General features: G+C 34.5%; 4 protein-coding genes across 17 annotated transcripts; 1 reads left to right on the top strand and 3 right to left on the bottom strand.

Annotated features, from left to right (window-relative positions):
- The first annotated feature begins 25,714 nt into the window (after positions 1–25,714).
- On the top strand, positions 25,715–26,845 carry LOC18436081 (metallothionein-like protein type 2). The gene is made up of 3 exons (XM_006846107.4): positions 25,715–25,870; positions 26,302–26,382; positions 26,468–26,845. The coding sequence occupies exons 1-3, from the start codon at positions 25,806–25,808 to the stop codon at positions 26,556–26,558; spliced, it is 237 nt and encodes a 78-aa protein (XP_006846170.1). The 5' UTR covers positions 25,715–25,805; the 3' UTR covers positions 26,559–26,845.
- A 26,585-nt stretch (positions 26,846–53,430) lies between these two features.
- Positions 53,431–72,913, bottom strand: LOC18436083 (ATP binding microtubule motor family protein). 13 transcript variants are annotated; one of them, XM_020668420.2, is made up of 20 exons: positions 72,418–72,913; positions 72,060–72,225; positions 71,039–71,239; positions 63,392–63,581; positions 62,796–63,001; positions 61,995–62,308; positions 61,817–61,859; positions 60,972–61,025; positions 60,786–60,869; positions 59,159–59,212; positions 58,857–58,910; positions 58,625–58,678; positions 58,272–58,325; positions 58,117–58,189; positions 57,702–57,973; positions 57,323–57,369; positions 55,583–55,604; positions 55,406–55,474; positions 55,257–55,295; positions 53,431–53,951 (listed from the first exon to the last, which is right to left on the bottom strand). In XM_020668420.2, exons 1-20 carry the CDS (start codon positions 72,648–72,650, stop codon positions 53,907–53,909), a joined length of 2,274 nt encoding a protein of 757 aa, XP_020524079.1. In that variant the 5' UTR covers positions 72,651–72,913; the 3' UTR covers positions 53,431–53,906. The 13 variants fall into 13 exon arrangements, with proteins under 13 accessions (XP_020524079.1, XP_088729816.1, XP_020524080.1 ...); XM_088873690.1 differs by having other exon boundaries at positions 71,039–71,169; positions 72,418–72,734; XM_020668421.2 differs by lacking the exon at positions 59,159–59,212 and having other exon boundaries at positions 72,418–72,807.
- A 6,396-nt stretch (positions 72,914–79,309) lies between these two features.
- Positions 79,310–105,028, bottom strand: OEP16-1 (outer plastid envelope protein 16-1). Its single transcript, XM_006846110.4, has 6 exons — positions 104,803–105,028; positions 104,479–104,530; positions 92,124–92,155; positions 91,422–91,455; positions 85,571–85,638; positions 79,310–79,770 (listed from the first exon to the last, which is right to left on the bottom strand). The coding sequence occupies exons 1-6, from the start codon at positions 104,914–104,916 to the stop codon at positions 79,630–79,632; spliced, it is 441 nt and encodes a 146-aa protein (XP_006846173.1). The 5' UTR covers positions 104,917–105,028; the 3' UTR covers positions 79,310–79,629.
- A 10,067-nt stretch (positions 105,029–115,095) lies between these two features.
- Positions 115,096–140,828, bottom strand: TIM9 (Tim10/DDP family zinc finger protein). 2 transcript variants are annotated; one of them, XM_020668381.2, is made up of 3 exons: positions 140,516–140,828; positions 139,749–139,968; positions 115,096–115,636 (listed from the first exon to the last, which is right to left on the bottom strand). In XM_020668381.2, exons 2-3 carry the CDS (start codon positions 139,841–139,843, stop codon positions 115,450–115,452), a joined length of 282 nt encoding a protein of 93 aa, XP_020524040.1. In that variant the 5' UTR covers positions 139,844–139,968; positions 140,516–140,828; the 3' UTR covers positions 115,096–115,449. The 2 variants fall into 2 exon arrangements, with proteins under 2 accessions (XP_020524040.1, XP_011624091.1); XM_011625789.3 differs by having other exon boundaries at positions 139,749–139,868; positions 140,516–140,751.
- Between the last annotated feature and the right edge of the window lie 3,351 nt (positions 140,829–144,179).

The raw sequence follows: 144,179 nt of genomic DNA, 5'->3' as shown, positions 1-144,179 counted from the left end.
GACTTGTGGGGTGAAATGTAAGTCATCAATGCTCTATATCCGCCATCAAGATGCTAAGGAATGTACTAGAACTTTATCCACTGCTTCCTAAACCTATTCCCATCAAATAAGTTAAATAAAGAAATTATTTCTTTACTTTCTTTATTACTAAATATTCATTCTTTATTTCACAATCACAATCTTCTTGATTCTCAAGTTTTCTAAAACTACATATTTCATTTCTTTAATGCAAGTAGGCTTTTCTCCACAAAAGGAAAGCCAACTAGTGTAAGATGTGTCTCACCACAATTAATAAGAAGAAGTATCTCCTATGGGTGGGGCATGCTACCTTTTGGTGGCCACTCATGGGCCCCACCCTATCGTCCCATGTGATTAAATGGGCCTCCAATACCACATATTTTTAGAAAAATTATTTTTTATTTTTTAGGATTTTTAAATCTTTTAGTTTATTTAAAACTTTAGAGGTCCAATTTCTATTTATAAATTCAAATGACAAAATTAAAATATCAGTATATTTACAAAAATTCAAATAAATATTTTAAAAATAATATTAAATTAATTAAATTAAATTAATTTTGATAGGAATCGGATCCGAATAAGATTAGTATTTAATCAACATACAGGAGCATTCCACCTTCAACTGTAAATCACGATCCACATTAACTTTCTCAAACTGACCCAGCAGTTCCCATGACCCACAGTCCCGTATAAGGGCTTATAATTGGACTACCAAAGTTAATCAATGAGCTAGAGTACACAATCCTAGTCTGTGGATTTCAAGTTCTCCCCTATAGACAAACCATGATCCACTAGGTCATGATGCAACCATATGACTCTATGGTGCATGGGGGTACATACTTGTGGAAAATGTGCGCCGGTGGAGCGGCCACAATAGAGATGTTGATTTCATCTACAATAGAGATGTTGACTTCATCTCTACGCATCATATCTCCTGTATAGTTGCGAGGCGAGACTGGGGCCAGAAGGTTGTTTTCTTTTTGTGTGGCTTTAAGGCCGGAGTTTTTTTTTTTTTTTTTTTGAGAGGACATGAACTCAACTTCATGTTCAACAAACACTTTCTTCATAGATTCCTCATGATCAATTGCTCTTGCTCAATCCGAGCTCTGCTTCAAGCTTCGCCCATGAGCTGGACATATTGGGCGCATACCGATTCTTCACCGTCTTAATAAGCTTTAATCAGGAGAACCCATCTCACAAATCAACTTGATTAAGATCATATAGCTAACTTGAGTAGCGGTCAAGCGAAATTTCGCCGGGATTTCAGGAAAGAGCTCTGTTACCTTATTGAATTCTCTGGCTTCCCTGCAAGTGGTTAACAGGGCATTAAAAAAAGTCACTGTACGAGGAATTCCAAGGTCATCCATCTAATGAAACGTTTTAATGGCTCGATCGACCATTTTATCCTTGCCATTACAGATAATCAAACTCTTGGTGAACGATTCGAGCTTGATATTAGGGTGCATCTCAAAAAGAAGATGGGCTCTTTTTCTCTCTCTAACTCCTGCTAAAGCACCTCCCCTCTTCTCTTTTTTCACGTGGGCATCACATAGAGGTAAATTGGCAGAATAGCTATTCTTCCAGATTCATCCTTCTCAAACTTCATAAATTTGAAGGACTGAAGAAGCGCCGACATTTTGGACCAATTTGCTCACTACACACAGATGCAATGTGGCAAAAATCTTCATAGGTCATCTTCTCAGTACCTGTGGAGTCATCGATCACGCAATTCTCGCGCAAGCAAACCCACATGGCTTCTAAATCATCAGCATTCAGCAACAAATCTGATTGCTTCTTCAAGAACCTGGACTTCGCCAATCTTTAAACTTAGTTACTTATAGACCCTTCTGTTGGTTTGTTTTGTAGAAGCTTGGAATTGCGCCAGCTTCGGCATTCTTTTGTTGCTTCTTTTTTAATATATTGAGTAATCTCCTTTTTGTTTCAAGCTCTATTAACGCCTCCGAGCCCAATCCAGCACGATTGCGAACGTAGCGGTGAAGGTTCCGAACCCACAAAATAGATCGTGGACCTTTCTCTCGGATCTCCTTGCCTCATGCCACATCTTCTCTTTCTCTCTCTCACAAGAACGTCTCTCAGTTTCCTCTACTCAAAATGTCTATGTTTTTCCCTTCTACCTCTTTGCTCTCTTCTGCTCTCCCTCCCTAGAGGGAATACCAAATCATGAACCTTGTTTTGATACTATCTTAGAATTCATAGAAGCATACATGCACAAATATTGAATGGAGAATGGAGATAGAAGAAAAGAACGAAACATTTACGTGGTTCAGGCCGAAACCTTACGTCTACGAATCCAAAGCCCCAACCAGTTACATCTTCACTATTTTGGATGATTGTTTACATCAATAAGTTCCTCTCTATATAGAGGACAATCACACAATTACATAAGATAATTATGATATGATAACTTGGTCTCTATCTTCTAAATACCTAACTTTATCAAGAGATATATATCCATACAGCCATAATGATGTATATCAATACTAACTCGACATATCTATATAAGATGCTTTGACACAAAGCAGCTGGAGTTTGAACAATACTACGTTGACAAACAAAAAAAACAAGTAGTGATCAAATCCATGATAAATTTCACAGGTTACCGTGGTCGTCCAAGAAACAACCTTTCTTAGGCTCTCTACTTTCTTCTAGAGACTTTCTCTCTCTAGGATCTTCCAAGAAACAACCTTTTTTGGGCTCTCTACTTTCTTTTAGAGACTCTTTCTCTCTAGGATTTTCTTCTCTGAAGGTCTTCTCTCTCAGAGGCTTCTTTTCTTTTGAGAGGCTTTCTCTCTCTAAAATAAAATGATCTTTCTTTCTCTCTTCTTCAGAACAACCGGAATCGAGTAACGAAAAACTCGACAATTATCATACAGGATGGAGCAACAGAAAACTCCATCATCAAACAAGATCAAGTAACAGAAAACTTGATCATCAACCAAGATCGAAAAATTTGATCATCAAACTGAAACTAGAACTGAAGTCTTGAAACCAAAAAGTTGCAAAGAAACTTGCACTGCTCTCACTAGCGTGCTTGAATAGTGTGCAAGAGCAAAAAGATATAATATGGGACACGTGATCACCATACTTAGTCTAAAGACCACGAAAAGTATTATAAAGGCAAAATAAAGACATCTCTGTGACAAATAAAGTGGCAACGAACACTGAAGATTTGTGAAAACTTCTCCTTGAAAAATCCATAACCATGAATGTGCTCCCCCTTACGATGTCACTACAACAACAATGGTGTAACGAAGTCCTCTGCAACATGGCGAGGCATTAAGAACAAATAACGCGTAAGACAACTGAAAAATGTGCGAATACCAACAATAACTGTTGTTCTTGTCCACATAGCGGTTACAATAGAGATGTGGACTTCATCTCTACTCATCATATCTGATATCTCCTGTATAGTTATGAGGCGAGACTGGGGCCAAAAGGTTGTTTCCTGTATAGTTATGAGGTGAGACTGGGGCCAAAAGGTTGTTTTCTTTTTACGCAGCTCAGCGGCGAGAAAAGTTATTTTTTTTTTTTTTTTTTTTGAGAGGATAAGAACTCAACTTCATGATTGTCAACAAACACATCCTTCACAGATTCCTCATGATCAATTGCTCTTGCTCAATCCAAGCTCTGCCTCAAGCTTCGCCCATGAGATAGACATATTGGGCGCCTACCGATTCTTCACCATCTCGATAAGCTTTAATCATGAGAACCCATCTCACAAATTGACTTGAATAAGATCATATAGCTAACTTGAGTGGGGTCAAGCCAAATTTTGCCGGATTTCAACAAAGAGCTATGTTACCTTATTGAATTCTCCGACTTCCCTGCAAGTGGTTAATAGGGTATTAAAAGAAGTCACTGTGCGAGGAGTTCCATGATCGTCCATCTGATGATACGTTTTAATGGCTCGATCAACCATTTTAGCCTTGCCATAATAGATAATCAAACTATTGGTGAACAATTTGAGCCTGATATTTGGGTGCATCTCAAAACGAAGATGGGCTCTTTTTCTTTCTCATCTACCGGTGGGTTCTTTTTCTCTCCCATACAATTGTCTCTTTTTCTCTCTCTAACTCCTACTAAAGCACCTGTTTCAAAGATATTTATCACTGCAAAGGGTTTCATCAGCTTGATATTTGAAAAGGAGGATCAAAGGAAATATTCGAAACAAATATGAGCCAATAACAGGCAGACGGTCTAGAAATTTCCCGACCTCATATCTAAGCTCGCCAACCTTAGATTTGAGCGGAGGAGTCTATTGCTCTAATACCATGTTAGAATTTTTTGGAGCATAGAATGGAGAGAGAATAAGAGAGAACACAACATTTACGGTTCAGGTCGAAGCCTTACGTCCACAGATCCAAAGCCCAATTGGCTACATCTTCATTATTTTGGATGATTGTTTACATCAACAAGTTTCTCTCTATATAGAGGACAATCACACAATTAAAGGAGATAATTATGGTATGATAACTTGATGACCAAGTAACTTGGTCTCTATCTTCTAGATACCTAACCTTATCAAGAGATATATATCTATATATTCATAATGATGTATATCAATATGAACCTAAGATATCCATATCTCAATACTCCCCTCAAACTCAAGATGCTTTGACACAAAGCAGCTGGAGTTTGAACAATACTAAGTTGCATAAAAAAAAACCGAGTAATGATAAAATCCATGATAAATTTCACAGGTTACCATGGTATTCCAAGAAACAACCTTTCTTGGGCTCTCTACTTTCTTCTAGAGACTTTCTCTCTCTAGGGTCTTCTAAGAAACAACATTTCTTGGGCGCTCTACTTTCTTCTAGAGACTCTCTATCTTTAAGTTTTAATTCTCTGAAGATCTTCTCTATCAAAGGCTTCTCTTCTTTCTAGAGGCTTTCTCTCTCTAAAAGAAAATGATACTTCTTTTTTTCTTCTTCAAAACATCGGGGATCAAGTAACGGAAAACTCAACGATCATCACACAAGATGGAGCAAAGAAAAACTCAATCATCAAACAGGATCAAGTAACAGAAAACTTGATCATCAACCAGGATCAAGAAATTCGATCATCAAACTGAAATTGGAACGGGAGTCTTAAAACCAAAAAGTTCCCAAAAAAACTTGCACTGCCCTCACTGGCGTGCTTGAATAGTATGTAAGAGCGAAAAGATATAATCCGGGATACGTGATCACCAAACTTGGTCTAAAAAGTACGAAAAGTGCTACAAAGGCACAACAAAGACAGCTCTGCGACAAATAAAGTGGCAACGAACACTGAAGATTTGTGAAAACTTCTCCTTAAAAAATCCCTAATCATGAATGTGCTCCCCTTTACGATATCACTACAACAACTACAACAACAATGGTGTGATGAAGTCCTCTTCTACATGGTGAGGCGCTAAAAGCAAATAACGCGCGAGACAATAAAAAATGTGTGAATACCAACAAGAACTGATGTTCTTGTCCACACAGCGGTTACAATAGAGATGTTGACTTCATCTCTACGCATCATATCTCCTACATAGTTGTGAGGGGGGACTGGGGCTGGAAGGTAATTTTCTTTTTGCACGGCTCTGCGACCTGAGTTTTTATTTATTTATTTATTTTATTTTTTTGAGAGGACAAGAACTCAACTTCATGATTGTCAACAAACACATCCTTTATAGATTCCTCATGATCAATTGCTCTTGCACAATCCGAGCTCTGCCTCAAGCTTCGCCCATGAGCTGGACATATTGAGCGCATATCGATTCTTCACCATCTCGATAAGCTTTAATCAAGAGAACCCATCTCACAAATTGATTTGATTAAGATCATATAGCTAACTTGAGTGGGGATCAGGGCAAATTTCGTAGGGATTTCAACAAAGAGCTTTGTTACCTTATTGAATTCTCCGGCTTCCCTGCAAGTGGTTAACAGGGCATTAAAAGAAGTCACTGTGCCAGGAGTTCCATGGTCGTCCATCTGATGATACGTTTTAATGGCTCGATCAACCATTTTAACCTTGCCATAATAGATAATCAAACTATTGGTTAATGATTCGAGCTTGATATTAGGGTGCATCTCAAAAAGAAGATGGGCTCTTTTTCTCTCTCATCCAGCCGTGGGCTCTTTTCCCCTCTCATCCAACCGTCTCTCTTTCTCTCTCTCTAACTTTTGCTAAAGCACCTGTTTCAGAGATATTTGTCACTTCAAAGGGTTTCATCAGCTTAATCTTTGAAAAGGAGGATCAAAGGAAATATTCGGAATGAATATGAGCCAGTAACAGGCAAACGGTCTTGAAATTTCCCGACCTCCCATCTGAGCTCGCCAACCTCAGATCTAAGCCGAGTAGTTTTATTGCTCCGATACCGTGTTAGAATTTATGAGATGATAGAATGGAGAGAGAAGAAGAGAGAACACAACATTTGTGTGGTTTAAGTCGAAGCGTTACGTCCACGAATCCAAAACCCAACTGGCTACATCTTCACTATTTTGGATGATTGTTTACATCAATAAGTTCCTCTATATATAGAAAACAATCACATAATTAGAGGAGATAATTATGGTATGATAACTTGACCAAGTAACTTGGTCTCTATCCTCTAGATACCTAACCTTATCCAGAGACATATATCCATATATCCATAATGATGTATATCAATATGAACCCGAGATATCCATATCCCAACACATGCTTCACCCTCAATGGTAGATTACTATCTCAGTACAGTTATCTATGTATATGTTGTGTGATGACGATTGGGTTTTAGTCTTGTTTCTATCGATTATTCATCACAGACAAGGGTCACATAGTCCATCGGCTCTCACTCGAGCATACTTCGATCTCATCAATAGCTAACCCACTAAACCCTCATCGGTTATATTTTTATACCTAAGTACCTTGGTTTTTCCAACTCGGCTGGCTTAGCACGTCAAACCTAGTCCGAGTATCGAAAAATTGTATTTGCTTAGTATGGTCCACAAGAAGACCACATTCCCACTGAGTTTATGATTCATTTATTCAAATGTTTATACAATATCTTTTAAGGCCTTTAAAGGTCACAAAAATCCAACAAATAGAAGTGGATAAAGATAGAGGAAAGGATTAGTAGCACATCGAAGATGTGGAAAAGAGAAGGGCAACGAGGAAAGCTATAAAAGGGAGTCGTTCCCTTGGGAATGGAGAGGCACGCGAAGGGTAGCCATCCAGATAGGGTGATCATGCTAGAGATGTCAATTTAAATATAAGTATATGTACAAAGATTAAAAAATAAAATAAAAATTAGCAAATAAAAAATTTAAATATATTGAAAATAAACTTGGACAGGTTTTCTATCAGAACCCCCTAGTTCAAGGGGGAATCTGTCGGTTCTTGATATTTAATAAGGTCCGGATCGGCCTGATTGATTCTTTATTCGAATAAGTTCTAATTCATATAACCAATTTTTTAAACTTTGAAATTAAAAAAAAAAAAAGATATAAAGAAAATTATCACATATATACCTTAATTTTCATCTATTTAGAAAGAAAGAAAGAAAAAAAAAAACCCAACATTCATAAACCTCACTCACACCCTTTTTTTTCCAATTTTGGGCATTTTTCAACCAAAATAGCATTCACCATCATTACGCTACTTTAAGTACCGTAAAAACTAACCATATTATACGTTATTTTGTACACCATAAGGAGTTAAAGTATTATTATGGCACTTGAAATGGCGTAATAGCTCTATAAACCCTACCCGAAACTCTTTCTCCTTTACTGTTCTGTTTGTATTTATCTCTTCATTTTCTCTCTAGTTCTTTTAAATTTATCTCTTCTTTCTCTCTCTAATTCTTTTAAATATTTATCTTTTATTTCTCTCTATATATCTTTTCTCTCTAAATCTTTCTTCTTTCCGGCGGTTTAAAAAGAGAAAGAAGAGATAAATACTAAAAAGAATTAGAGAGATAAATAAAAGATAAATATAAAAAGAATTAGAGAGATAAATACAAACATAACCGTAAATGAAAAAAGGGTTTCAGGTAGGGTTTATAGGGTGCAATACTATTAAAAAACGGTCTCAAATAAGGTTTATAGAGTGCAATACTATTACGGCATTTCAAGTGCCATAATAATACTTCAATTTTTTGCGGTATGTAAAATGTCGTATAACATGGATCAGTTTTTAGGGTACTTAAAGTACCATATTGGTGCTTCATGGTAATACGACTGCTGTAAAAGTTATTTTGGTAAAAAAAGCCACCCAAAATTGAAGAAAAATGGTGCGGGTGAGGTTTATAAAAGTTAGAAGATTTTTTTCTAAATAAACAAAAATTAAGATATATTTATAATAATTTTTCAACCACAGAAGGATTCCAACTAAAAGTATAGGACCACGTCGCTATACTTATAAATCACCTAGCCATTGACCATAAAACACATTCGAAATCAAAACTAAATTAAAAAGGGATAAAAATAAAACCTAGGATTTGAAATAAATCAAACTAAGGGTTTCATCAATCAAAAGATTTAGAAGTCAAAACTAATTAAAATAAAGCATACCTCTTTGGGGTCTTTGGTACATAACAAAAGCATACCTCTTTGGGTCTCTGGCATAGAACATGGAGAATGCGATTGAGTCTCTGGTATAGAACATGGAGAATGCGATTGAATTACTATATAAAATAGAAGGTATTTGTCATATATATATATATATATATATATATATATATATATATATATATATATATATATATATATATATATAAAAGGTAGATCCATAATTTATTATACTATTGTTTATGGAAGAAGATCAGAATGTATATGAGAAAAAAATGAATGAATCTACGGTAGATCTAGCGGTATGCGAAGGATGAGCTATGGTGCATGTGCAATATGAGGCCTATATGGGAGAAACTAGGGTTTGGTGCTTGAATTAGAGCTAATCTTGAGGATTAGGGTTTGAATTTCGTGGGCATGAATTAAATGGAGAATTTAGTCTGTCAAGGGTTAGGTTTAGGGTTAAATTATGAAATTTATGGGTAATTAGTGAAAATATTCCTAAATTAGGGCTAATTTACAACTTGTTTGGAATTGTCTAAGATTCTTAGGGCTATTGGATTGTGGGATAGGAAGGAAGGCGTTGGCCTCTGGAATTGGGTCTTAAGGGGTAGGGTTTTGAAGAAATCGACAAGGTTTTTTTTTTTTTGGTAAATAAATGGACGAGATTTCATGATGAAAATACATCAAACCACATTTCAACTAACTTAGAAAGGTTCTAGACGCTTCCACAAACATCCTCGACGTAGTGCTATTCTGAGTCCAATGCCTATTATGTCTGGTTTGTGGTAAAACATTTTCCATATCTGCTACATCTTGTGTCATTTCAGGTATTAAAATGGAAATTTTGATCTTGTTTTGTAAATTAGTTAACTTTCAAATACCATATTGTACTAATATAAGATTTGGACTAATGAAAACTAAAATAAAATAAAATTATATTACATTTTTATTGAAATTAAATATTAAGACTATTCTTCATTTAAAATCTCAATTAAAAACTAAAGCATCCTTCAACTATCGATGTAACATCAATTGGCATCCATTCTTATGTTTAGATTACTGATTGCATTCTTGCACCAGTCTAAACAAAAGTGGAATTCAACAAAAGTAGTCTCCTTAAAGCAAACCCACATTGGATGGAGGAGCTTGTCCTCACAGTTTGATGGTCCAACTTGTTCCCCACTAGTGCACAGTGCCAACCTTTTTTTAAAGGATGATGAGCTTTCTAACTTTTCATTAACTTTAACCTTTTTTGTGGGCCATTAGTAACATGTATAGAGATTATACCCTACATCAATATTGTAGAGTATCCTAAAACACAGTTTTCAATTATAAAAATTTATGAGGCTATGATTATTCCCCACTGTTATTCTCAAGACGGAAATTCATAAGAATACTTATGAGAGATGAACTATTCAATCATTTTACTTATTTGTAATTTGTCTGATCAGTGTCTTTATATGAATATTTTGAAATTAAATCAAACGATACGGTCGAAATGTCAAATAAATCATCTTTCATGAGTATTTGGATAAATTTCCCTTATCAATATGTGTATAAAAATACATAACATTTGTGACATGACTTTCGTTTCATAGGAAGATCGGAAATGAATTATAGTCCAAAAGCAAAAAGTAAGATTCCCATAATTTTTCTCCCCTTTGATTTCCCTCCGGCCATATGACATATCTTTTCCTCAACGTACTAATGTTCTTCTTTGCACTAACTTACCTTATAACTTTATTTTCCATAAATTATTCTCTCTCTCATGCATAGAAGTCTTTTTGTGATATTAAAGTCATTGAACACTTGAGTTAGGTGTCCACTCAGGCCTGCTCCTGAGCAATCACCGCTTTTGAAGCTTATCTATTTCAAAAAAGACTACATTAATCATCAAATTTCTCTTCTAAAGTCACTAAAATAAATAATTTGTTTTCTTTAGTTGTTGATTAATAGTAAGAGTACGTAGAGCACACTCTCACACTATATATTTATTCCCTAGGATAAAGGAGCTAGCTAAGATGAGTTTTTCGACATGAAATTCCAAGATCCACTTTAGACTCGCTAACTGAGGCATCCGCTTTAGAAAATTAAGATAAAAGGATACTTTTTATAATTTCCCTCTTTGCTTTTTTAGTCTATATTTACATAATATTCTTAGAGCATATGCATGGTGCACTCTAGTGTGTTTAGTAGTCAATGCTCTGTCTTCTATAACTTATACTCTTTGTTTGATTCATTAAATATAACTTATTCTCTTGCTCTCATTATTTAGTAGGCCAAATATTGTATCCGGATGCTGTTCCTGATTTTCCAAGTCTAAAATGAATAACCTTGCAGCGATCGAGGAGGCTAATCTTACTTAAGTTGGATTTTTCAGTGTTAATTTGAAGTTTCCCTTAATATCTGATAATATGAAGGGCAAGCTTTTAATGCTTCTTCTACTACATAGATCTTATATACTTCCCTTTATCCGACCGTCCATTCTGAATGGACGGTTGAGAATGCCCCAATCACAATGTCACCGGTTTATACTATTTTATTTTTGCAAAATATTTTCATGCAAAATTTTGGGTGTCCACTCTTCTCGTAAACTCGCACATGTAAAAAATCTAAATAATATTCTCAATGAGATAAAACGACCAAAATACCCCTTAGATTTTTAAGGTGTATTTTGGTTATTATATTTTATTTACAAATTCTTTTTAACATTTTTTTTTAGGTGTGCTCTATTGAAATGATGGTATCAGATCTAGATCAAACTACCCCTTGAATATATATTAATATTACAAATACTTTTTAATATATATTTTTAGGTGTGCTCTATTGAAATGATGGTATCAGATCTATTGAAATGATTGAAATACCCTTTGAATATAAATTTTTATATTTGTATAATTTGTATAAAAAAACTAAAAATAAAATACTCTAAGGTATCAAATCTAGATCAAACGGTCAATGTCTCATTTAATCTAAATTGGACAGCTGGATGAATGAGAAATATATATCTTCTATGCAGTAGGAGCAGGATATAAACCTTTCCTTAATTTAAAACCATAAAAAAAAGCCAAAAGATTTCATGCTCTAGTAAGAGTATACTACCCATCTACTAACTCGGACAAAAACTCAAGTCATGGATGTTTTTTAGATCTCAAGTTTTTGGGATGTAATCTCTAGAATCTAACAACCAACCTCAAAAAAAACAAAAATATGACTCACTCTGCATGCCTAAAAAATGGCATCTCAAAATAGCACAGGAGCCGTTAAAAATTTTTGGAAGAATAAGATCTAAATGTTCAAACAATCAATATCCCAATATTTTTCTCCCTAAATTTCCAATAAAAAATATCCTTCCAAGTCGCTATTTTGCCCAAAGGAGGGGTTATAAAATATGCTCCCATGGGAGCATACGTTATACACGCTCTAAAACGAGAGTGACGTACAACGAATCAAAATCCATTGACTACAAAAAAAAATGTGGGGGAGCTTTACAAAAACGTCAGTTTCCTATACCAATGCAAGAACTGTGTAAATTGTTGTTTTTGTTTCTTCTCAGAACCGGTCAAAAGATCTACTTGCAAAAATATTTTCATCATGATTATTTAAAAAAAAAGTTAAAATTTGAATTTTATTATATTTTGATCTCGCCCTTCAAAAAATTGGAAGGTTTCTTTCAATTTAGAACTTTATTTTATTGAGATTAATGAGAGGTTACATCTTCGAATTTGAGATTGTAAAAGTACTTTTGTGTTGGGCCTTGTCAGAGGGAGCAATGAAATATTTGAGCATAGGTTTGGTATAGGGAATTGTGGTAAGGGCCCATTAAAATTGGGATGCGGATGTGAACGGTAGTAGTGGGACATACTGACGTCATTGATTTATGTGTGGAGGATTGATAGGTCCCAACAAACATGTCATTCATTTAAAGTGCATGGACCTCTGTTAGCAGACATCAATTTTAAAGTCGTCGATGGAATTTTTTTTTTTTATTTTTTTTTTTATTTGTTAATTTTTTTTTTTAACAAAATTTGATAATATTTTTATTAAGTATAGAAGAACGGGGAGAGAGCTAGGAAAAAGAAAAAGAGAGCAGAGCTGGAAGAGATAGGTCACAAGGATACAAAGGATGAAAAAAGTAAACAAAAGTTCTTCTCTCTTTCAAGAAACCAGGTCTAAAGAATTAAAAAAAAGTACAAAAAACATTGATGGAACGTTAATAAACCCATAGTCATAGTATTTTTAAAATCCGGTAATTTTCGATTTGGATTATCGATCTTGATGTGAACTGATTAGGGCCAAATCGGTTTTGAGACGGTGTGGGTCTAAGTCAAAATTTCCCATAGAACCTCCCTTGTATATTTCTAAAAGAGTTTATATAAGGTTGCAATACTATATCGTTGCAACAAGGTGCATCTCAAAAATCTAGTTAAAAAGAGTAACAAGAGTATCTTGAGGCTTTCAATTGATCATCTTGACACCAAAATGTATGGATATAATTAAATAAATAAAAAACTTCATGTCTTAAAAATAAAATATATTGAAACAAGTTAATTGAATAGTCTATTTTCTAGATTTTTAAGCATTCATAGATCTCTCAATTTGTGCTGCTTTTGGATTTTTAAATTCATAATTTGAGTTGAACATGGATTTTCAAGCCACGGTAAAAAAATTTATAACAGAACTACACAAGGTGTGCCGTACTTTGTATAATATAAGGTATGCACTTTATACAAGCCTCACCTTATATATATATATATATATATATATATATATATATATATATTCTTAAATCGCCTCTATATCTCAACACTATAAACCCCTATTTTAATTTATATTTTTAGTTTACCTTTTTATGCATTTTTTCCTAAATCACTAATCCAGACCCATTTAAACTCGGTCTGGATATCCGATCTAGTGATCAAACATACATCTATAGCTAAACGATATGTCGCACCAATACGGTTTTGAAACATTGATCCTAGTATTTCCATGTGTTACTACTAGTCACATTGTGCCGAACCATTAGGGTTCGTTTGGATCCATCGATTTTTCAATCCTGGAATTGAGATTTCTTGGAAATGTCAATTTCCCTATTTGGATTGCATCAAGTAGAGATAAAAAAAATGCAAATTCATTGTTTGGATTGCCTGGAATATCTTTTTTTTGGAAATGTTGATTCTCTCTCTCTCTCTAAAATTTTGAGATAGTTTTTCTCTCTAAAATTTTCTCTAAACTTTTAATACACTCTCTTTCAAATTTTGAAATAGTTTCTCTCTCTAAATTTTTTAGGATAGTTTCTCTTTCTAAAAATTTTATATACTTTCTCTCTCTAAACTTTGATATAATTTTTCTTTCTAAAATTTTGATATACTTTCTCTCTCTAAAACTTAAAATTTAAGATGGTTTCTCTCTATAAAATTTTTAATATAGTTTCTCTCTAATAAATTTTAGGGACTTTCTCGTTCTAAAATTTGATATAGTTACTCTCTCTAAAATTTTAGGATGCTTTCTCTATCTAAAACTTAAATTTTGAGATAATTCTCTCTCTAAAATTTTCAGGTAGTTTATCTTTTTAAAATTTTAATATACTTTCTCTCCCTAAAACTTAAAACTTGAGATAGTTTTTCTATCTAAAATTTTTCAAATAGTTTCTCTCTCTAAAAATTTTAGGTACTTTATCTATTTAAAAATTAACATAATTTCTCTCTCTAAAGTTTTAAGATATTTTCTCTCTCTAAAACTTAAAATTTGAGATAGTTTCTCTCTCTAAAATTTTCTAGTTTATCTCACTAAAATTTTAATATTCTTTCTCTCTCTAAAATTTTCTAGTTTATCTCTCTAAAATTTTAATATTCTTTCTCTCTCTAAAACTTAAAATTTGAGATAGTTTTTTTATCTAATTTTTTTAAATAGTTTCTTTCTCTAAATATTTCAAGTACTTTCTGTATCTAAAATTTGATATAGTTTCTCTCTTTAAAGTTTTAAGACATTTTTTTTTCTTTAAAACTTAAAATTTGATATAGTTTCTCTCTTTAAAAATTTCTGATAGTTTCTTTATCTAAAATTTGATATAGTTTTTAATCCTAAAAATGTAATATGTTCTCTCTAAAACTTAAATTTTGAGATAATTTTTCTTTCTAAATATTTTGAGATATTTCTCTCTAAAAAATTTTAAGTAGTTCCTCTCTCTAAAATTTAATGTAGTTTACGTCTCTAAAAGTTTAAAATACGTTCTCTCTCTAAACTTTAAGATTTGAGATAGTTTCTCTATAAACTTTAAGATTTGAGATAGTTTCTCTATCTAAAATTTTAATATGATCTCTCTAAAAAATTAAATTTGAGATAGTTTTTCTCTCTAAAAATTTGAGATAGTTTCTCTCACTAAAAAATTTATACATTTTCTCTCTAAAAAATTTCATATACTTTCTCTCTCTAAAATTCGATATATTTCCCTTTCTAAAATTTTAATATGTTTTGTCACTTTTAAAATGAGCATTCAAAAATCTCACGAAAATCTCAATTCTAATGAAAATATCAATTCTAAGCGAACCACGATTTGTCAAGCTATTCCAGAAAAAATGCCTCTTGAAAATTTGAATCCAATGAGCCAAACACGCCTTTAGGTAATTACACTCTGTTTGAAAAAGTGCCTCATGAAAATTTGAATCCAATGAGCCAAACACGCCCTTAAGTAATTACACTTTAAACCTCTATAGAAAATCGCTATCCAGAGCAATGAATGGTTGGACGATTATGGGGAGACAGTGAAACCGGTGTTTGAGAAATGTGAATCTGTGGCCCACGGGGCATTTCGAGTGGGCTCAGATTCGGGGCGGGCAGGCTCAAAATTATGAAAAATAAATTTGCAGAAAGCGCTACAAATCAGTTGAGAAAGTAAATATAAATCAGTGACGTAATGGCTCAAACATTGAATCACATTATTCTTTTACCATTTTTTGAATGAAATATGATTTGAATTTGTTTGAAATGGTGAATTTGTAATCAGCGAGTTCAGAGTTCAAAATTGAGAAAAGAAACCTCAATTTTCGGAGCTTTCAATTTGGAAAATATGGGGCTTCAATTCGAAAAACAGAGCCATAGATTTTGTGGATCTGTAAAAAGTTTTATAGGGAGTGAAATGACTTAATATGTGCCTCAAATGGATTAAAATGTGGAATATGAACTTTCTAGGTCCAAAAGAAAACCAACACAGTTGTTCACCGTGTGTTGGGTGGGATATGGAAGTTGTCGACCCATGGAACCCGCAGGTTGATCTGACCGGCTCCATGACCCAACAACTTGGGTCCGGGTACACTTGACGTTGACCTGACCTGAGTTGGGTCTGGGTCCAGCTTGATCCTTTTGGGTTGGGTCACGATCAATCTGACCTAGTATATACTATTGCAAAATGATATAAATCATATTAATTATGTAGTATAAAATATATAAAATTATCATCAATCATCATGTGGGTCTTATACTATTCGGCTACACAAATCATGTTATGTCATTTTGCTCTATCAAGAGCTATGCTCTCATTGAGATTATAAATCTTCATATCCCTTCTCACTACTTTCTTCCATGTCTTTTTGTTTTGGTATTTTCTTACATTTTTAGAGCTTTCTATTGAACCAAACTGCCTTCTTAAGTTTTCATATCTTTCTCAGTTATAAACCCAAATCCAATAGGGTCTCGGTTATAAACCCAAAACCAATAGGGTCCAACTGAGTTGGACTTGACTTGCGTCCAGGTCTAGTTGGGTCGGGTCCAAGTCAATTTGACCCATTCCCACCCCAACCTAATGAAAAATTTTATTCTTAAAACACTATTTGTGAAAAATCATTCGGATGATTTCTTTTTAGTAAGGGGATGCACCAGTTCATGGGCATCAGAACTAGTGACCCCGAGTTCCAAGTCGGATCCAATGATTCCAATCCTCATAAAGGTGGTGTTTGATGATTTTCACTGCAGTTGCCCTACAAATAGTATCGAGACATTTGTTTTCACTACTGGAAAATTTTGTGACAATCTTAAAATATATTTTCATCTTTAATTATAAAATTTAAAGCTTTAAAAATAGTGTAGATCAAGCTGATTTATGAAAACATGAAAATCTTGAAAATTTACAGTCCAAGTATACATTACAAGATACACTATTTCTAAAACTTGAAATCCATTCTTTTTCTTATGTCCATGTTTCTTGATGTCAGGATGATCAATTTGAAGATATTTGAGCATCAAAACAACATTTTTCTAGTGAAATTTTTGAGGTGGGCTCTAATTTGATTGTTTAGAACCTCGGCTCTGTATAAACATTTTTCGTATATATAACATATATTATAAGAAAAATGATTCTATAGGACTCTCCCCCACCCATATGTGTAGGACCCAAAGGATCACCAGTAAATTTGGCACAGATCTATAGAAAAGCCAAGTCCCACACCCGTGTGATAATTTTTCTAGACATTCGTGCCAACTTTAATGGTGATCTTTTGGGGTCCTATAAACATGGGTGGAGGAGTGTCCTATAAGATCATTACTCATATTATAATACATTATTATATTAAATTATTAAATTATTATGTTTTAATATCATAATATTATGGAAAACGTTTAAGAGAGCTGAGGATCTAAACAACTAAATTAGAACCCACCTCAAAAATTTCACTAGAAAAGGTTGTTTTGATCCCCAAATGTCCTCAAATTGATCATCTCGACATCAAGATGCATGGATATGAGAAAAAAATGAATTTCCAGTTTTAAAAATAGTGCATCTTATAACGTGTTTTTAGACCGTTAATGTTCAAGATTGTCAAATTCTCATAGATATGCTCGATCTACACTATTTTTGAAGCTTTAAATTTTATAAATTAAATATGAAAGTATATTTTAATGCTATCACAAAGATTTCTAGTATTGAATCTATATTTCTCAATACTATTTGAAGGTACATTTTACTTTGATTGTTTAGAGACTTGACTCTATACAAACCTCACCTATAATATATTATAATATTATTATTATATATAATTATAATAATTATATAGTATAACAATATACTATATTATAGGATATAATATATTATATCATAACAATACTATAATGTTATTTTATAGTATTATATTATATTAATATATTGTATATAATATATTATAATGTTATGTTATAATATACTCTTACATATTATATACAATATATTAATATATTATATCATAATAAATTATATTATTATATTATAATAATACTGTAATATTATAATATATATTATTATAACGCCATTGTCCCAATGTCTGTACGGTGTGAGTTTCGTTGAAAGTATCATTTTTTGAAGTGAGGCACTGTTAGCACTCTATGCAGTTATCAAATGGGAAAGGTTTCTATACTTCCCCCACAGCATAGAAGATCTACGCTTCCCCTAACATCCAGCCATCCAATTTTGATCAAGAGAGCCACTCACTGTTTGATCATAGATCCAATGCCTCAAAGTATTTTATTTTATTTTATACAAATTTGATGAATATGAAATTTGGCACATGCCATCTTCTCATTGGAAGGCACCTATAAAAAATATTAAAAATAATTTTTCGATAAAATATAATGACCAAAAATACCCTTGAAAGTTTTAGGGGTATTTTGGTCATTTTATTTTATTCAATCTTTTTATATATATTTTTTGCTAGTGAGAGTTTAATAGAGGATTGGACGTCCAAAATTTGGTGCCAAGTAGTTTATAGAAAAAAATTAAAAATAAAATAGTGTAGAGACGTGACATTGTGATTGGGGCAATCTTAGCTCTCTATTCAGAATCAACGGTTGGATAAAGGGCGAAAATATAAATTTTATGTGGTAAGGGAAGCATAGAAAGTTTGCCCTTATCAAATAGCCTCAAAGTTTCTAAAAAAGTTGAAATCCATAGTTGCAGTCTTGTCATGCCCTCAAAGGACTCCAGTATTGGATGGTCAATTGGTCATGGCTCTCATCTATGGTATTTTTTTCATAGTCATAATATAACATCACACTTTCTCGAATAAATCTTCATTTTCATTTGTACTAGAACATGTGTCTCATAGTTTGATTGGAATGGTGTATTGTCGGGGTGGCAATGGACCCGAACCTGACTCGAGACCCATTAGGTAGACCCACGATGGGTCGAGTCCATCTCTAGGACCCAAAATAGACGCGGGTTGGGTTTGGGTTTCAATATATATATATATATATATATATAGATATATGAAAACACTAGTCAACGCCGATAGGCGAAAATGACCAGTGATTTCGCTTATGCTCATCACCGTCCAAAGTTCATCGCATGGTCACAGTTGTCCAGTAATGTTTTAATTTTTATTTTTTTTCTACAAATTGAAATGATCTGAAATTTGGATAGTGTGTTCATAAAAAATAGAAAAATCTAATAAAAACATAAAAAAAATAATTCAAAAAATATAAATTAACTAAAATATCCTTGAAAATTTACAAATTTTGATGAATTTATATTTTACAAAATATATTTTTCATATTTTTATTAGGTGTGCCTCACTAAGATGTACACATGCTTCAAATTTTAGATCATTCTGATTTATAGAAGAAAAAAAAAATACTACTCAACAATCGTGATCGTGCGATAAACTTTGGATGGTGATGAGCATAGGCAAAATCACTGTTCATTTTCACCTATAGGCGTTGGGAATATATATATATATATATATAAGGAAAATACTCTTGTGAGCCAGCTTGTGCATAAGAAATAGGTGCACCGAACGGCTCGGATGGTTTTATCGAGGGTGAACGGTTGGATGTTGCCCCTTTCAAAATAATAGGATGTTAGTCGTAGCTGACAACCTCAGTCCTACTCGCAAAGCCTCTCTCTCATCTCGCACAACCAACACGCAGTCTCTCTCTCATCTCGTACACCCAGCACGCAATCTCTCGCTCTCTCTCATCTCGCCATCCTTGCTCGCAGAGGTCTCTCTCATCTCGCACACCCAGCACGCAGTTTCTCCCTCTCATCTCGCCATCCCTTCTCACAGAGGTCTCTCTCATCAAGTCCCACAAAAACCAGTCTCTCTCTCATCTCGCCCTCCCTGCAGTTGGGTTTTATTTTCTGAGCACCCTCACAACAAAGGTAATGGTGATTTGCAATTTTACTTTGTGTTTTTACTAGGGCTTTATATATACTCGAATGGAATCCATGGATTTTAGGGCTTTTAAGTAGATTATGGGGCTTTTTGTTCATTACGAAAGTGTCCTTTCAAACAAATCTGGAATTTAGGTTGTTAATGGAAATTTGGATTTTTTTATTTTATTTTGTAATACTTGAATGCCATCCATTAGTGTTGCTTTGTTAGCTGATTTACGGTTTCCTTTTATGTTGATTCTTGGGCTGGTTGTTAATGGAAATTTGGATTTTTTTTTGTTTTTGAAATACTCGAATGCCATCCATTAGTGTTGCTCTGTTAACTGATTTATGGTTTCTTTTTATGTTGATTCTTGGGCTGGTTGTTAATGGAAATTTGGATTTTTTTTTTTTGTAATACTCGAATGCCGTCCATTGGTGTTGCTTTGTTAACTGATTTACTGTTCCCTTTGGTGTTAATTATTGGGCTTTTTGGTCATTACTTTTGTTTCCTTTCAATAATCAATCAGTTTTTGTTTCTTAATGGTTTGAACGTGGTTTCTTCTTACTGTTGGAATCTATGTTGCTCTGTTTAGTACTGATTTCATTTTTTTTGTAATACTCGAATGCCTTCTATTGTGTGATTCACGGTTTCCTTTTCTGTTGATTTTTGGGCTTTTTGTTCATTAGAAAAGAAACCAGTTATTTTCAATCATCAAGCATTTTGGTTTGTTAATCATACAAATAAGGTTTTGTCTTACTGTAAGAATCGATGTTGCTCTGTTAAGTACTAATTTGGAGTTTTTTTTTCAATATTGTAAGAATTTAGTGTTGCTCTGTTAACTGATTTACGATTTCTTTTTATGTTGATTCTTGGGCTGGTTGTTAATGGAAGTTTGGATTATTTTTTTTTGTAATACTCGAATGCCATCCATTAGTGTTGCTTTGTTAACTGATTTACTGTTTCCTTTGGTGTTGATTATTGGGTTTTTTGTTCATTACTTTTGTTTCCTTTTAATAATCAAGCAATTTTTGTTTGCAGATCCCCATAAAAAACTTCTCATCAATTTCTCAATTGCCTTAGACATTGAAGATGACATCAAAAGTATAGACATTTGGAACATAGGTAGATAAGAGAGAGAAGACTTGAAGAGTGTCATCCTACTACCTAGTGATAGGGTTTTTGACATCCAAATGTCAAGCTTCAGTGCATCCTCTCTAAAATAGGATCCCAAACCAACTTTGCTAACCTACAATCAGAAATTGATAATCCCAAAAACCTCACGGGAAAGGTTTCAACTTTACATCCCAACATACTAGCAAGCTGATTTACAATATCACTCTCACACGTCATATCTATAATAGAAGTATGCAAAATTCACCTTCAACCCCAGCCCCACTTCACAACACAATAACATTCTTCTCATATTTAAAATTTGATCTACAGAAGTATCATAAAATAATAAAGTGTCATCCGCATACTGTAAATGTGAGATCTGTTGACTATCCCCTGATACTTTAAACCCCTTAAAACGACCCCTATTCACCACATTCAAAATACAACGACCAAAATACTTGATGATTGAAAAATAATTGGTTTATTTTCTAATGAATAAAAAGCCCAAGAATCAACAGAAAAAGAAACCGTGAATCACTCAATTGAAGACATTCGAGTATTACAAAAAAATCCAAATCAGTACTAAACAGAGCAACATCAATTCCAATAGTAAGAAGAAACCACGTTCGAACCATTTGTGTAAGCAAAGTGATGTGAATGGTGATCACCTTTTCTTACATTGTCCATTTACTCATGATTTATGATGTTGGTTATTTGATAAGCTTGGTGTTGTTGGCCCTTTACCTTGGAGTCACACTAATATCATAAATCAGATGCCTTTTGAAGGGATTCCTAAGGTGGGTTTGCTGATTTCATAGATAGGTAGGGCTGCAGTGTTGTGGGAGACTTGGTTGTAAAGTAATAGACATGTTTTTGAGGGTTTGTATTTGGAAGGTGTCTAGATCAAAAGAAGAATATTACATACGATGTGGAGTTAATTCTCGGTTACCAAGGAAGGATTTGAGGTATCTAAGTTGGATATGGAGATCAATGTTAGGGAGTTGATGTCACAGATGATGGATAAGGTGCAGCATAAAAGGCGTTGGAGTGTGCCTGGTTTGGGCCTTAAACTTAATTATGATGGTAGTTCATTAAGTAATCCGGGACCAGCAGGTTGGGATGTGGTGAGGAATTACCTTGGTAGACCAGTATGTATTGGGGGTGTGGTGAGGAATTATCTTGGTGTTTGTATCTTCTGTTTCACAGGTCCGTGTGGTATCAAAACAACGAATGAAGCGGAGATATTGGTTGTGGACTAAAGTTTGAAATTATTTAAAGAGTGGGGATTGCAAAAGTGCTGTGCAGTTGAATATGATTCTTTGAATATGGTGAATAAGTGTAATGGGGTATCTAGACCACTTTGGAAGTTAAATCTACATGGTTGGAAGTTATGGATTTAACCCGAGTTATGTCAGTTACTTTCTAATATGTCTATAAGGAAGAGAATGAGATAGCTGATGCTTTAGCCAAAAAAGGGGCTAAGATGCATGAGTTGGTTGTTTTAAATATTATTTTTACTTGATCTAGTTGTAATTTTTTTTATCAATAAAATTACGAAATAAAGTCAAAAAATAATAATAAAGAGTGTGGAGGCTTTATCCTATTTTCATAAAGACTGGGAATTATGGAAACCACATCCTAAAATAAACCGTCCCTATCATATCAAGTTTTGTTTGTGGGAAGAGATGTTGGTTGGTGACACGTGTAAGAGTAGGTAATGGTGAGGAAGGTTCTGGATGAGTTGAAATCCTTCATAGTTGTGGGAGAATAACAAAATCCTTTTTAGTAGATTATCTAGATATGATAAAATAAGAGGGCTCGTTCCGAGTTCTTATTATTTTACGTTTGAAAATCGGATGTGAGTGATGGGATGGTGATATAGTGTAAATTTATTTTAATTTTTAATGTTTATATATATATATATATATATATATATATATATATATATATATATATATATATATATTAGTTTTAGAATTTATTTTAAATTTTTTTAAAGATTTTAGGTTTTTTTAAAATATATTTGTATCTTTATTTGTAAAGTTTTAAAGTTTAAAAAACAGTGTAGATCGATAGATTTATGAAAGCTTTAGAATTTTGAAAATTGACAGTCCAAAAATGCGTTAAAAACTACACTATTTCTTAAACTTGAAATCTATTTTTTTCTCATGTCCATGCGTCTTGATATCGAGATGATCAATTTGAGTATATTTGGGCATCAAAACAACATATTTTAGTAAAATTTTTGAAGTAGACTCTAACTTGATTGTTTAGAGCATAGGCTCGATATAAACTCTTCCCTTTCTAATATCATTTATTTTTTATTTAATGTTCATGAGTATTGTTCATATTACTATTCACAAGTACTACTTACTATGCACATGGGTGTTTATAGAATTTAAGTATTGTTTAAGGCTATTTTAGAGATATATATGTTTACTTGGATTGTAAGTTAATTTTAGAGTTTTATAAGCTTATAAAAAATTGAATTTCACATTTTGGGAGACTTATATTATTTGGAGTGAAATTTATTTTTATGAAAGAAAAATGTTCTTTTTCACATGTCTTAAATTACAACTATGACTTTTTTTTCTTTTATTATTGATTTCCTTGTTTGAAGACAAGGAAAAAAGAGGGATTTAATATCCCACCTTTTCTTCTTGCATCAGATGGGACCTTAAGTGTCACCATTTGAATCGGACAAATAGGATCATTTACCTCCTCAATAACATGTTTGCTTGATCATTTATCAAGAAATCGAACAATAAATGGAAACCGATGAAAATTAGGAAGTATATGGCCGCTTCTTAGGGGTGGTAATGGGCCAAGGCCAGGCCCGGTCAGCATTGCCCTAAAAAACTAGGGCTCGAGGAATGAAATGTGACCTGAGGATCGGGCCAGTGCCAAGCAACCATGGCCCAAGGGTAGGGGGTGGGCATGGACCAAGGTTGACCCGGTTCAGCCCGACCCTCTTTTTTCTTTGTTTTCCCTCTTGTTTTTTTTTTTTTTTGTTTTGAATTTTATGTTGCCTGGTTTGGCTTTCAAAGGGCTACAACCAAGCTTGGGCCAGGGCCTTTTTGGCCCAGTCCGGGGCTGGGCCTAGGCCTAGGTCGACCGTATGGGGGACTAGGGTCAGGGGCAGCCCGGGCAGCTGCCACCCTACACTTCTTGATTCCCGGAGGGACTCGGCTTGGCTACCACACAATCCCATTTTATATAGGCGATTCTTGATCTACCACACAATCCCATTTTATATAGGCAATTCTTGATCTGGATGAGTGATCGTTTGAGCACTACTTCTCCCCTCTATTCCATAAAATTAAGTTTAGAAAATCAGTATGGATCGTTAGCGCATAGATCCGATTCGTCCACTATCAGTGGAAATATCCCCGAGTCAAACAACCTGAATAAGATAAAACAACAGAAAAACATGGAATTGAGAGAATCAAGCTCTGCCGAGGTTTCCCAGAACGGGATCGGCCCCATGCTTTCCCAATGAACTCAGCAATTCTGGTTCAAGCTGGGAATTTTTTAATCCCCATTTTACAACACAAAGATCACTAAAATACTTTGGGATAATTCCCCTCTCTCTCTCTCATAACGTTTGAATATTGTTTCTCTCTCCTTATGAAAGTCTTATTATGTGGCGTTTATGTTAATATTTTAGGTTTATCTTTTTGTTATCTTACTAATTGTCCAAATGTGTTTCGTTTGCGTGTGAGTTTGATATCCGCATGAATTTGGAAGTCAATCCCCATTTCTGAATATAAGGCTGCAACCTTCAACACCTTCAAATTTTATTTTAAATATAACTTTGACGTCCAAAATTATTAGGATGGCTTAAAAATTTATTTTTATCTCTAAATATAAAATTTCAAACTCTAAAAATAGTTCAAATCAAATAAATCTATGAGCACTTGAATTTTTTTAAAAAAATTGACAATTTAGATAATTTGTTACAAGATACAATATTTTTTAAGACTCCATATGTCAAGATGATCTAGTTTTCCAACCCTTGAATAACCTTATGTGATGGATTTTTAAAGCCGTATGGAATTTGAATTCGAGTTCTATATCTTTTGCCTGAAAGCAAACTTTCAGTTATCTTCTGGCCACAAAATTCTATATAAAATACTTTGTCATTTTTCTAGAATTTTCTTTGCGTATTTGACATGGACAACTATTACTAAATGAATACAAGAAATGGAGCAATCCAAGGTCAAACAAGAAAAACAATAACGAAAATATGATGTCAATTTTCTAGACATGTAGGACAATTAACTAAGCCAAAAAGATAAGATAAAATTGTGAGTAGAGAATTATATATTATATTTCATCAAATGAAACTTAGATTGAGATGAACATGACATCCAAAAATCTCTAAATTTTTTCAACTTTATTCCGGTGTGAATTTCGGCAAAAAAAAATTGTGACCCATATATATACATGGACATGCTCAATTCAACATCCTAATATGGGGGAACCATTGATTACTTGATTGAAATATGCATAAAACTTTCAGGAGGAATTTTGTATTTATTAATGGAAATTTTATTGAATTATTATGAGAGATGAACAATTTAATTATTTTATATTTCTTTTTTCCTTTGTGTTTTCTTGATCCCGGGCCGAACGTCACGGAAATCATTAGACCTAACCTCTTTTCGGGGTAATTTGGGTAAAAGAAATAGTGGTAAATTCGTCATTTCCTCTCTGAAATATCCAAATTTGTTGCGACGTTTTTTTAGTGGACTGGACGGTGAAATCGAGAAGGGGAAATTATTAGACGGTGACGTGGCCTACTGTAACGGTGGACCCATCTCTAAATAATCACACGGTAAGATATCTGACAGGTGGACGGTAGATATTGTCTGCTCCACCGCTTCAATATTCTATAAATTGGAGGTTTTCAACCTTCTCTTTCTCATTCTCGTTTTGTTTGGTTTTGTGATATTTGAGAGTTTTCCTGCTTCCGGTTTTTGGTTTTTGGTTTTTGTGTGATTTTTAGGGAGAGAAGATGTCTTGCTGTGGAGGAAACTGCGGTTGTGGAGCAGGCTGCCAGTGCGGCTCCGGTTGTGGAGGGTAAGATCTTCTATCTTTTTCATTTGTTTTTCTCTTTTAATGTTTTGATTTTCACATTTTGATGGGTTTAATTCTGTAATTTAATTGTTTGAGAAATGATCGGTTCTTCAATTCATATAAGAAAAGCTTCTGTAAATCTATATATGTAAAATGTTTTAGTCCGCAAAGAAATCGGTTTTCATCTTTCTGTAACTTATTCATTTAGTGACATAAAAAACTGTTGTTCCAGTCCACAAAATAGCAAAAAATCTCTGTATTATTATTATTATTTCCTTTTTTTGAGGAATTATTTTAGGATGAGTTGGGGATTCGATCCGAAATTGTGTTTTGTGTTCTTTTTTATAGTTAATGATGCATTTTAGGGTTTTTCTTGTTCCTAATTGATAGTTTTTTTTTTTAATAATTACGTTTTGATGGTATGGAGACAACAGGTGTAATATGTACCCAGATCTGCATGTGTATGGGGAGAGGACTGTTGAGGCCAGGATAGTCGAGGCATCCTCTGAAATGGGGTATGTGTGCATCTCTTTCATGGAGAGAGAGATAGATCGTCTGTTGTGTTATTTATGCGGTTTTGTTTGTTTTGTGGAGACGCAGATCCTTGGAGGTCTATGAAATGAACGGGGCTGCCGAGAACGGATGCAAATGCGGCTCCAACTGCACCTGCGACCCATGCAACTGCAAATGAGAGGAGAAAGAAAACCCTTTCAACCCATTACTATGAAAAAGAATATATGTTAGGGTTGGGATGTGTTGTGTCTTTGAAGATAAAATAGGTGCTTTGCTAGAGTGAAATAAGGCAGTTCAGTTGATCATGGCAGTCATGCTTCCTCTGCTTTTGCTGTGTGCTTTCCTATGACTACTGTACATAGGACTCTGTGTGTGTCTTGCTTTAAGCCTGCTACTTATCTACCATGTATATCTACGGATGCTTGCCCAATGAATTGACTATCCTTGTGCTTTCGTCTTTATAAATTTCTCTCTCTCTCATGCTTACATTTACTTCAACGCAAACTTCGAGAGAGAGGGGCATGGAAAAAACCTCCTCATGGTTGGGTTCCAACCGGGGTCCAAGCCGGTCTGGGCGGTTCCAACCGGTTCCGTTAGACGTCGGAACGGCCCAGGTCGAATCCCAGCCTCCTGGGCGGAGCGGTTGCCCCACCTAGGCCACTAAGGGGTAAAAAAAAAAGAGAGTTGGTTGTGCAATTGAATGGGGCACATACATAGAGACGTGTGGGATAGGGTAGGGCTTTTTTATGGTGGATCCCGTTTTCTCTGCAGCCGCAAAAAATAAAGCGCCATTCTTTGTTTTTATAAATGTATTCGTGTTTCTTTGTTCGGATGGGATGGGAAAGAGAAATGTTTACAAGTGGTCCGACTTGCTTTTCTTGTTGGTATTTGAAAGTGGGCGGTTGTAAGCGTCATCAAAGTTAAAAACAAAAAAAAAACAAAAATTTGGACTTTACGATTAGTCCAAGTTTATCAAAAATCATATGAGGTATTTCTAATGAATACAAGTGATGATAATAATTTATCCAAAGCCATATGAGATATTTCTAATGAATAGAAGTGAGGATGACGTGTAATAAAGATATTTCTAATGAATAGAAGTGATGATGGTCTTCTTGTAATAAAAGTAAATATTGTTGAATACAATTTTATTTGTAATATGGGGGATTGTGTTAGAGATTACCCTATAAATAGTAAAATGTTGATGAACGATATCGTTTCTGTTAGATTGTATATAAATGAGTTACTTCAAAATTTATTTTTAAGATGGATTTTTTTACCCAATTTTTAAGGACATATGTTCTCTAACATGGAGATTATGAATATGGAAAAATAAAGAAATTTTTAAAATAATAGTTTTGTAAATGGAAAAAGTTTATATAGGGTTGCAATCTTTTTTTTTTGTTTTTGATAAATAGTTTTCATTTTATTTATAAAATCTACTCAAAATAAATTACATCATAGGAGATAATTAGAGCGGACACAGATGCCCTTTTTTTAGTCAACTAAGGAATTTGTCTTGCGCGAAAGATATGACAAAAAGAAATTGAAAGTAGATTCCAGATCCATAATCTCCGATGGAGCTTGGAGCCACAAGATCTATAATATGCAATCAGTTAAACTTTAGTTTCAATGGCTCCAATGGTATACATTGTTCTTTCTTGTATTAATTAATTGCGTTCATTGAATGTCTTTCAATAATATAGCTATTCTCGATGTTTATAGAGATGAAATTTTTTTAACTCTTGAGATTCAATAAGGTAGCTATTCTCGATGTTTTTAGAGAGAATTTTTTTTTAACCTTTGCAACAGAGCCAATAACTATGATTGGTTAGCCGTAGTTATACTATTAGAGCCAGCATATGAGCAATTGACCTCTTCAAAACATTCTTGCACCATCCATCTATTTCTGTATTTCCATAGTTCTCATAGAGTACCCTTCTCGTTATTTGTTACACCAAAATTCCCTTGGAAGGTAAATGATTAAAGGCTAATTGTGACACTAAACCCATCACAGATTAGGGATTAAGGCAGTGAAGCGTGAACCCCAAGTACCCATCACAGATTAGGGCAGTGAAGCATGAACCCCAAGTAGCCCAAATAACCAGTACCAAATTCTTGAGGCTTATGAACCTCAAGTAGCCCAAATAACCAGTACCAAATTCTTGAGGCAATGTGGCAAGAGAAGATGCTCCCCAGATTCTTCATCCACTTTACACATCAAAGTTTTACCCTTCTACATCAAAGTTTTACCTTTCTTGATCAAATTATCCACCGTCAAAATCTTATTTTGGATAGCTGACCATAAAAACACCTGCACGTTTTGGGGAACATGTCATTTCCATACTTTGGCTACGACAGGTAAAGACCATCTCCATCTATCGTGAAAAAAAAGCCGATAACAAGATTTGACTGAAAATATCCCATCGCACTCAACTTCCCAAATCACTTCATTTATTGCCCATTGGGAAATATAAACCGAATCCAAGATACCTATCAAATCGTTCCATTGAAGATAAATATTTTTACTTAGCCTATTATACGGGAAATTAAAACGCCAAACAACACGATTATCTCTCATTTCAACCATATCAGAAACCTTAACATTAGGTTGCGAAACCTTAGCAAAAAGTTCCGGATAAGTAAGCTTCAGAAGGGCATCACCTATCCACTTATGATGCCAGAAAGAGATGTTACCACAACCAACATTCTAACGAAAATAACTCGCAATCATTGACCTACATTTGTAAATAAATGTCCATAGATAAGACATTTCTCTATTTTTACCCCCTCGTAACCACATTCCTTGCCTATCCAGGCCATATTTCGAAGACAAAACCTAGAACCAAAGCTGATCTGTATACTAAAAACTTCTTCACCACCACTTACAAAGCAATGCCTCATTCATATATATTTTATATTTCTAATTCTACGACCACATTCACTCTTAAGAGTACAAATACGATCCCATCTAAGTAAGTGATACTTTATTTCTTCCCCAAAAGACCCCCACCGTAAATTACGCATCATTCTTTCAATTTTTCTTATCACTGAGGCTAACATTTGAATAAGAGACATCAAGTAGATTAGTAAATTAGCTAAACAAGAACTTATCAATACAACCCTACCACCTATAGATAGGTATTTCGATTTTTAAAGATCCAACTTCACTTGGACTCTCTCTAATACCTTATCCAAAACAGTTATAGAGGGCTTAGAATTTGATATTGACATTCCTAGATAAGTAAAGGGGAAAGAGCCCACCAAGCAACCCAAAAGATTTTTCAAATATTGAATCAAGGTCGGAGAACAGTTAATACCTATCATTGAGGTCTTATAGAAATTGACCTTCAAACCCAAAACCACCTCACAACAATTTAAAAATCGAGCAATGTTTTTTACTTACGTCTCATCTGCTTCACAAAAAATAAGTGTATCATCCGCATATGAGAAATTCTTAGACCCATTTCAACCACTTTAAAACCAGAGAAATTCCCACAACCTTCCACTTTATGAATCATTAGGCTAAAGCATTTTGCATAGATAGAAAAAGGAATGGTGACATGGAGTTCCCTTGGCGAAAATCCTTAGAAGCCTTAAGAAACCAATACGGCTTCCTTTAAAAAGTATTGAGAAATCGGCAAATGATAAACATCCAAATATCCAATTCCTCTATTTAGCCCCAAAACTCATATTCTTAAGAATTTCCATAAGCACCCCCCCATTCAACTATGTCATAAGCTTTTTCCTTGAAGTTTAATAATGGCTCCAAGAATTTGACTTTTCACTCTATAATGAATACACTCTTGAGCCACCAAAATACTATCAGTAATTTGACGATTCTGAATGAAAGCAGATTGAGTGTTATAGATAAGAAATTGTAAGACTGACTTCAATCTTTCAGCCAAGACCTTTGCCACAATCTTATAAAGATTGGTCAGAAGACTGATGGGCCCATTATCTGATAACTCTGCTATCACTGATTTTTTAGGGATAAGAGCTATATAAGTGGCATTAAATCCTTTAAATATCTCACCCCTAGACATAAAAGCTCTAACCATAGCTAATAATTCAGACTTAATCAAATTCCAAAATCTATGAAAAAAGAAAGAAGAAAACCATCTGGGCCTGGAGCCTTATCACCAAGTAAAGCAAAAACGGCCCCCTTTAGTTCTTCCATAGAGATGTTACGCTCCAAATTAGAATTCATCTCTATTGTCAAAACTTTAAAAGGTACCCATTCCAGTTTTAGAGTGAACTTCACGTCCGTCGAAAAAGCCTTCTTAAAATGGTCAATAGTAGCCCATTCCATTGCCACACTATCATCTGCCTTAATATCAGGAATAGTCAAATAAGAAATATCATTTTACCTTCTTCTCGCAATAAAATGAAATAACTTAGCATTCAAATCACCCTCCTTTAACCATTTTATCTTTGATCTTTGTTTTCAATATAACTCCTCAACTTTACAAAGATCATGAAGAGATTTCAACTTCGAACTCCTTTCACCCATCAACTCCTTGATTAACACACATATAGACTGAACGTGCTGGTCCAAAGCTTCAATTTCATATAAGACCTCATCAATTTTGGACTGAACATTTAAATTATTCTCTTTCTTCCAGACGATGAGCTTATGTTTAATATTGAGCAGCTTTTTGTGCAATTAAAAATCCAAGGAACCAATAGAAATTGTGTCCTTCCAGGTGGTTTTAATGACTTCTACCACTTCTTTCTTTTCCAACCACCCAATATCTAGCCTAAAAGGCTTCTGCCTACCTCTCTCCATGCTACTGTATAACAAAATGGGGATATGATCAGAAGATAGACGTGGAAGAGCTCTAATAGAGACGAGAGGAAAGACATCCACCCAATTTGTAAATACCAAAAATCTATCTAATTTTGACATTGAAAGACTAATGGTACTATTATTCGACTAGGTAAATTTAGCCCCAACAATCGGTATATCAAATAAAGAATTACGTTATATAAATCTATTAAACAACATCATCGAATAATTAATAGAAGATCCTATAGAACATTCATCTGGCCACCTGATAAGATTAAAATCCCCCCATGCACAGAGGGAAATGAAATTGCTAAATCACTCAATCCATATCATTGACAAAACTTTCCTTAAGAGCAGGGTCATTAAGACCATAAACATTCATAATTCCCTAAGAGAACCCCCGGATAGGACCATAAAAGCCAAGAAGTAACAATATGTCTCGAATAACAGTCTCAAAATTTTGTAAAACAAGAGAGTCCCACAATACCTATAAGCCACCAGATGCTCCAACAGCATCAATACCACAGAAAAACAGCCCTTAAGCCCTAGACCTACCTAGCCCCAGAAACACTAGGACTAGGAAGTTTGGTCTCTTGAAGAATTAAAATCCAGGGCTTCAACTTATAATAAAAAAATAAAGCATCCCTCTTACGCCTAGCGTCACCAAGACCCCTAACATTCTATGAGAGAATATGCATTAACAAGGAGAGTTAGAGGTGGAACCTGACCCATCAAGACTTGCTCCGAAAATAGAGCTCCTCTAGCATCACTGCTTCATTGAACGCAACAGAATCCGACAACTCCGAAGAGTCTAAAACAGGAGAAGCAGAGGTTTTGGTTCCTTCTCCAAAGACGCTTTTGGCTTCCTAGTGCTCTTGATGATGCCACGGGCCTCCAGCTAAGCCGAAGACCTCGAACCCAAAGAAAAAAACTTCTTATGCTTCGATGCCTTACTAACGATTGGGGTTTTCTTAGACCTCCCCACATTGCTCTGAGCAATATCTGCCCTTGAATCCACAATCCTTCTAACCTTCTTAATCTGTTTAATGGGGATATTAAACCTTAAATGGTAGAGCTAAAGATGAACCTCAAAAATTCATCATAATAGGTTATTTGGATGTTGGAAAACTGTCTAATTGATCATCTCAACATTGAGATGTATGAATATGAGAAAAAAAGATTTCGAGTCTGCAAAATAGTGTATTTTTCAACACATTACCTGGACGGTCAATTTTTAAGATTTTTATATGTTTATAGATCTATTTGATTTGAATCGTTTCTAGAGTTTAAAATTTTATAGTTAGAGATGAAAATAGATTCTCAAGCTATCCTAGAAAATTTTATTTCAAAACTATATTTATGATAAGGGAAAGGTTTCTATGCTTCCCCTACAACATCGAAGTTCTATCCTCCCCCTACCATCCAGCTGTCCAATTTTGATCAAGAGAGTCACTTACCATTTGATCTTTAGATCTGACGTCTCAAGGTATTTTATCCTTAGTTTTTTTTTATACAAATTGTATGAATATGAAATTTGATATGTGCCATCTTTTCATTAGGGCATACCTATAAAAAATATTAAAAATATTTTTTTGATAAAATATAATGACCAAACTACCCCTTGAAACTTTCATAGGTATTTAGTCATTTTATTTTATTGAAAATATTGCTTTTATATTTTTCACTAGTGCGAGTTTAATAGAGGAATGGACGTCCAAAATTTGGTGTCAAAATAGTTTATAGAAAAAAATTAAAAATAAAATAGTGTAGAGACATGACATTGTGATTGGGGCATTCTTAGCCCTCCATTCAGAATGGAGGGTTGGATAAGGGGGAGGATAGAACTTATATGCTATAGGGAAAGCATAGAAAGTTTGCCCTTATGATAAAATTTAGAGGTACGCTTTAATTAGATTGTTTAAGGTTGCAACCTTATACAAATCACACCCTTTATAAATAAAATATGCAAATCACACCCTTTATAAATAAAATATTTAGGCCGTTTTAACTATTTTTAGATGGACTGGCCATTTGCATCTTTAATGTATTCCCCCGACTCATTTGCATCCATCTTTAATGTGTTCCCCCGACTCATGAAACAATTTTCCCTTGGGAAATTCCTTTTTGAATTTAAGATTTAAAGAAGTCACCAAGGAGCACTAATCGAGCCCTTATTCAAATTCTTTTTCTTTATGGGGTCGCCCTCTTTTCCATTTTCTCCTGGTTTGATTAGCCCGGTCCTAAAAAATTAAGGCATATACTATGACATGTGGCTTTAAGGCCTTGGCCTTGATTGACTAGGCCAGGTTTTAATTTTATTTTATTTTTCCTGGCCTAGTACTAATGAGTTTGGTTTGTGAGCTAGGACCCTTTCTAGCTTGATAAGAGTCGGGTCCGACAGGCTTCGGCTATCCCTATGAGAACTAGGACCAGGGATGCCATGGTCCAAGTAGGGCCTCTTGTCACCCCTATCCCCATCCCCCACCCTCCAAAAAAAAAAAGCCCCTTAAGTTGCTACGACTTAAGCTCTTTTGTAAGCTTTCTTGTTTTAAAATTAAGCACCTTGTGGTTAGCCCTTGACACCGTAATTAATACCAAGCATATTTATTTAGCCCCTCATAGCTATTCAAAGCAAAGATAATAGTAGGTCATACCAATGGTTTTTGTTCGAAACAAAAATGGAAGCCTAAAAAAGCTCATAAAAGAATAAACAGTTTTGAGCAATCTAATATATTGAGAGAGAAATTCTACCTTGGGTAAATAAGAGAAAAGTTCTACCTTGGATAAATAATTATCTTTAAAGGATCCCCATTAAATTTAGCATAGATTTTTTAAAAAGTTATCATATAGGTGTAGGATTTGATTTTTCTAGAGATATGTGTCAAATTTAATAGTGATCCTTTGAAGTCCTACAGACATGGGTGTGGAAGGGTCTCACAAGGTTATTTCCATTTGTATTATGTGACATTAATAGTGCTTAACATTATGGTGTTTCCCCTATTCTTACTTTCTATCTTGTCCCCTTTGTTTTGTTTAAAGCCCTTGACCCAATAAATGTATTTAATTCTACTTTTTTAGAATATGTGTGCAAAGCTATTTCAGGTGCAGTAATCAAGACAAGACAGGATTAACTGGTTTGTATTGGCCGGTCTGGTTTGAAGTAAAAATCTGATTTAGTTGAAAATCAATTAAAAATAATTTTTAATTGGTTTTGGTCTGTTCAACTATTTGGTTTTGACAAATTCAATCTTGGGTAAATAATTTTTAAAACTCTTTTATAACATGTTTTCTATTTTTAAATTGTTATTCTTAATTCCTTTTTATTTTGTTTTAAATCTTGTCTAGCTAGTTTCACCGCCGATCGAATTTGTTGTGATTGGGGCCGACTTAGTGGCATGTCTGATCCTCATAACTATGATTGGAGATGTATTTTGTCATTTTTGGCTAGTTTGATCTTGATAACTATGATTCTGATACGTGTTTTTAGCTCAGCTTGTTTTAATAAGCACCCCGAATAATTTCTTTTCATTGTAGTTTGAGATAAAGGAAATATGATATCTTTTTCTTTTGGGAAAATAATATAAATATCCATTGTATTTGCTGTTATCATGGGATTACTTTCAAGTTTCAGTTATTACATCTATGCTGTTTTTTCAACTTCCTAACGAATTATCTCTTTTTGGTTTTTCAAAAAAGCAATTAATAATTTTTTAATTTAAAAATCCAAATTTATATGTTCTCCGCTTTTTATCTCCTCTCCAGCACCATTTTCATACTTGGGGCACAGTGTTTCATCTGTTTTAGCTAGGATTTCATCCTTCAAGCTAGGCTTTTCCTGTATTCCACTCGGTTTCACGATCGAATCCTGGTTTTTCCTCTGTTGAATATCTGATTCCGCTTTTCCTGTATTCCACTCGGTTTCACGATCGAATCCTGGTTTTTCCTCTGTTGAATATCTGATTCCAAAATTGGGGTTAGGCATTCTTTCTTACCATTAATTTAGAAAACCAACTTTTATTTATTTTACGGAGATTTGAGGAGTTTGAGGATTCTCAAAACCCCAATTCACTTTGATGAGCTTGAGGGCCTCTTTAAAATAAATTTGGATTTTCAAATTTTAAAAGTTAATATTTTTTTGTTTTTAAAAAATCTAAAATTTTAAAAATTCTAATTTTGAAAAACCGAAAATAGACAGTTCCTTTTTTTTTTTGTTTTTTTGTTTTATTTTTTTTTAAATTGTTAAGAAATTAAAAAAACATGTATAAATGCAATAATGGAAGCTTGAGGTAATCATATAATAATGGTAAATATAACATCTTTTTATCCTTTTGATATATTAAGAGTGTGAATGGAAGCAAATCTCAGATCTTATGTTTTACGAACTTTATTTAGCAACTAAAATGGAAAGTCTACATAGTATATTGTTTACATTTTTTTTTGTGTCTGGGCTTAAATGACGTGGTATATAATCTCAAAAAAGGAAAATATATAAAGAGAGTATATACTTTTTGTACAAAGACGTCACAACCACTATTGTACGTCAGATTTCAAATTGGGTGGTTGTAAAAGTCTCATATTGACGGAACTCAAAATTAAAAAAAAAATTTTGAACTTTGTGACACTCAAAACTATTTTAATTGCATTTAACGACTAGAAGTAATTGTGACCTCCTTGAATAAAAGATAGACGGTCTCGTAGTATATAATTTCACAAAGGAAAAATATGTAAAGAGACCACATACTTTTGTACATGGAAGCCACAACAACTCTTGCTAGTAAGATTTCAAATCGGGTTGCTGTATGACTTTCATTTATTAGGTACAAAGTTCAAAAAATATTTCTTGAACTTTGTGACACTATCCAGATTATCTAATTTGACATCTAATGATCAGAAGTAACTGTGTTGTGACAATATTTAAACCATCTAATTTGACATCTAATTACCTGAAGTAACTGTGACCAACTTGTATCAAAGATAAATAGCCTTATAATATATAATCTCAAAATTGAGGCAAATAGTTTCCGCTTCAATGGAGGAATGAATCCCATTTTAAAGAGATGATTGGCAGTTCTTTTTTAAGGCAAATCAATGGGATTGAGGCCCCTACCCGTTTTCATTAGTAGAATAAATTCTTTTTTTTCCGAAAACTCAATCATGTTACAACCCTTTTGTTGGGAACTCTTGCTACATCGCATAAAAGAGGCAAATATACAATTTGAAGGACGGGACCTCCTTAAAGTAGCTTTCAAAAGCCTTAGAGCTCTATTTGCTAAGCCGTCAGCATCCATTTGGCTTCACGAAATACGTGGCAAAGCTACTATCAATGTTTAAAAAATCAATTTGGCCAAGATACTCAAGCGAGTCCGAATAACTCGCCTGAGTTCAGCTTTTTATTTATTATTATCTTTTTTAAAAAAAATGAACATAAAAGGTTGTTATATAAAATTAATAGGCTACTTTTTCAATCAAACAGCTCCTTGCGAGTAGGTTATGCAGCCAGTTATGGATTTGGCCATCTCTAAGGGGCTTTTGAGATGAATTCCTCCTCGGGGTGGCCTTATTTTTTTCTTTGGGGATAGTTTTTTCTTTGTTTTTTAGGGGACTCCAAGCCAATTGGCCCTCCCCTAGAGGGTCTAGAGATCGATCCCTTGGGGGGCTACTTTTTTGTTCTTTTTTTTTGGACTCCAAGTCAAATAAAAATAGTACGGATTTCAAAAAGTAATAGCGACGTGGGATTCAAACCCCAATCCCTCTAAGACCTATCTGTCCATGTGTCACACCCCAAGAATTTACAATACTGTTATTCCTGAGATGTGACAGACAAAACATATATACATCTATTGATAGGACAAATTTACAGTGGCGATGTCTTACAAAGTAAATAAAGAAAGCTAGTACAACAACAATATCTTCCAAGGTTGATCTTGACTAGCACTCAAAATGAATCCGTAGTTATCCTGAAAAAATGTTTACCATAGTTTGATGAGTTTGGCTACTCAGTAAGTGATCAGCATAATCCTAAAAATAATCATGATTGAAAGATATCAATATTTTCCAAAATGAGATCTATTAACAGAAATGCATCAACAGTTTCACTTTCAATAAATACATAATTAAGTATAATCCGAATAATTGAAATGCTTATAACACTTTTAACGGCAGTACATAATTCAAAGGATTTCACAAAGTACCCTACTGGCGTCCCAAGTAGGTCACCTATATACCCCATCAGCGTCCTGATGGGTCCACTTAATCACTATCGGCGTCCCAAATATGTCCACTTAATCCCTGCAGGTCCACTTATACCTCACCGGCGTACCGGATGAGTCCACTTAATCCCTACCGGCATCCCAGATAGGTCCACTTATACCTCACCGGCGAACCGGATGAGTCCACTTGCATACTTAAATTATTTCTAAATCTCTTTAAACATTCGAAAGCAGCAATATCATGTACTCAACATATCACTGAAACCATTAATATGAATTTCACTTAAACCATTAATAACAGTCACTCTCTATAATATTCAAAAATAACCAATCAAATATTTTGGGCTCAAATTTAGAAAGGTAGCACTTTGTAAAGGCATTCTAGCATAATTGCCAATTTAATATGTATAGAAAAACTCTTATAAAAATTCAAGAATACGGAATTATCACAATTTATGGAATATCAATTCACAAATAAACATTTTACAACAATACTATAATCAATTGCAAAAATGTCAATTTTTAAATAATAAGGCAGTCATTTGCACATGAATTTTACAATGTCTAAATATTCAAAACAGTAGAAAGAAATATCACAATTTTACTAAAAGCAGAAATATCACATTTATTTCTAACAATAAACAAGAAAAATAAATAAATTTATTTTTCTAATTTACAGCATTCAAAATTTCTAACATAGATAAAATATCACAATTTTTATCAAAAAGATTATTTTTCAAGATAATGAGGTCACGTGCGCATAAAATTTATCGCGCCTAAAATTCATGATAATAAGCAGAAATAATTATTTTATTTTATTTTTAAAAAGAATGGATTATTTTTCGAGACAATGAGTTCACTTACACACAAAACTGATAAAATAAAGATCCTAGACGAAAATATCACTATTTATTAAAAATAGACTATTTTTCAGAAAGACGATGTCACTTACCCACAATTATTTGAGAGGGAGCTTCCGATAAAAAAATTTGGTTCGAGAGAGAAGTTCACGGTGTTTCGACCAGAGAGAGAGAGAGATCTTAAAATTTTCTAGAGTGGGAGTGCTCACCTCCCCTATTTAAATTCTTATAACATATTATTATAATATTTTATATCGCTCTACCTCATACCTGAGGTGTCGCGTTAAGCATCTGCTTTTAACATACGAAAACCACGTCCGCTAAAGGACGTTGCCAGCTGCAAGCAGCAACTGCAAAGGCTGCAAACAAAAGCAGCAGCAAAAGTTTTAAACCAAGTAAAAGTTTTTAAAAATAATGATGCTCCCCAAGCACCATCATACTCAAACAGACCATCACCTATTTAAAAGCATCTTTTCTCTTTTTTTTTCTTCTTTTTTTTTCTTTTTTTTTTGAAATTTTAGGATTGTTACATTCTTCCCCCCTTAAAGAAATTTAGTCCTCTAAATTTGTGTACCTAATTACTAAAAAAGATAGGGGTATTTTTCTCTGATTTCGTCTTCTCGTTCTCAAGTCGACTCTTCTCTTGAATGGTACTGCCATAATACACGGACCAAAGGAATCTCCTTGTTACGCAACACTTACACCCTTCTATCCAGTATCAAAATTGGCTGCTCAATGAATGATAGGTCTTTCCTGATCGGTAAAGGTTCATATTTTAATATATGGGACGGGTCGGGCTGATATTTTCGTAGTGAAGATACATGAAAGACATTATGGACATTTGCCAATTCGGGTGGTAAGGCAAGTCTATAAGTGACACCTCCGATTCTTTCTAGGATTTCAAATGGTCCGATGTAACGTGGGCTCAACTTTCCTTTCTTGCCGAATCTCATAATGCCCTTTATTGGTGAGATTTTTAGGAAAACTCGATCACTTTCCTCAAATTCAATATCTCTCCTTCGGTTATCGGCATAACTCTTTTGCCGACATTGAGCTGTCCTGAGCCTTTCACGAATTAATGTTATTTTATCTGTGGTTATCTAGACAATTTCTAGCCCCAAAAGCTTTCTTTCACCAACCTCGTCCCAACATATAGGTGACCTGCATTTCTTTCCATACAGGGCTTCATATGGTGCCATCTGAATACTGGCTTGGAAGCTATTATTATAAGCAAACTCAATCAGGGGTAAATGGTCATCCCAGCTTCCTGTAAGGTCAATAACACAGGCCCTCAGCATATCTTTCAAGGTTTGGATGGTCCTCTCCGATTATTCATCAGTTTGGGGGTGACAGGCAGTACTAAAGGTGAGTCTCGTCCCCATGGCTGACTGTAGTCTAGCCCAAAATTTAGAAGTAAACCGAGTATCCCTATCCGATACAATACTGACAGGAACTCCATGCAACCGCACTATTTCCTTAATGTACAACTGAGCCAGTCGATCCAAAGTGTACGTCGTGCGAATCGGTAGAAAGTGGGCAGCTTTGGTTAACCGGTCCACAATGACCCAAATATTATCATGTCCTGAATTTGTTCTAGGCAAGCCAGAGACAAAATCCATAGAGATGTGCTCCCACTTCCATTCTGGCACCGGTAAAGGCTGCAACAACCCAACGGGCCTTTGATGTTCAGCTTTTACTTGCTGGCATGTTAGGCATTTAGACACAAATAGTGCTACCTCTTTTTTCATATTATTCCACCAAAAGGTTTTCTTCAGGTCCTGATACATTTTAATACTTTCGGGATGTATTGTATAACGAGAATGATGTGCTTCTTCTAAGATAGCTTTCTTTACACTCTCATCATTCGGGACACAAATCCGACCTTTGAATCTTAGCAAATCCTCACTACATATAGAGAATTCATCTCTCTTTCCTTGCTTCACCTCTTCTATAATTGTTATAAGCTGAGGGTCTTTCTTTTGTGTCAATCGAATCTGTTGGATTAATTGGGGTTCCGCCTTAATATTGGCAATCATACTTACCACACCATTAATGGACGGAGTTGGATGCCAATCCACTATTTCCTCTAACAATCGCATTTCTTGGATCATTAGATGAGCTAAGACTCCCGTAGATTTTCTACTTAGAGCGTCGGCCACAACGTTAGCTTTTCCTGAATGATAATGGATTGTACAATCATAATCTTTTAAGAAATCCATCCATCTTATCTGCCGCATATTTAAATCCTTCTGAGAGAAAAGGTATTTCAAACTCTTATGATCCGTGTATATTACGAATTGCTCACCATATAGATAATGCCTCCATATTCTCAAAGCGAATACTATTGCAGCTAGCTCCAAATCATGAATTGGATATTTTTTCTCATATTCTTTCAACTGTCTGGATGCATATGCCACTACTTTCCCATATTGCATTAATACACAGCCCAAACCTTTATGTGAAGCATCACTATAAATCACAAATCCCCCACTCCCCTCAGGAATAGTTAAAATAGGTGCTGAAGTTAACCGAACTTTTAGTTCTTGAAAACTCTCCTCACATTCACTTGTCCATTCAAATTTGACATTTTTCTATGTCAATCGAGTCAATGGGGTTGCGATTCGAGAAAATCCTTCTACAAATTTTCTGTAATATCCTGCCAATCCCAAAAAGCTTCGAACTTCAGTCATATTGCTTAGTTGTTTCCAATTAACAACGGCTTCAACCTTTGAAGGATCAACTGATAGACCTTCTTTTGATATGACATGTCCTAAAAATGTCACTTGTTCAAATTCACATCTACTAAGTTTGGCATACAATTTCTTCTCTCTTAATATTTGCAATACTATTCTTACATGCTGCTCATGTTCCTTCTGATTCTTGGAATAAATTAAAATATCATCGATGAATACCACAATAAATTTATCCAAAAAGGGCTTAATGATCTGATTCATCAAATCCATAAATGCAGCTGGTGCATTGGTTAATCCAAAAGGCATGACTAAAAATTCATAATGGCCATACCTTGTTCTGAAAGCTGTCTTGAGTACATCTTCACTTTTAATCTTAAGCTGATGGTATCCAGATCTAAGATCAATTTTTAAAAACACTTGTGATCCTTGTAATTGATCAAATAAATCATCAATTCTAGGTAATGGATACTTATTTTTCACTGTCACTTGGTTCAACTGTCTATAATCAATACACAATCTCATAGTCACATCTCTCTTTTTGACAAACAGTACTGGAGCACCCCAAGGTGACACACTGGACCTGATAAAACCTTTATCTAATAATTCTTCCAATTGTTGTTTCAGTTCTGCAGGAGCCATTCTGTAAGGTGCCTTAGAAATTGGTGCTACCCCTGGCACTAATTCAATGGAGAATTCAATTTCCCTGTCCGGCGGTAATCCTGGCAATTCTTCAGGAAAAACGTCGAGAAATTCTCGGATAACCGGAGTGGTATCCAAATTTATTTCTTCCTTCCTATCTTCTTTGATATAGGCAAGAAAGCCTTGACACCCTTTTCGAAGGAGGCGATTAGCTCGAACACAAGAGATTAAATATGATGGGGAGTCTTCTTTGACACCATTGAAGTAAAATACTGGTTGATTCGGAATACTAAAGGTAACAATTTTCTTATAACAATCAATACTTGCATGGTATGCAGAAAGCCAATCCATGCCTAAGATTACATCAAAATCTTGAATTTCCAGGAGTATTAAATCAACCGACAGTTCCTTTTCTTCTATCTTTATTACACATGATTTGTACATTATATTGGTGTTAATTGAATCTCCCATCGGTGTGGCTACCTCTAGAATGTATTCTAATTGTTCTGGTTCTACCTTTAAGTGGCATGCAAAGTGTTGTGACACAAATGAATGAGTAGATCCAGGATCAATCAAAACATGAGCTACTTTTTGGAAGATAGTAAGAGTACCTTGGATCACTGATTTTGAGGCCTGAGTATCTTGCTCGGTAATCGCAAATACTCTTCCCTTCATCTGAGGCTTTGAAGCTATCTCTCCCTGCTTTGGAAGCTGTTGTATCTGTAAGCTAGGACATTGTTTAATCTGGTGTCTCAATTTTCCACATTTAAAACAGGCTCCGGTATTCCAATAACAAGGGCTTGATCCATGATTCTTCCCACATTTTCTACATGGTTCTATTGGGTTTTGAAATGACGAGGGCCTTGGCTTCTTGTTTGGCCTTTCAAACTGTTGTCGATTAGATGATGTAGGTCTAACATGACTGTTTTGATTTTTCGTCTTTTGGTAATCTTCAAAATCTTTTTCCACAATTTGGGCACGATCCACTATTTCAGCATAAGTTCTTAATTTCAAGACTGATATTCTGCTTCTAATAGCTGGCCTGAGACCCCTTTCAAATTTCTTCACCTTTCTTGCCTCATTATTAATCATATGTGGTGCAAACCTGGCCAATTCAGTAAACTTGGCCTCGTACTGTGCTATTGTCTTATTTCCTTGGATTAATTCTAGAAATTCCATTTCTCCTTGGTCTCGAATAAAATCTGGGAAATACTTTTCATTAAATGCCTCTAGAAATACTTCCCAAGTCAAGGGTTTATTTTCTTTGACCAATACTTCTTTTGCCATTCGCCACCAGTGTTGTGCCTCACCTTCTAACATAAAAACTGCCAAGGCCACCTTCCTATCATCAGGACATTCCATAACCTCGAATATTTTTTCCAATTACATAATCCATCCCTCGGCTTCAAGTGGGTTTACAGCATCCTTAAAAGAAGGTGGGTTTAATTTCTTAAATTGTTCGATATTGCTCCCACCATTTCCTGTAACTGACTGCCTGGGTAGATTGTTGTTTTCCATCTGACGTTGCATTAGAGCAACCATATTTTCCAAGGCTTTGTGAATTCCTTCCATATTGGCTTCAGCTATTCTGGATCTTAACTTTATCCCGGTCTGTACACACAATAAATGTGATTTTAAGTACATTCTTTTTAAATTTCCTAAGGATCTTAAACCTATTACTCTGATACCATAATTGTCACACCCCAAGAATTTACAATACTGTTATTCCTGAGATGTGACAGGCAAAACATATATACATCTATTGATAGGACAAATTTACAGTGGCGATGTCTTACAAAGTAAATAAAAAAAGCTAGTACAACAACAGTATCTTCCAAGGTTGATCTTGACTAGCACTCAAAATGAATCCGTAGTTATCCTGAAAAACATGTTTACCATAGTTTGATGAGTTTGGCTACTCAGTAAGTGATCATCATAATCCTAAAAATAATCATGATTGAAAGATATTAATATTTTCCAAAATGAGATCTATTAACAGAAATGCATCAACAGTTTCACTTTCAATAAATGCATAATTAAGTATAATCCGAATAATTGAAATGCTTATAATACTTTTAACGGCAGTACATATATCAAAGGATTTCACAAAATACCTTACTGGCGTCCCAAATAGGTCACCTATATACCCCATCAACGTCCTGATGGGTCCACTTAATCCCTATCGGCGTCCTAGATATGTCCACTTAATCCCTGCAGGTCCACTTATACCTCACCGTCGTACCGGATGAGTCCACTTAATCCCTACCGGCGTTCCAGATAGGTCAACTTATACCTCACCGGCGAACCTAATGAGTCCACTTGCATACTTAAATTATTTCTAAATCTCTTTAAACATTCGAAAGCAGCAATATCATGTACTCAACATATCACTGAAACCATTAATATGAATTTCACTTAAACCATTAATAACAGTCACTCTCTATAATATTTCAAAAATAACCAATCAAATATTTTGGGCTCAAATTTAGAAAGGTAGCACTTTGTAAAGGCATTCTAGCATAATTGCCAATTTAATATGTATAGAAAAACTCTTATAAAAATTCAAGAATACGGAATTATCACAATTTATGGAATATCAATTCACAAATAAACATTTTACAACAATACTATAATCAATTGCAAAAATGTCAATTTTTAAATAATAAGGCAGTCATTTGCACATGAATTTTACAATGTCTAAATATTCTAAACAGTAGAAAGAAATATCACAATTTTACTAAAAGCAGAAATATCACATTTATTTCTAACAATAAACAAGAAAAATAAATATATTTATTTTTTTAATTTACAGCATTCAAAATTTCTAACATAGATAAAATATCACAATTTTTATCAAAAAGGTTATTTTTCAAGATAATGAGGTCACGTGCGCATAAAATTTATCGCGTCTAAATTCATGATAATAAGCAGAATAATTATTTCATTTTATTTTTAAAAAGAATGGATTATTTTTCGAGACAATGAGGTCACTTACACACAAAACTGATAAAATAAAGATCCTAGACGGAAATATCACTATTTATTAAAAATAGACTATTTTTCAGAAAGACGATGTCACTTACCCACAATTATTTGAGAGGGAGCTTCCGATAAAAAAATTCGGTTCGAGAGAGAAGTTCACGGTGTTTCGACCAGAGAGAGAGAGAGATCTTAAAATTTTCTAGAGTGGGAGTGCTCACCTCCCCTATTTAAATTCTTATAACATATTATTATAATATTTTATTACGCTCTACCTCATACCTGAGGTGTCGCGTTAAGCGTCTGCTTTTAACATACGAAAACCACGTCCGCTAAAGGACGTTGCCAGCTGCAAGCCGCAACTGCAAAGGCTGCAAACAAAAGCAGCAGCAAAAGTTTTAAACCAAGTAAAAGTTTTTGAAAATAGTGATGGTCCCCAAGGACCATCATACTCAAACAGACCATCACCTATTTAAAAGCATCTTTTCTCTTCTTTTTTTTTTTTTTTTTTTTTTTTTTTGAAATTTTAGGATTGTTACACCATGCCACTAAAAAGCTATCCTAACATGGATAACTATAATTTGAGGCATTGATATGTATAAACTTTGAAATGTGTTTGTACAACCTACTCACCTATAACTCGCCTCGCCATGTTAGATAGAGACTGTCTTTTCGGATATTGTATAGGGCTTAGTCATTCTTTTAACATGGATAGCTATAATTTGAGGCATTAATATACATAAACTTTGAAATGTTTTTGTACAACCTACTCACCTATAACTTGCCTCACCATATTAGAGAGAGACTGTCTTTTGGGATATTGTATACGGCTTTATTCATTCCTTTTTTTTTTACCATTAAGGGTAAATATGTCCATTGTATATATAAATATACTATATAGGTAAACAGAGGAAGCATAAAATGGATCATGGTATTCTCTTCACTTTCTCTCTTTAGGGTTTCATAAGTTTAACATGGTATCAAAGCCTCTAACGAGTTTCATCACTCACTACTCTTAGGAACACCATCACTATTTTCCTTTTCCTTTTCCTTTTCCTGTATTGTTGAATCTATTAGCTTGTAGAGACCCTTCTTCTTTGGCGGTTTCATCTCTCTCACCTGAAAATCATTTCTCTTTCTCTATCTTTAAGTTGTTAAGTACTCTCTCTCTTGGTAAGTACACACACTCTCTGTCTCTCTCTCTTGGTAAGTACACACACTCTCTCTGTCTTTCTCTCCTATCTTGCTAACACGTCAACTCTCAATCGCCTTCCCAAAAAGTTTGTCCTCTCTAGTACTTGATTCTTGCAAAAGTTTGTCCTCTCTAGCGCTTGAATTTTAGAAAAAGTCTTGTTGGTGTTTGTTATCTTGTTGGTTTTTGTAAAAAGTCTTGTTGGTATTTTTCTTGAGAAAGGGTCGGTGTTTGTACCGTTGTAGGAACAATAACTTTGGTAACTAATATACTGAAGTAACATCTGTTCTTGTGGTCTATTTGTTTAACTTCGGTACTCTATCTTCCGAAGTAGATCCTGGTTTGTTTAACTTCTGTATTATATCTACCGAAGTATGTCATTTTTTGTTTCTTAACTTCAGAAACTGTAGTACCGAAGTATTCCATGTTAGCTCTTAGAATTTGTTCTCTTCTGGTGAAGACTGTATTTCCAAAACCTCAAGTGAAGTAACTTTCTTTATTATGGCCTCGCTGAGTTTCCCATCTTTCATTTCTATTAAACTTGGTAGAGACAACTACCTCAAATGGAAGGCCCAAGTTTTAAATTGTATTGAAGGTTTGAATCTCGAAAGTCACTTTGATGGGTCTATCGCCCTTCAAATGAATTTATCGATGAGAAACCACAAGAAAATCAAGGCACCAGTCTAGAATTATCAAAGGATCTCACTAAGAGAGAGTTTGACCCTAAATTTCTAGAATGACGATTGAAGGATAAAATATTATTGAGCTGGTTGCTCTCTACTCTCTCTGATGATTTGCTTACTGAAGTGATGCACCTAAAAACAACTCAAAAAGTGTGGGAGACATTTTACAATATATATCAAAGGGAAACATTTGTCAATGTTCTCTAACTTAAAACTGAATTGATCCATTTACAAAAAGGTCCTCAATCAGTGACTGAATATCTGAATAAGTTCAAAATTATATGTGACCATCTTGCAGCAATTGGGTCCAGTAAGTGATCAAGATATGGTCATCTATACTCTCAAAGGTCTTGGTCCCGAGTTTAAGTCCTTTGAGACTTCTCTTGTGACCAAACCTCCATTTCCGTCCTTCTCAGAGATTCGATCATCCTCACATATGGAGCTCGATTTGTATCTTTATCGGTCATTGAGAGTAATCCTCAAGCTTTGGTGAACACATCCCAAGGGCACAAAGGTGGATATAGCTGAGGAAGTGGCTGTTCTGGAGGTAGAGGAGGTAGAGGTCACAACCAAAATCAGCAAGGCATTTTGGGAGTCAATCCATCTTACCATCAACCTCCTCAGCCGAGAATGGGTATGTCACCTCGTGTAACCTGCCGGTATTGTGGACAACATGGATATATTGCTAAAAATTACTTAGACATTAAACATGCTTCATCATCCTACAATGCGCTACTGCATGATTTCAGCAACCTATCGGCCACTACCCCAACCAATCAATCCTGAGTTATGAACTCTGGTGCAACTACTCATATGATAGATAACAACTCTCAACTTCAAGGATGATTTCTTACCATGGTCCCCGCATGGTTTTCACTGGAGATGGTATTGTGTTACCTATAACCCACATTGGATCTGTGATTGTTTCCACTACCTTTGGTTTTTTTAAATATCCCCAGTGTTCTACTTGTTCCCAAACTAAAGAAACAACTTATATATGTATCTCAATTTGCTAAAGATTTGAAGTATTGCTTTGAGTTTACCCATAGTGGTTATTTTGTTAAGGATCTATAAAGTGGGAAGGTGATTGCTGAGGGGGTGCTGAGAGAAGCCTTATATGTGCTCCAAAATGATAAACTCTATGGTCTTACTACAACTATCTCCAAAGTTATAGGAGGCACTTCTATTTTGTGGCATGAACGCCTAGGTCATCCTAATTTCTATACTATTAGTTTTTTTGGAAGAGAGTTAGCTCTATCTAATTTTGTTGATGACTTGCCCTCTAGTTTATTATGTTCATTTTGTCAGTTAGGAAAACATTCTGAGTCTACACTTGACTTGACTAATAGAAAGTCTAATGCTTCTCTTGATCTAATTCACAGTGATGTTTGGGGTCCAGCCCCAGCCCCAGTTACTTCCTTATTTGGTTCTAGATTTTATTTTATTTTTGTAGATGATTACAGGTGATATACTTGGATATATTTCTTGAAACAAAAATATGTTGTGTTTAATTGTTTTATTAAATTTCATACCTACGTTGAGCGTCAATTTGCTTGCAAACTCAAGGCCTTTAGGACTGATGGTGGAGGCGAATTTACCTCTCATGGTTTCAAAGAATATTTTAGTCAACATAGCATTCATCATTAATATTCATGTCCATACACTCCAGCACAAAATGGTGTTATTGAGCCCAAGCACCGTCACATTATTGAGAGCAGTCTTTTCATGATGTATGCAAGTAGTCTACCACAATTCCTTTGGCCATAAGCTTTTTCCATTGTGGTGTATCTGATTAACAAATTGCCAAGCTCTGCATTATCTTTCATATCTCCATTCCAAAAGATTTTTGGTAGCAACTAAATTACTCCATTATGTGTCTTTGGCTTTGTATGTTTCCCACATGTTCATTCTTCTCAAATAAATAAATTTTTTTTTAAAGTACATTGATGTTATGACAACGTGTCACATCGCTTCTTTATTGCATGACATGTAACTTTTGATGAAACTAGGTTCTAATTTAAGGACCAATATTCTCAAATTAACACAAGTGATGCTATGTCAAATAATATGTTTGTACCATTTCAATGTTTTCTCAATTACAGGGAAAAACTCAATCACAAGCTCCTATCTCATCTGGGGTTACAAATGAACCATCTCAACAGCATTACCCTCATCAGTCATCACCTCACTCTGATAGGTCTGATCTATAACATTTTTCTTCAATAGATTGCTCACCACCACCGTCTGTCTCTCTTACTTCAAATTTTGATTCATCACCCACAATGCAACATGGTTTACCTGAAGGACCTATAGAAGTCTCACCTATAGCCCCTACTTCGATCCTCTCGCTAAATACAACCTCCTAAACATTTGTCTGACTACCAGGTTTACTCTGTAACTATTCCCTCTCCTAACTCCACCTCAAAACCCATAAGAACAAAACATCATATTGAAAATTTTACCTCAGGATAGAGATTGTCTTCAGCTCATAAGGCATTTGTAACACAAATTTCTCAAATTCAAGAACCAACCACCTATGAAAAAGCTGCCTCTAACATTGGGTGGCAAGTCTCAATGAAAGATGAGATAGACACACTCAAAAGGAATCATACTTGGGAATTAGTGTTATTACCTCCAGATAAAAATATTGTGGGCTCAAAATGAGTGTAAAAAGTTAAAGTCAGATCAAATGACGCAATCGAAAGGTTGAAATCCAGACTAGTGGCCAAGGGGTTTAGTCAAGAATATGGTATTGATTATGATGAAACTTTCAATCCAGCTCTGAAGGCATCCACTATTCGATGCATTCTGACCATATCATCTATGTTCAATTGGAAATTTCATCAACTTGATGTGAAAATACAGTTCTTCATGGTGATCTGAAAGAAGAAGTGTACGTGCAGCAACCTAAAGAATTTGAATATCCCTTATGGCCACACCATATTTGCAAACTAAAAAGGGCAATTTATGGACTCAAGCACGCTCATTGGGCATGGTTTGAGAAATTCAGTTGTCTACTTCATAGTATTGCTTTCAAAGGAGCAAGGTTGATTACTCCCTATTTAAGAAAAGATCATCCTCAGGTATTATCATCCTTCTAATTTATGTGGATGATATCATTGTTACTGGAAATGATATTAAGGGGATTGAATATATTAAGAAACATTGAAGCTCAACTTTGAGATGAAGGATATTAGAGAATTGAAATACTTTTTGGGTATTGAAATTCATCGGACAGAAAAAGGCATTGCTCTCACCCAACATAAGTATATTCTTGATTTACTTTCTAAAACCAAGATGTTGGGGTGCAAACCTATTTCCACCCCGGCTAAAGTGAATAGAAAGTTAAGGACTGAAGAAAATGAATTGTTACATAATCCTGCCTTGTACAAAAGTGTCGTTGGTAGGCTTCAATATCTCACATTTACACGGCTTGACATTACTTATGCAGTGAATACAATATGTCAATTCATGCAGACTCCTAGACAACCTCATTGGGAAGCCACCAAAAGAATGTTGAGGTATTTAAAGGGTACTATACATGATAGCATGTTCTATACTTCTTCTAGCTTACCTCATCTCAAAGAATATTCTAATGTTGATTGGGCAGAATGCCCTAATGATGGTCGGTCTATTACAGGATTTTGTATCTTATTGAGAAAGTGTTTAATTTTTTGGATTAGCAAAAGACATGCATCAGTATCAAAATCTAGTACAGAGTCAGAATATCGAGCAATGAGTATTGTAGCAGTAGAAATCACTTGGCTATGCATGCTTCTCAAACAAATTGGAGTTTCTACAATTAAGCCAACCATTCTAGCTTGTGATAACCAAAGTGCCATGCGAATAGCCACCAATCCTATCTTTCACGCTCGTACCAAACACATAGAAGTTTATTATCATTTCATTAGAGAGAAGGTAGTATCAGGTGATCTTTCCATGACATTCGTTCCTTCCTCTAATCAGATTACAGATATATTTACCAAGGCACTTACAAGATTAAAACACCATGAGTCCACAGAGAAGCTCTCAATGCACAAGATGCATGCTCGGCTTGAAAGGGGGTGTTAGAAAGAGACTGTCTTTTGGAATATTATATAGGGCTTTAGTCATTCTTTTATTATTTACCCTTAAAGATAAATATGTCCATTGTATATATAAATAGAGAAATGATCCAATAGGACCCTCCTCCACCCATGTGTGTAGGACATAAAAGATCATCATTAAATTTGATACTGATTTATAAAAAGGTCAAGTCTCACACTCATGTGATAACTTTTTTAGAGATTTGTGCCAACTTTAATGGTGATCATTTGGGGTCCTACACACATAAATGGAGAGGGTCCTATAGGATCATTAGTCATACAAATATATTATATATGTAAACAGAGGATGTATGAAATGAATCGTGGCGTTCTCTTCACTTTCTCTCTCTAGGGTTTCATAAGTTTAACAACCCATAGGGCGACGGCGGAGTCTAAGTAACCTCTGCCAAGTTTTAGAATGCTGGCTGCCATTGTTGACCAGCATGAGTTGATAATCTGAATAGGCAATTAGCTGCAAGGGTATGTGGCCTCCAGGAGGATTTGTATTGGCAATGCATGTTTTCTACAACAATTCCTACTTCGAATGCTTTGAATTCAGCCACATTTTTTGAAATAGAGCCAAATAGCGATATAAATAAAGCTATGACTCTTTCATTATGCCAGCCATATTGAAATCTTGCCTGCTCCTAATCTCCGACCCACCCTCATCTAGTGTCAATAATTTATTTACTAGTTCACTAGGTGAAGGCCATTATTCTTCCAGTGACCAGCCCAAAGGAAATTTCTCTGCAATCTCTCAAAGGTATGGCATGCAACAAAAAGGAAAGCCAGTAAATGGAAGATGTGCTCAGGACTCATTCCAGGAGGTCGAAAGAGCTTGCCAAAAGCCAAATTTTCCATAGTTTTCCCAATTAGGCTGTGGCAGTGTAAATCTTTCAGAACACCATGAAAGAGAGGTAACCCAAGATATTTCATTGGCAGCTCCCCTTCTTTGAAATGAAGTATGTCTACAATCCTTTATTTAGACCAGCATTAATCCTAAAGAATAAAATTTCCTGCCCTGTAGGATCACAAAAGGTGCCCGTGATTGCATGAATAATCTTCACTGCTTGTGTAGAGGCCTCATAAAAGATTAGTGCATCATCGACATCTAGCAGGTGTGTAACTCCATAATCACATTCCGAGAGGAATGCCTTAGGAGGGATCTATTGAGTACTGCTACATTTGATTGGCAGCTCGAGAAATCCATGACCAGCAGGAAGAGATACAGTGATAGGAGGTCATCCTATTGAAGACCTCCATTGCCCTTGAATAACCTTTAGGTGTACCATTGTATAAGATAGAGAAGCAAGGGGTGCATTGTCGGCATCTAGTAGGTCTGTAACTCTATATAATCATATCCCAAGGGGAATGCCTTAGAAGGGATACAAATAGTAGTGCTACATCTCATTGGCAGTTTGAGAAATCCATGACAAGCAGAAGATATACGCGGATAGGGGGTCATCCTGTTGAAGAACTCTACTGCCCTTGAAATAGCGTTTAAGTGTACCATTTTATAAGATAGAGAAGCAAGGGGTAGCGATTCAATGCGAAATTCAATTTATAAAAATTGAAGGGAATTCCAATGTAGGAAGCCTTCCAAAAATATTGTGCCAAGAGACCCAATAGTAAGTACTGCTTGAGTGAAGTTGTAAGCACATTTTCGGTCTTGCTGCTGAACTATGGCAAATAGATATCAGTTCATTAGCTTACCTTGTCTGTGAGAAGGTCTCCTTTTAAGGAAAGCAGCTTTGCATGGGTGGATCAAGTCAGTCAGGACCCTTCTCAGCCTGTTTGCAACAATGTTGCTGATTATCTTATAGAACACATTATATAGCCCGATGAGTTTTAAAATCTCTCATGTGGCTTGGAGATTTTGTTTTTGGGATCAAACAGATGAAAGTAAAATTAACCTCCTCAAGCAATTTTTCCTTCTTAAAGAAATCGTTCCAAGGCCAATAAAAGGTCCTTGCAAATGACATCACAGCTGAACTTGTAAATTTCCAAGCCCAAACGGCCAGGTGCAAGGGTGGTACTCTCACTTTTCATATCCCAAATAAATCATTTTATTTTGTCCAGCATAATTTCTTTCAAGAGTTTCTCCTTTTGTAGGTTTGTTATAGCGGTCTCCGGGAGATTATCGTGAGCTAACTGACCATAATCTCTCAAGTTATAGTCCTCTGGCAATAAGAACATCTGAAAAAGGAAATACTATGGTGCTCCAGGTATTAGAATAAGTTATTTGGTTACTAAGAAAATTTCCATGCAATATTTTAGGTACATGACCCTGTCTCGTCGATAGGTGAAAAATTTAGTGTTACCATCACCATCCGTCAACTAAGTTTTACTTGAGTTTTGCCTCCACATGCGCTCCTCTTGTAGCAGAAGTAGTTGCAGGTCTAAACTACAGGCCCTCTCTTCTTGTGAAAGTAAATTAGTCAAAGGGCCCAAATGGATTAGATCATGCAATTCCATAAGCCTTTAACCCGTGTGCTTCTAATGTTTTCACCAATGTGCCTGAAAGTTGATTTATTCCATCTGTTTGGATCAGCCCAAAGTCTCTTCAGCTTGGCCTCAAATCTATACATGGGAGTTCCACCAATCAATCTTGTCCATGAGCCGATGAAGTTTGGAAACATCTATCATGCCACAAAATATCTAAAGTTCGGGACCCAAAGTATGTAAAGATCAAGGTGAAACCATCAATGACAAGCACTAAGGCCCTAATTTTTAGGGCCGGGCCAAGCCGCCTACCCATTGCCAAACTTGTGTGATCCCAAAGATTCATTTGCACATATATTTTGAAAAAAAACAAAAACACACGTTAACAAAAAGAGAGAGCATGCAATAATTTTTTTCTTTAGTAGATCAGTGGGGAAGGGGTCCCTACCAATAGCATGGATGTAATTCAAGACATCATGTTGTAGAGAGCCCCGCAATACTAATTTTCAAATATTGGTAATGCAAGAAGAAATACATAAAGATCCAAAAGCAAGAAATTTTCATACAACCGTGATAAGAAAAGAAAAAAAAAAAATCCAGAAGCAACTCTAGAAAACTTCGGAATCCCAATGAGTACATGCATAATTCTCAATAAGAAAGAGAGGAGGAAAACAAGATATACAAGTTACTAGCCTTCTCACCCCACCATATTACATACACAATACCATTTGGTCCTAAAGCTTCTATCAAACCATGTTACCAGCTGATTTCAATCAGCAGGTCAGATGGGTCTCAGACTACAATACACCACGCTAGGCATGTGATAGTACCATCTTATAGCAATGCTTGCACGTTTGAAACTGTAGATCAGAGATAGCCAAGTGCCATGGAGCTAACCATGGTTCAGGAAGCTATATTCATAGTGCCAACCACGGTTAAAACCTTTAACCATGGTTCAGGAAAAAATACCTCTTGCGACCCTTCGAAACATGTCTTGCACCTGCGAGAAAATTCAGAGGTATCATCACTTAGGGATTTTAAATTCTGAATGCTCAGGCTCACATGATGTTATATGTGGTCATGAGGCTGTCGCCGTCCATTCGATGGGTTAGACTCTGAGCGAGAGAGTGTGTGGGAAGCACAAAAACATGAAATGATTTTGATGGTAGTGTTGGCTCCTCTCTCTATCACCGTGCAAACCACTAAACAAGTGGTGATCGCCCTCCTGCTTATGGTTATCACAGTATGCTTTCCCATTTAGCATGAGGGGATTTTTTGGAGGTCACAAATCTTGCAGGCCTTTAGATGTAAAATTGGGCAGTTGAGGATATATCACTGAATGGCCACAAAGTCCAGTAAAGTTCTTTAAACTTTGTGATACATTCTAAGCCATTGAGTTTCACAGCGTCATAATTGCCAAAGTTTTTTCCTTCATATCCAATGACTAATTTTGACTTCCTTGTACTAAAAGTAAATAGTATTATAGCTCATGATCCATTTTTTTCATTTGTCTTTTCTGCTTTATTGTGAAGGATTTCCCATTTGGGTGTGGTTTGCATAAGGTTGCAATTTTCATATCTAATTATAACATTTTGAACTCCAGAAATAATTCAAATAAAGTAGATGATCAATCATAGGATGCACTATTTTTTAGATTCGAATTTTTTTATATTCATACATCTCGATGTCGAGATGACCAATAAGAGGGCCTTTTCAACATTAAAACAGCCTTTTCCGATAGATTTTTGAGACGCACCATAAGGTTACAACCTCATATCAACTTTTTCCTTCCCAATTTATACGGCAATATCCGGAAAATATTTTATGGCATCAAGATTACCTGAAAGGCTTTCTTTTTGTCATATTTGCATATAGAACAAGTTTGGAAATTGGACCAATGGGTGAAAGTGCGTTGCATACTCTATTGTATTTTGTGAAAGTTTAATTAATGTTGTTTACTTTATTTATTTATTTTGTTAATTTCTCTTTTTCTGTGTAAATACTCCAAAAAAGTTATATTTAAGTTTGCTGTTGTAAACTTCCATATCAAATTTTAACTCAGTTTCAGATTTTTTTTTTTTTGAACTTTAATTTAACTCTGTTTAATTGCCTCTCCCTTAAGGCCAGTGTCATTGAAGGGGTAATTTGGAAATATAAAACTCATTTGTTTTAGGGCATTTTCGAAATGAGTTCTAACACTAGTGATATTTCTTCATCAACAGGTTATCAAACAAACCAAGAGTTCAGCGTTTCAATTTGTCTGGTCAAAAACCAGTACAACTTTGTGAAATGATTTTAAGTGTACCTGCTTAGAGGAAAGGCCTATCTTCTCCAGATCACAAAGCTGCAAAAACCCAAATAAAAAAAATTATAAAACTTCTCGGATGCAATATGTGTGTGTGAGAATGAGAGAGAGAGAGAGAGAGAGAGAGAGAAAAAGAGAGAGAGATGTACCTCTTTGATTGGCTCTTGTGTTTCCTCTCTAACTCTCAGAATGTAATCTGCCCTCTTTTCTCCAATCCACTAACAATTTTCATCAAAAAAATCGTTTTATATATAAGATTAGGCAGCTGGGGGAAGCCTTAAAAATTAAAAATTCAGACAACTTCTGTTTTGGCACTGAAAGGTTACCTTCAGTTTCATAAGCTCGTCCCTGTGCATTTAAGTGACAAAAAAGGCCAATAAATTAGAAAATGACCTCTTATTCGAAAACAAAAATGAAGACTGAATTGGAAACGCTACTCGATTATCAAATATCCAAGCATGTGGATGTTTAATTGCAAATCAAGTCCCCTAAACAAATTAGTTAGGGAAAATAAAATTTATTCATAAAGCAACATTAGTGTTACCAGGGCTATGTCTAAATAATCCATGTTAAAGACCTACTGTAAATTTCTCAATGAATTGGGCCTCTTGAAATGTAAGCATCACTGTGTAGTGTGTTGGATTGGGTCTATGTAAACAAACTCAACGACATGCTATTGATTAGTGGATGTATTTATGCCAAATTTACCATGCTAATTACTTATGCTTCTCTGTTAGCTTTACATGCATGTTGACTTTACCATGAGATGTATGCGTGGGTGTATGTTTAATACTTCAATTTACAAAATTGATAAGTTCTACAAGTACAGGTTGTATTCTCAGTGTATTGTCACAGATTATGGATATTAACTCTTTTGTGTTTCCTAGACAAAAGTAAATGAGGAAAACTTTACATAACTGGAAAACGAAAAATCCGATTCCACTCATCAGTTTGAATTGATTCCAATCATGCGGGCAAAATATGAAACTAAATATTTAAATAATTTATGTGATTTATATATTGAGGTGCTTTATTGCTGCTGAACTAGTTAACCTAGTATGTTTGAAATGATAGATATGGGCATCAGTATACGTGTAACACACATGTGATGAAAGTATTTACATGTTCATGTTGTTTATGCAAATATGTGTTACTTAGCTCAATCTAGATGCCATCATGGAGTGTATGTATTCATATATGCATTCAATAATGAGTATATTGTTGTTACTTAAACCATCCATTGAAAAGCCAGCATATATGTGTGTGCACGTGTGCGAGCGTATGTGTCTGCATGGACAATTGTAGGTATTCTGAAGTGATATTTATGCAAGTGTGTGCAAAAAGTTGTTTCTCAGCTCATTTGAGATGCATAAGTAGACAACCCAGTAGCGCACATTGTCCCCCTGACTACAGATCTTGCTTTGCTGCTTTCTTAGTCCTAGTTCAAATCTGATAATCAAGGTATGAGGTGACTTATATCATCTCTTTGATTGTCACTTCAGGATGTAAACAACTCCAAACCTGCTGCAAACTATCTAAATACAACTCTAGCCTATTCTTTATCCAGTCAATAATTGTACCCTATGATGGAGAGAAAAGTGCAGATAATTGCACATGTTCTGTGATAAAAACAAGCACTTAATTGTGATCTTTGGAATCAAGGAATCAGGCCACTTGCACTCTGTGGCTCCAACCCCAAAGTATGCATGCAGTTATGCGCGAGTATCTATGCCTGTAATAAGCATTAATGCATGTGTACGAGTATCTATGGAGTTTTGGAGCTCATATGAACAGATCTATCTGCTTGTTTATATATAATTGCATGAACTTGAGCAGTATTTGAAGCATGAGCTCAAGGTAATGTGACTACATGAAACATGCTTTATAACATCACAAATGGTCTCTATGTTCCAATTTCAAAATGAGCTCGAAAATACATAACCCAAGGGATAAGCTTATGATGATCTAAAATGAATATTCTCATTTCCTCTAAAAGTATTTATCACCTGAAATTTATATGCTTATAAACATCATGGTGCAGATACAAGGAGTACAAAGAAACTTACTTGCGAGCAGTATTTAGAAACTGAATGTACTCTTGAACAAGTGAGTTCTGAAATCCAATAAAGCAATGAATAAGAATCCACCAAAAGTAGTAGCACTAAAACCTAAATCTAGTTTCATATCAGGGACAGCATACCATAATCATCAAACAGATAAGATATGGTACATGTTACTCAGAGGCTATTCCACTGTTTGTTCCCTCTAGTTTCCACTGTTTGTTCCCTCTAGTTTCATATCAGGGAAAATGCACCCCATTTAATCTCCAAACCACTATCAGTGCAAGAATGCAGTGATGTAGCCTAGGAGTCTTTTGCATTATGTCACCTGCATCTTAGTAAGGAAACTTCTAGCACTCGCTCTTGTTTTAGAGAAGAAACTCACCTTAATGCCCGAGCTCCTTTCATTGAACTTATCAAATGGAGTGCTATTACATAACTTCTCATCCTTGTCGTTAACCACATAGGTTGTATTTGGAGTCAAAGGCTCACTAATTGAATAATCTTCCCATGGATTTAAAGTTATATTGGAGCGGATGGGAGAAAGAGCATTTCTTGCTTGTTTTTGAGCTGTTTTGGACTTTGTGCTATTTGCTGGTGAGGATGATTTAAAGGTAATAGATGGAGTCATCACATTTTCCTCGTCTAAAATCTGGCCTGAAAAAAGAGAAGGAAACGATTGCAGATGATTTACATGTTAGTACTATCAAAGATAAACCTACCTACCTGCCCCTTTCAACCAATATTGTGTAATCTATTATTGAAAGTCTTAGATGTTATTTAGCATCTAGCACTAATACCTGTTAATGGCTTGAGCTGATTTAAGCAGCAAGTATGGCCCAGATCCTCTTTATGACCCTCATTGCATATTATCTACAAGTAAAGTCCCTTGGTTGCATTAATTGATAATCCAGAATTATAGAGAATTGAAATACTCGTGAGGAATTTTCAGTACCTCAACTTGTTTAGACTGCTCTTTGGCAGTTAAACCATAAAATGCAGAGTTTTCCTGCATAGAAGTCCATGAAAACATCACTTCAAATAGAAAAATATGTTCATTTGGGGATACTTGCCTATTTGGGTGGGTCGTTTGTGGGATTTGGTATGTCGCGTTACTTGAGATAATTATTGGTATCTCTAAAACTTAGTTATGGATGAATTTAATATGATGACATCATGGGTGGATTGGGCATTTTTACTGGAAATCTCAGGTATATTTGTACATGAAGAGCTCCATTGTAGTTTTCTATGGGGTTCATAATGTTATGAAAAAGAACAATAATAATGCAGAGATTTAGTGTATTGCACCTTATCCAAAGTGCACGATTCTGCAACTGGAGAAGCATTTGATATTGCAACCACCTGCATTGGTATCGCCAAAACAACCTTGAGCACCAAAAAAATTTTGTGCTACTAAATTTTTTTAAAATATATTCCATTAAAGTTGATCGCTGAAGAAAAAATAGAAGTAGTATTTTTCAAGCAGATTAACGCAATGTAACATCGTAAAACTTTATACAGTCTACTGAACAATCTGTACCTCATTTTGTAAAGTTGGCTCCTCGATAGTTAAATCGTGATGGGGGTAGCTCTCCTGCACAGATTTCTATGAAAAGTTACAAATTTAATACAAATAAATTCTTATTAGAGAATACCATGTGTAACTCTAGATACTCACTTTGGATGAGTCTATAACACAACCTTGAACATCAATTTTTTTTTGTGTGATAAAAACGTTTTAAATGCTGAAGAAAAATAAAACTAAAATTTTTCAAGCAGATTAATGCATGTAACATCATCAGATTTTTGTTATATCTATAGAGTCTTATGAACAACCTATACCTCATTTTGTAAGGATCGTTCTTTGGTAGTTAAATTGTGAAGGGAGTAGCTCTCCTGCACAAATTTTATGAAACAGCACAAATTTAATGCAAGTAAATGCTTATTTGGGAATACTATCTGCAACTCTAGAAACTAACCTTGGATGAATCTAGTACATTGAGATCATGGATGGAGTGGGTGTCTACCTTTTCTTTGTATTCGATATTCTTTTCAAAAGTTGCATCATGTGGAAAATTCAATTAATTGTACAAGAAAAATGCCATTCTAGTTCGCTATATGGGGCACATATTATTAAAAATAAATAAAATAAAATGAAGAAATTTAGTCTATTACACCTTAATCAATGCACACAATTCTCCAACTGCTAAAGGAATTGATAATGCAACCTCCTACATGGGTGTCGATAAATAAATATAAAAAATATGCCAATCATATTAAAAAAATCTTTAAAATTCTTCATTCATGATAATTAGAAAGAAAAAAGAAAAAGAGAAAATAAAAATTTATCAAGGGGAATCGCAATTTTTAGCTTCTTCAGATTTCGTTATATCTCTACCATGTGCTATTTTCAAAAAAGAAAGTTATTATGCTGTATGGAACTAAAATCTGTATAGATGTATATGTTTAAAAAGGTTCATTTTTATCATGACCATCTATATTAGTTTGCAATGCCGATGAACAATACAACCTCTTGCAACAAGAGATTGACACTTGGATATCAACAGAGTATCTTATATACCAAAAGGAAAATTTATCAAAATGAACTATTTAATATTTTACCCATATCTTTTGATTTAATTTCAAGAAACCCATCAAAATGCAGATAATCGTGAATTGGAATGGTTGAAAATTGGGTATCACAAAAACAACCTTGAACACCAAAATTTTTTCCATTGCTGAAAATTTTTTTTTAGATATATCACTTTCAAGTTGATCACTAAAGAGAAAATAGAACAAGAATTTTTAAGCAGATTAACGCAATGTAACATTATCAGATTTTTGTTATATCTATACAATCTGCTGAACAATCAGTACCTCATTTTGTAAGGATTGTTCTTCAGTAGTTAAATCATGAAGGAAGTAACTATCCTGCATAGATTTCTATGAAAACTACAAATTTTATACAAATAAATGCTTATTTTGGGATCTGTAACTCTAGTAACTAACACTAGATGAGTCTAGTACATTGACATCATGGATGGAATGGGCTACAAATTTTATACAAATAAATGCTTTTTTGGGATCTATAACTCTAGTAACTAACACTAGATGAGTCTAGTACATGGACATCATGGATAGAATAGGTGTCCATGGGTATCACCAAAACAACCTTCAATACCAAAAAAATTTCCATGCTATAAAAACTATTTAAATATATTACATTCAAGTTGATCACTGAAGAAAAAAATTATTAGAATTTTTCAAGCAGATTAATGCAATGTTAACATCATCAGTTTTTTGTTATATCTATACAGTCTGCAGAAAGATCTGTACCTCATTTTGCAAGGATGGTTCTTCGATAGTTATATCGTGAAGGGGGTAGCTCTCTAAAATTCTATGAAATATTACAAATTTAATACAAATAAATTTTTATTTGGGCAAACTATCTGCAATTCTAGAAACTGACCTTGGATGAGTCTAATACATTGACATCAGGGATGGAGTTGTCCACCTTTTCTATGTATTTCATATACTTTTCAAAAGTAGCATCCTGTGGAAAGTTCAATTAATTGTCCAAGACAAATGCCATTCCACTTCATTATACAGGACACATAATATTAAAAGTAAAATGAATAACTTTAGTCTATTGTACCTTATCCAATGCACACAATTCTCCAACTGCAGAAGCATTTGATAATGCAACCTCCTACATGAGTATTGATAAATAATCTTAAACATACAAAATTTGTCAATCGTATTCAAAATATATTTAAAATTCTTCATTCATGATAATTAGACAGAAAGAACAACAAGAGGGAATAAAAATTAATCAAGGGGAAGTTGATCCCTTCCATGTGCTATTTTTAAAAAAGAAGTTATTTTGTTATATGCAACTAAAATCTGTGTACATGTAAATGTTTAAAGAGGTTCATGTTATCATCTCCATCTATATCGATATTAGTTTCCCATACTGATGAACATTACAATCTCAACGATTGCAGCAAGAGATTGATACTTGACTATCAACAGTGTCCTGTTTACCAAAAGGGAAATTCATCAAAATGCACCAATTAGATGAACCATTTAATAATTTACCCATTTCTTTTGATTTATTTTAAGAATGCCATCAAATTGGCAGATGATCATGAGATGGAATAGATGAAAATGGGTAAAATGTGAAATAGCTGATAAGTAAGGTGTATTTTGATAAGTTTCCCATACCAAAAAGATGCCCATAACTCCATCATATTACCAAAGAAATATTTAAATTATGTATTCATGTTGATTAAACAAGAAATAATGGAATAAAATAATTTCCAATTAGCCTAACGAAACGTTTCATTACATCTCTACAATGTGCTAAAAAGTCGTTCAGTGATAAGTGCTGAATCAATATAATTATAAATGTTCAAATAGGTTCATACTATAAAGATAGTAGTTTTCAAGAATAAATAACATTCCAATCTCAGGGACTGCAACAAGAGACTTAACACTTACCTTCATAGCTGTGGTAATGGCACATTGTGAGTCAAATAGTTTCCTATGAAGAAAAACAAGATTAATCCATGTCAAGTTAAATTACCTAAAGATGCTGAACAGTTTTTCACTGATCAGCTCCAAAGAAAACTGATAAAAGTAATAATCTTCAAACATGGTCATAGTCATAGGAGCTTACCTTCCTTTCATACAAGACACTGCTTCACTGGTAGCCCTAGACTTGACAGAGGACCGAGAATTACTGAAACCCCTCACAGAGCCAAGAGGAGTCTGAGCTTTTCGCAGAACTGGGGAGAAAATTGATCTATGTTTTTGTGAACTATGGGTCAAGGTCTTGCCTTTAGCTTCAAGCCAAGCTCGAAGCCTTTCCTCCATATCAACTATGGGCCTTGGAGTGTCTTGCCTCCCATCTGATGGAGCATAGTTAACAATCTGTCGAGAGCGAGCAGCTAAGCTAACAGTGTGAACAGCTTCTTGGTATGCTGATGGATTCTACGTAAAACAAAAATCCATAGTATTAATGAATATATCCACCATGTTTTATTCAATAAGGAATTCTGTTATATGACCATAAAAACTAAGGTATAGTAGGATTCAAATGCCACTATCAACTCAATTGGTCATAAGATTCATCATTATTGACTCGATGGGAAAATAATGGATGCACAATTGAATTACATAACATGTTTGGGAACTCACCCTCTGTTCAAACCCTGTCTTACTTATTAATGGGATGATGCTAACCTTGTGACTATGCTCTTACAAGGACCATATGGATCGTCTATACTTTCCCTCCAAAAAAAAAAAAAAAAAGCTGACAAAGTACTGAAAAGAAATTTGCATTGATCCTATTTCCTTGTGGTCTATACTTAAAAAACAAAAAGGAAAGAAATAAAATACAGTCACTCAAGAACTATAATGTATAATAGGAAAAAATAAATTCAAAAAATAGGAACTCCCCAAATGAAGAAACACTCACCAAACAGGCGATCATTACAGCCCGGCTTCCTCTGCCAAGAGAATCTTGTAAAATTCGGGTCAATTTACTCTCTCTGTAAGGGACCCGTGGCTCATTGCAATTCAAGGCATATATCACATTTGACAAAGCAAAGAGTGACTTGTTAATTTTCGAGCTTTCCTGAAGACGGATCCCTTCATTACATGTTCTTCTGTTATCCTCATTACCTGGGTAGAAACAAACAAAAATCAAATAAAGAAAAAGAATAAAACAAAAACAAAAACAAATAAAAAATAGGAAAGTGTATGATAATTGGGAGGGCTATGAAACCCAAAGTTGATTGGTGTCATCACCATCCAATGAAATGACCGTAATGGTTGAGAGAGATTGGGAACTTCCACTGGGGTTTGGTAGGTCCATCCATTTGTCCATATCATTTCATTTGACAGTAAGGACCTCAATAGACAATGATTTTTCAAAGCTAACCATATTATTCTTTCAAACACCAGCCAAGAACCCTTATACTAAAAAAAGAAATGAAAGGCACCCTTAATGACAAGAGAGAGAGATACTTCTTTTCAAAAAAAATTAATTCCCAGGGATGGGGAAGTGAAAACCTGCCAAGTCTATGAGATTCAGCTTTCCCACTATAGGAATTCCAGAACCTTTATCAAAGGCAGTAATAGACAGCATCAGAACCCCATGGCTTCTACTCGACACATCATTCAGACCAGTATGCCCAACCTTTCTTCTTTGAACGCCATTAGCAAATATTTCACTAAACTCCTCCATGGAATTTACTGGAACCTGAGAGGCACACAAAGAAGCACTGAAAGAAAAAAAAAAAAAGAAAAAAAAAAAAAAATTATATATATATATATATAAGGATGGGATTAGCCCACTCGCCGATCCCATTGACTCAAAGCACTTGTTTGGATGCCCAAGATGGAATCAGCTGTTGCCCAACGCTTTTCCCATTCAAACTAGCAGCCATTTAATGGCGTAGCCTGACATCGGTACAATGTTACTGACACCCTAACCTATTCAAAAACTCTCTCCTCTCCTCTATTTAATAACTCCCATCTTTTTCCCATTCCTCAGGTTTAACTCCTTCACGATTTAATAACTCCCATCTTTTTTTCTCTCCCCTCAGTTTTAACTCCTCTTCCTCTTTTGTTTGGTTCCCATCTTTTTCTCTCCTCTCCTCGATTTAATAAGTCCCATCTTTCTCTCTGTCATCGAATTGGTTCCCCTCTTCTCTCATCTCTATCTCCTCTCCCTGTTAGCGATTCCCATCTTTCTCTCCCCTCTCTCTCTTCAGTTTGGTTTCTCCCCTCTCTCTATCCTCAGTTAAACCCCCTATTCTCTCTCTCTTCGGTTTGGTTTCTCCCCTCTATCTCTATCCTCATTTAAACTCTCCCCCCCCTCTCTCTATCTATCTCTCGTAGTTTAACTCCCCCCTTTCTTTCCCAAATCTCCCATCGCTCACCTAGTTGGCCTCCCACCAGCTGCTGTGAAGCTCTCTCTCTCAAGGTATGCTCTCTCTCTCCATCTCTTTGTCACAATCATTCTCTCTCTCTCTCAGATTCTCTCCCAAATGTCCCATCTCTTATCTGAGTGGCCTCTCTGCGTCGCTCTCGTAAATCCCTCGTTTGTCTCCCATCTCTCACTCTTGATCTCTCTCTCAGATTCTCTCCCAAACCAAACTCTCTCCCTCTCTCTCTCTCGATGGTAGAGGCTTTGATGGAAAAAATATGGGTCTTCTGGATGTTGAGATTAGAATTTTGAGAGAGGATAAATCTGTAGAATAAACATGTGCTCTGATATGTTTGTTTTCATAGAGTGCAATACATCTGTAGAATAAATCAGTGATGCTAATGAACTGTAGAATACATTGTGTCATATTTTTTATTTCCTCTCTCTTTAGAGTGGGGACAAATCTATCTTTCAAAATTTCTGGAGTTTGAACATTCTAGAAACCAAATATGTCATTATGAAGCTCGATGATCCATTGTTTTTTCTTGTTATAAAAATTTTGAAATTCACAATATATTACTTACATATTTAGAAGCAATTTCATATATTAAAAAATTGAACGAAAATCTTAGAGTTGCAGTGAAGAAAAATATCGATGGAGGATGTCAGATGTTACGTTTAGGAGTAAAGACAGTCTCCTATATCCTCCTATTGTCGTATAGACAATATCTTAGTTAGTAGTTATCTCTTATACGAGAAATTCATGGAATCTACACCAAATCAGTTGAAATTGATTGAATCTACACTAAATTTGTTGTGTTGGTTTACTAGTATTCACTGGTATGTATTTATTGGTTCACTCGATATGTATTTATTGGTTTTTCTAGAAGTTTAATGGTAGAATTGATCTAGTATAAGCTGTCAATATGTGTTCTACATGTTAAATTTAATAGAAAAATATAAAACAAAGAAAATTAGGAGATGGTTGGTATGTCAAGGCTGCTTGGATAATTTGTAAATGGTGTCTTAGAAGCCCATAGGATCTTGTATCTAAAACTCCATGAACATAATGTTATTTCTGAATCTCCTTTCTTCTTGGATTGCTTGAGATGTAACATATAAGAATGAAATCAGTATGAGAAATATATTTTTTTTAGGTTAAAACAAAAAAAATGGATTGTTGAATGGTTGTGATGAAGTTCTTCATATTTTCGTTGTGACTTCTTTATATAATGAATCTCGACAACCAATTCCCTTCAATGATTTTTAAACGCAAACCAGGATGTGGTCAGATACGTGTATTTTTATCAAAGACACACGATAACTACAATAGGCCTTTTTATAAATGCTCTGACTGGAAGATATGTAATATTCATTCATTAACATAATGTAAAAGCATATTGGTGTTTATTTGTAAGCATATACCTAACACACTTTTATCTTATCGTGTTAACCACTAAAATGAGACTAGATATGACTATCGTGTTAACCACTAAAATGAGACTAGATATGGCTATCTAGCATGGTGTGATGAGATTCTAGGTCAAAATAGGAAGCATGTGGTTAGAAGATTCATGTCTCAGAGGCTAGATGGTTGTGTTGCTGATGGAGTAGATGCAGCTTTGTCTAAAAATGAGAAGCACAAATCTATTGCTGTGGTCCCTGAGAAAGCAGACGTTCTAAAAGTTACTCTCATATCATATGTGTAGTTTTATTTATGATGTTGATGTCAGTCCTCCTTTTTTTTTTGTAAAAGGAATGATTTTGTTGGGACATAGAGCTAGACAGCTGCTTTCTTAGGGAGGGCAAACATCGATAGGATAAATAAAATTACACATATGAGAGTAACTTTTAAAACGACTGCTTTCTCAAGGACCATAGCAATAGATTTGTGCTTCTCTTTTTCAAATGGAGCTGCATCTACTATATCAGTAACACAAGCATCTAGCCTCTAAGACACGAACCTAGTAACACAAGCATTTAGCTTTTAAGACATGAGCCTTTTAAATCGAAGCTTCCTATCTTGACCTAGACACGAGCCTTTTAAATCGAAGCTTCCTATCTTGACCTAGAATATCATCACACCAAGCTAGATAGCCACATCCAATCTCATTCTAGTGGTTAACACCATAAGATAAAGTATATTAGCTATATGCTTACAAATGAACACCAATATGCTTCTACATTATGTTAATGAATATTACATACCTTTCAGTTAAAGCATTTATAGAAAGGCCTATTATAGTTATCCTGTGTTTTTTATAATAACACATGCATACGACCACATACTGGTTTGCGTTTACAAATCATTGGAGGGAATTGGTTGCGAGATCCATTCTATAAAGAAGTCACAACGAAAATATGAAGAACTTCATCATAGTCATTTCAACAATCAATTTTTTTGTCTCAACCCAAAAGAAATATATTTAATACTGATTTCATTCTTGTATGTTTCATCTCAAGCAATCCAAAAAGAAAGGAGATTCAAAAATGACATCTTGTTCATGGCGTTCTAGATACAAGATCATATGAGCTTCTAAGACACCATTTACAATTATCAAAGTAGCCTTGACATACCAACCATCTCATAATTTTCTTTGTTGTATATTTTCTATTAAATTTAACATGTAGGACACATATTGGCAGCTTATACTATTTATGCAGTAGATCAATTCTACCATGAAACTTCTAGAAAAACCAATAAATACCAATAAATACATATTGAGTGAACCAATAAATACATACCAATGAATACCAGTAAACCCACACAGTAAATTTGGTGTGGATTCAATCAATCTCAACTGATTTGGTGTAGATTCTGTAAATTTCTTGTGTAAGAGATAATTACTAACTAAGCAATTGTCTATAAGATAATAGGAGGATATAGGAGACTGTCTTTACTCTTAAACGTAACATCGGACATCCTCCATCGATATTTTGCCTCACTGCAACTGGAAGATTTTCGTTCAATTTGATATATCAAATTGCTTCTAAATATGTAAGTAATATATTTCAACTTTCAAAATTTTTACAACAAAAAACAATGGATCATCAAATTTCAGACTGACAGATTTGTTTTCTTGAATGTTCAAACTCCGGAAATTTTGAAAGAGAGACTTGTCCCCGAAATAAAAAATGTCACAATGCAACATATGTGTTCTACAGTTCATTAACATCACTGATTTATTCTACAGTTGTATTCTACTCTATGAAAATAAATATAACAGAGCACAAGTTTACTCTAAGGATTTATCCTATCTCTAAATTCTAATCTCAACATCTAGAACACCCATTTTTTTCCATCAAAGCCTTTACCATCGCGAGAGAGAAAGAGAGTTTGGTTTGGAAGAGAATCTGTGTGTGTGTGTGAGAGAGAGAGAGAGAGAGAGATCAAGAAGAGTGAGAAATGGGAGAAATCAAGGATCTGCGAGAGAGACGCAGAGAAGCCAACTAGATGAGTGATGGGAGAGAATTTGAGAGAGAGAGATGAAGAGTGAGAGATCTAGAGAGTTATTATGACAAAGAGATGGAGAGAGAGAGAGAGCTTCGCAATAGCTATTGGGAGGCCAACCACATGAGCGATGGGAGATTTGGGAGAGAGGGGAGAGTTAAACTAAGGGACATAGAGAGAGAGGGAGGAGTTAAATTGAGGATAGAGAGAGAGAAGGGAGAAACCAAATCGAAGAGAGAGAAAGGGGGGTTAAACCGAGACAGAGAGAGAGGGGAGCAACTAAATTGAAGAGAGAAAAGAGAGAGAAAGATGGGAATTGTTAACCAGGGAGAGAGATAGAGATGAGAGAAGAGGAGAACCAAACTGAGAAGAGAGAAAGATGGGAGTTGTTAAATTGAGGAACGAACAAAAAGAAAAAGATGGAAACCAAAACAAAAAGCGAGAGAGAGGGGAGAGACCAGATCGATGGGAGAGAGAGAGAAAGATGAGAGTTGTTAAATTGAGGAGAGGAGAGAGAGAGAGAAAGATGAGAATCAAACCGAAGAGAGAGATAGAGAGGGGAGTTAAATTCGAGGAGAGAGAAAGATGGGAGTTGTTAATCAAGGAGAGGAGAGAGAGAGTTTTTGAATGGGATCAAGGTGTCAGCACCATTGTATCGCTATCAGGCTACCCCATTAAATGGTCGTTAGTTTGAATGGGAAAAGCGTTGGGCATCAGTTGATTCCATCTTGGCCATCCAAACTAGCGCCCTCAATCAGAGTCGTTGGGCACATATGAATGGGATAGGCGAGTGGGCTAATTCCATCCTTTTTCATATATATATATGGAAAAGACTACAAAACGCCTATGGGCGAAAGTGAATAGCATTTTCGCCCATAGGCTCGACGTCGTCCTATTTTTTTGGACGGCGTGGATTAAAAGACTGCAACGTATATAGTGGGTCTGTTGCAGTAAAAAACACATAGAAACCGCCACAGACCATGTACCGTCCGTTGCGGCTCCGTTCAATAAACCGCCACGGACATAGCATGTCTATGGCGGGGCAAAAAACTATTCAAAATCACCTATCATATATATATATATATATATATATATATATATATATATATATATATATATATATATATATATATATATATATATATATATATATATATATATATATATATATATATATATGGGATTTTCTAGGGTTAATAATCGCTCAAATTACTTGAAGACCAAAGGATACAGAAGGGCATTTTGGACTTTTTATTTCCAAACTTGAAAAAAATTAAAATTTGAAATTTAAAGCTCTTCTCTTTCTCACACGCATTCCTATCTTTCTCTCTCCTTATTGTCCCCCATCCTCTCTCTCTTTCTCTCTCCTTGTCCCCATCCTCTCTCTTTATCTCTCTTTATTGTTCCCCATCCTCTCTCTCCCTGTTGTCTCCCTTCCAATTATTTCTTCTCTTTCTCTCTCTTGATCCCATATAAGATATTTCTGATCAAAAGAGAATGAGGATAAGGGAGGGAAAGGAGAGAGATAAAGAGAGAGAGGATAAGGGACAAGGAGAGAGAAAGAATAGGAAGGCATGTGAGAGAGAAGCTTTAAATTTCAAGTAAAAAGTCCAAAATGCCCTTCAATATCCTTTGGTCTTCAAGTAATATAGAGGGCAGTAAAAATAAAAATACGGCTCACAAGGGTCTCTAACTTGAACCTATGTAATTTAAGGGGTTGTTAACTCTAAAAAATCCATATATATATATATATATATATATATATGGAAAAAGTTAAAGTGGGCAGCCTAGCTTAGATAAGCTAAATGTACCAACGGCCTAGATTAAATCTAGGCCGATCTGACGATCACGGATGTCCGATAGTCTTTGAATTTTAATTTTTTTTCTACAAATCCAAATCACTTAAAATTTTAGGTGTATGTTCTTCTCATCAAGGCGCACCTAATAAAAATATAAAAAAAAATTATCCGTGAAAATAATTAACCAAAATACCCCTGAAACTTTACAGGGGTATTTTGATCAATTCTTTCATGTAAAATATTTTTTGAATATTCACCTATTTTTTATGAATATACACCTAACATTTCAAGTGATTTGGATTTGTAGAAAAAAAATTAAAATTCAAACACTACTAGATACCAGTGATCGTCAGATCGACCCATATTCAATCTGGGCCATTGACGCATTTAGCTTATCTAAGCTAGGCTGGCACCCTATCTTTTTCATATATATATATATATATATATATATATATATATATATATATATATATAAATGTTGAGATTAGCCCACTAGCTCATATGAACATACGAGTCCAATGGCCCGGATTGAATATGGACCGATACGACGGTCATGGCCTCATTTCGTATTTTAATTTTAATTTTTTTGCTACAAATCCAAATAACTTGAAATTTTAAACGTGTATTCTTCTCATCATTGCACACTTAATAAAAATATTTTAAAAGTAATTTGCAAAACTTAAATAGACCAAAATACCCCCAAAACATTTCAAGGGTATTTTAATCAATTTATTTCGATAAAATGATTTTTTTGATATTTTTATTAGATTCTCCTATACTTGAAGAACACACTTCTAAAATTTCAAATTATTTGGATTTGTAAAAAAAAATTAAAATTAAAATACAAAATGAGGTCGTACCGTCAGATCAGCCCAGATTCAATCTGGGCTGTTGGGCTCATATGAACACATATATTCATATGAGCTAGTAGGCTAATCTCAGCATTTTCCACATATATATATATATATATATATATATATATGTAGAGAGATAGAGAGAGAAAAGATGGGATTAGCCCATTAGCTCATATGAACATATGAGCCCAACGTCCCAGATTAATTTTGGGCCGATCTGACGATCGCGGTTATCTGGTAGTGTTAGAATTTATTTTATTTTTTTACGAATTCGAATCACTTGAAATTTTAGGCGTGTGTTAATAAAAAATAGGTGAATCTTTGAAAAATATCAAAAAAATATTTTGCATGAACTAAATTGATCAAAATACCCCCGAAAAGCTTCAGGGGATATTTTGGTCTTTTTTATTGCAAATAATTTTTTTTATATTTTTATTAGGTGCGCCTTAGATAAGAAAAAACACACCCCTAAAATTTCAAGTGAATTGGATTTGTAGAAAAAAAACTAAAATTCAAATACTACCGAACATCCGTTATCGTCAGATCGGCCCAGAATCAGTTTGAGAAGTTGGGCTCATATGTTCATATGAGCTAGTGGGTTAATCTCATCTTTTCCCTATATATATGTAAACTAAAACCTATGAGACGCTCTTTAGATTTAAGGAAATACGATTTTAAGATTACCTGAGAGAGATCCTTGAGCTGCACTTGCCCATTGTGATCCTCCAAAACCATAATCTCCTTCATTTTTGGTTCTAAGAGATCGTAGCATCGTTCCAAGTATACTTCATAGTATGACAGCTTCACAGAGCTTCCTGTTCTTTCACATATGGAAAGAATTTCAGACATGGCCAAGAACATAAGGCCTGGCTGATTGTTAGCACCCTGCAATAGTGTTCCACTAGAACTATTGGAATCAAATCCAATAATGTGTAATTTTTTCCTTCTTTTAAACTCTTAAGATACAAAGGGAAGCTTTTCTTGACATAGACAATGCCTAAAGCTTCATGGACCACTAACGACGGAAGTCCCCACTCTATCCGTGACAGAGCGGAGGTTACAACCTATTTACCCTGCACCAGTGCCGCACTCTATGTGCCCCTTGTCGCGGGCCTACAAGGTAAAGATCGCCTTCTCAAATCAGAGATGGCGCCATGTATTGCAAGCGAAAGATAAATATACAGCAAACAAAATTTTATCTAAAAGGCACGACCCCAGTCTAATAGTATGTCGAGATCCAGTCCCTAGTTTGTTTAACTTTTTATTTTTAAAAATAAACCCAATGACTAAGAGAAGGCAAATAAATGGAAAACCCAAATTTGAACTTGAAGTTTCACTGTCATTCCATTATTGCTCTCAGAGTCCCATTGAATATATGAACATTTTCACTTTACTAGCTTAAAATAAGGCCATTTCAATGATTTAGCCATGGAAAAGCCAAATAAAGGGAAAACCCAAATTTGAACTTGAAGGTAGATAAGCAAGCCAGAGTAATGTGCTAGCCCATTTTCTCCAGTCTAAACAACCAAGAATTAAACGGACATGAAATCATCATTGACCCACATATGAAATAAGGAAAAGAATATGATTACTGATTATTTCTTCAACAAAGAAAAATAAAAAAGGGAAAAAGAAACGCAAGCAAAAAAAGGGTTCTGCAAGAGCTTAAGAACATGGAGAGGTCAGGGTTTCTTATTCCGCACACCTGCATTGTGTAAGTTTTTCCACTCCCTGTTGCTCCATAGGCAAATACCGTGGCATTAATTCCTTGAAAAAGCCCTGGAAAAATGGGCCTGACCTCTCTTGAGAAAATTGAAGCCAGATCCTCATCTTGGCCATAGCAGGAATCCAATTTATAACATTCTCTTCGGCTACAAGAAAAAAAATTCAACAGTCATTCTCCTCTTCAATGAAAAACCCAAAAACGAAGCATCACAAATTTGTTGGGGGAAGAGAGTGAGAGAGAGAGAGATCAAAGAACAGTTAGCATATACTATCTATAGAGAACCCCAAAAATGGTAGCATTAAATTGGGGTAAAGAGAGAGAGCAAGGTGACAATTACCTGGTTTCTTGATCTTTAATGCACAGAGTAACTTCTTGCCCACGATCCCCTTCTGGCTTAGGAATGAATGTACAGGGGATTGGGTTTCCTCCACTTGCCTTGATCTCAGAGGCTAGAAAAGGCCTGATCCTTACTATAACCCTGATCTTAGCATCTGAACCTGATGGGAAATACCTTACACAAGGTGAAAACCTAACTGTTTTGGGGGTTCTTGAAGCAGCAGGAGTCGCCATTAGGACTAATATCAAGGATCGAGCTGCTAGAGAGAGAGAGGGAGAGAAGAAGGCAGGGTGTAGAGAGAGTGAGCAATGGATGATGGGGCTTGGGAACAAGAGAGAGAAAGGTAGAAAGAGGAAGATACAGTTATGGCCGTTGGAAAAGCTTGGGAGACGTTGCGGAGTTTGAATTTGAATTTAGGAGTATGGAAAAGTAAGGCGGACCACATATGGGAAGCCGCATTTGGAGGCCGTACTCTAGGCAGTGTTTTATAAAACGCGGATCCGAGTTGAGAGATTACGTTATAGTTAAAATGTTTTAGAAATTGCTGATCCAAATTCAGAATCATCAATATTGTCTCAGAATTAGTAAGATGCAGGGTCAAAATTTGTCTGGTGTTTGGAATTGATCTGGTTTATATATTAGTGTTTGACAAATTGGACGGTCCAACTCGGAACCGGCCTAGTAAATCCGAATAGGTGGACGGTCCAATCGGAACCGGCCTAGTAAATCCGAATAGGTGGTATAGTAAGTTACTTTTTAAAAAATTCAAAAAATATATGTATAATCCCCAAAAAAAAGGAATTGGTTTGTAATGTTTTTTTATCATTTTGGCAAATATTGGAATGTCTTTGGGCTATCAATACTTATTTTTATTTTTATTTTTATTTTTTGGATTATTCCTACAATACTGATGGATACAAATTGATTTTTTAATTTTTTTTTTTAACTATTTTTCAACTTTATTTGGATGTGTTTTGTTTAGTTATATTCATATTTTTCAAGATTTTGTGTGTCTTTTTTTAACATTTTTTGGCTTGCCTGAGACCTGCTTAGTTGGGCTCACGAATGAGTCGGACCCAACCAAGGGCCTTGACGGTTTCCGAGCCCAGTTCTTTTTTTCTAACATTGATTTTACCATTCTCCCAATTTTGTCGTCAAACAAGACGAGACTCAGCTGATTGAACAAAAAAATTTGGGAAAGGAGAACGCATATCGAAGTTTTGTCTTTTGTCTCTCATTTTTTTAATAATTTTTATCAAATTTATTAATGAGTGCTTTTTTTTCAGTTTAAATGTATTTTTTTTTTTTCTTTTTCTTTTTGGCGAATTTACATCTAACATTGTTTTTGCATATTTTAGAATTATTTAGCTCAATCTTTATTTTTTTTGAAAAGTCTAAAAAATAGTTCTATATTTTGTATATATTACACTAGATTTGTTTGGAATTTTGGTATAGAGGGTGTCAGGCACTTTTGGTGGACTATTTTAAACAATATTTTGCATATTTCAAATTTTCAGCTCATTTTAAAAACAAAAAAAAACCCGCAGATTTTTTAAATAATTCTAGATTTTGTATACATTATGCTTGATCTATTTGAGATATTTTTTTGCACAAAGTGTTAATCATGTTTTGATGGTATTAAGAGTGGAGTGGCAAATTCTCTTGGAAATCATGAGGTGTATGAGTTTTGGTAAAAAATCGTAAGGGTAAATGAGAGGTTGCCTTTCCAGTGCACATTCCTATGTGATTGTAAATGGATCTCCTAAAGGTAAAGGTTGCTAGCTGAAGGTGATCCCCCTGTCGCTTTTTTTTTTCACGCTATTGGCAGAAGCGTTTAGCATGATTTCCAAAGTAGAATGTTTGGGGAAAATTTATGGTTTCAAAGTTGCTCGTGGGGGGGTTGCGCTTTCGTATATCTCATTTGCAGTATGTGACGACACAATGATTTTTTGTGATGCGAGTGCTCAACAGTTGGTTTATCTCACTAAATTTCTTACTTGTTATGAAGTTATTTAGGGTTTAAAAGTAAACTTTAAAAAGACATCGATTGTAGGGATGAACTGTGAGAATGTCTTATTGAAGTAGCTAGCTAATTTGGTTGGATGTAAGGTAGAGTCATTTCCCATTACTTAGTAGTCAATTTCAGATTCATGGGTCTCTAGATCAGTGTGGGACCTGGTGGTGAAAAGGGTAAACACCAAATTGGATTTATAAAAACAAAAGTGCTCTCGTCGGGTGGTCGACTTACATTGCTTATATCTTCAATGGCAAATTTGCCCATTTACCACATGTCTTTATTAGTTAGCGATGCTTTCTTCGGTTTATAAGGAATTTGAGAAGTTAATGAGGATCTTTTTATTGGTAATATTGAGATGAAAGAAAGGTACTATCTAGTAGGGTAGGACAAAGTGCGTGAGCCAAAGTCTGAAAGCTAGGAAAATTAAACTTGTTGGTGAAGTGGTGGTGGATAGTTATACATTGTGAGGATCAGTTATGGTGACAGGTAATTGCTGCAAATTATGGTTTTAATATTGATTCCTTTATGAGTGGACGGGGTGTTAGTAATTGCTGCAAATTATGGTTTTAATATTGATTCCTTTATGAGTGGACGGGGCGTTAGGTGTTTGAGGTGTTCTCAATTGTGGAAAGGTATTAGGGAGTGAGAAGCATTGTTTCAAGGAATGGGAGGTGGGTCATGGGCAAGGGGAACAAAGTTAGGTTTTGGCATCTTAGGTAGTTGCGGACAATTTGATGTCTCAAGGACACAATGTTCAGTGGCATGTGTAGTGTGATAGAATCCCAGAGGTAGTCTTCGACCAGCTTTCTTGCTTGGTGAGTTCGGTATATATATCTAGGAATTGTGAGGATGTGGTGATATATGGGAATGTGAACAAGATGGGGAGTTTTCGGTAAAGTTTGTGTTCATATTTCTTCATCATAAGAGATTCAGAGACGTGCGCTCCTGGCTGTTTCAACTTTGAAAGTTGCTTGTCCCACATAAAGTTCAATTACTTCTTTGGTTCCTGTTACAAGATAAGGTGCTAACCATTGATAATTTGAGGAGGGGTCAGATTTTGGTTAACATATGTTTACTCTGTAGAAAGGATGAGGAGAGTGTTAATCATTTATTCTTTCATTGTCCTTTTACTCGAGAAATTGGCCTCCAATTTGATAGGGGTTCAATTGTTATTGCCTCAATTTGTTGCCAATACTTTTCAGCAAGTTGATATCCCGAGGTATGGGCAGATTATTTGGAAAACTTTTAAGATGGCTATCCTTTAGGAAGGATGGAAGGAATCGAACCACAGAACTTTTTTCGGGACTCTTCTCAATTTGATGGAGATTAAGGAGTGAATCCTTCACGATCTATAGTGTTGGTTCTCAAGTACTAAGGAGAACGGAGGTTTCTCAAAGGTGGATGTGTGGAAGAATCTCCATAACGATATGAATAGTCGTACTTGGCACCTTTGTCCTAGGGGAAGATGGCATTCGCCTTTCGACAATTGTATCAAGTTAAACTTCGATGGTAGCAGTTTTGGAAATCCTAGACTTGTAGAAATTGGTGGTGTTTTTAGGAACTCTACTTCTCATTTCTCTTTCCCTTCGAGGGCCCATGTGGCTTTGTGATGGCTAATGAGGCTAGTTCCGAATGGTATCTCAAGGATTGAAAATCATTGAGAGACTACGTTTCGAATGGTATTGCAAGGACTGAAAATCATTGAGAGATGACCTCCTACGCCTTGTGTTGTGGAAAGGGATTTTATGAATTAATGTAGGAGGGGTTGGTAGGCGTCTATGGGATTTATTGTCAATTTGGGCCGAACCCCAGGATTTATGTGAAAATTTGTTGGTTTTGTTCCAGTATGTTTATCATGATACGCATTCAGTTGCGGATTGTCTTGTAAAGTGTGGGGCCAGCATGGTGGAGTTTATGGTTTATCATGCATGATCGTATTGTACTTTTAACTTTTACCCATTAATAAAAAGGTGCGGTTTGTATAGAGCCTAGACCCTAAATGATCAAGTTAGAGCCTACCTTCAAATAGTACCGAGAAATGTGGTTTCAATACTGAAAATCATTTTGATAGCCTTAAAATATTTTTCATCTTTATTTATAAAGTTTTAAAGCTTCAAGAATAGTGTAGATCGATAGATCTATGAAAATCTTGAAAATTGATAGTCCAAAAATGCGTTATAAAATACAATATTTCCAAACCTTGAAATCCATTTTTTTCTCGTGTGCATACATCTTGATGTCTAGATAATAAAGATATTGGACATCAAAAACAACCTCTTCTAGTGAAATTTTGAGGTAGGCTCTAATTTGATTGTTTAGAGCTTCGGCCCTATATAAACTTTTTCTTGTTAAAAATTAATAATCATTATTTTTTAGAATGTGGTTGTAGTCGGAGAAATGAAAGAAAGAGAGAGATTGTATCTTAGACCAGTGTTTTTAAAACGTGGATAAGCCAACCTTTTTGGTTGAGTGTAAAACAAATTGCCTTTTATACAAACGTATAAAAACTTCGATAAGTTGATCTGTCAAAAGTGTAGAGCACATATGCATAACACATATTGCATTTTAGACTGATATTTTAAAGAAAAACTATATAATGAGATTATTTATCTTTGGTATAAAGTGGTCACAATTAATCTCAACTATTGGATGTGAAATTGAGTGGTTGTATTTATTTCATTGATCCAGCTCAAAGAAAAGTAATTTTTTCGAAATTTTGTGACACACCCAAGCTATCAGATTTCACATCAGATGGTTATAACTTATAAATAATTGTAAACTCTTTGTATCAAAAGTAAATGGTCTCATTGTATACGATCTCTATTTTAAATCTTGGATAATTATGAGTTAGAAAGAGTTTATATAAGGGTGAGGCCCTAAACAAATTAAATTAAGGTCTTCAAAATTTTACTAGACCTCTTTGTACCAAAAGTAAATGGTCTCATTGTATACAATCCTTATTTTAAATCTCGAATAATTATGAGTTAGAAAGAGTTTATATAAGGGTGAGGCCCTAAACAATCAAATTAAGGTGCACTTCAAAATTTTACTAGAAGAAGTCATTTCAATGGTGAAAAACCCTCAAATTCAATCATCTCAACCTCAAGATGTATTGACATGAGAAAAAATAGATTTCAAGTCTTGGAAATATTGTATCCTATAATGTATTATCTGGATTGTTAATTTTCAAGTGTTCATATATATGCACGATCTATACTATTTTTTAATTTTAAAATTTTATAATTAGAGATGAAAATAAATTATATAAAAATTAATTATACTGAAACAAAATATTTCAATACTATTTGAAGGTGCACCGTAATTTGATTGTTTAGGACCTCAACCTTATACAAACCACAACCTTATGAGTTTAACTCAAGACAGTCATATAGACAATCAATCAAGTCAAACTCTCAGTATTTGCATTTGTTTGATAATATCATCAAAACTAGCTAATATAATGCTCAATGTTTTTTTCAAAAACCACTGATCTCAATTTTTCAGATTTTTCATGATTTTTATTATTCTACCAATCCCATATGGCCAAACCGGGCGGATCACTAATCAAAATTGGCCCATTAACCGGTAGACAAACCGGCCAGTTCCGGTTTCAAAACACTAGTTTTAGGGAATAAATACAATGATGAAGTTTTTGCAAGGCCTAGGCTTTACGAAAACAAAGTAAAGCCTCACCTCAAATCCTTGTCTGAAAAGCACTTTGAGCATCAAAAATCTCCATGATGGGTCTAAAATCAATTTCCAACACCGACTAAGTAATTTGAAGCTCAAAAAATGATACAGATCTTGTGGATCCATAAACACTTATTTTTTGGATAAAATGGACGGTCTAGATAGTATGTTATAATATACAATATTGTCAAGGCTTGAAATCTTTAAAAAAAGAAAAAAAAAAAAAAAATCATAGTGGTCAAGGTCGAGATAATCAGTTTGAAGGTTTTTTGATGCTAGAACTATAATTTCTTATGAGTTTTGAGACAAGGCTTTACTTATTTTGACAAAACAGCAGCCCTATAAAAACATTTTCCATTGTTGAGTGAGGATTTGTTCGATGTAATGTGGTTGTTATCCTTTTAAAATCATGTGAACAACTGGTCCTTTATATCATGATCTATATGGTCATGATAACTTGATGGCCTAGTTGTTGTCCGTCTGCCATCAAAGGGTTGTCACTACAAAGTTGGCAATCATTTGCAGATATCAATTGACCATGTATTATAGGTTTCATGGGACCTTGAAAGCCAATTAAGGAATTTTCATTTGACTACCGTAGGTACTCCTTTACTGCTTGAGATAAATGCACGACAAAATTGCTTTCGTTTTTGAACTACGGTCAAAACGAATAAACTCCTCTTAAGTTGCTAATTATAAAGGAAACATATATAATAAGTTCATTCACTGTTAGTACGAAGTGATCACAATTAATCTTAACCATTAGATGTATAATTAAATGGTAGCATCTATTCTATTAACAAGACTCAAAAAAAAAATTTCTTGAACTCTGTAACATACCCAAACTACTAGATTTCACATTAGATGTTTAGAAGTAATTGTGACACCTTTGTAGCCAAGGTAAATGGCCTCATTGTATACAACTCGAATTATAGAACCCCCTTAGAGCTATTTTCAAACAAGATTAGAGTGCATATCTTAAGCACATAACCCACATTTCTGTGTGAGAATGTACTTTAAGTTTCAAATAGAGTTTAATGCTGAGACTTCAAAAAGATCACAAGTTGCAAATCGACGAAGACTGGAACTTCACCGTGATCGAATGTTTTCCTTAATCGAAGATTGATCTTACATGCGAATAAAGATTTTTGGAATGCTTTGCAACCAAACAAAACCAACTCAGTATTTCGCCCATAGAAGCAAGTGAGAACTTTGTTTCCACAGGGGCACAAAACCCTTTTCCAGTTTCGAAATTGCCAGACACAACTTGAAAGTTTTTATCATGACATAGGAAGCTACAGGATACATGATATATACACATGCATTGCATCCGCCATCCAATATTAGGATGGATGATAGAGACCAATTAGCTCTTCATTTTCACACATGAATATATAAAAGGCAGCATACCGATCATGCATATGATTTACCCTATAATCAACGAGTTAACATTCTACTAATTTCTGAAGGCAATGGATACCCCATACAATGGAAAAGTCTCACTCTCATGTAATGTAGTTAATAAAAACAGCAGCAGTAGCAACAGCACCCCCAGTAATCGCGTCCACCATTATCCTGTCCCTGTTATTATTGCTCGCTGCTGATATCAGAGCACCAGTCATTGCACCCCCAATCATAGCATTCTTCTGTAAAAAGCCACAAGAAAATAAGTAATATATGACGGAAGTGGAGACACATTCTTATGCAAAAATGTGATATATAAATAAAAATACGTCATCCTCGTACGAAATAAAGCCTAGATACAAGACGGTCTCTATGTCACCAATCAGCTTATGCTCAGTAAATGTTGACAATCCTGCATACTAGAGTGTAGATACCTATCATGCAAAGCTAGAGATATTATGTTCTTCCAACTCATCTTCTTAAGACATCTATATGCATATTAGACAATTAATCATCTGATCTTGGCTAAAATAAAAGAAAATACAATGATTTCCTAGCTAAGTTCATGAAAACCAGAATATATATCCAACACTGCCTCGTAGGCTTCCCATGTCATTACAATCTCTACCATATCATCTTGAATGTTGTCACGGCTACGACAACAATCTTGCCACCATACGCCGCTTCTTACTTCCAAGTTATCAAGATTGCAAACTATATACAATAAACAACCTCATGTTCTCTTATGATCCTCCGCAATTGGATTTGCATATGCAATTACAAAGAACTTGCTGCATACAACAAAAATAAATATTCAAAAAAGAAAACCTTTACATGTAGAGGATTGAAGCAGTAAAAAAGAGAACATCAAACTTGGCATACTTGCCAAGTGCAAGATACAAGAAGGAAAGGTGAGAAATTAAATTCACCTTTTTTTTGAGCCCGAACAAGTAAAATCAGCAACAATGGAGAAAAAACATGTTTATAAATCAAGGCATGAGAAGAGAGCTTTCTTCTTTCATAAAATAAAATTCATTCCAAATAACATAAGCCTCCCAAAATTTGACATCTAACTTTTTATAAGGTTAGGAAACCCTACAATCAACTTGAGATCCAAGTAAACATTTAAGACTCTAAAATACCCCTAAACAATACTAAAATTTCAAATATACCCTTATGAACAGTAATGTGTGAACAGTAACCACGAGCAATACCTATGCACAACACTGATGAACACTACCTATGAATAGTAAATAAAATATAAAAAAATCTAGAATCCCTTCAAAAACTTAAAATGAAATAGACGTAACCCCTAAAATAAATAATTTATCTTAAAAACTAATCCAAAAATCAACCCACATCTTTAAAAATGAAAAATAATAATAATAACAATCAACCAATAAAATGAAAATAATATTTTTTTTTTAATCACCCATTCTTGAACTGTATCATTCTCCTTTAGTTGGAGAAAACTTACCCTCGAGCTTTACAACGAGCTAGGATAAATTTTGCGCCAAACCCATGCTCTTCAACATTGAAGGCCTTGTCACGATCCTTGGAACAATATTCAAACTTTTTCGTCTCTAGGTACACAACCACTCGATAGGATATGGGTTCATCATCAATCGTTTTATCAGTGAAATACAATGCGCCTTCATCATCAGTGTCCATGCATTTTTTGTAATTCTTGATCATATGTTCAAAATTCTTATATTTTGTATTTCTAGCCTCCTTGCTTTGTGCCTCCTTTATCACCTTATTTCTTTCTTCCTCTAGAATCTCCATAGGCTTGATCTCCCTTGGGTTTGGTTCAACATCTTGCTACTTCATCTCTCCATTGATGAGAGAGTTAGATATATTTACTGCCTCAAGCCCAACTTCTTTCATTCCATCTTGTTCTTCATCAAATATAGGACCTTTATAAAAAAAAGGTTACCCATGACATCAAAGAATGAAGATTCCAATTGAAGATCCAAACCTACTTCGTTCTTCCCCTTCAACTGGTTCTTCATCAAACTTAGGTAGGTCAAGTTCAATGTTGCAATCATACGATCTACTCTCCCAAACATGAGGCTCCCAGCACGGAGCATACACATAGAACAGGTTCTCAAAAACAACTTCCGACTCACAACTGCCATCACGCCATTCTCCATAAAAGCCCTCATGATTTAGATCTATCCCCGTAGATTCCTCTTTGTTTAGGGAATGTTATTGTTGTTCACATTTGCCCAACAATTGTGTAAATTTTACCATCAAGTTATTGATTTCTTTGCGCAATTGGGTCAGATTGACATCCCTATAGCTAAACCCTCCACAACCAGCCATCACTATCTCGAGCTGTCTTTGAACGATGCTCTCATACCACTTGATGTAGGAAGGACACGTGGGAATTTAAATCCACCCTTTCGTGAACCCTAATAAGTAAAATTAGTAATAATGGAAAAAAAAACATGGTTGTAAATCAAGCAAAGAGAAAAAGAGCTTTCTTCTTTCACAAAATAAATTTCATTCCAAAATGACATAAGCCTCCCAAAATTTGACATCCAACTTTTTATTAGCTTAGGAAATTCTAAAATTAACTTGAGATCCAAGTAAACATTTACGGCTTTAAAATACCGCTGAACAATACTAAAATTTCATAGATACCCCTATGAACAGTAACCGTGAACAATACCCATGAACAATACTTGTGAACACTACCCATGAATACTAAAAAAATATAAAAAAAAATTCTAGAATCCCTTAAAAAAACTTAAAAACCTAGAAATAGATTTAACCCCTAAAATAAATAAAATTCCTAAAAACTAACCCAAAAATCTACCCACATCTCTAAAAATAAAAAATAATAAACTAAAAATAAATTTTTGAATCAATCCATTCTTGATTTGCATCACAGAACAACTGCAATGACAAGGTAAATCAACGTGGACGAGTATACCACATTTTGATAACTATAGTAAATCAATCCACTGCATCATGATTGTCCATTGAGATGATGCATGGTGATGGAGAGAAAGTAGTCCTTGTTTTTCATACATCCAGGTGTTGATGACTCTAAGAGGTTAATAGGTTCACCTCAATAACATCAACTGATGATTTTCGTTTTTTTTTGGGTGGTATGTTAGTTGAAACCTAACCATCATAGTTTGAGCAAATATTGTAGATACATTCCCCAGAGACTATTTTCCTTTTATTTTTTATATTTTATTGTTTGAACTCCAAGACAATATATACATTCCCCAGAGACTATTTTCCTTTTATTTTTCATATTTTATTGTTTGAACTCCAAGACAATATATGACTCTTTCAAATCATCATTGGCAATATTTTAAATCTTACAGGGCAGATAAATCTAAAAATCCAATATAGATCACTGACAGAAGTGGTCTGATAAAACAATGCATACCATAGATGCAGCATGTTTTGCACATCAATTACCAACAGAATTAAAGACATCTTACTGCAGGAACTTCAGGTTTTCTATAATTGCAATAACTGCTTAGTTATCCTCAAAGAAAAATTTGTAGAAATATGTTTGCCAACAGAATTCCATTTATCAACCATCTCAAAGAGATTTGGTATTTCACTCACATAGGCCAACATATTTTGATTTCAGCTGTCGATTGATATACAATTTTATTTCTTAAATTAAGAAAATATTCTTTCTCCACCCATAATAAGCATCTGTGAGACCACTTTTTCAATGTCGTACTGCATGATTAGCGTGGTGTGTGGAATCCCACTTGCAATAGAACGAATTGGAAATGACCTGCAAATCCTATATGAAATAATGCTAAGTTTGGCAATTTAGCTACCTATTTTGGAGGAAAAGTTTTTCAAACCAACAAAACCATATGGGGAAGAATACCTCCAGTCTTTTAACCAATCCTAGGTGGAAGGTGAGGTATGGAGCAGCATGCAAGTCAGAGAAAGTGGACTTCATCTAGGATCAAACGTGCCTGGGCTGGGCAGGAGGATTGACTTTAACAGTCAAATTCAATTTCAAAAAACGTAACGGCCAGATGCCACGAGTGGACTAAGAGAGTGGGTTTTCCAACCACCACAACCATAAATGGGTGTAATGGTGCACTACGCGGGCATGTAAGAGTAAAGGTTGGCTGTCAGGTGTCCCACAAATTTAAAAACATGTCACCGACCCAAGGTCTATATAAACCCCAGACCCAGACCCTTGAGGGGCATCTAGCGCAGTATACTTTATAAGTTTATAGTGAAATAAAATAGTACACGTCCCTTGTCCCTATTGGTTGCGGCTTGCTTGTGTGTGTGTTTGTGCATGAAAAAGGATGAACTTTGCCTCTTAAGAGTAGGATTCAGGAGCCAAGGTTGTAGAGTCAGGCTAGGGGAAGAATAAAGCCCCATGACAGCAGCAACCGTTTTGAAATGCATCTCAGATCAAAATGATCACCTCTCCATCAGCATTGTTATATCCCTTTAGCATTAATTGACCCTGACCATAACATAATTCAGATCCAGTACTACTTTTCTTTTTGTAATCCACTGCCACTTGCTCCCAACAAGAGAACTAATATTCCACATCCATTTTTCCTTTTAGATAAATATGTTGTTGTTTTCAATTAATAATGGCCCAAATTACTGGTCTATATGATTGCAAACTCACTGCAAAATTTGCAGGCTGCTCACAGTTCATCAAATAGGCTAATGATCCTTTTCACTAGCCGTTTGGGCATCTGGTCTGTTTCATGATAATTTCCTAGTCTTTCTCTGTCTTTGAAAAGCTATCCTTTGATAAGGCGTGTTTTTCCTCAAGTAATGCTGCCACTGGTTTACAAGTATCAAGCTTACATTTCTTCAAGATTATTGTTTTATTTATTTTTCTTCTCGAGTCAGAAATAAAGTTCTCCCAGATATACTTATGACTTTTAACTTCACAATGTCAGTCATCACAAGATATTAGGTAAGCGTATACATATAAATTATAATGCAAATATTTCCGAAGCAAATATATACAATGAAACCATTTTCTTTCAATATAAGGATGTCACAATCATTATTGACCGTTACATGTGAAATCAGGTAGTTGGAGATATGTCATTGATTGAGCATAAAGTCCAAGATAAAATTTAACGAATGTTATGACACACTTCGATATCTTGGATTTCACATCCAATGGCTCAGAGTGAATGTGACATTATACCAAAAGTGAATGGTGTCACAGTATACAATTCCTTTTTCAAATGCATCAAGTATCCTTCAGATATATAAAATAGACAACACTTGTATGTTTGGAAACAACACTTTTTAATATATTTGAAAACTTGACATATACCAGCTTTGCTTTATGGCACGGAATGTTGGGTGGTCAAGAAACAAGATACCCATAGGATGAATGTAGCTGACCACAAATAGTCGAGAAAATACTCAAATGATGATGATGATGAAAACTTGAAATATTCTTGCCTACAATCAACCCAATGGATGGATATAACTGGTTTTGATGGGATAGTACTAGAATTATTAATAGTTCACCGTTCTCGAGCATTTTCTAAACTTTGAGAAGTTTTGTTCATTAAATCGATGCTGATGTTGCAGTCATATGCCAAAACTTGCTAGATGAAAGGAAGAATGAAGTAACAAATCAGGGAAAGGAAATGGAACATTATGGATTGAAAACTTAGAAATTCAAAACTAAAGCATTCAGTGATAATTGACATGGATGGACTTCAATGGGTAGGGAATTTGAACCTGTAACAATTAAAAATAAATACAAACTATTTGAATCTTTTCTGCTATATGTCAATTAACAATAAGCTGTAACACAAATGCACGAAACCACGCACGTGCATGCATGCATTCATAGACATAAACACAAGTATAGATAACAGAAACATGCTATTAATACTAATACACTAGAAGTTCACATCACAATCATTAGTCATATAGCAAACAGTTCCAAATCATAGATTCAAATCCCACAAAATAACCAGCTAATTCGATGGAGATACTAGTGTAATATTAATACGTATACAAGCAAACAGATTTACAGGAGTCTGAGTAGATTACCCAATCTCGTGTGCCACGAACTCTTTCAATTCCATACTCCATTCCCACATACAATCCAGCAACAGTCCCTGTGTGCCCATTTCAAAATAAGCCACCAACTTCAATTACATTGCAGTTTGGAGAAGAAGGAAACTACTATTTTAGTCGTCTAATGTACCATTCATGTGGCTTTTCTTTGGGCAAAAAAGGTATAATACCTACACCCTCCATTCACTTCCTTGCTGACAACCTTTACAACCTTTAAGTAGAGAATTTCATATTCTAACAAAGAAATCGTCAGTGTCACAGAATTCAGTGCCTTGGACACCAAATCCCCAAGTCACTCAGACCTAGTCTCTGACGGAGTCAAAAGGGCCTCAAGTCACTAGTCACAGGACCAAAGTACAGAACAACTCGGGTTCTTAAATGGACCCGGCCATTTCTAGCTTCGGTACTGGGGAGTACACGAGTCCTGACCGAGTGGGCCAGTCTGACAAATCTTTTTATTTTTCGCTTTTTGTGGAAAAAAAGCAGAGACTAGGCTGTTGGCTCATTTCAGCCCATACAGGGTATTGAGCCCCCAAATTTTTTAATCTACGTCCGTCTTTAAGCCCTCTATCATATCATTAAACAAGATTTGCAAATGATCAACCAAAATTCATGGATTTTAGAGAATTTAAAATCCAAATTTTCAAGATTGAAAAGCTTTGGAAAATCTCAAATTGTCAATCAGAAGCCTAACCCCAAAAATCCGTTTGGGGGTTTGAATTTGCAGGATTTAAGGGTCGATCCTTGATTGTAAATTGTTTTTATACTGTCTATAGTTAGCATTGTTTTCCCTAAAAGTACATTTTCAGAATAAAACTATAGATCTGGTTAGACTTCTTCAAAATACTCAAGAATTACACTGAACTAGGCCTCATTGTAGCAAGATTTAGTCATCACTTACCAGCCAACAACTAGTACAGGTATTTTTTCTTTGAATTTGCATTATGTTTTTGTATGTTATATAGATGCCCTTAGAAACAAGAAAATTTCCTATTTTAGCATGGAATATGCTTGTAATTTTATTCTTCTTGTATCATACTTTGTTTTCTCCAACTTATTCTCGAATAATTAAGAAATATTCATAATTTCACTTTTCTCGATTTTTCAGTTTTTCCCCAACTTTATTCAATATTCTATTTTACCTCTTATTTTTCCAAAAAAATTCTTTCTAGAATTTTTTTTTCTTTTGCAGGTCTTTAGGTGTTTGATGCTTTTAGGGATGTGAATTCCCACTCAGACACATTCAGTTTGGGAAAAACCATTTCTTTTTCTAAATTTGGTGCCTTGAAATGCTCTTATTACTGTTATCAATATTTTTCTTTTACATCTTTGGGTTTTCATGCTTTTAGAGACACGAATTGCCACTTGAACTCATTCCATTTAGGAGTAATCAACAACTTTTCCTCACAAAATTGACATTGCCCAATTTTTAAGCATTAAATTCGCTCTAGCATATTTCGCCCTTTTTTACACATATTTGGGTGTTTGATGCTTTTAGGTAAGTGAGTCCCACCCAAATGCATTTAGTTTGGGTGTAATCAACTACTTCAATTAAGGGTGGCAATGGGCTTCGTGGCCCAGCCCTAAAAAAGAAGGGTTTGGACCACAAAATGTGGCCCGAGGGCCGGGCTAGGACCAGGACATCATGGCCCGAGGGAAGGGCTGGGACGGACCTGGGCCAGGGCCACAATAGGGCCCGACCTTTTTCCTTGTTCCTTGTCCCTTTTTTTTTCTTGGGTTATATTTGGCCCGGCACGGCCCTGAGAGGGCTAGGACCAAGCTAGGACCGGGCCAGGACCTCTCTGGCCTGATCAGGGTCGAGCCAGGCTAGGGCCAGTCTTGTAGAGACTAGAGCTAGGCTAGGGCCAAGGCTAGCCCAGCCCATTGAAATCCCTACTTTCAATCAACAAATTGAGAATGAACAATATTTTGGGCATTAAAATGCTTTATATGTGTGTGAATCTGTAGGTTTAGTTCACAAGACGTTTCCTAGTTGCTAGTTGGGGCACCTTCCAACTAAAAGTATGTTACTACGTCACAGTTAAAAGAGGATCCTACTTGTGAATATGGGGTTAGGTTAGGGTACTTCCTGACAGGATGGATAAGGTTAGATGTGTGTTTCGTGGAAAGGAGATGAGTGGTAGTATCAGCTGTCTAAAACAATACCTTGCAAGGAGTGATGTTGTGCCTTGTGATAAGGTATCAGAGAAAGTAGGGAAAAAAAAACTGCAGTTATTAAGCAATAAAGAAGAATTAGGCATCAAAAAGAAGATAACCAGGGAGATCGACAACGAATACTATGCCCCTAGAGGGGGGAAGGGTGCTGAGTTTGAGGCACAACTCAACTTGAGAATTGAGATGAGGACAAGTTGAGAGGAGATGTACTGCCAAAAGTTTGGTATGGGGAGGTACAGAGGGGTAAGATCCTTTTGACCTCACAAAAGCAGTTGGGGGAAGTTTTCAAGGACCTCATCAAGCCACATTGCTGATGACATCACGGGCTACACATCTGGTTTGGTCAGTTAAAAGCTTCATGAAGAGGACTGAGAGATGAGGAGCATAGGCTAGACAACCTCCTCAGATTACTCACTCCATGAAACACCTGGAGCCTACCTAGGATCATATTGACCCATTCCTTTAGAAGCTTCCATCAAACCAGATGACCATCAACAACAGCTTTACACAGTAAGGAAGTGGGTGATGAAGGCAATCCCAAATTTGTTTTATGAAGTTGTCGTCCCCTTTAATGTACCCGCCAATGAGTCAATACTATGAGGACATGATGTTCATGTAGCTAATGAAAGACTTGGAATCAAGCCCCTCCCTGCTACTAAACTAGTGGGCTTTGCTTAGATTACGAGATGGTGGAGGTCAAAAAGCTCTTAAGCAGAAACAGGAGTGCCATCATGTTATGGCTGGGGTGACATCATGCGATACCAATTTGTAACTTTTGGTATATTGCCCATGAGGGACAGTCTTTCATAGCAGAGTCGACGACTCAGGAACGCTGAAGAGTGGGAAAATATTGTAGAGGCATCTTAAGGATGTGGCGAGGGTAATTAGTGAGCAAAACGTAGCACAGGTAATAATTAACAATGCCAAGAACTATGTCAATGTAGAAAAGAGGCTGATGAGGAAGAGGAAACACATAGCTATCGACTCCCAATACAAACCAATTCATTGAGTTAACGGTCGAAGAAATTGGGAAACTCAAGCAGGTAAAAGAGTATATTGCAGTGGGGAAGGCTATCACCAAATTCATATACAACCCACTTGTGGGTTCTTAATTTGATAAGGCAATTCACAGTTGTTGGTTAGGCCAACCATCATAAAATTTGCTATATCGTTTTTCTACATCAATTTGATATTGATCTCGTAATTAGGGCTAAAAAAGATTGTTGCCTCACTGCAATGGGTAAATGCCCATATCTCAAGCACCTAGGCTGCATGGAAACTTGAAGAGATAATGAATAGTAATAGGTTCTGGAATAGATGCGGCAGATTGTAGAAGTTATAGGTACTCTAGTGGCAGAGTTGAAGATGGTAGACTCTTACATGAAACCTATTTATAGCTTTTTTTGTTTGAAGCATCAATCAAAAAAGGCATGCCGTCAAAGCCGCATGTACGTCAACACAAATCCGACCCAAAATTTGATGGATAGAGTAACTTGTTGCACCAACTAATGCACATAGCAGGTCATGGTTTTAATATTTAAACATCTAAAAGATATAGCAACTTAGATTTTGGATTTTTATTATGGTTTATGATTATGAGTGTTCATGCAACTAACCATTATATCTTATCATAAATGCATGTACTATATCAGTTTTTTATTGAAGCTGGCATCCTTCTATGCCTATGGACAATGAACTTAGCCTCTTAGCCTGACAAGTTTCTGATTATGAGTGTTCATGAAAATAACCATTACATCTTATCATAAATGCATGTGCTATATCGGTTTTTTCTTCAAGCTGGCATCCTTCTATGCCTATGGACAATGAACTTAGCCTGACAAGTTTCATAGAAGTTTTCCAACGAAGGGCATTTAAAAGTTATGTGGCTACTTAGGGCATTAATAAGTTATGTAAGTCACATTTATACAAAACACTAAAATTAATTAATTCATCTACTTTCTTTTGTATATGGATGTGCAAGGTAAACATGTAACCATGCTAAGAAATCACACATTGAGCTGGATCATGATTAGCTCTCAAATCCCTATGACACTAGACATTCTTTTCTTGTTATTTGAGACCTGTCTTATGAGTTCTTCTTCTTCAAAGAAGTGGTGCAAACTACATGAAAATGGAGCTCCCACTTATAGGGATTATGATTGCTCAGCTGAACCAGATCTGCTGCAAGAGGTGAGTAAAATTGGAGTACATTTCAGTGGATGCACATGTCAAGAAGAACTGCACCAAGGCTACACAAGCTAGTCTACACAGCGGGACACCTAACGAAGGAAGCTAAAGATTACAACTCTGTGAACTTGGATTACATATTTCTCGAGGATCTAGTTCAGGAGTGGTTGGTAGGAGTAGAGGAGTCACTTCTTAATAAGAGGCTACAGAAAGAAGAGTTGGGCCCAATCAAAGAGGAAAGAGAGAAAGGTGGGACTGAAGAGGCATAACATGGAGGAGGTGCACAAGTTGAGCCAGGAGCACAAGTTAAGGAGATTGGAGAAGAAGGAGGAGACGATGATGAGGCCACTGAACTAGAAGATGGTGACACAAGGGGCCTGGAGAGTGAGCACGAACAGCAGGGTGGGAGAAATATAACGGCTGGACTAACATTGGAAACTGTGTGTTTGGATGGACAACCGCAGCTACCCAATCGACAGAGTCATTTCTAAACCTTAGGGAGATAGTCGGATGACAACGATCGGGATGACTGTAAGCCCACTTGTCATTCAAGTCGGCTATAGCTTGACTCGTTTGGCAGGAATATTTGCAATTTTAAGTGCTCTAATGACACTCATCAATTTGGAATGTTGAACAAGTACCTCCCACTAACAGTTAAAAATCTCAAATCTAGAAGTATACTAATTTTCTTCAATTACATAACATTTTTATATTTTTTATTTGCTCATATTTCACATTTTTTTGCAGAAAATTCAGCCATTTTTTTTGGGCCACTCACTGAGTTAACTCAAGACTTACCGAGCTGGCTCGGCCCGAGCTATGTCTGTGTTAGGCTTTAAAAACACTAGCTTAATTCAGTTCATGCATCTACTGTCCATTAGCAAAGACAATTCTACTACTTTAAAATTGTCATTAGATCAATATGGCATCATAGAATAGTTTGTCTATTGAGAGTGGAAATAAAAATGTACGTTGCACATCACTCAATACCAGAAATTCTTATTTGTACAATAGACTTACAACAACTTTATGCACCGTAATTACATATCCAAAAATGAAACATAATGTTAACCATGCATCATTTATTTTAGTATATGCATTTATGCTTATGATTTTTGTTGTCACTTTTTAATCTCTCTTAGAATTCTTGAATTAGACTTTTTCTCAAATATTCTTTTTTTTTTGAGATATCAAAGGTACAAAAATCACGAGGCACGAGTTTGATGCAGTCCATGTGGGGGAGCCCATGTACAAACAAGAATAGGAGCAGAAAAGGGAAAAACAGAGAAAAAAGAGGGAGTGGGGACCTGCCACCCACAATGTTACAAATTACAAATGTATTATAGATAATAAATTCATTGGAACAATAGCCACATTTTGTGACTGTGACTCACCAAAGTTCACTTTTCATCTTAGAGTTGATTACTGTTTTCTAGATCAATGAAGTATAAATATGACTTACCCCATAGAGCCCCTTCCTTGCACATCTTCTTTAACTGCAATAATGAGCTTCTATTAGTGAGGAACACAGAAAGTCTACCACATATGTCATTATATAGCAAGCTAAGCAGCAAGCATCAATAGGTAAACTGAATTCTTATCTGCATTCCCCTTTCTCATATTCCAGATTATTAAATAAAAAGATAAAAGACTTCTTCTGTAGAACACAACCATGTAAATTCAAATGCTTAAAGACAAAAGTTCTTATGAAATTATAGAAAATGTTTTTTTTTTTGAGAAATATTATAGAAAATATTAGTTTCCCATTTTTAATAATTTGGCGGGGGGGGGCACACAGATTCTAACATGGGCTGAAAGGGTACAAAGCATGGAAATTCATAGGTCTAGAAGTATTTATATATGCACCCTCCGAGATAGCCAATTTAAAACCTAACATCAACTTATTTGCAGAGTATAGAATACGAAGGGATACAACCGTTAAGCAAGAGGTCATGCTTGCTTAGGTGACACAGCATTGTGGTAGAGAGAGAGAGACAAAGAGAGAGAGTTTTTCTACAATATGATGCTTCATGGAATGTCAATTCCAGAATCAAGACATCCATATGATGATGAATGCAAATCAAACAATACAAGTGGTTAAAGAACCAGACAAGGCCAAAACTGGCAACACAATGGTAGAAAAGGAAGAGGAAGAAAAGCTTACTGTATGTTCAAGCCTGTGTTTTGAAACTGTCCCTGTAACAACACACAAATATTTAACGCCCAATCTCAAATACCTAAGAGTTCTGACAGCATTATTATAAGAAGTATGTACCATCAGTTTATCATAAGAGATATATTAATGTTGCTATCAAACAAATAGAATCTAGTTTTATTAATCATCATATAATCCACAAATGACTTCATAATTCTATCACAAGAACTCTTCAAGGAATTTCAAACAAACTTGCAGAAAAGTAAATGAGCAAGAGAAGCATTTGGACTCCCAGTTCGATAACAACCAGTGTTTTTTAACACAACTTGGCCAAGGTACTCGGACCTTGGCCAAGGCGAGTTACCCGACCGAGTCCAAGTAACTCCTTGAGTCGTGTACAATTAAAAAAAAAGAGACCCAAATAAGCTTATATGGATATAAATGAGAGTGTAATCAAGTCACTTAAAGTGGCGGCATGGTAAGGAGCCATGTGCCTTGATGAGAGGTTTAGGCATCCAATCCTCTTGGTGTCAAAGTTCTTGGGAGCCCCATTTATATATATATATATATATATATATATATATATATATATATATATATATATATATATATATATATTAGCCTACTAGCTCACAGCTACAAAAGAATCCAATGGCCCAAATTCAATCTGGGCCGATTTGAAGGTCACGATCTCATTTCATATTTGAATTTTAGGTTTTTTTTTTACAAATCCAAATCAATTGAAATTTTATGCTTCCATTCTTCTCATCAAGGCACAACTAAGAAAAATATTAAAAAAACATAATTCTAAAAAAATAAATTAACCAAAGTACCCTTGAAAAGTTTTTAGGATATTTTGGTCAATTTATTTTTTGTAAATTATTTTTTTGATATTTTTATTAGATTCTCCTATTTTTAAAGAATACACGTCCAAAATTTCAAATGATTTGAAAATTTATAAAAAAAAATTTAAAATTCAAATATGAAATGAGGTTTTGACGGTCAGATCAGCCCAGATTGAATCTGGCCCGTTGGGCTCATCTGATAATTCTATGATAATTCTACGTTCTAAACTAATCTTGCATAACCTAGATATAGTAATATTAAGATTATTATGAGTACGGAAAAGGAGGCTATATCTATAATTAACCAAGTAAAATAAGTATTTTGATAAACCTTGATACTAAAAACAATTCTTAGTAACATAACAACTTAATACAATTAACTGTTTCTAGGACAACTGATAAGAACATATTATATAAGAAAACTTGTATTCGACTGATAACATAAAATTTACAGACAGAAGTAAACTGATAACATACTGTTTACAGACAACTGATAACATACTGTTTACAGACAGAAGTAAGAAAACTTACAGAGTACAGATACAATAACTGCAAAAAGACTTTCACTCGGCTGGACAGTGACTTGTTAGAGAAGCGTAATTACAATCACACCTATTACATCTAATTTTTATATGAGAATGAGAAAAAGGCAGGATTCTTAAGTGAACTCTCGAAGAATGCTATCTGTCTGATTCCTGGGGATGATCTTCTGGCAGGGGCTTCATGCCTTTTATAGGCTTTGGACTTCACTGATTAATCAACTGGAATGTATAATTTTAAGAATCTCTTGGATAATTGCTTCGCAGGCTGGATGGCGATAGGTAAGGGGAAAGCAATGCTTGGACGGCAATGATTAGACAGGTAAACAGTATCTCCAAATGCGTGGACCTCTAGTTGTGGATGATTGGACAGGGAATCTTTGCTTTTACTGTTGGGGTTTTTGTCTTATATGGATGAATGTCGGAGAGGGTGTCGGTGAGGCATTTGTTGTTATATCAGCAGGGCATCTTGTTATATCAGCAGGGCATCTTGTCATATCAGCAAGGCATCTTGTCTTATCATAGGGCATATCAAGGCATCTTTTGTCATATCATGGCATCTTTTGTCATATCATATATAAAGGTATGCTTATTGAGTTTTTAATACAATGATTGTTTTTGGGACATTCCGTGAGCAGACTGGTCCTCCTCTGCTGGGGTATCAGTGGTATCTGTATCCCGAGTTGTTTCTGCTTCTTCTGTAAAGATTTCATACAATTGTTTTTCAAGCTCGGCTCTGGTGGCTTGAGGATTTTGTTTTCTCATTTGAGATATATATTCGGACAAATTATTTGGGTTAAAATAAGAAGGTTTAAAACCAATTGGGACTTGTTTAAGTATAATATGCTATGGGTCTAAATTGTGGTAGACAAAGACGTCCCACCATTTTACAGCAATCTGCTTTCCAAGACATGGAATATATTCATAATTATTTATTATTATCAGATATAGCAAAAGACCATTTGAGGATCCAAGGTATTTGGTACAAAGCAACAAAGTATAAATGATAGTTTGTCTTGGGATCTTTTCCGTTATGCTCAATAAATTTTTCTTGGGATGCTTGCAAGGTGTCTGTTATTATTTGGGATAGAGAGCCCTAAATTGTGAACCAATTTTGGAACCAATTAGGGAAAGGTTCGGTTACTGCCATTTTGAATTGGAGGAACCATGTATGGGAATTGTATTGGCTTTGAATGGTGAGTATACGGTGCCAGGCATCAATATAATCTGAATATCGGTAATGTTTATTTGGGAAATCAGGAGATTGTAATTTTCTTGAGCGAGAAGGGTCTGAACCCCATTCACTGAAACTTAATATTTTTCTTATTTGCAATTTAGAATATGATACAATTTTCGAATTCTTATGATAATAGTGTGTCAAATATATCGAACCTGTTTCAAGTAGAATCATTTCAAACCACTCTCTTGTTTTCATGCCATTAGAGGGGTTCAAATTATTGCACAGATAGTATCTGGCTACAGTATTTGGGTCTTCTGAGGCATGGATATTTTCAATTATGGCATCTACAATGAAAGAGATATTTTCATATGGAGACTTATTCGTGGTTGTGGGTTTTCTAATGGTTGGAGATTGGATAAATAATGGAGTTTGAGGAGATAGTGGTACTTGACTGGAATATTGTGGATAATTTGAAGGACTATTTGGGATACTAGGTGAATATGGGGTCAGGCTTCTGTTTGGAGATTGCACAGGAACAATATCTAATGATGTTTCCATGGGAGCCTTCCCTTTGGATTGTACAGTATTAGTATTCATGATCTGATTCTCAATAGCTCTATTCTTATTAAATAATATTAAAGGCAAAGATAGTTCCGGTGGATCAAAATGATCAATGTTGCCCTCCTTGCAAAAATTCACGGGTGAGAAAATTAGGAAGATGGTCAGCAGAACTTTTTAGATGTTCAATAGAGAAATCGAAAGAAGATAGAATGGCCTGCCAACGAACAAATATCTGTTTCGAAACCAAATTTTACACATCTTTTTCAAGAATATCTTTTGCAGCTTTGCAATCAGTCTTAATAAGAAAATGAGTATTTAATATATCACTTTGGAATTTAGTGACACAATGTACAATAGCAAGAAGTTCTTTTTTGACTGTCGAATAATTTTGTTGAGTAGAATTTCATGCTTTAGAAGTATAACGTACTAATTGTTCAGTATTATTAAGCCGTTATTTTAATATACCTCGTAATCCTAATTCAGAGGCATCACATTCGATGATTTTTAAAGTATTAGGATGAGCCAAAATTAAGCAGGGTAATTCTTTTGCTTTGAGTTTAATCTTTTTTATAGCTTGAGTATGTTCGTTTGTCCATTTCGGATGATTCTTTTTGAGTCTGTCATACAAAAGTTTAGCATCTATTGCTAGATTCTCATAAAAATCTACAATATAATTTGAACATCCTAAGAATCGTTGTAGTTCAGTTTTATCTAATATAATATCTGGAAATTTGTCGGCAAATTGAATAGATCTTTCTATTGGAATAATTGTCCCATAATGAATATAATGTCCTAAAAATCTAATTTTAGTTTGGCATAGACTAATCTTTTTTGTAGAGACTACGAGTCCTGTATATTTGACTGTATTTATAAAAACATTAATGTGTTAGAAGTGTTGTTCTATATTTTCAGAGAATACTAAAACATCATCAATATAGACAATCATAAATTTGTAATATGGATTAAATATTTCATTCATAATCTTTTGAAATTCTGATGGGGCATTTTTGAGTCCGAATGATATTACATTCCACTCATATTGTCCGAATGGAACATTGAATGCAGTTTTGTACTTGTCTTCTTCTTTAATTTGTATTTGCCAGTATCCTGATTTTAAATCGAATTTAGGAAAGATTGTAGCAGTGGCTAATCGATCTAATAGATCTTTTTTATTTGGGATTGGATATCGTATCTATTGGATGACTTTATTTAATGTTTTATAATTGATAACTACCCTTGGGACACCTCTTTCTTTTTCAGCATTTTTATTTACATAGAAAGCAGCACAACTCCATGGAGATGTACTTGGTCTTATTAAATTTTTAGCTAATAATTCTTTTATTTCATTTTGGCAAGTTTCCAATAAAGTAAAATTCATCTACACGGGTCTCGCCTTAGTTGGTATTTTTGTTTCTTCAAATCCAGGTTCATATGGTAATCCTACAATATGTTTTTTTCTAGTCCATAAAGCATTTGGCATTTCACTACATATTTCTTGTTCAATTTTTTGTTTGATTTGTTTAATTTGGTTTTGTATTACTTCTTTCTGCAGTGCTTGTTCATTATTCTTATAGAGAATTTCTTCTTTTAATTACAAAAATGCGTCTTTATTTTGGATAATTTTTCTGACATTATTAATTTCCTTAAGTTTTGGTTTATCTATAAACTCAAATATGATTTTATTTCCAACTATGGCGGTTTCTATTCCTGTATGAGTTATTAATATTGGATATAGTAAAGTAAGGAATGGGACTCCTAATATTACTGATTGACTGAGTCCTTTTACCATAATAAAAGGTGTAGGAAAACAATGTTCATTATTACATACTACAGCATTAGATAATTTATATTTTATGAATAATCTACTACCATCGGCTGCATTTAATATTTGAGTAGTATTATCAAAATATTTTGTTGGTACTAATCCTTCATTAATACAGTTTAAATCAGCTCCTGAATCTATTAGAGCTATTGATTGAAAATCATATTCTTGATTAATAATGATTGTGATAATTACAAACCATTTTTGAGTTATTATTTTGTTTAGTACGTTCACAGATGTATTAGTGCCTATTTCTTCTATTTTTTTTCCTGATGACTCAAGTGTCTCTACTAATTGGGTAATTCAATTTCTTCTGAATCAGTTATTTCTCTATTAACCTCATTCTGTAATTCCAATATTTTAATTCTATTTTTGAGGTGATTTATTTCTATTTTTACTTCATTGACTTCTTGTTTTAGTTCAGCTATAGTAGGTTCTTTTTGTATGATTTCTTTTTGACTTATTCTTTTCATTATATCAGAAAAATTATATTCATCTAGGGGTTTTATTAAAGGAGTAGTTTTAGGTTTAGATTTTGTAAGGTTAATAAACTGAGTTAAGATTTCTCTTTTTTCATCAGGGTCATTTATCCTGTCTATGAGATCTAGAATTAATAAATCTTCTTTTGATAACATATTACAAGAAAATTCCATATCAGAAGAGTTTGAAATTATAATCTTTTCATCTTCTATTTGCCCTATGAGAGAAATATCGCTACTATCCTAGTCTGAACTTGAAGTAGATTCTATATTATCTAATTGGATAATATCATATATTTGATTTCTTATGCTTTCATCTAATATGATTGCATTAGTTTTTTCCTAACTTTACATGTATTTTTATAATAGCCTACTTTTCCACATTTATAACATATGGGTATCTTTTTCTTTTTCTTTGTATATTGATCTTTTGGTAAAAAAAATTTAATATATTTGTCTTTTTCTTTTTCTTATATAGTTTTCTTTCCTTTTTATCTGGTCTATCTTTTTTATGTTTGTGTTTTTTCTTTACTTTGTTCTATACTATAACCAAATTGTTGACAAAAATCACCTAATTCTTTTTGGCCTGTCATTCGCTGTTTATCCAATTGTTTCTTTAATTTCATATCTGTGCAAAGGGCTAATCCTTCAGCACATATTTCTGCTGATAATGCTTCTAAAGTATAAAAAAAATATTGGATATTCCTACCATGTTTAGCTTTTAATCTGGTTCTGACTTTTTCGGCAAATAAATATGGTAGACCAGCAACAAATTTTTCTTTTCAATAGTCGAGATGACTATCTTCTCTTGTTAAGAGTCTAGAAAGGAAAACATTCTTATACAATTTATAATGAGATAAAGTTGGGCATCGTAAATTGGAGAGTAGATCCTCAGATCGAGCTTCCATTAAGGCAGTACTCCCCACAAAGTGAAGTGTTATAGTATAAATGACGGTATTAACAGCATCACTTTCAGAATAAGAGATATCTTGATTGTGTTCATTTTTGACAGTCCATTGATGAGTATTTGTTAATATTTGATTTTTTATGGTTTCAGGGAGGTGGAAATCCCACCATCCGCGTAACCAGCCAGTGAATCCACACACAATGGCTTTGGCTACTTCCTGATCATGGTTGCTAACCATCTTACAGGCTGAAGCATACATTGTCATATGTTTCATAGTGTCTAAGATTTGAGTTTCAGACATGCCATCAATATTCCAGTTAACTATTGAACTGCCTGAGTAGGAAGTTATATGAAATATTAAATCTTCTTCAAATTGGATATCAACTGGTGTGGGTCTATGATGGTAAGGTCTAACAGTAGCTGATTTCCAACCTTTACCATATGCTATTATCTGGATATGTGGAGTATTTGATTCTGTAAAAGCTAATGTTTGGTGTTCAATAGTATCTTCTATTACTGGTATTTCTTCTTGGAGAGTTAAAGTAGAAGATTTTGGTATGAACTTAGATTTACCTTTTATGTCTTTTATATCTAAATCAGCTAATTTTGATATAAGTTAATCCATCAAATTCTTATTGGTTTCTTCTATATGGAATTTATTTTTATTTATTTCAAGAGGAGGTTTAAATAATAAAGTTTTTTTAGATTCTGGAATAGGATTTGGTCTTAGCATATTTACTATTCTCAGAGTTTGTTTTCCTATAGATTGCATACATAAATTAGCATAGTTATTTTGTTCAATGATATGAGGGATTAATTCATTTCGATGAACAATTTCTCCCGTTGTTATTTTGTAAGGAGTAGCTCTTGTTTCAGAAATAAGTGCATTTTCTCCTTCTTTGCTGGATCCTTTTATTATAACGCTTTTTTCTGGAGGATGTATACTAGTTTATACTAATACCTTCTATTGTCTGATATGTGGTATATTGATTTTATATAGTGTTTATTTTATTTTTTTCAAAATCTGGAATTTCAACATTTCTTTCTAATAACGTATTTCGTAACCATGTTTTGTTTTATATAATTTATTATATCTTTTATGGAATAGTTCTATTAATCTGGGTTGAAACCTTTTTAGATACCATTCTCTTATATCTTTATCTTCTTTGGAAAGATAATCTTGTTCTATCCATTGTTTAGATACTCTTTTTGTGAGCGTTAATATATGAAAATCCATTTCTGTATCAAAAAGATCTGGTTCAGTTTTTAATGTAGGTTGATATTGTGGAATAACTATATTGTCCTTTATACGTAATAAACTTTGTATTTTTGGATTCATACTATTTGCGGTAGAACGTCTAGATGATTCACCAATGGATCTGGGTGATTCATTAATATTATTTAATAATATAGATTTTTGAATAGTTCTATTAATCTGGGTTGAAACCTTTTTAGATACCATTCTCTTATATCTTTATTTTCTTTGGAAAGATAATTTTGTTCTATCCATTGTTTAGATACTCTTTTTGTGAGCGTTAATATATGAAAATCCATTTCTGTATCAGAAAGATCTGGTTCAGTTTTTAATGTAGGTTGATATTGTGGAATAACTATATTGTCCTTTGTACGTAATAAACTTTGTATTTTTGGATTCATACTATTTGCGGTAGAATGTCTAGATGATTCACCAATGGATCTGGGTGATTCATTAATATTATTTGATAATATAGATTTTTGAAGTATACTTGTATCATTCCCTATTACCTGATTGGGAAATTGGATTTCTATTTTCCCATCCTGGTGTTCGATTATTCTATCGGGAATATTTCGATTAGGTGCTTTTAAATGATGATTTCCATTTTCTATCTTCCAAGATTCAAGTAGTTTAATATCTGCCCATTGCATAGTTTTGGGAATTATTACATTTGATTTTTCAATATTAGTTTGGAAGAAAGTAGTTTTTCCTTTTGTATCCAATTGGATAGCATTCGAACATAATGTATTCATTACTTTAAAGTATATTCTATATACAATGGCAATATTCTGGGATCCTGGTAACATGTCAAAACCTTGGGTTTTAGGATTTAATGATAATACTTTTAATATATTGGGATCGGTTAATGATATTGAATAATCTGGGAAACAATTGAAATAGATTGATCTACTACATAGACTTGATTCATTCCTAATAGGGAATTATGCAATATTAGTTTAGAACGTAGAATTATCATAGAATTATCAGAGTTGATCTTGGCTTGCAAATGTTATTAAAGGCAAAGATAGTTCCGATAGATCAAAATGATTAGTGTTGCCCTCCCTGCAAATATTCACGGGTAAGAAAATCAGGAAAATGGTTAGCAGAACCTTTTAGATGTTCAATAGAGAAATCAAAAGAAGATAGAATGGCCTGCCAACAAGTAAATATCTGTTTCGAAACAAAATTTTACACATCTTTTTCAAGAATATCCTTTGCAGCTTTACAATCAGTCCTAATAAGAAAATGAGTATTTAATATATCACTTTGGAATTTAGTGACACAATGTACAATAGCAAGAAGTTCTTTTTTGACTGTCGAATAATTTTGTTGAGTAGAATTCCATGCTTTAGAAGTATAACGTACTAATTGTTCAATATTATTAAGCCGTTGTTTTAATATACCTCCTAATCCTAATTCAGAGGCATCACATTCGATGATTTTTAAAGTATTAGAATGAGCTAAAGTTAAGCAAGGTAATTCTTTTGCTTTGAGTTTAATCTTTTTTATAGCTTGAGTATGTTCGTTTGTCCATTTCGGAGGATTCCTTTTGAGTCTGTCATACAAAGGTTTAGCATCTATTGTTAGATTCTCATAAAAATCTACAATATAATGTAAACATCCTAAGAATCTTTGTAGTTCAGTTTTATCTAATATAATATCTGAAAATTTATCGGCATATTGAATAGATCTTTCTATTGGAATAATTGTCCCATAATGAATATGATGTCCTAAAAATCTAATTTTCGTTTGGCAAAGAAGGCAGGAATCTTAAATGAACTCTCGAAGAATGCTATCTGTCTGATTCCTGAGGATGATCTTTTGACAGGGGCTTCATGGCTTTGGACTTCACTGATTAATCAACTGGAATGTATAATTTTAAGATTCTCTTGGATAATTGCTGATAGGTAAGGGGAAAGCAATGCTTGGACGGCAATGATTAGACAGGTAAACAGTATCTCCAATGCGTGGACCTCTAGTTGTGGATGATTGGACAGGGAATCTTTGCTTTTACTGTTGGGGTTTTTGTCTTATATGGATGAATGTTGGAGAGGGTGTCGGTGAGGCATTTGTTGTCATATCAGCAAGGCATCTTGTCATATCAGCAGGGCATCTTGTCATATCAGCAAGGCATCTTGTCTTATCATAGGGCATATCAAGGCATCTTTTGTCATATCATATATAAAGGTATGCTTATTAGGTTTTTAATACAATGATTGTTTTTGGGACATTCCGTGAGCAGACTGGTCCTCCTCTGCTGGGGTATCAGTGGTATCTGTATCCTGGGCTATTTCTGCTTCTTCTGAAAAGATTTCATATAATTGTTTTTCAAGCTCGGCTCTGGTGGCTTGAGGATTTTGTTTTCTCATTTGAGATATATATTCGGACAAATTATTTGGGTTAAATAAGAAGGTTTAAAACCAATTGGGACTTGTTTAAGTATAATATGCTATAGGTTTAAATTGTGGTAGACAAAGACGTCCCACCATTTTACAGCAATCTGCTTTCCAAGACATGGAATATATTCATAATTATTTATGTTATTATCAGATATAGCAAAAGACCACTTGAGGATCCAAGGTATTTGGTACAGAGCAACAAAGTATAAATGATAATTTGTCTTGGGATCTTTTCCGTTATGCTCAATAAATTTTTCTTGGGATGCTTGCAAGGTGTCTGGCATTATTTGGGATAGAGAGCTCCAAATTGTGAACCAATTAGGGAAAGGTTCGGTTACTGACATTTTGAATTGGAGGAACCATGTATGGGAATTGTATTGGTTTTGGATGGTGAGTATACGGTGCCAGGCATCAATATAATCTGAATATCGATAATGTTTATTTGGAAAATCAAGAGATTGTAATTTTCTTGAGCGAGAAGGGTCTGAACCCCATTAACTGAAACTTAATATTTATATAAGAAAACTTGTATTCGACTGATAACATACTATTTACAGACAGAAGTAAACTGATAACATACTGTTTACAGACAGAAGTAAGAAAACTTACATACAACTAATAACATACTGTTTACAGACAGAAGTAAGAAAACTTACATACAACTGATAACATACTGTTTACAGATATAAGTAAGAAAACTTACATACAATTGATAACATACTGTTTACAGACAAAAGTAAGAAAACTTACAGAGTACAGATACAATAACTGCAAAAAGACTTCCACTCGGCTGGACAGTGACTTGGTAGAGAAGCGTAATTACAAACCATTTTTGAGTTATTATTTTGTTTAGTACGTTCACAGATGTATTAGTGCCTATTTCTTCTATTTTTGTTCCTGATGACTCAGGTGTCCCTACTAATTGGGTAAATTCAATTTCTTCTGAATCAGTTATTTTTACATTAACCTCATTCTGTAATTCCAATATTTTAATTCTATTCTTGAGGTGATTTATTTCTATTTTTACTTCATTGACTTCTTGTTTTAGTTCAGCTATAGTAGGTTCTTTTTGTATGATTTCTTTTTGACTTATTCTTTTCATTATATCAGAAAAATTATATTTATCTCGGGGTTTTATTAAAAGAGTAGTTTTAGGTATATATATATATATATAACCAAAAATGTACATCTTAGATATTAAAAATTTTATTTTTTCCGTATTCATGATCGCCTTGGCCTAGATCATGAGTCCCTAAAATATGGATAAAAAAATTCATCTTTAAAATAAACTTTAAAAGGGGGACACATGTGTACATATGAGTCCTATTACTAATTTTTAGTAATTTTTTATACAAAATATCTTACTAATTTTAATAATTTTTATTATTCACTAAAAGTGCCTAAATTTGAAAATTTCATTTTTGAACCACTTTAAAAAATTATATTTATATATATATATATATATATATATATATATATATATATATATATATATATATATATATATATATATATATATATATATATATATATTAGTTTGAGAAACCCATTTTACATCTTCGTCAAAGGTGCCTCGTTTAGCTTTAAAAGGCGGACACGTGTACATATGAGTCCTATTACTCATTTTTGGTAATTTTTTATACAAAATATCTTACCAATTTTAATAATTTTTATTATTCAATAAAAGTGTCTTAATTTGAAAATTCAATGTTTGAAACCCTTTACAATGCACACACCACACACGCATGCCCGCACACACACACCACACGCACACACACACACACACATTAATTTGAGAAATCCACTTTACATGTTCATCAAAGGTGCCTCGTTTAGCTTCAAAACGCTCGGATTTGAGCACGAAAACTAAAGATCGATTTAGGGTTTTGGTAGGGGATTCAAAGAGCTTCAACAACAATCAAAAAATCAGAAAAAATAAGTGAGAAATGAGCGAGTTATCTAGGTTTTAGCGGATTTTACAGGTTTGTCATAGATGCCTCTGTTTAGCCTTCAAAATGCTCAGATTTAAACAAGAAAATTGAATATCGACGTGGGGTTTTTGTAGGGAATTTGAAGAGCTTCAACAAGAATAAAAAATAGAAAAAAAAAAATGAGGGAGAAATCTAGGGAAAATCATAAAGGTTTCAACAATCCCTTCTTAACATTACTTCCTGCTTCAATTAAGAAAGCACAGAGGACAATAACTCTTAGATTACACTGATAAAAATACTTTCGTCAGTTAAGTGAATTTTCCAGTTTCTAACTGATAACAATCAAAATGAAGAAAAGGTAAAATTTATGAAGGAAAAAATAGACACAACGACAATATAAATTAAGAGTAGAAATATTTATTAAAAAACGAAAAGGAAAATAATACCTTTACTTATGGAGTAGTAAGCTTCTTCTGCCGCCACTCTTGAAGCACCAACCTATTAAAACCCCAAAAAACAAAAATAAAATCAGATGAAAAGGGAAAAACCACAAAAGCCACATTCTCTTTCTCTAGAAATCTATAATTTATAGGAAAAGCAATCAAGGGTCAAGCTTTCTTAGCATTTCACTTTTATATCAGAACAAAAGAAGCAGAGCTTTTTTGTGCGCGATTCAGAAACTGAATAAAGTAATAGTAACTGCTGAAAATGACATGAAAAGAAGAAGAAGAAAGATAGAGAAGAGAAAAAGTAAGAGAGAGGAGATATACAGCTCCGATCTTGAGGAAACCATCGAATGTCCGATTGAGGAAAGGGTGACCTAAGTCGACGAAGACATCGATGGTGGGTGCACTGAAACCGCCTGAGATTCGGCTTCTCGGCATTCTTTTCCCTCCAAAAAAACAAAGTTTACCACCGAAATTTGGTTTCCTCTCTCTCTCCACAGAGCTCTTCCGGCACAGTTGCCTTCAGTCTGAAAAGTCAGACCATATGCCTGTCTGTCTCGTAGTTAGCAATATACGTTTAAATCACGATTTTTCAAAAAATCTCCAATTTTTTTTTAAGAGCAATGATCGTAGGACCCTTCCCTGTGTGTAGGATCAGTATCAAATTTTTTTAAAATTCGTTAATAGCAGTTTCTCAAAAGATATTTATAAAATTATATTTTTTTAATAGAACTGATATAAATGTGTATTTTATTTTAAAAAAAAAAATCACAACAAAATTTTCCCTATAATTTTATTTCTTCATTAACTTAATATTATTGAAAGGAAAATTGTTTCAAGCAGGCTGGACCGCATTTCTACGTATGCGGTACAGAAAGTATAAAGCATCCATCTTCAAGATGGATGCAAGTAGGTGTTCTATCTAAAAACAATATAAACTAACGGTCCAATTGTTTCCTTACATGAATTATTATTTTTAGTTTTTAAATTTTTTTTTTCATAATCATGATCTTCATATTATAGATTACATGTCTTCAAATTAAATCTTAAAATCCATCTTAAAAATAGATTTGTTAAGAAGCCCACATTTCTACATATACGAGCTTGACCATGTAGAAACCGAGTCCTTATTGAATTTTAGTTTAAAGATAAGTATATTAACAGTTAAAGCAAATTAAGAATCTTAATTTAACAAAAAAATTCACCAATAAAATTGCTTTAAAAAAGTGTACAAAAAAATACAAATAATGTATACCAAAAAAAAAAAAAAAAAACCAAAACAATCGTATATCTCAAAATAATAGGTAGAATTAGAAGAAGAGTAATCCAATGAAAAAAGAATATCCGTATATATCAAAATAATAGGTAGAATTAGAAGAAGAGTAATCCAATAAATAAATAAATAAAATATTTAACCTCTAGCATTCTTACAAAGAGCAAGAGAGAGGTTCAATGATACTAAATATTTAGGTAGCTAGGAATTCATTGCGAAATTCAAATTTACTTAGGTATTTTATTGTTTTTTTATGCATAAAGAAGTTTGATTTATTTGATATTTTATTTTTTATTTTTATTTTATAGGTGTATATAGCATTTTGGATGAACCATTATTTTACAAATTTGGGTCCTTATGTTTTTTTTTAATTCGCTGCAATGAAGGAGTCTTTTGATTTGTTCTTTGAAAAATAATCATATACCTTGGTTCACAGTTCTTGTTATATTGCTAATTAGTTCTTTTGTTTAGTGTTATGTTGCTTTTTCATTTTATACGATATGTTTTATGATGTGATAACAGAATAAACATTGTTGCTAGATATATTGAAAGTTTCGACAAAAAATTGTCAAGTATTACTAATCTGTATTTTTTATCTGATTTTTTTGTCCGACTTTTTCAAATAAAAACCATTTATTTTCGATGTTTTGGCTAACTTTGCACTTTGCTCAATGATAAAGATAAAGCTCGAGCTCATCTCTTCCCTAGCTAGCTCCTAAGCTCCGAAAGGCATAGCTAGCCTGCCTTCTTCAGGATCAAACTCATTATGTCTCTCATGGCTTCATATTCTCTCTTTTCTCTCACCACAAAAACTGTTCTATGTGATGGGTTCATTTTGTATACTTATTCCCTCGGCCAAGAGAGCTGGGCTTTCTCCTTGTCTAGAAACATTTTTTATCCATTTAAAAGTCACCATATTATTGTTAAAGAAAGGATAAGTTTTCAGTTCTTAAACAATTTGATTGATTTTCAAATTTTAAACGTTTAAATTTGATTGGTCCAGTGTTCGTAATATCGAATTGGAATGGTTAAACGGACATAGGCCTAGAAGCGGTTTAACAGGCCTAATAGGTAAACTGGCCGATTCAACCGCTCTAATCGGACAAGTCCCGAGCGGTCAAAAACGTGTTGAAAAGAAATACAAAAAAAAATCTACTAAAATATAAAAAACATATAAAGTGATTAAAACAAAACACATTCAAATGAAGTTGAAAATTAATGAAAAAATAGATTTTAACCCATTTTATATTATCCAATGGCTATTTTTATTTTTATTTTAAAAAGATGATAAAATATAAAAATGAGTATTAATGACCAAAATAATTTGTAATCTTTACCATAATATAAAGAATATTTAAAAATACATTACAAATCAAATTCCTTATTTTTTAGAATTTATATAAACTTTTTTTTTTTAATACCGGTTGATCACCCTAACCGTCCAAAAGCGGAACCGGCCACAGGCAGGCTCCGATCTAACCGGGCGATTAGCGGTTAGATCAGGCGATTTTGTCAACAATGGATTGGTCTAAGAATGGTGAGGATATTAAACTTTCTCTTAACCCGTACCAAGCCCGGATAAAGAATATGGGTTGTGTTAGGTAGGCAATTGACATAAAATTTTACTGAAAAAATAGGCTTAAAAAGACATAGTTGAAAATAGTGAGAAAATGTATAAGGCTTATGGCCTCATTGAGGGTATGACCCTTGATCAAGCAGGATCAAAATTCGTATATCCGACCCCTAAGAGTTAAGAAAAGCTCTGATGATGATGAAACACTTAAATGTGACCATCCCAAAATTAAATGTTCTCTCTACTCATTCATAGTAAGACTTATATAGTGTCAGTACATTTCTTTGTTTTAGGTTGGTCACCAGCGATTTTTTTTAAAAAAAACTCTTACCAGTTATTTGAAATGGTTAGTGGTTTTTGAACCTATCAGTGGTAATGAAAGCCACAATGTGCAACTAAGATATGAGAGTGCTACCACTACGACCCTAACCTTTTTCCCACACATTTCTCACTTGGACACATGTTTGTTTCTCCTAATAGCTTCTTCGCTTCCCGCTTTTGAAATGCTTTTGGTATGTTCACTCTTGCATTTTTTTTTTTAACATGCCCTCACTATCGATTTTCAATGTCATAAAAAACTCATTCTCAGTTTTGGATAGGGACATGCTATAGGGCCTGCCTACACCCAACCCAACCCTAACTGAGCGAAAAAGGCCTTGGCAGAAGCCCAACCCTAACCCTATAAGGGCTAGTGTGGGCCTGGCTAGGCTAGATAAAAGGAAAAAAAAAAATCAATAGAAAAAGTTAAAAAAAAAGAAAAAGAAAGCAAGATAGGCTGAATCAACTTGGCCCTCGGTCCACATTTTATAGCTCAAACCCTAGTTATTTTAGAAAGGGACAATTGGGCCGAGCAAGGCCACCCAGCCTATTGCCACTCTTAGTTTAAAATCTTAAAATTCCAATATTAAGATTTGATATCATGGTTTTAGACCCACAAAATGAATCTACAACACATAAACCAAATTCGAAGAATTTAAGGGTAGTCAACCTAAATTTCTCACTTTAATCTTCGTTCATTTAAGGCCAGTATACTCCTGCTGGCGTATATTGTTTATTTACTTCCACAGGTAAAATCCAACATAGGATTGATTTTAAGAATCCGATTTTGGGGACATAACCCCTTAATTCCATAATCTAACCTCAGTAAATAAAGGGAGTTTCCGAATTGAACTCTTTATGTACTAAAAATATTAATGTCAAGAGACCGTCCAATTTTCAAATGGTGAGATCTAAGTATTAAAAAATTCAAAGTTCAATTTTTTTTCTTTTGAAAATAATCATCTAACTATTCTGAAGTGGTTTCTAAATTTTCATACTGAAAAGATTAAAAATATATATATATATATATATATCAAGTAGCGCATTTGACTGAGGGAATAGATGCACAAATATATACTGAGCGGATAGTATGCGTGCTCGCAAAGGAATTTATTAGTGTAACCAAAAGATTTTATACTCTCATATAATTCTCCTGTTCACTACTCCCTCATGTAAAACTCAATGTAGGAGTTATTTTACTACCCCAAATTTTGCAGATGTCACTTCTTTAGCCCACAGCCTAACCTTACTAGAAGAAATTTTCGAGCCGAAATCTCTATGTACCAAAAAAAAAAAATTTGTCCCAAGATTGAATAGAAATTGTCCAATTTTTAAAGCTAAGATCTCAGCATCAAAAACTCAAAATTCAATAAATTTTCTTTTCAAAATTATCATCTTTTTAGGTGGTATTTTGAGGGGGGAAAAAATCTCCAAAATAGGTCTTCTTACTTGGGGAATGTATGCACAATATGCTCCCTCGGAAGCTGGCGCTTTACAATTTTTTCGCCCCTCTCTCTCTTTCTCGCTCGATTCGGATCATGAACTTGGAACCAGGAATACCAAACAAACAGTTCATAAATCAATTGTAAAATTTTATCAATCAAATGTGCAACAAAACGCCAAGTGAAACCGTTTTGGATTTTCTACGCTATAGGTATTTAGAAACCCATTCAGTTACGGAGCTTGGGCAAGAAGTGCTATTTTTAACAACAGGATTTTATGCTCTCGCGTGAGCATAATGCTTATTTCGTCTCTCACGGAGAATTTATTATAGGACTATTTTTAGGGTCCCATGTTTTAAAGCTGCAGTTTCCTCAAATGAGTGAGCAACACCAAAAATTCAAATGACACTATGTGCTTCTAAAAATCAAAACATCCCAAGATTTAATGGAGATGATCTTTAGAAGATGAGATCTAAGTGTTAAAGAACTCAAAATCCAAGACCTTTTCTTTTTAAAAAAATAATTATTTGGTAATAATTATTTCGTTGTTCTTAGGAAGATCCCAAATTTTCAAAAATTAATATTTCCTCCCCCCATATAGATATTTAACTTGAGGGAGTTAGCATACAATAAACTCCCAAAGGACCACTGTGTAAGGCTTTAAATTCCTTAAGAAATAAGGGAAGTTATACAAATAAAGTATTAATTTTAGTACAAAGAGGTCACAATCACTTTTATTTATCATGTTTCAAATCGGATAGTTGTGAGAGTGTCATTGACTAAACTCATAGTTTTGGTTTTTTCAATATGTAGACTTATTTATTCTTCACAACTATTTTGGTTTTTATGGACGAAGCGCAATCGAAGAGTTTTCTAATCAAGATTAATCAGGAGGGAACAATTTCTTCGACATATCATTTATCATAGTTAGCTAATGCTAAATCATGAGCGTTTCATGTCTCAGAAAAATAATCATTGATAATTTTCAGTTCAATTGGCATCAACAGAGGGATCAATTGATTATCCCGGTGGGGTGATCATCCCTAATCATTTAAAGTGAAACATTGATAGGGCATCCTTGTATAACCTAGGTCGAGCAAGTATGGGTGGTGTAGTTAGAGATTATGATGGTGCTTTTATTGCAGCGTTCTTAAAACCTTTTAAAATCTCTTCCAATAATTTTATAGAATTCTCTGCTCTTGAAGAAGGTTTGGTTCTAGCCGTTCAACTAAATTGTTTTATCTTCAGTTTGAAAGTGACTCAAGTTTACTTGTTAATGTTATTCATTAATGTTGTAGATCTCCCTGATAGTTATATACGATCGCAGCAGATTGTAGACAACATCTCTCTACTCGTGGGTGGTCCATTTTTCATATTTTTTGTTGGACAACATGGTGATTGACATTCTTGAAAAGAGGGCCACATCTCTTTTACAAGCCACTATTTGGCATTTGCGTCCGCCAAACTTCATTTCCCTTACTTTACTTCATGATTTGTCACAGGTCATGGTCCAAGGCTGTGAAGAGATGTTGTAACCATCTTTTATTTTAAAATATTTATAAAAAAAAACAGGTAGGGGCCTTCTCCCCCATTGACTTACCCAAATAAAAAAAAAAAGAGAAAAGTTTATATAGAGCCTAGGCTCTAAACAATCGAATTAAAGCCTACATCAAAATTTTCACTAGAAGAGGTTATTTTGATGCTCCAATATCATCAAATTGATCATCTAGACATCAAGATGCATGGAAATGAGAAAAAAAATGGATCTCGACTTTTGAAAGTAGTGCATCTTATAACACATATTTTAGACCATCAATTTTCAAGATTTTGAAGTTTTTATAGATCTGCTTGATCTACTCTATTTTTTAAGCTTTAAATTTTATAACTATAGATGAAAATATAATTTAAGACTATCACAAAACTTTCTAGTATTGCAACCATATTTCTCAACATTATTTGAAGGTGGACTCTAATTTGATTGTTTAGAGCCTCGGTTCTATACAAACCGCACCCAAAAAAAAAAAAAAACGGCTCATATTTAAAAAATAGAAAAAGAAATTCTCAAACGTTGTGATACATCCTAAATCATCTAATTTGACATCTAATGGCTAATAGCAATTGTGACCTCCTCATAACAAAAATAAATGGTCTCCATGCATACAATCCCACAAAATAAATTCGACAAAAAGCACCTTTTTGTCTATGCAGAAAATTTCTCTTTCTGATTTCCATGATACTTGATTGATGGCCTTTTAATAGTAAAACTGAAAATACACATCACTAGTAGCCTTGTTGAGATACAGAGTGAAGAAGCAAAGCTACAGTTTTTGAAATCTATTTTCATTTCTAATTATAAAATTCTAATCTCCAAAATTAGTTAAAAATCAAGTACATATATACACATATGAAAATCTTGAAAATGGACAATCTAAATAATGTGTTGAAAGATGCACTATTTTTAGGACTCAAAATCTTTACTTTTTTCATATTCATACATCTTGATGTCGAGATGATCAATTATAGGTCTTTTAAACATTAAAACAACCTTTTCATATGGGTCTTTGAGGTGCATCTATAGTTCTACATTTTAAGGTTGCAACCTTATAAAAACTTTTTCTATTATGTTATAGTAATATTAGATTACATTATATCATATTAATAATACTTATATTATGTATTTATATTATGCATAATGAATAGTGATAAACAAAAACTTTATGAAACATTAAGCCCTTTTAGGAATTTAATCTTTCGTATTTTAACAAAGGAATGGGAACTTTTGTTGGAAGATTACTTTCTGAACTTTTAGATGAAACCGTGTGTCAAACGCAAAACAATTGAAAAATTAGAAAGATTTCTTTCAGAAATAATTCTTTCAGAGAAACAAACATGCCCTAAGAGAGACATCTCATGCACAGGGGGCCCTCTCTCCCCTCTCTCTCTCTCTAGGAGAAATCTTCTATCTCATATGGTGATCCAAATAAGGCAAACAAATTTTCAGTATTTTCATCCCATATATATAAAGTTAGGAATCCACACTAAATATGAAATTTTATATAGATGTTACATACGTCTTAAAACCAAAAAATATACCAAGAGTCCTAATATTTTTCTGTTTCTATTTTATTTAGGAAATTTATAAATATCAATCTCAATCTCATATAATGCAGGATTTCCTTATGTGATTGATTTTGGATAGTACCAAATCCAACAATCTCCATCTTGATATCAAAATCACATGCTCACCATTCCAACATCTATTGGATAGTTGTATAAATTCTTTATCTTTTGCCAAATAAATTTCTTCATCATTATTACTGAAAAATAGTTTTTGCCATCAAATTTCTCTACCTCAAACTTTGCATTTGAAACCTTTACCACCATACCGACAACCTCAATCCAGGCTTTGATACTACTTGTTATGCGTAGAAGCTCTAAACATGATAGGTTATTTTTAACAAATAACGTACAAAAAATAAAACATGAAACACATACCACAAGAACACAAAGATTTACATAATTCACCCTAGAAGGGCTACATCCACGGGCACAACAAACTGAAATCTACTATACCAATGACAGTTACATCAAAGATTTTGGGACATAGAGTTATCTAAAGTACGAGAAAAATAAAACTGACAAACATAAATTTGAAATTTGACAAATCAATGTTCGGATCTGTTAGTGCAACAAGGCCTACATCAAGCTATGATACCTCTTGTCAACATATTTGCAGCAATAGACTTCAAGACACAACAAAGGTGGAGATAATTGGATTTGGTGCTATCTAAAATCCAACACATCTAACCCAAAAGCTACTGACAATTATCATTGTCCTGATATTATCGTGGAGGAATTTCACCTGGATATTAGCGACATCATTGTCTTGATTTTATTACTGAGGAATTTTATCGGGATATTATTAGCCTATTTCAAAATACTTATGAAATGGGCTACTTTCACAATTATTCAACAAGTTCTTTAAAATCTAGCCCTTCTAAATTTGTTCCAAAATTTGAACTTCAGAATATATATGTTCAACCTAATTCTTGGGTACTAATTTCTTATTTTCTAAATTTCTAAGCTATCGTTAAGGCTTTCAAAAAAAATTTAGCTTTAAAAAATTATAAGAATTAGGAGCACAGCAACTAATGCATTACGATTTAAGAAGTCCATCTCTTATTTGAAGTTTTTCCATAATTAGGTTTCAAAATACTATAATTATTATTATGAAAAAATATACAATGAAACCATTTATTTTGTATATAAAGTGGTTACAATCAATCTTGACCATTGATGTAAAATTAGGTGGATACATTTATTCCATTGACCAAACTCAAACTTCAAAATAAATTCTTTCAAACTTTGTGACCCACCCAATCCATCAAATTTTCCATTGACCAAACTCAAACTTCAAAAGAAATTCTTTCGAACCCAATCCATCAAATTTCATATTGGATGGTTGTCAGTAACAGTGACCTCATTGTATCATATGAAACGGTCTCATTGTATACCATCGCTATTATTATTATCATTTAAAAAAATTATCATGACAATCCATATTATCATGGCAAATGCAATTTATCATGATACTATCAAAGCAACTATCAGCATAGAAAATTATGGTAAAATTCAACTTATGGCCGATAATTATCTCTAAGCTCAAAAAAAGTGAAAACGTAATGTGGAAATTCTCGCTTCAAATAAAACAAACAGGAAAATGATGTCTTTCAGAATAAGGGGTTCTCATGTGTTTCACGTCTTCGATCTTATGGGTTTTCCTTTTTTTGATGCAGTTTCCATGAGGCTTAAACTTTATGAAAGCAAACCAAACCGTCATTTCATATCTTTGTTTAGAAATCACTTTGAGCATAGAAATCTCGCTCTAAAACGAATTTTTAACGACGACTATAAATTTGAAGCTTAAAAAATGACAGAGATATTGCAAATCCGTGAATACACTATTTTCAAAGTCCGAAATCCTAATTTTTTTTACAACCATAATAGGCAAGGCTGAGACGATGGATTTTAAGGTTTTCTGCTGTAAGTTCCAGTTTTTGAGGCCATCAAATAATTTTCCCTTCTTTTTTGTACAAATATTATTAATTTGGAAATAAACTGTTGAGCATAAAGTGATGTCTAATGATATCAAACAGTGTTTGCAACAGGAGAAGACAAATTAATAATTTTTAACATGAAAATAAATTGTAATAATCTTCAAAATACAATCAGAACGAAAGAGAGTTGGGAAATATAAGAACTAACCAACTTCGTCATTTTCCATTGCGTGGTTTATACGTGGTTTATATAGAGCCTAGGCTCTAAACAATCAAATTAGAACCTACCGAAATGTGGTTTCAATACTGAAAATATTTAGGACAGCTCTAAAATATATTTTCATCTTTATTTATAAAGTTTAATGTTTCAAAAATAATGTAGATCGACAGATCTATAAAAACTTGAAAATCTTCAAAAGTGAAGATAAAAAAATGCTTTACAAAATACAATATTTCCATAACTTAAAATGCACTTTTTCCTCCTGACGTTGCATCTTCATGTTAAGATGATCAATTTGAAAATATTTCAGCATCAAAACAACTTCTTCTAATGAAAATTTTGAGGTAAGCTCTAATTTGATTGCTTAGAACCTCGGCTCTATACAAACTTTTCCTTTTCCGTTTATTAAATGTTCAAAGACATTCAAATTCGAACAAATATCACTCTTCACATAGATTTTAGTGACATAGAGGCGATATTGTAAACCTCAAAATCAATATGCAACAAACTCGGACCGAGCCCACATAACCAGTGTTAATAACATCGGACACCAGCCGATACCGTGAGCCAAATAAGAGGTTCACAAAAAAAAGATTAAAATTTAGGTAGAAAAGTGAACAAAAATAAAAAAGAAGTTAAAATATTACATTTTAATAGGAGCTATAAATCAAAATCAACAACGAAAATAAAAAACCACTTTGAGAATAAAATGGTGGGAAAAAAAAAATCTTAGATTTCTTTTATTTTTTATTAAAACAATTTTATTTGAGCTTTTGTAAAACAATGTCTACTTCATGATTCACTCACTAAGAATCAAGATACACCCTTTCCTATAGCAAACAAAATGGCTACCAATCCTTGGCAATTAAACTCCTGAACATAAGACTTCTACTGTCCAATTCCATGGACGAAACTGACGCTAGTTCTCCAATCTTTATCTTTCAATGGCTATGGAAAATTTCCCCCCAATGAAGGGTTGAGAAAGACCACCTTCACAACTCAAAACCCACATCAGAAATTTATCGAGCCTAAATATCCCCAAAAAGAAAAAAAAAAAAAAACGAACAAAAAAAAAAAAATCAAGAGAATTAATCAGGTGTGGCTGTGCCTTGGTTCAGCTCAGCAAACCTCAGGCCAACCCTCATGGAGTGCTTTAAGAATTTCTCAGCACAACGGCGGACGCATGTGTCCTCTTGCTTGTCAAGGGACTTGCGACGGAAGGTATCAATGCAGTCATTAAAGCATCTCTCCACCAAGGAATTGTACATTCTCAGACTGCAAGTCCGCGAATCAAAGTATACATCTATTAAAATCAACACATTGTGGAGAACAAAAATTCCCAAACTAATATTTAGACAAAAATGCTGAAGAAAAATTCAGCATAGACTCACAATGTGTTATGTTAGAAACAATATTGATTGCCTTTAACATAATTTATATTGACATTCATTATTAAATAACCAAAATTACCCATGCTTACAATCAAATTTTGACTGGGCATCATTCTTCAAATATTTGCTGGCCTACTTTCATTTTATGACAGAGTTACTGACATGCAACCTTAAAAAGAATATGTGATATTACTAGAAAAAAAAATGAATTTTTACTCATTTAAAGAAAATGAGTTCTCAAATTTTATCAATAGTCACACAAACTCAAAGCCAATGCTAGACTATTTCAATTAAAATAACTTACAAGAACAGGCCATATCCATGACATTATGACCACTGTCAACTCAGTCCGGTACTGGATCAAAGCAGGGTACAATTTCCAGCCAAATCTTATGCACCTCAACAAGAACATTGAAAGATATGCCAAATTCAATATTAAGGACAGCAAATTTTGAATGAACATATACCAGCAAACCTTGTTAGCATCATAACTAACCTGGGACAGAGGGCACCTCCATAATGTAAAGGACACTCACACATCACTACAAATAACACAACAAAACGACAACACCAATTGCAGATAATAAAATGGAAATAACGTAAAAAAAAATAAAAAATCGACTCACTGCTGGTGAACCCTAGAAGTATGATCGTGCTCTATTTGCATTTAATAGTTTAAATTTTTTGTTTTCCTTTTCTATCTGATGCAGCAAGTTAATCAAGAGAAGTAACTCATACAGGCTTAGACAATGAGCATAATATAAATATCTATTGATTTTAATAATAATTAGGGAGTACTTGTCGGTTATTTGGGGGTCTCACCGTGGTTTATCAAACATCACGGTGGACATGAACTCCCAAACACGGAACCTAAAATCAGGAGATGTGGAGGCATGAGAGGAGCTCGCTTTCTTCAAAGTGTTAAACGTGCCCGTCTCGGTAAAATTTCGAGGTGAAAACAAGACCCAACGAGTACCTCCCAGGATACAGCCAGATCAAAATAAATTCTTAAGTCCTTGAGTTGCACACTCAGAAGATCCGTACCAAACCATAGTCTACAAATTTGATGTCTTTCCAATTTGTATAAGATCACAAACATCAATTGGAAATTCTCTCTTAGACAAAATAACTCAGCCAATCGATATACAACAATAAAACATCGATTAGGAACATCTTCTCTCTCACTAAAATGTCTTCCAATCAGTAAAAGAAACTTCGATTGGATATGACAAACAACAGCTCTAAGCAAAATGTCTTTGAATGATATATGAAAACATAGTATCACAAAATACTAGAAATTCACTACCATTAAAGGGGAGAGCTTGTACCTATTATGCTCAAACAAGCCACAAATATGTTCCTACTATGTTCATAAAGTACCTGGACATGGGACCTTTTGGATGAATGGGCATTAATAAGTAGAGCTAGAGAGAGAGCTTGTTCTCTTCGAAAGACCAGCGTTCCTCCAAAGGATGGAAAAAGGAAGAATCTTGAGAGAAGCAAGGATGCTATAAATACCACAGGCTTATGTGTGAGGTGTCAAGAGAACAAAGTAAAAGTGGTCCAAAAGCTGCCACATATTTAGTGACAAAGTACATGAAGGACACCAACAGAACAAAGTAAAAGTGGTCCAAAAGCTGCCACATATTTAGTGACAAAGTACATGAAGGACACCAACTGTGAATCATGGTGAGTGCATGAAAACGTTTTCCAAGAACATGGTGGTCCAACATAACCACAAGAAGCAAAATGGACCAACAGTAAAATAGGCTGTTTTGAAACACTAACTTTAGTAAAAAACTAACAATCCCCCACCTGTTTCAAAACAACATGACCTCTCTCCAAACATATCAGAAAAGACGAATGCACAAGTAAAAGTGCCTTTTGGACTTGAACCAGTGATTCAAAAAGCGGACCGCCTAGGCGGTCCAGAAGGCCATAGTGCATCGCCCAGGCCTAGGCGGCCAATCTGGGCGGCAGTCCCTGGGCGGCCGCTTAGATGGGGGCCCCGCCCAGAGGCAAAAAAAAATTTGTTTCAAAGTTGACAAAAATTTATCAAAACATCACTCATTGATATTAGATTTAAGTTTGATTGAGGGGGAGGGGGGGGTTTAGAAGATTTTGAATCCTTAGAAGCATCTTTGATGGGGCATCCTTTTTGGATTCGACTGGGCCGCCAGGTTCTGGGCGCCTGACTAGGCGCTGGGCGGCCGGACCCCCCAAGTCGCCTAGGACCCGCCTAGCGCTTTTTGAAACGCTGACTTGAACCATCACGTAGTATTATGTAGAAAGCTCATCAACAAAGGACATAGTTTAAGGTGTGTTCACTCACTGTCCTGATAAGCTTTCTACATAATATTACGTAAAGGTTCAAGTCCAAAAAGCACTTTCACTTATGCATTTGTCTTTCCTGATAGGATTGAAGAGATCAGGTTGTTTTGAAACAGGTGGGGTATTATTAGCTTTTTACTAAAGGTAGTGTTTCAAAACAACCTATTTAACTGCTGACCCATTTTGCTTCTTGTGGTCATGCTGGACCACCATATTCTTGGAATACTTTTTCATGCACTCACCACGATTCATATTTCATGCACTCACCATGTTTCACACTAAAGCATGAGGTGTCCATGTGTTTTGTCACTCAACATGTGGCATCTTTTGGACCACCTTTTCTTTGTTCTCTTGACACCTCACACATTAAGCTTTTGATATTTATAACATCCTTGCTGCTCTCTCTAGTTTCTTCCTTTCTCCATCCTTTGCAAGTACGTTAGTCTTTTGAAGATAACAATCTCTCTCTCTCTTAGTCAAACATACCATCTCTCTCTCTTTCTCTAGCTCTACTTATTGTTAGTGGCCATTCCTTCAAAAGGTCCCATGTTCAGTTACTTTATGAGCATAGTACGAACATATTTGTGGCTTGTTTGAGCATAACAGGTACATGCTCGCCCTTTTAATTCACCACTTATTGTAGTGAATTTATAGTATTTTGTGATAAACTATGTTTTCATATATCATTCAAAGAAATTTTGTTTAGAGTTGTTATTTGTCATATCAAATCGAAGTTTATTTACCGATTGGAAGATATATTTTAGTGAGAGAAGATGTTCCTAATCGATGTTCTATTGTTGTATACCAATTGGATGATTTATTTTGTCGTAAGAGAGAGAATTTCCAATTGATGTTTGTGAACTTATAACAATCGGAAAGACATCAAATTTGTAGACTATGGTCTGTACGGGTCTTCTGAGTGTGCAACTCAGGGAGTCAAGAATGTTTTTCGATCTGGCTGCAATTTGAGAGTGTACTTGCCAAGAACCGTTTGCACGATGGATTTTAGACAGGGGCGTTTAACACTACGAAAAAAGCGAGCTCCCGTGCTTCCAGATCCCCTGTTTTTGGTCCAAGCAATTTGGGAGTTCATGTCTACCGCAATGTTTCGTAAACCGGTGTGAGACCCCAATAAAACCAACAATTCCGAAGTGTTAAATGGGACGTTTTTTTGGGAGATGTCCATTGACCATTAACTTTAAGGACCAAGATAACGTAAGGCCAAACCCTTGGGTATTCTCTGCGACTTTATTTACCTCTGAATACTGCTCTGAGTCCTATGGAAATCCGACTGGTACTACGACTATTTCAGTTTGCAGATATAACCTCCAATACATGCTTCGATTCCTACAGGAGACAAAATTGTATTAGGCAGGTTCTAGTACTTTTCTGGCACTTTCCCGGACTAGCAGAGGTGCTACAGAATTTTTTCGAGTATTGAGATAGTGAAGATTTATTGACTGCAAGTCAGGCTATCTACCGAGTGGCAGTCAAGCTTATTGAGCGTCTGTCATGCTCATCAAAAGTAAGGCTTATGGAGCATCGGTTAGGATCATCAAGAATATGTAAGGCTTATTGAGCGTCTGTTAGGCTCATCACGCGTAGTAAAGTCTATGGAGTGTCAATTAGGCTCATCAAGCGTATATAAGGCTTATTGAGCGTCTATCAGGCTCATCAAGTGTATGGCTTATTGAGTGTCTATCAGGCTCATCAAGTGTAAGGCTTATTGAGCGTCTATCAAGCTCATCAAGTGAAAGGCTTAAGGAGAGTCTGTCAAGCTCATCAAGAGTAAGTAAGGCTTATAGAGCGTCAGTCAGGCTCATCAAGCCTATGTAAGGCTTATGGAGCATCAGTTAGGCTCATCAAGCATATGTAAGGCTTATAAAGTGTCTTTCAGGCTCATCAATCGTAAGGCTTATGGAGCGTCAGTAAGGCATATAAAAGGTATATGGAGCGTCAGGCTCATCAAGCAACTTGTAAGGCTTATCGAGCGTCTGTCACGCTTATCAAGCGTAAGTCAGACAATGGATTGTAAGTCAGACTATCGAATGTAAGTCAGATTATGGATTGTAAGTCAAGCTATTAACCGTAAGTCAAAATCTATCAACTGTATGTCAGACACTATCAACTGTCAGTTAAGTCATTGACCATCTGTGAAGCTATCGACCGTCAGTTAGGCCATGAACCATTTGTGAAGCTATCGACCGTCAGTTAAGCCATTGACTGACTATGAAGCCATCAACTGTCAATTAGGCCATCGACCGTTAGTAAGGCTATCGATAGTTTGCCAGGTTACCCACCATCTCTCATCAAATCCATATCGAAGATTGATCCAAGAGATGATTATTGGAAGATCGCAGAAAGTATTTACTCAGAATTTGTTAGGCCAGATCAGTTCTGAGGATGCAGGACATTTAAGATGGCAGCAGAGGTTCCAATTTCTTTGTAAATTGGTAGTTATGTTATGTATAGACCTTAGGAGTATGCCTGCGTGCCATATATTAGTCGATTTTATGGATTGATCCAGTCACGTGCAGATTTTATGTAGACTTCGAAAGAAGCAAAGACCTTAGGCTTAAGTTACCAATGTATATTTTTTATTATGATCTCCGATGTCAGTGTAGTAGGGGATGATCTGAAGAGCCACCAGACATGTTCAATATTGAAGCTTGTTTTTGGGACCTACAGAATGGTGGGGCTGAAATTGTCCCGTAAAAGGACTACCCCATCTCTGTCCGGGCTTTTGGAAAAGGGACATCTAAATTAAATTCACGTTCGATGAGGTCCTTATGCCCCCGATATCTAAAGATATTTTTGTTAGTGATTTTACACCTTAGAAGGCATCTTTTGCAAGAGATTTATGGTAAGGCTCCTTGACCTAAAGAGCCCAAACTTAGACCTAGATCTCTTATGTGTGTTTTTGTGGGCTATGCTGAACATAGCAAAGCATATAGATTTCTAGACCTGGAGTCAAACGTGGTAATAGAGTTCAAGGAAGCAGAATTTTTTGAATACACATTCATTAGTGAGCAGGATAATGAATATGAAGCTCGACATTGTAAACGTAAAGTTGGTGAGCATGAAAATCCTAATATTTGCCGAGATAGAGCACCAAAAGATGCCACTTTCGAGCACATTTGGAGGAGCCCGACCGCGCGCCTAGAGTTGCGTGATATACTTGGCTTACTCGACACCGCAGACTCCCGAACATGGGCTGGTTGCAAGAGGTTGGCGTCAACTTAGCTACCAGATGTCCATTATGTCTGGAGAGGCTGCTGAGGTATCTAGTGGGTGTTGTTTAACCAAAATACGAGGGGCATTCAGGTACTAGATGCTCCTTTGTCTCCCTCTGCCCTACCGGATATGGTACCAGAGATACTTACAACCCAAGAGAAGTAAGAGAATCTGGAAGACAACTGTTTTTTATACTGATTTCTAGATGTAGCTTTTGGAAGAAGATCCTAAAACTTTCAAGCTCGCGTTACGCTCCTTCCTGGAGGCGGGTAGTCGACGATGAGATGAAATCAATATTGGAGAATGATAAATGGATATTATCAGATTTACCTCTTGGTGGTAAGCCCTTAGGATGTAAATGGATTTCGAAAGGAAAATAATTGCGAATGGTACCATTGAAAAATATAAAGCAAGACCGGTTGCGAAGGATTTAAAGAAAAGGTAGGTGTTTCCTTGATACCTATGCACCAGTTGCTCGTGTTGCTATCATTCGTTTCTCATAGCCTTGACCTTTGTATACCATCTAGAGATTCATCACATTGATGTCAAAAGAGCCTATCTCCATGGTGAACTAGATGAAGAAATTATGTTGAGCGACCTGAGGGATATGTCCTTAAGGGACAAGAGCACAAAGTCTGTAAACTTGTGAAATCCCTATATTATTTGAATCAAGCACCCAAGCAATGGCATGAAAAATTTAATAGAATTATTTTATCACACGAATTTCAAATCAGTGATACAGATACGTGTTTACGCCAAAGCTTGATGTTATGCTCATACTAAGCAGTAATACTGCATGCATTAAGGACACAAAGAACTTATTGTCTTCTGATTTTAATATGAAAGACATGGGGCTAGCTGATGTGATACTTGGAATTAAAATAGTGAGACATCCAACTGAGTATGTTTTAACCCAAAGCCACTATATAGAGGAAGTGCTCAAAAGATTTCATCACTTTGATTCCAAGCCAGTTTCAACCCCTTATGGTGCTCACATTTCACATTAAACTCAAAAAGAACTGTGAAGGTCATGTTTCCCAAGTTGACTATGTCAGAGTCATTGGATGCATAATGTATGCAAGCAATGTCATGCATTAAACTAGATATAGCCTTTGCTGTGGGTAAATTGAGTAGAAATAGCAATACTCAGGTTAAGATCATTGGATGCGGTCTTTAGGGTCCTAAGATATTTGAAAGGAACTATAGACTATAATCTATATAATGTGAGTGATCCACAGTATTAATAGGTACAGTGATGTTTTCAGGATTCTTATGAATCTCTGACTTTCATATTTATCTCCACTTGTGGTGGGGGTGTATTTTTTAGATTCCAAGAGGTAGATTTGTACCTCCAAATGATTGGAGAAAATTGCCTTGGAACCCATTGTGAGGAGGTTAAGTGGCTAAGGACTTGATGGTAGACGCACCATCTATTCAAGGCCCATGCTTGCAATCTCATACTACGTGACTGTGAAGACTTTGTATACCAAGCGAATGGTTAGGGATGTACTTCAAGAAATCCAATTACACTCGCTTGAGGCACAATCAGTTGAGACTTATGCTTGAGACTGAGTAATAGTAGTACTCCATATCAGTTATACCAAGGACTTGGTAGAATATTGATAAAATCCTTGCAAGGCACCAAGTTTGGAAGAGAGCTAGAGGGATGAGATTGAGCCCAAATGAATTTTTACCACTGGGCGATGGGAACCCTACCTAGGATAAGGAGATCCCATGTCCAACGTTCAAGGGGAAAATAAGTCGCTCATGTGATGTCTTAAGTATCTGGGTATCACAAAATTTATATTATGAAACTTTATAAATTTCTGCCCCATCTTTGGCTGTATGGAAGACATTTTAGTGAGAGAGAAGATGTTCCTAAATTCCTAATCGATGTTTTATGTAGTATACCGATTGGATGATTTATTATGTCATAAGAGAGAATTTCAAATTAATGTGATCTCATACTAATTGGAAAGACATATCATATTTGTAGAATGTGGCTTTGTTCCGGGTCTTTTGAGTATGCAACTTAGGGATTCAGGAATTAATTTTTTCGATCTGGCTATCACCTAGGAGTATACTCGCCGACACACATTTGCACCACGGAATTTTACTGAGACGGGGACGTTTAACAAGAAAGCAAGCTCCTTGCATGCCTCCAGATCACTTATTTTTTGTCTCAGCAAATTGGGAGTTCACGTCCACTGCGATGCTTCGTAAACCATGGTGAGACCCCAAGAAAACCAAGTAACCAACACATTCTTCTCTGTGTGCTTTGGCTTGTAAGATGCATCTCTCTCTATGCTTTGGCTTGGAGGACGAAGAGAGAGAGAGAGATTCCCAAAGAATAGAGTGAGAGAAAGAGCAGTCGAGCTCGATCGAAAATGGCTCGAAGCCTGGGCCCCGGCCTGGACCGTTGGCAATCTTACTCCGGTTACGTAAAAGAATTTTAAAAAACTCCAAAATAATTGTAAAAAAATATGGATATGTATAAATGTTTTTGCATCTGATTTGGATGTTTTTGGCATAGGTTGATGAGTGTTTTCTTGCCATAATCACTATTTTTATATTTTTCTTTTTTATTTGGATTTTTATGACATGTCCCTAACTATAAATCAATTTTATTAAAATCCATTTTTTCTATACTTCTTAAGCATATTTGCATTTTTTAAGGTTGCTTTTGGTTTTATTTTATTTTTTATACCTTTATTTTATTTTCTATACTTTATATATATTTTAATTTTTCAAGGGCTTTTTGGCCCTGTGAAGGACTCTATCGTGTTCAATCAGACTCAACCGAGTAACTCGCTTTGGCCAAGGGCTTTTTGGCCTTATAAAGGACTCTGTCGTATACAATTAGACTCGACCGAGTAACTCGTGTTGGCCAAAAGCCATGTTCCTTAGCCTATGCGACCTTCTAAACACTGGACAATATATCTTACAACACCTCCCATTCTAATAGCAAACACCATAGCTAGGATCTTGTATCACTACAAGATCAATGTAAAATCTCAATTGTTTTTATCCCCTCCACGTAGGACAAACATAATGAAACTTTTATTCAGCTATGTAATGATGACAAGCATGTCGCTTGCGTTAGAAGAATTGGGCACACCATCGCACTAGACATATCGATATGCACACAAACACAAGAAATCTATATCGACATGTGTCTTTAAAAAAAAAAATTGGGAATTTGCAGAAACAATGGGTCTATTGTACTAGACGAAAAAGACACATGCGTCTACTCTATATGACACACAAGACCACATTGTAAGACACACGTGTCTATTTTGTATGATGCTTGTGTGCACAGGTGTCTTATGATTTATTCGGGTATGAGTTTGATTTAGACATGTAAATTTTTGTGCTAATTTTATTATTAAAAACTTAAATTAATATATATATATATATGGACACCACTATAACAAAATTTATGTTGCGTGCATTTATGAGATTCCAACATGCCAAAGCAATGGACCCACGTGTCAACACAAAAGACATATACAGACATAGGAAATCCATGTCAACATTGACATGTGAAAAGTTTCAATTTTTTGTCTACTATGTGGACAAGAATCTATATTCTATAGATTGAACAAACAAGATATAAGTGTACCCAATGTAAGACACATGTCCATTTTTTAAGACATGCAAGTACACGTATCTTACGATTTCTACACGTGTTTATTTGATTTGGACCTGCATTGTTCTTATTTTTGGAGTTATTTTGTTATCAAAAAGTCATATTCTATGCCAACATGCATGCACACTAGACTTGACCAAATATATGTACGTGAGTCAGATTCTTCAAATCCAAGACAAACACATATCCTTATTCTCCTATTCCATGTATAATTAATGAGAAAAATTACAAAAATACCCTTGTGTGAGTTGAGAATCCACACGTAACCCTATAGACTCAATTGCTCCATTTATATCACTTATTCTCCTATTCCATGTATACTTAATGAGCAAAATTACAAAAATTAGCGTAGTGTGAGTTGATAATCCACACGTAACCCTATAGACTCAATTGCTCCATTTATATCACTTATTGTTATACTTTCAACAAGAAATAGACACGCACATATTGTACAGACTTGTATGGTTGTGTCATACTGGACTTGACAAATATAAGTTGCCAAGTTGTATTCTTCAAATCTAAGTCAAACATGGATTCTCATATACATGTCCTTGTAGCATAACTTTCAACTATCCATGTCAACCATTCTGTTCTTTCTTATCTTGATACTCATCCATCTCAACTACATTCATCATATGATATGTTGTTTCTTGACCGCCCCAACATTCTGTCCCATAAAGCATGATTGATCTAACAACTTGATGGAGGGCAAAATTCTTCAACTCGAATATTACAAACATGATCCTGGGACTCGTACTACACTAATCAAAACACGATGATTATACATTGGAACTGGGAAACCCTCATGTTGACAAAATATTTTTAATCACATAAACTTGTTGAATTTGCATCACTTCAGCCATGTAACCCTGCTGAATTTGCATAGGCTCAATGCTAGAACACATCACGAGTACATCTTTGAAATCAGCGATTAAACGAACAACTTCCCAAAATATCTTCACCATCATTGTGATCCTGATCATATATCGGATCTCCTAAGAAATCTTGTTGTTCATTTGAGTATATATCAAAGATTGGTGATGAATCCGAATCTACAATTTGCTGATTTTCCATGCAATCTATGTCAAAATAAAAAAAATCTCATCCTCCAAATCAAAAATCCTAGAGTGATGTTCCCCACATTTAGGTCTTCCATCGCTATCCTCATCACTCGACTCCATACGTGGAGTGCAAAAGTGAAAAGGCTGGTACTCAAGATCCTCTTGGAATGAAAGATCATCGTCTTGTCCACTACAGAGGCCCGCGAACTGCTGCATCAATTGTTGTACTTGCCTTTCAAGTTCCTTAATTTTGTCATTTATGGGATCACGAAGTGGATCTACGAAAACCCCCCTTCTACGGCATCTTCTGACCATAGTTACCAAAATCTCTCTACCGACCTTGTGATTCCGGTTCTGAAACCCGATTCCGCATTTTCGTTAAGGAAACACCACGGAAACTGTCTTTCAAAACCAAGAAAATTCGATTTTTTAATTTTGGGATCTCGATTCGACACATCTTTAGAAACCATTTTTCGAAACCAAGAAAACTCGATTCCGTAATTTCGGAATCTCGATTCACACATCCTTAGAAATCATTTATTGGAACCAAGGAAACTCGATTCCTTAATTTCGGAATTTTGATCCAATAGATCTTTAGAAACTTGAACCCATTAATTGTGGGTAGAGATTCCCAAATATATTGACTCGGGATTCCAATGAAGATTAAATCTTGATTCCACGTCAATGGGAACTTTGAATGCTTCTAGTGGTTGGAGGGTTTCATTATTTTACTTGTGCCACCTTGGATGGCCTTTACTTTAAATTGAAAATATAACTGGTAAATACAAGACATACAATTAAAAGTAAAACCATGGCTTAGACATAATCCTATTTTGCCTTTATAATAATGAAGTCAAAATCACATTTTAGAAATACTTGTCTTTTCTATAAAATGACCGTAAGTTCATTAGTCAACACAATCACTTTAAAATTTGGAAAACCATCTAATAAAAGACATCCAATATAGGTTCTAAAGTTGATGAGGCCCAAGATGTGCTTGTGGCTTCCTTCTCCATAAAAAATGATATCTTGATTCCTGGTAGGGGTTGTCAAACGCATTCTATAGCCTATATCAATGTAGTCTTTGAAAACACGGCGAGTCGAACAGGACCGGTTCCAACAAAACATGCAGAACCACACACGTCTAGGGAGAACCGGGCGATTCTGAACAATGAATCGCCCGAGTCACTATACAAAACACGGATGAACAGCAAAAAGCTTTGTGCATCATCAAAATTTGGCTTTTTTTAATCATTTTTTTTGCTTTTTAAGTCTTTGAATTGAATATTTCAGCTTTTATTTCTAACTTTCAGCCTTATTGTTCGATATATTGGAGATGAAAGCTTCAATTTTGATCACAAATCATCGGATTTGAGAAGAACAAGGGTTTTTTATTAGTTTTTCGCTATTACTTAGATTTCAAGCAAAACAGGCCATCATTTTTTGATAAAATCAGAGGGTTATTAATCTTAAGAGTGTTATTGAGAAGAAATCATTCATACTTTGCGATTATTTTAGTTGATTACAAGTCAGATTTGGGTTTGAAGCCACGGCTGCAGAAAAACAGGTAAGAGCTTCGGTTTTCCACCATTTAATTGATTGTATTCAAGTTTTAGCAAATAATTTGTTCATAGTATAGGGTTTTAATTCCTTATAGTGTTATTTATCATAAAATGTATCCAATTTGATCTATTTTGTTCGATTTGAGATGGATTTTTAAGTTCGAATCACTGTTGTCGGGTTGGGTCTGCGTTTTTTTTTTTTTCCGCCATTCGTTGAATTACAGAAGAAATACGTCACTATTTTTTATGAAATCAAAGGGAAATTAGTCGTGATTGTGTAGTCATAAAACTTTTACACCTTTTTTGTTGATTTTGGTCCATTAGAAGTGAAGTTTGGATTTGAAAAGTCGGTGTAAGAAAAACATGCATTTTCTGCCATTTAATCGATTTCTATCAATTTTTTGCAAATTTTGCGTTCATATCATGGGGTTTTAGTTCTTTATGATGTTATTTAGAAATATTTGTATCTTATGTTCTATTTTTTGGTCGATTTGTAGTGGATTTTTTACTTTGAGTCACGGTTTTTTGAAGTACAGTTACGGTTTTTTAGTTTTACGCCAAACTACAAATATGAGACAAATTGAAGCACTATCATGAATTATTTCAGAGGGTTTTTAAAGGTAATATTGTTCTTCAATTGATTTTGGATGTAATTTGTCGGATTAAGCAATTTTTATTGCCCCATTTTTATGAAGAGGAGTTGTGGCTGCATTTTTTTTAAAATTGAAATTTTGATGATCGATTTTTTTTAAAAATCGTGACTGTCTAAAAAATTGTGAAAATAGTGACCAAGTTTGGATTATCATGAGGAATTTTTAATTTTTATTGTTAAACTTTTAATGCAAAAAATTGTATGTTGATAGATTATTGATGCAAAAAAATACATGTTAAATTTTTAATGCAATCTTTTTTTATTGTTAAACTGTTGTTTTGATTTTTAATGCATAAAATGTATGTATATTATTGATAAATATTTTCTCATTATAGTATCTTAATTGACTATATCATTGTAAATGTTATTTGTGGCATATATGTATATTCTTGGTATTAAATATATGAATATTATTGTAAAAAAATCGTGGCATGTATGATAATTATATTATCTTGCATTTTTCAATTTTATTGTTAAATTTTTAATGCAAAAAAATGTATGTTGATACATAAATTGTATATATAGTATTGATAATTGAGTTGTAGATATGTTTGGAGTTTGCATTTTTAATTATATTATCTTGCATTTTTGTAATTGAGACGTACGACTATTTGTGCTCATTTTAATTGAGTTAGGATTGTGCCCAAATATTGTTATATACTTGCTGGAAACTAATTTTAAAAGAGGTTTTGTAAGTAAGCTAGGCGGTGCTATCATGAAAACCAGTAATTAAATTAACTTGTATTTTCCAATGTTATTGTTAAATTTTTATTGCAAAAAACTGGATGTTATATAAAACGTATGTATATTCTTGATACATATTTTATAATTAGATTATCTTGAATGACTATATAATGTCGGTGTGCATGAAGGAAGGATAAGCTTCGGGGATTTTGGATTAGAAGCGCAATAAAACATTAAGGGATTTGGGTATAGTCAGGTGCCCACTAATTTGGATGATTCGCTTTTAGATCGAGTCAATGAATTGTCACGCGAATTCAATCAATAGCACTAGCGTGACTAAGACGAAGAACGACGCCGTCTGTCATTTTATTTTTAGGTCGTATTTTACGAATTGTATGCTTTATTGTACTCCATGTATGATGATGTACTTAATCCATGATAATTCCATGCTTATCCTTTTGTATGCTGTAAATTAAATGGTAAACAGTAGTTCATAGGGAAAGAACATATCAATACGCACATTTTCATGCAAGAAAATAAATATTCTTAAGGAGTACCCCCATTTCTTATTGGATTCCTAAAAAATAGCATTTATAATAAATTTTAATAATGTTTTCGGATTTTTTAAAAAAAAAGGATCGGTGCCCCTGATCGGGCACCTCAAAAACCTATCCGGATAGGAGAATTGGCGATCCGGATCGGGAGTCGGCCGAATCGATAGGATTAAACCTTAAAAAAAATCCGAAAAAATTATTAAAATTCATTATAAATGCTGTTTTTTAGGAATCCAATAAGAAAAAGGGGTACTACATTAAGAATTTCATTTTTTTGCATGAAAATGCGAATATTGATATGTTCTTTCCCTGCATAAACTACTATTTACCATTTAATTTACAGCATACAAAAGGTTAAGCATAGAATTATCATGGATTTAAGTACATCATCATCCATGGAGTACAATAAAACATACAATTCGTAAAATACGACATAAAAATAAAATGACAGACGGCGTCGTTCTTCGTCTTGGTCACGTTGGTACCATTGATTGAATTCGCGTGACAATTCATTGATTCAATCTAAAAATGAATCATCCAAATTAATGGGCACCTGACTATACCCAAATCCTTGAGTGTTAGTGTTTTGTTGCACTCCTAATCCAAAATCCCCGAGGCATATCCATTCTTCATGCTCACCTACATTATATAGTCATTTAAGATAATATAATTATAAAATATGTATCAAGAATATATATACGTTTTATATATCAACATCCATTTTTTTGCATTAAAAATTTAAAAATAACATTGAAAAATACAAGTTAATTTAATCACTGGTTTTCATGATAGCACCGCCTAGCCTACTTACAAAACCTCTTTTAAAATTAGTTTACAACAAGTATATAACAATATGTGGGCACAATCCCAACTCAATTAAAATGAGCACAAATAGTCGTACATCTCAATTACAAAAATCCAAGATAATATAATTAAAAATATAAGCTCCAAACATGCCTACAACTCAATTATCATATATATACAATTTATATATCAACATACATTTTTTTTACATTAAAAATTTAACAATAAAACTGAAAAATGCAAGATAATATAATTATCATACATGCCACGATTTTTTTACAATAATATTCATATATTTAATACCAAGAATATACATATATGCCACTAATAACATTTACAATGATATAATTAATCAAGATAATATAATGATAAAATATTTATCAATAATATACATACATTTTACTCATTAAAAATAAAAACAACAGTTTAACAATAAAAAAAAAAATTGCATTAAAAATTTAACATTTATTTTTTTGCATCAATAATCTATCAACATACAATTTTTGCACTAAAAATTCCTCATGATGATCCAAACTTGATCACTATTTTCACAATTTTTCAGAAAATCACGATTTTTCAAAAATATCGATCATCAAAATTTCAATTTTTAGAAAACACAGCAACAACTCCTCTTCATACAAAATGGAGTAATAAAAATTGCTTAATCCGAAAAATTACACCCAAAATCAATTGAAGAACAATATTACCTTTAAAAACCCTTTGAAATAATTCATGATAGTGCTTCAATTCGTCTCATATTTATAGCTTGGCGGAAAAAAAAAACTGATCGACATCGATTAAATGGCAAAAAATGCATGATTTTTTGAAACCGACTAATCAAATCCAAACTTCACTTCTAATCGACCAAAATCAACAAAAAATGTGTACAATTTCTAATGAATAACACAATCACGACTAATTTCCCTCTGATTTCATAAAAAATGGCGACCTATTTCTTCTGTAATTTAATGAATGGCGGGAAAGAAAAAAAAACACAGACCCAACCTGACAACAGTGATTCGAACTCAAAAATCCACCTCAAATCGAACAAAATAGATCAAATTGGATACATTTTATGATAAATAACACTATAAGAAATCAAAACTATATACTATGAACAAATTATTTGCTAAAACTTGAATACAATCGATTAAATGGCAGAAAATTGAAGTTCTTACCTGTTTTTTTCTATTTCTTCTGTAATCCAACGAATGGCAAAAAACAAAAAAAAAAAGCGCAGACCCGACCTGACAACAGTGATTCGAACTCAAAAATCTGCCTAAAATCAAACAAAATAGATCAAATTGGATACATTTTATGATATATAACACTATAAGGAATCAAAACCATATACTATGAACAAATTATTTGCCAAAACTTGAATACAAACGATTAAATGGCAAAAAACTAAAGTTCTTACCGGTTTTTTGGCAACCGTGGCTTCAAACTCAAATCTGACTTGTGCTCGACCAAAATAATCGCAAAGTAAGAATAATTTCTTCTCAATAACACTCTTAAGATTAATAACCCTCTGATTTTATCAAAAATGATGCCCTATTTTGCTTGAAATCTAAGAAATGGGGGAAACCTAATAAAAACCCTTGTTATTCATAAATCCGATGATTTGTGATCGAAATTGAAGCTTTCAGCTTCAATATATCAAACAATGAGGCTGAAAAGTTGAAGATAAAAGCTGAAATATTCGATTCATAAACTGAAAAAGCAAAAACAGGATAAAAAAAAAGCTAAATTTTGATGATTCACAGAGCTTTTTATTGTTCACCCGTGTTTGTATAGTGGCTCGAGCGATTCCCTGTTCAGAATCGCCTGGTTCTCTCTAGACACTGGCGGTTCTGTGTGTTTTGATGGAACCGGCATGGGGGTGCCGATTCCCGAGTCGACTCGTCGAGTTTTCAAACACTAGTCTATATTATTGTAAATCTCAATCTCAAACTGGCGTGGATCTCTGATCCACATACTTCAAAAACTTGATTCCAAATATATTAGAATCACGATTTGAAACAACATATCTTTGTTCCACATATGTCAAAAACTCGATTCCATAGATGTCGGAAACTCGATTCCTCATATTAATGCATCTTGACTCCTGGATTGTCGATTCCAAGGGGATGGGAATCTCAATTCCAAGGAGGACGGAATCTCGATTCCATATGCGAATGAAACTTGGATTTATTTCCGATCGAAACACGATTCTCAAAAACTAGAAATCTCGTTCCAAGCAATTCTTATGTACAGACAACGATTCCTAAGACAGGAATCTTCTAGCCAATCGCGATTTCGATTCTTAAAAAGATTCGGGTTCCAAGGCGTTTCCAATAACTATACTTCTTACTGCTATAGATTCGCCAAAATCACAAATCCTAAGCAAATAATCAACAAAAATTGTTCTAATCAGCAAGATCTAGACTGTTCTGGTAAACCTTTGGCCAATTTTAGCAAACCTTAGACCCACTATAAAAAATAGTGCTACAGTAACTTTGTACGTGCTACAATAACTTCCATACTTGCCATAACAACTTCTGTACTTTCTACAGTAACTTCCGTAAGGATCGCGGGCTCTGATACCACTTGATGCAGGGAGAAAAGGAAGGCTCTTCCTAAACCTTACACAAGGAAAATCATCAACAATGAAGATATAACATGGCTGTAAATTAAGCCATGAGAAAAACTTTCTTATTACAAAAAATAAGATTCATTCTCATAACATATCTCCCAAAATATGACATCCAACCTTTATAAGCCTATGAAACCCTAATTAACCTTGAGATCTAAATAAACATTTAAAACTCTAAAATACCCTTACAATTATACCCATCTCTTTTCTTTCCCGAAAACCATATCCTCCATGTATCCTATCTTCTCCTACATGACCATTCAGGTACCCTCCTAAAAAAGTCTTCTCTCCATATGGTATTCTTTGGACTAGTCCATCAATTTGTCAATGGGATTGCATACAATAAGACTATTTACCTGTGGTACAAGAAGGTCACTATTACTTATAACCATCCGATGTGAAATCTAATAGCTTGGGTGTGTCACAAAGTTCGAGAAAATTCCTTTTGAAATTTGAGCATGATCAATAGAATAAATGTAACTACCCAATTTCACATAAATTGTCAAGATTAATTGTGACCACCTTGTATCAAAAGTAAATGGTCTCATTGGATACTTTTCCTTTGTCAACATATATAGATATAAAATTAATTTGTGACTTCTTAAATAATAAAGTTTCATAAAATAATAAAACGGATGGGGACAAATCAAAGCCATGCCTATCCAAATCGTAAGATTGCTTGCTCCCACTTTTGTCTTGAAGATAGACACGTGTATCCTTGAATGCAGACGTGTCTTGGAATGCGATACGTATCACAACTACATATAGAAGACAAGTGTTTACGAATTCCCAAAAAAACAAAATTTCCAAACATGCACGTCTCACAGATTTCTTGTATCGTGATGCATTTTAATGTGTCAAAACATATGTCTAGTTAGCACGTCAAATTCTCCTAAAACACATGTCTATTGTTGTCACATAGGTTGACGAGAATCTGATGTTTTATGGGGATGAGCAAATTATCCTAAGACTTATCTTGAGGTGCTTTGGCTTCGAGTTCATTATTGGCCACAGAGCTCATGTAAACAAAAGCACAATAAGGGGGAGTGGTATCTCAAAGACACAATGGAGGACCTGGAACTAGGGCGTCAAGCAAAGAGATTGCCAAACAGATATCTTACACTCTTCACATTAGGAAACCAAAGAATAGCATATTTTTCTTTTGCTTATTTCTCTATACTTACAATGGACTACCTAGTGATCCATTATTTCTTCAACTTCCTTAGGCATTGGCAAGCATAGTTATCCCTTGGTATTTCAAATGGACAATCAAGCATTGTGTTACCTTGCATAGTTCAAACTACTAGAACTAAGAAAAAGAAAAAAACATTTCCAGTTCTAACATTTTCCATTATGCCCACACACCATAGAAAAAGATTAAAAAAAAAAAAAAAAGCAGCCGTACACCAAAAACATAAAAAAGGAATATACTTTTTGAATTTGATTTGATGAAGATGCCATTTCATCCAATGTTGTCAAGATGTCATTTCATCCAATGTCACTAAGAGATGGTCAAACGGGTGAGGGCACCAGTCCAGTCGGACAAGACAATTCATATGTCATACCGGACATAAAATAAAAACAAAGATACAAAACCTAAAAATACAGAAAAATAGAAAAATCAGAAAAATATAGAAAAAAATAAAATATTCAGAAAATATTAGGAACAAAGATAAAATAATATCACATGATATGTCCAAATCTCATTCATGAGATCTCAAATTTTTAACTAAGGAACAACCTCCATATATGAGCACTCTCAATATTTCAATTGAAGTTTTTTTTTTTTTCTTTTTTTTTTTGGACAAGGTTACATAGGAATGGAGACGTTGGGCTATGAAAACAAAGCCTCTACCGTCTTGACCCAAGCCCGTCAAGTAATTGAAGATACAAAACTAGAAGAACAACCATTTATATAAAAAACAAATATGCAAAAAATCCAAAAGATTGGCAAATAACTACAATAGGTAACTATTAAGGCCAAAAAAAACCTTTAGAATGAAAGCAAGAAACACCTCAACACAAGTATTAAAAAAAAAATGAAAAGAAAAGAGAACCTCATTGTTTGTAAAGCCCTAAAAGTTCAAACTTTATTCAATTTTTCTTACATTTTTAAAAATTAAAACAAATAAAACAAAGAACAAATCAAATGGACTTACTTGGGGAATGAAAACCTTGGATTGAGAACACTCAAGTATTACACGATGTTCACCCGAATTCTAAGGTTTTTTCTGGTTAGAAAGAGAGAAAATCACTAAAGTCTCTCTCTTTATTATCTATCTATTTATCTCTTTCTAAAAAAGTCTTTTTTAAACCTTAAACCCCACCCTAATGCTTTTATTTACCAAAATGCCCCTTTATTATTTTCAAAATGAAGAAAAAACTATTAAAATAGTTTAAAAAGCCAAAAAAAAAAAATAGGGTTTTTTCCCTTTTTACATTCTAGATTGGGACCGACCGGCTAAATTCTATCCCGATAGACCGGCCAGTCCAGTCACTGGACCCCACTTGTCCACCAATTCATCAGTTTCCAATTCAGACTAACCAGTCCAGTCTGGTCTAAAGAACATTTTCATGTATCCGAGACTCATGAAGAATCCTCTTCATACCTATGTTTGATGGAGGGCAAAATTCTTCTTATTTTCTATTTTTATCCAATTTCAAGGATGTATACAATAATTTTCGTTTCCTGGTTTTTTTTTATTTTTAGGGGTTCTGGGGTTTTTATTTTTTATTTAGTATTCACAAATACTATTTATAGTACTGTTAACAGTTACTGTTCATGAGTTATTGTTCACAAGGGTATTTTTTAAATTATAATATTGTTTTAGGGGTATTTTAGAGTGTTAAATATTTACTTAGATCTCAAGATAAATTAGGGTTTCATGGGCTTATAAAAGGTTGATGTCATATTTTGGGAGATACGATATGAGAATGAATATTATTTTATGCACGAAGAAAGTTCTTCTCTTGACTTAATTTACAACCATGTTATATCTCCATTATTGTGGATTTTACTTGTTTGACGTTCAAGAAAAGCCCACCTTTTCTCCCTGTATCAAGTAGTATCAGAGCGTGGTTCGAGGACAGCTAGAGATTGCGATGGTTGGTCATGGAGGTCTTGCCATAGGGATGACAATCTGATCCAACTGCACAAGAAAATCAACAACTTGACAGAGAGGGTTACAAAGCTATTGTTGCGTAAGCAGGGCCAACAATAATGTGCCCTAAACAAAGAGGAATCTACAAGGATAGATCCAAATCGCGAGGGTTTTTATGGAGAATGGCGTGAATAAGAGTCCGACTCAGAGTTGAAGCGGAATGATGAAGTTGTCTTCGACCACCTATTCTATGCATGTGCTCCATGTTGGAAGCCTCATGTTCGGGAGAATAAATCATCGGATTTAGTTGATCTATATTATTTGAAGGAGAATGAAGTTAATTTTAGTGTAGGCCATATCGAAAATAAGCAGGTTGCAGATTGGGATCTGCCACCAATTTTTGATACATACTTAGATGATGAACGAGATCTTGTAAAAGATCCAATCTATGATGATCAAGATTTCATGGGCGCACCGATCTTAGACAAAGAAAAAGATGAAGATCATAAGGATATCAAAGAGGTGGAACGTTTACGAGATTTAGGGCATTGGAATCAAAGTAGCGCAGTGGAAGTGTGGTCAACACAGAATCTACAAGTTGTGACCCTGGTTGCAGAGAGTAATGAAATAAATATGGAGAAAGTTGAATTTAAAGTTTCCCACACAATTTTCAATGGGGAAAGTGATCTTAACACACTTCAAAACTCGAGGAGGAGTTTTCTCCAACCAGGGGAGAAAGATGGAGAGCAAAATTCTTCATATTTTCTATTCAATTTCAAGGATGTATACTGTAGTCTTAATTTTAGGGTTTATTTCTAGGGTTTTTTTTTTTAAGGATTCTAGGGTTTTTATGTTTATTTACCATTCACAAGTACTATTCAGTACTATTCACAATACTGTTTACAGTTATTGTTCACGCATTATTATTTATAAGGGTATTTTTGAAATTATAGTATTGTTTTAGGGGTATTTTAGAGTCTTAAATGTTTACTTAAATCTAAAGGTAAATTAGGGCTGCATAGGCTTATAAAAGGTTGAATGTCATAATTTGGTAGAAATGTTATAATAATAAACCTTATTTTATGAAAGAAAAAAGTTCTTCTCTTGGCTTAATTCATAGCCAAGTTATATCTCGTTAATTGCTGATTTTACTTGTTTAAGGTTCAAAAACAGCCCACCTTTTCTCCCTGCATCAATGTTCCACATAATCTAATTTGAGCCCTCTAACATACAATACTTCTATTAGAACTAGACAATTAACAGTAGGGAAACAGGGACATTCTTCCAATGCACATCTTATATAGATGTTGGAAAATTAATCTTAACAAAGTAGTACCTTCTAGATGTGAGTAGAGGTTTAAGAAAACATGTAGCGTTTTTTAGATGGAGCTTTCTAGATGAAACATGAAGGAATAAATAAAGAAGCATATAGAAGTTTCTAAAAGGGGCATAAAGTCAACCAAAGTGACTACCCATTAAATGTGGGTAGGTGGTCACTAGAACATTCTAATTGGTATGACAACCTCTATAAAAAGGGAATAAAGAGCCATACATGGGGGCAAGTGATTGAGTATTGAGAGTAGAGAAAGTGAGAAGCCAGAGAGAGAGAGAGAAGCGGTTAAAGAAGGATGTATGGAATGCAAGAAGAGGAAGAGAAAGAGGAACAGGAAGAGGAAGAGGGAGAGGAAGAAGAGAGAGTGAGTCGCAAATCATAATGGGGTTGGAAGAATGTCCATGTCCCTTGCTTACCCCACTCGCTTTCTCTCACTAAACGCCCACCTCCCCATTTTCCTCGCCATTAAACCTGCTCTGATACCAGATGATGGGAATTTGAATTATATAATAATGAAAAATTAAATCCCAAATAACAATGCAAGAAACTATAAGAAGAGAGAGAGTGTACTTATCTTCCAACTCTCACTTGCAAATACTTCAACCAAATATACTTTACACCAAAAAAGAAAGGTTGCTGCCTTCACTTCTACACTTTTTCTCTCTACACAATCTTTCTCAATCTCTTTCTCTCTTTCTCTACACTCAATACTCACTTACTTGCCCCAACACATGGCTCTCTATTCCCCTTTTATAGAGGTTGTCATACCAACTAGAATGTTCTAGTGACCACCTACCGACATTTAATGGGTAGTCACTTTTGTTGACTTTGTGTCCCTTTTAGAAACTTCTACATGCGTCTTTATTTATTTCTTCATGTCTCATCTAGAAAACTCTCCATGTTTTCTTAAACTTCTACTCACATCTAGAAGGTTCTACTTTCTTAAGTTTAATTTTCTAACATCTATATAAGATGTGCTTTGAAAATACATTTCAAAGGCTTTAAATAAATCATTTGTGACGCCAAGAAGGCCATTTCCTGAATTGTCAACAATACTGCTCAAAATATCAACGATTTCCTTTGATAGAAATCCATGCACCCAAAACATATGTAGTCATATCAAAGTTGGAAACCCAAATTTATATGCCTTGATGAAGCTTTGCATAATGGATTCACGCCAAACATACACACTTCTAGTACCAAACTCCAACTATGCTTTATAATTAAGCTTTAGTAACCAAGTTTTAATCTCAAATACTAAGACTTTTCTCGTCTTTTTGTTTTACAAAACTCCTTCACTAGAATAGGTGGAACATTTTCCCTATGAGAACTACAACATTACTGCCAAAAGATAATGAAATACATTTTTAGCTCACTAGCCGCCTAAAAATTTGCAAAATAGATATATGACACACAGGTTGCCGCCGCACCACATAATCATAAGCCTACATAAGTTGTCACACATCCGTTAGTGACCTATCACTCTTAAGGACCGAGCCACATGAAGATTACAAAGGAGCATATTCACTTTCATTAGGAATAGATGGTGCAGCAGAAGCCTCTACAGCAAGGCACCCAAGGCCAAAGGGACATTTTAGTTCAAAAGGCTTTACATTAAGATTCCCTATTAGCTCTTTAATACTAGAGTGAGGTAAAAGGATACTTGAAATTAGGGGAATGGGAAATACAGTACAATGGAGTACCTATACACGAGAATAGAAATTCTGGCTCCATTGTATAATTAAGCTCAGAATTACAAGATGCCCCCACTAATTTCCATGACATTGATAGGCAGAGAAGCATCAAGAAGTGGTACATGGAGAGGCTAATTTTTCTTGAGAACCGTTCATAATCGCTGCTAAAAGCAAATGTAGAGGTAGAAAGGTAATTCTTGGTTTCCATTTGATAGTTCAAGTGGTCTCTCATTCCAATACTTCCAATAAAACCTCACATTTTAACATAATCACTTAATTAATCAACGAAAGCAACACCAACAATAACAGAAGAGGAAGAAGAACTTAGTGTTACTTATGTGGTAAATACAGTAGACGGTCTATATCCCGGGAGCCATGAAAAGAATTTAAACGGAAAAGCTATTGTTTCCTCCTGCCAATTCAACTTTTTTTGCGTGTTTTAGCCCATTGCCTTCTCATTAATAAAAAAATGGATACCATAAAAACCCTCACAGTAAATTATGAAAGCAGCAAATGATACATAAATGCACAAATAATTTACTCGCCAGAAAGAGCAAACATCATGATTTAGTCTCTCTCTGAGAGAGAGAATGGCACGAATTAGAATCTCTCCGAGCCAAAAAAAACAAGTAATCTCCATCTTTTCTCTCTCATCAAAGAATTCCTAAAAAAGAGAGCCGACAAAGAGAGAGAGGGAAGAACCTGTCACGGATTTGTAGCTGTTCGATCATGGTGGTCATTCTGAGCTTGTCCTCTTCTCCCATAGAGTCCAGATCTCCAAGCATGCTCTTGTCCATCTTCAATTCAACAACTAGGGTTTTTCTGATGACGATGAAAGCAGGTTTAAAAATGGTGTAGGGTGATCTTGTGCTCCCTCCCGCCCTCCCCACCAAAACCCTAATGCATTTCCCTCCGTCCCTCACTGAAAAAAAAAAAAAAAAGGACTCAGATTTTACTACAAACTGTTTTAATAATCAGTTTGTAACTGAGCACTATTTTTTTTTGTAACTGAGCTCTGATCTATTGGGCTGTTGCGAACTCGCCAAATAAACACAAAAGAAAAGGACCCAGATTTTATTACAAACTGTTTGAATAATCAGTTTGTAACTGAGCTCTATTTTTTTTTGTAACTGAGCTCTCATCTATTGGGCTGTTGCGAAAAATCTGTAAAATCAGAAATAGAAGGTATGCTATTTACTCTGATTTTATTAAATAAAACACATCAATACTATTCGCTGTGGTTAGCGCAGTCGGGGGTAAATACCTCGAGAAGGATGAAGAACACAGATCAGAGCTTAATAGGAAGGATCAGAGCTCAAGAAGAGATAGAGAGAGAAAGATGAAGAAATCTGAGTCAATAGCATACCTCAAGATCAATAACACATAGAGAATAAGAGCTCTTAGCTTCAAGAGCTCAAGAACAAACACAGAGATCAATAACAAAGAGAGAATAAGAGTCAATAGCATACCTCAAGATCAATAGCAAGGACCAGAGGTCAAGAACAGCTGAGTAAATCCTATCGAGGGCTGCGTGTGAAGAGAGGAGTCTGCCTGAGATAGTGGCGTGCTGCGAAGAGAGGGGTGGCTCAGCGGCTGAACGCTAAGAACAGAAGAGAGGGGTCGTGCTCCGAAAAGAGGGGTGCTCAGCCGCTGAAGATAAGAAGATGGGAACGAAGAGAAGAAGAAGAACTAGGGTTCGAGGGTGAAGTTCTGCACGAAACATGAACAGTATTAATAAGTTCCCACTTCCATGAAGACACTTCCTGTTATCAAACACTTCCCGTTATGAATCACACCTATAAGAATTATAGAAAAATAATTTAGAAAAATAGAAGGATCGAAATATCCACATTGAAGGTTGAGAGCATATTTGAGTATTTCAATTTTATTTTATTTTTTATACATTGAATTGAGATAAAAATCTTGGGCGTTTACACTTATCCCGTAAATGTGGCCATTAAAGGCGTAATCAAACATTTGATATAATGGAACATAAATTCAGCAAGAGTGTGGTCCCTCGTAGACTATATTATGTAAATGATATTTGTTGATACCGAACTATTTTCGACGGTTTAGGACAGTCGATTGAGAAAAACCTATGTTATTTGGATGTAGAAAATTATCCGATGAGGGTTCTAATAAGTCATCCCTTAATGAGGTCGGAATATGTCCAGATGAGTGAGCCCAGAGACTGTGTAACTCTTATATGTGATGGTGACCTTCAGATACGGGGGCCAAAACCTCATCTACATACCATCACACGACATGTATAATGATAGTCATTTCAAAAAGTGAACCACCTTTTAGGATGAAGTTTATGTATGCGCAAGAGATATCCCTGTGCACCATATGAGCGGCAGTCGCATCAGGTCTAGGTGATCTTGATATGTCTTTAAGGAGAACCTGAAATCCACAAACTGAAATTGCAACCCCTTGGCTCATTGGTCAGAATTTGGTGATCCGTAAATGAGCCCCTGGATGGATTGTGGTGGGTCAGTTTGATAAAGCAAATGTGATCCGTAATACACGGTTGAAGGTAGAGTGCCCCATGTTTATTGATTTAATTCCTAGACTATGTAGATAATTTTCCAATCTAATTAATTTAATTATGTTTATTTTATGGAAGAAATTATTTTAGAATTATTATTTGAATTATTATAAAACTCTAGATATTTTATTTATCAAATTTGGGTTTTAAATACAGAGATATTGATTTTACAATGATTTAAATATTCAAATAAATTCTAGTTTTTTTTATTGAATTTTAAAATATTTAAAATTATATGGAAGCTCATTATGCACATAGTCTCACCATGGGCCTAGATGGTGGGGCCCATGAGACCCCCTCATGGGTGGCACGGCCCTCCTTGTTTGATGCTTTCTATTTTATGAAATGGCAACTTTGACTTGAAGTCAAAAATATTTTGTGTTTTGGAAAGGAATTGGCTTAAGGAAGCATTGAATGGATTTTTGGAAAGCATGAGAAAGCTTGTGCGTTATTATGGCATGCACAATATTTAAAATTATTTTATTTAATTTATATTGATGGAAAAATGGTTTAGAAAAAAGATAAGGGTTTAGCGTTTTCTATAATATTGATGGCCCATTTATGGAAGGGAGGGCTCAAATCTCTCATCCCACGAGTCACCCAATATCAATGGTTCATGTTTAATCTCACAAAAGAGACAAACCATGGAAAACCCTAATCCTATTTTTACTCTGTAAATAGATGACCTCTCTCCATTAATTCTCCACACCAAAAATCTCTCTTCTAACTCTCTCTAAAATATATATATATCTCTCTCGCCGACCTAAGAGGCATGGCCCAACCCTAGGAAACTCTCTCTCTCTCTAGTTTTGCAACCCTACCTCTTTGAAAACTCTCTCTCTCTAGTTTTGCGACCCTACCTCTTTGAAAACTCTCTCTCTCTCTCTCGCTCTCTCTCTCTCTCTTTCTCTAGGATAACTTAAGGGGCACGCCCCACCTAAACAGGATTATATCTCTCTCATCTTACTTTAAACCTATGGGTTGGGTAGTGTTAAGAATATGATTTCTTGAACTAGGTATTGAGGATTTGAACCTAGGTTTAAGGATTTGTAATCAAGAGGAGTTCATAGTTCTATTGGAGGGCTTAGCCTAAACTTGCTTGCTGGTTGAGATTGAAGGTTGATCGTTGATCTCGCTTCATCGGATGGTGGTGACTCGGTATGGGGTGTAATGAGCTCGGTTAAGATAATCTCTGACATTATCTTTTATTTATTGTATATTTAATTATATTAACTTTATATTCCCAAACATAACAAGTAATGGTTAATTTTCTTTGTTTAAAAAAAATTGTTTTAATGACATCAAAGTTTTAAGATCTTAGATTTGTCGGTTTTAAATTTTTGAAGCAAGAGTTATTGTAACAAGCCCACTTGTAAGTGATATTTGCCAAAAAGATAAAGGAAAAAAAAAAAAAAAAATCCAACAAGATCACATTCGTCTTTCTTTCATGTCCTACCATCCATTTGTAAAAATATATAAAATATTTTTTAAAAAAATATAAAATAACTGAAATACCCCTCAAAATTCACATTATAGATTATTTAAAGCATATCGATCTCAACCATCAGATCTTCATTAAACGGTCTAGAGTATTTCAGTTATTATTATTTTTTTGTATACATAGAATGGATTTGAAACTTCAAGTAAATCCATACGACTCTCACCTATAAAATACTAAAAAATATTTTGTAAAAAAACAAAATGATTGTTTTGCCCTTGAAACTTTGGGGAATAGTTTGCTTATTTTATTATATAGAAATTATTTTTTGATATTCTTTTTTTCTTATAAAAACCTATCCAGTTGGGCATACATAATCTCTAAATTTCAGCTCAATCTAATTTAATAAAAAATAAAAAATATTTGAAGTTTCGTAAACATTTTCAAAATGATAGAAAAACATTCCAAAAAAAAGAAATCCACATTTCTCATTTTTTTAGTAATTCACTCTTCCATAGGGCATTGGAAGTTCACATTTTTTTCATGTTTGAGAAATGTGAACTTCATTTTACTGTAGCATTTCCAGTTGCTAAACAAAAAAATGCTACAGTTTTAAGAAAAACTGTTTTTGGAAACCAAATTTTTGGTTACCAAACGACCCCAAGAGGAAAGGTTTTGATTTTAAATTAAGAATACTGGTTTAATAAAAAATTATAATAATAAAAAAAAAAGACATTGTAAAGAGGAATAGAGAGTGATTCGGCAACCCCAAACTAGGGCTGAGGTTCGAATATTTGAGTTTGCTAACGCATATTGTTTGGTACAACTGTACAAGTATGTCAATTCCTACTCTCTCTATACACATTATCTATACACATAATTTAATTAATTTCACAATTTTTGGTTTTTCTTTTTTTTGGTTAGTTTATTAAAGTAAACAACACCAATTTGGATGGACCGCTATTTTACATTTTTTGGGTTTTTGGATTTCTACTAACTACAATCCGATATTGAAGTTTTTTTTTTTTTTTTTTTTCTTGGGGCAATATATCCATGTTGTTCTATTATTTGCTAGTCAAATCTGTGTATGAGAGAGAAAACTATAAAAAAGCAATGTTTTTAACAAATATAGTTTTTTTTTTCTTTT

This window comes from Amborella trichopoda, chromosome 8 (genome assembly GCF_054954075.1).
Source record: "Amborella trichopoda isolate Santa Cruz 75 chromosome 8, AtrichopodaSantaCruz75HAP2 v2.0, whole genome shotgun sequence".
Lineage (NCBI taxonomy): Eukaryota > Viridiplantae > Streptophyta > Magnoliopsida > Amborellales > Amborellaceae > Amborella > Amborella trichopoda.
This window is presented reverse-complemented; position numbering and strand designations above follow the sequence as displayed.

Coding starts and splice junctions, on each gene's coding strand:
- TIM9 (XM_020668381.2), bottom strand. CDS start 139,843: ATGGACAAGAGCATGCTTGGAGATCTGGACTCTATGGGAGAAGAGGAC. Junction 115,637..139,748: donor CAGCTACAAATCCGTGACAG/GTTCTTCCCTCT, acceptor GCGGACTTGCAG/TCTGAGAATGTACAATTCCT.
- LOC18436083 (XM_020668420.2), bottom strand. CDS start 72,650: ATGGCGACTCCTGCTGCTTCAAGAACCCCCAAAACAGTTAGGTTTTCA. Junction 63,002..63,391: donor GAATCTCATAGACTTGGCAG/GTTTTCACTTCC, acceptor GTTTCTACCCAG/GTAATGAGGATAACAGAAGA. Junction 61,026..61,816: donor CCATTACCACAGCTATGAAG/GTAAGTGTTAAG, acceptor ATACTCATGTAG/GAGGTTGCATTATCAAATGC.
- OEP16-1 (XM_006846110.4), bottom strand. CDS start 104,916: ATGCCGAGAAGCCGAATCTCAGGCGGTTTCAGTGCACCCACCATCGAT. Junction 104,531..104,802: donor GTTTCCTCAAGATCGGAGCT/GTATATCTCCTC, acceptor GGGTTTTAATAG/GTTGGTGCTTCAAGAGTGGC. Junction 79,771..85,570: donor TTCGTGGCACACGAGATTGG/GTAATCTACTCA, acceptor GGCTTTTTACAG/AAGAATGCTATGATTGGGGG.
- LOC18436081 (XM_006846107.4), top strand. CDS start 25,806: ATGTCTTGCTGTGGAGGAAACTGCGGTTGTGGAGCAGGCTGCCAGTGC. Junction 25,871..26,301: donor TGCGGCTCCGGTTGTGGAGG/GTAAGATCTTCT, acceptor TGGAGACAACAG/GTGTAATATGTACCCAGATC. Junction 26,383..26,467: donor GAGGCATCCTCTGAAATGGG/GTATGTGTGCAT, acceptor GTGGAGACGCAG/ATCCTTGGAGGTCTATGAAA.